Source organism: Pelophylax lessonae (genome assembly GCF_965119305.1).
Source record: "Pelophylax lessonae genome assembly, chromosome: 5".
Classification (NCBI taxonomy): domain Eukaryota; kingdom Metazoa; phylum Chordata; class Amphibia; order Anura; family Ranidae; genus Pelophylax; species Pelophylax lessonae.
Window position 1 is genome coordinate 238,831,556 of NC_138772.1, and position 144,179 is coordinate 238,975,734.

The window sequence follows — 144,179 nt, forward strand, 5'->3', positions numbered from 1 at the left end:
GGCGCAACTCACTTACCACTCCATTTTATTGATATTGTTTTTATTAATCACGGATGTTAGTTCCCCCCGCAAGGGGATGTCACAATACAAGTTCTTAACTTATTGTTTATTCGCTTATTTGCACTTTGGCACTTTCCCACTGACCATCGATAGAAGGTCGCATCTTAGCTTACATCCGATGATTGACACACAGACGGTACAATCCACTCAGCATAACGTGTTGTTGAGAGTACCATCTTTTTTGCACTATCTGCACACTTCAACATTTCTTTAAGCATGCAGCACCTTATATGATATAATACTATAATTTGCACATTTCTGCCATTAAATGAGCACAGTGCACTTTCTCTTGGGACCACATACACCATTTGATTTATTGTACAAGGTGGTAGCGCCCCATACCAACACCCCCTGACCCCCACAATACTTTTACCCTTGCAGTAAGTTGGAGGCAGCATAACCATCTGGTCCCCCCGGTTTTAATATTTTTAAAATCAGTTTTAACAAGTTCAGTATTTGTGTTATTATCCATAGCGCGGGTGCACCCCAATCCTAACTTTTACAGAAACGTACCGGCTCCTCTTACGCAGCAGCTTCTTTCGGTTTTAAAGGCTCCCGCACTGCTGCAATTAGTGTATCCACTATCGCCTTTTCGTGCACAGCTGTAGTGGAAGAGGAATCATCCTCACTATTGGTGCACTCAGGGTGCATGTATGCAGACCCAGTATGGAGGATCGTGTCCGCAGCGGCCAAAGCAACCTCAGAATCTAGGGAGACAAAGGATGCAGGTGAAGGTGGGGGGCGCTTTTTGCCCATCCTGTTTTGGAGGACCATATCTACTACTAGTGACTCAAGGACCGCCGTCATAGCAGACAAAGCGGACTGGGCCCCGAAGGGCCTCACAGCCTCTGAAAGCAGGTAAGGTGGCGAAAAATGCTCCAGGGACTCCATGGTGAACCCAGAGACTACCTTAGCAAAACAGGAAAAACGCTGCTAAAAAATCCCCACTGCCACAAGTGCGGTACCACAAGTCCCAGCACACCAAGTTGCTGCTATAGCAGAGGAGAGCCGTTTACACCCACAGGGACAAAAGGAGTCTGATTTCCTGAAAGACTCCGTAACTGCCAGGCAAACCCTAATTGCCCGAACCACAGCCAGAGAATGCAAGGCAATTTTCTTGGGATGCTTGGGCTTAGGACAGAGTGAAGGCAGCACAATGTCTTCATTCAATGGAAATCAGAAACCACCTTAGGAAGAAACGACTGATTAGGTCGAAGTACCACTTAATCTCAGGGGACCACCAAAGAAGGAGAACGACAGGACAGCTCCGCCAATTCAGACACTCTGCGGGCAGAGGTAATAACCACCAAAAAAGGCTATCTTCTGTGACAGTGTAAGCAGAGGAATCTAAGTTTTCAAAGGGAGGTTTTTGAAGAACAGACAGTACCAAGTTAGGATCCCATGGAGGTAACGGGGACCGCATCGGAGGAGCCACATGACAAAGTCCCTGGATTAAAGAAGGCGTAGAAAAAGTGCTTTAAAAAAACACCGCCAAAGCCTACACATGGCCTTTAACCTCCTTGGTGGTCTGATTATGTCAGAATTTTTGATCTCAAAATTGTTTTGCATGGAAATCGGTTTTATATTTTAGGCCTGTAACTCATAGGAATAACTCACTTCAATCTGACCAAACAAAAGTCTAATAGACATCCCGGGTATGATAAAGTTTGAAACACAAAATCATAAATTATAATATAATAAGACTACATTTTTTTCAATAATATAATCAAACCAAAAACACTGAAATGTGCACAAACAAGGGGTGCGATATTACTAGTCACTGTAATAATGGTTTAGTAAACATCTCGGGTATGAAAGATTTTTAAACTTTGGACTGCACAAAGTCTGACATCACAATCAGGACAATAGAATCTGGTTTCCTTTCTTTTTTTCCTTCCACTGTAATCTCTCTTCAAGCAACAAACCACGCACATCCTTGTAGGTGCTGACTTTCTCGGTGGGATGTAGTCCACGTAGGCTGAACGGGAGAAGGCTGTCTTCAACATGAAGGAACTGAGCATTTTATCCACTCCCGACCCGCCCCCCGACCCCAGTGTGTCTGATGCCTGCCGAGGACGAGCAAGGTACCCGGGCACTGTGAGCAGTAAACCTCCAGCCTCCCTCCACTTACCCCCCGCCTGCCGTCTTCAACTATGGTCCGTTACTCCGTTTCGCCTCAACATCCGGAGGTATCCCTCCTCCTGCACGGCCGTATCACCACGCAGCTACGCCGACAGACGGCAGACGCTGTTCCACCAGCTACAACCGCTTGAGGCTCGAGGCAGGTTGTAAGAAGCAGGTCCCGAGGGAGCGAATCCTGTGAGAACTGCCCTGCCCTTCGTGAGTCCTGTGAGAGCTACGAAGCGCACTGGGTCGCTACCTTGCTACCTGAGGGTCAGAGAGCTGAGGAGGACAAGAAAGCAAATAGCCCACAGATGAACAGAAAGTCTGTAAAAAAGGGACAGTCTGCTTAAAACCGTGAGTTAAAGGGGAATAAACCCCCCTTCTCTATTACCTATATTGTCATCCCACTGTCATTAAATGGACATTAAATGGACTTTTAGAGACTTTTTGAGACAACATATAATAAAAAACTACCTGTGTTAAAAACAAAGCTAGCACACCTGGGAATGAGCTAGCTTCCTTATTTGAAATCAGCACAGTGTGTGGTCTCTCTCTGCAGTAACAGCAGCAACAGCTCTTTTACATTTCAAATCAGCACGTGCTCATGTCACATGGCGCCCCTGTAGCTGGAGCACATAAGTAAAAGCTGAGTTAGCGGGTGTAGGAACAACGGACTTAAGGGCGGCATGTAAGCGGTAGTCTCTCTCTGCCTTTTCGCTACTCACACCCGCCCGCCACTTACCACCGACCGTCTGTTGATTTTCACCGGCTTTGCCTGCTGTTTGGAGGTGCTCCTCCCCTCCCCTTCACCGCGTCGCCACACTGCTGCCACCGAGCTGACGCTGCTGCCTGCCCTCAGCCGTCTGTCGTTCCGCTCCGGGATTCGGAAGCACCTCTCCCTTCTCCTCCTTACCACGCCACCACACTACTACCGTCTAGCTGACACAGACATGTCTGCTACCTTCTGTTCTGCTCTGGTGTCTCGTTGCCTCATCACCAACACAGCACAGACATAGACGCTATCCTGCTGCTGGAGGCAGGACACTTGCAGACCTCTGCGAGAGAACAATAGCCATAAGAATCCTGTGATAGCTGAAACGGCATAGAGCCACGGAGCCGCAGAGTAAGAGAGGAAAGCTCATCACCATTTCATCCATCCTATCCATCCCACCCATCCCAATCATTGAAGAGCCTCACTACCAGAAGTCTGAAAGCTGAGGAACATGTAAAAAAAAAAAAAAAAAAAAAAAGACATTGCTGCAAAAGTTATAAAATTGAACTTTAATCCTTACTGATTTTACTGGTATACAAATAACTTATTACTAAGGGCAAATACATACCTAAAGACATTTAGTCAGAAAGCTAATTTAACCACTTTACCACCGGAGGATTTTGCGGTCTTACGTCCAGGCCACTTTTTTTGCGATTCGGCGCTGTGCGAATTTAACTGACAATTGCCCGGTCGTGCGACGCCGTACCCAAACAAAATTTACGTCCTTTTTTTCCCACAAACAGAGCTTTCTTTTGGTGGCATTTGATCACCTGTGCGATTTTTACTTTTTGCGCTATAAACAAAAAAAGAGCGTTTATTTTGAAAAAACAATATTTTTAAAATTTTTTTATATGAAATTTCCCACAAAAAATGTAAAAATCTAAATTTTTTTACATTTGATCACCTGTGCGATTTTCACTTTTTGCGCTATAAACAAAAAAAATGGATTTTTGTAAAATCTTACCGTAAAATCCTTTTCTCTTAGCTCATTGACAGACGTAGTCCTCGGTGATACACCACCTTCGGGTTATGTTGCCTCCACAGGAGCAGGACTAGACAGGAAATTAAAAAGCTCTGGCCACACCCTAGGGGCAGTCCCAGAGGGTATATCCTCTCTCTCTCTGCCTCAGCAAATCAGTTATGTGAAAAAGCAGTCTTTAGAGATTTTAACCCAACCCAACTCAAAAACAGAGGGGCGGGGACTACGTCTGTCAATGAGCTAAGAGAAAAGGATTTTACGGTAAGATTTTACAAAAATCCATTTTTCTCTAGCGCTCATTGACAGACGTAGTCCTCGGTGATACACCACCTTCGGGACGTCCCAGAGCAGTATCACAAATGAGGGGTGGGAAAATGGAAATCAAATCCCAATCTAGAAGGCCCAACCGGTGCCAACTAGAAGTTTACAATGCTCATCCTTAATGATGAGACTCAACAAAAAAAGAGAAAAATTTTTTTTTTTTTTTTTCAAACAGAAAAAAACCCTCGAGGTAGACCACCGGTCTCCTCAAATTGCGGCCTGCAAAACCTTGCGGCCAAATGAGGCATCCGCCGATGCCGTCACATCAATTTTATAGAATTTTGTAAAGGTATGTACCGACGACCAGGTGGCCGCCTTACATACCTGGACCACTGACGCCTGATGGCGAAAGGCCCAGGAAGTACTGAGCGCTCGAGTGGAGTGCGCCCTAACAGGGAACGGAGGACTCTGACCCTTAATAGAATAAGCCTGTACCACCGTTTGTCTAATCCATTTGGCAATGGTCGCGGCAGATGCAGGCAAACCCTTTCTGGGGCCATCCGTGATCACAAAAAGTGAATCCGTCTTACGGAATGATTCCGTAGCTTTCAGGTATACCCTGATTGCCCGAACCACATCTAAGGAATGCAACGCATGTTCCCAATGATGCTTGGGCTGAGGACACAAGGAAGGTAGTACAATATCTTCATTCAGATGAAAATCTGAAACCACCTTAGGAAGAAAAGATGGCTTAGGATGAAGTACTACCTTATCCCTATGAATCACTAGGTATGGGGACTGGCATGATAATGCAGCCAGTTCTGACACCCTGCGAGCAGAAGTAATAGCCACCAAGAAGGCCACCTTCTGGGATAAAGTAAGCAAGGGAATCTCCCTGATGTTTTCAAAGGGAGGTTTCTGTAGAACCGACAAAACCAAATTAAGATCCCAGGGCGGTAAGGGCGCGCGGACTGGAGGAGCCAGGTGCCGCACCCCCTGGATGAAATTCCGCACCAAGGACTTGGTAGCTAAAGGTTTCTGAAAGAAGATTGCTAATGCTGAAACTTGACCCTTGATGGTGCTCAAGGCTAGCTTCTGCTCAACCCCTTGTTGCAAAAAGGCCAATATTCGAGTCACCGAATAGGTACGTGAAGGAAATCCTAAAGATTCGCACCACGCAATATAAGTCTTCCATGTGTGATAATAGACCTTGCTGGAAGTCGCTTTCCTTGCTTTAATAAGGGTAGGAATGACTGAAGTAGACAAACCTCTGTCCTTCAGTACTTGGGTCTCAATGGCCAGGCCATTAAACCCAGCGACTGTAAAGCATGATGGTAAATTGGTCCTTGAGACCACAGACACTCCCTGAGACGAAGTTCCCACGGAACGTCTGCGACTAGCATGTCCAAGTCGGCCAGGCTGGCTTGAGGAGGCCAGCCTAGAATTTCTAGGACCACTGGCGCTGATAGAATCTGAACCAGGCGTCCCTAGAGGTATCTGGCCCCGACCATCCGAGAAAGTCTGGTCGTTTTCTGTTCCCACACATTTATCAGATACCTGATTGTTATCAGGAAGGGTGATCTTTTCTGGTTGAACCTCAGGGACCGAAGTCACCCGACTAGAGGCTACTTGGCCTATCTGGTCAACCAGATCCGATTCCTGTGAGGTATAGGGACTAATCTTAGGAAAAGGTAAAGGAAAAGATCTATTCAGGGAACGGTAACTACCGCTTCCTGTAGTACTTAAATGTTGGAAGGGAAGAATCGCACCGGTAGTAGTGGTTGAAGCTCGATCTAATGTCCTGAATACCGGTGAAAACGTCCCCCCACCCTGAAACCGGGTGGGGGCGCACCTTCAGGCTGTGTACTCCTTTGCTTCGGGTTTGGCTGGGTTGGTCCTCTGCTTGTCCGACCAGCCCTTCTTGAACCCTCCTGGAGGAGTCTTGCCTTTCCCGCTAGTACCAGCCGGGCGCCCTTTATGGGCGGTAAAGAAAGGTCCTCGCTTGTTGCGAGGTCCCTTCGCTTTAGCAGCCTGTGGCAAAAAAGTGCTCTTGCCCCCAGTGGCATCCTTGATGATTTCATCTAGGTTGGCCCCAAATAGACGATTCCCCTGAAAAGGGAGATTTGTCAAGGTCTTTTTGGAACCTAGGTCAGCTGACCAGCATTTTAACCACAGCACACGTCTGAGGATCACCGCTGACATAGATGCATGCCCTAATAAGGGAGTAGTGTCCAAGGCTGCGTCACAGATAAACTGTAGCCCTTGTATAATCTGTTCCATCAAATCAGATGTCTCCTGTATCTTTTCCCCTAAGGTCTTGGCGTACCATTTTCGCCCATTCCGTAAGTGTCTGGGAAACTAGACCAATAACAATTACTGGTCTAAATGCTGACCCTATCAGAGAGAAGATGGTGCGGGACTCTGCTTCCATCTTTCGATCCACCGGATCCTTAAAGGACGAAGTGTCCTCCACTGGGATAACCGTGGCTTTATTCAGCCTGGAAATAGGTGGATCCACCACTGGTGGTACCGTCCATTTCTTAATGATGGATTCCTCAAACGGATAGCGTCTAGCAATACGCTTGGAAATAGTAAAGGTACGTTTAGAATGCTCCCATTCTCCTTTAATCTGATTACCGAAACATTTGGGTACAGGAAAAACCTTCACCGTTTTGATGGGCTTATTAGTACCAAAAGGAATCTCTGTTTCAGTTGCCTCTGCCGGTAAAGCCTCAAGTTTTAAGGTTTCCTGCACTGCCACAACTAGTGCGTCCACCAATGCTTCTTCCTGAATTATAGCAGGAGAAGAAGCGTCCTCCTCACTGTCTGAGGGGGCTTTACCTGGGATAACAGCCTTTGCAGAGGAACCTGCAACTGCAGTGACCATCTCTGAATCAGAGTCAGAGGTGTCAGATAGTATAGGGGTAGGCGGGGGTCGCTTCCTTGACCCCCGTCCCTGACAGGCCGCCTCCACCCGAGCCACCATAGACTCCAAAATTGCTGTAAATGACTCTACACTCTGTGCACCGGCGGGTCCCGTGGCCCCCTCGAGGGAAACAGGTGGGGGAATATGTGTGGCAGGGTCCATGATAATTCCAGTCACTTCCTGGATAATATAATTCAAAAATAAAAAACTTTTTTTTTTTTTTTCAGACCCCCAGCGCCACAAAAAGCCCCTTAGTGTTACCTGCTAGGGATCCCTATCGATCAAGAGAGAGAGAGAGATAGACCCCCAGGCTCACCACTTGATGCTCAGAGTTTAACTGCAATAGGTTACAGCGCTGTCTTGACAAACAGGAAGTCTTTTGGCTGGCTGCCCAGGAAGAAAGGAGGCGGCTCCGCCCCTCTGCACGCCTTCCGGCGCCTCCCCTAGCTCCACGAGGTGTTTGGATCACCTCAAACATGGCCGCCCCCATGCTGGAGACACGAGGCTACGCCAAAATGGCGGCTCGTGCGATCCAGCAAAAAAAATGGCGGCGGCCTGTAATGAATAGCGGTGTGCTGCAGGGCACACAACACTCTCTCTGCATGGGGATTTGGCGTGGTTGGCGGTACCGGCCCTGGCGGACCGCATGGCCATTCGGGAGGCCTGCTAATAGCTGGAGATCTGATTAGGAAGGCAGTCTACATGTCCGTGGCTTCTGACTGGTAGGTAGCTTATTCTTATCACCGTAAGATTCCCAGAATGCCACAGATTATAATCTTTTTAACATGTATACAATTAGATTGTTAGCTCCCAAACCAAGCCTCCTGGCTTTTTGCACATAAAATCACACTCAAAGTAGGAGGATCTGTGTCATTTATAGGATAGAGAGGGACTCTATCTTACCATACAGAGAGGGGCCCGCGTTCACCACAAGACCCGTCAGGGGAAAAGGGGGAACATACTACTCACCATACCGGAACCAGGCGGGCACCAACTCTTGACAGTACCCCTCTCCACCGGGGGCGGGAGGGCTGTCGACCGATATGGACGCCGTGACTCATGGTCTTTGGCGTTTCAGCGAGACGTTTAACTCGCGGGGTCAGTCCTTTAATGGGACTTTGTCGCGGCCGACCCAGCGCGGAGCTATGGCCTGCACGCGCTCGTAGGCTGAACTGGGGTGACCACCGGATCTCAACATCCAGCCCGTCGCCCAGTTCAGCTTTCTTGCTTGAAGATCTCACAGGAACACTGGAGAAAAAAAGCTGTCTAAAAAATCCTTTAAGAAAAAAATCTTGCCAGGACCCAAGATCCCAGCAAGGTATCTAGGTCCTTACTCCTAACTAGACAGAAAATAACTGATTTGCTGAGGCAGAGAGAGAGAGGATATACCCTCTGGGACTGCCCCTAGGGTGTGGCCAGAGCTTTTTAATTTCCTGTCTAGTCCTGCTCCTGTGGAGGCAACATAACCCGAAGGTGGTGTATCACCGAGGACTACGTCTGTCAATGAGCGCTAGAGAAAAGAGCGTTTATTTTGAAAAAACAATATTTTTAACATTTTTTTATATGAAATTTCCCACAAAAAATGTAAAAATCTAATTTTTTTTACATTTTTGGCCAATTTGTTTTCTGCTACCTATGTTTGGTAAAAAAGCTGGAATGCAAGCCGCTCTCCACGCTACAGACATTCAATAGAGGGTTTTGTACAGCGGTTTTTATCTTTTACCAGCTTTGTCAGCATTTTTATTCAATAAACTCGATTTAATGGTACTGCACCATTCGGAGCCTGTCCTTTTTGTTCCCTGAAATTATATCCGGCGAAACCGTGAGGAACCCGTTTACCCCACCTGGGGGATTCCGGTCGAGAGGGATAGGAGCCCAGCAGTTGCCATCATTCTGACCTGGAGGGTCACCAAAGCGTTACTGGTCTCTTTGCCGGAAGGTAGTTGAGACCCACCTTATCTGGTGAGTTTACATCTTATCCTTAATATCTGCATGATTGGATATCCTGGTTCATTGGAGGATCCAGCACCAAGCACCAGCACTTTTTTCCCCTTTTTTGGCACTTTTTTGGAACACCCACCACTCACCTATGAACTATTTTGAATGACACTCAGCACTTTATTATTACTGTGAATTGTTGGACTTGATTTTGGCACATTAATTATTTAATTTTATTATCCTTTATGATATCTATGTTTTAGGGGTACAGCCCTTTTTTAAAGTTTTAGAGATTTTTAGAAAATATTATATTGCATACCCACTCCTTTAGCTCCCTGCACACACCAGCAAGCGCTATATTATCTCATCTAGTTTGGGATTTCCTACAGGTTTACTAACTAAAGGAAAGATTTCTGTCATTTTTGGTGTTTTTTTTTTTTTTTTAACGAGTAATGGCGGCGATCTGCGATTTTTTTGCGGGACTGCGACATTGCGGCGGACAGATCGGACCCTTGACTGACATTTTTGACACTTTTGGGGGTACCAGTGACATTTCTACAGTAATCAGTGCTATAAATATGCACTGTTACTGTAAAAATGACACTGGCAGAGAAGGGGCTAACGTGTGTGGGGGGAGGTGACTGAGTGACACAGGGACAGATCGCATGTTCAGCTATGCTGAACCCTGCAATCTGTCACTGTTTGTCACATAGGAGATCCGCCCACTCCGTTTACACAACCGGGCGGATCTCCAAATTCGATTCCCCGACGATCGGGGAAGAGCAGCGGCGATCGCCGCCGCTCCTCCCCTGGCCCGACTCCCGCTGTGACTGAAAACAGCGGAAGAGCGCCGCCTACAGTGGGAGTAGTCCAGCGACGTAGGTCTACGTCGCTGGACGGAATCAAGCCACTTTGCCGCAGTACAGTCAACGTGACTGGTCGGCAAGTGGTTAAGGAAGCAGGGTAAACACCTGAAGGGCTTAAAAAGTAATAAAGAGTAATAATGGACTGGACTATCTGAAACCTTTGAAAAGTGGGCAGGGTGGATAAAAGACAAGGAGGAGTAGACGGAAGGGGGAGAAGAAAAGGGGAAATAGGAGAAGGAAAGGAGGAAAGAAGGAAGGGAGAAGGGAAGAAGAGGAGAGGAGATAAGGGAAGAGAGAAAGAGGACATTGCTAAATCATATACCATCACTCATAAGCAAGAGAAACTTGCATATGATCTCAATAAAGAGATAGGTGTATCTGGAGGTCATATAAGGAGTCAAAGAATTAGAAGAATCTCAGAAATGATCTCATATCTTGATTCGTCTGCAGTAGGAGGAAACGTTTATTTTCACTAAGTTAAATAAACCTACTTTTAAATAATTAACTATCTGAAATCTGCAAGTCTTAAATGCGGGAAATATAAGTCCACCTGACGCCCTCACTACTTACAAAGTATTTACGCCCTCACTGTCTATAAAGAAGACAAATTCTACTGGTAAGATCTTAAAAGCAAATCAAAATCGCTGACTTGAATCAAAGTCTTTTAAATCTCAATACAAGCACGAAGTAGTCCTAAATTATTATCTATACAATGAGGGGTAAATCAACAAGAGGAGGGGGCATAGCAAAATCACCGAGGGGGAGTTCAAGCCCCAACACAATCAAGAAATTTATGACTCATGAAAATTCTATAGAAAAAAACTCTCAGGAAAAACAATCAGGAACAAAAAAGAAGCAAGGCGAGAAAGGAGAAAAGTCAAAGAACTGAATTCAATAAATCACCCACAAGCATAGCAAATCCGGAACTGAGTCCAAGGACCGAATATGAAGAAGAGGAAGAACTAGGAGAAATACAAGAACATGCTCCCACAAAAGGTGACATGCGAGCTATGTTTGCAGAGTTAGAAAAATCATTAAAAATCGAATTGGTTAAAATCCAGACAGACCTGGGACATGTACAGACAGATCTGGGACATGCTCTGGGACGAGTAGAAGAACAAGAGAAAAAAAGACGAACAAACAAAAATACATGGGTTGAGAAAAGAAATAAAAGAAGTCAAGAAAAATGTCAGAGGTCTAGCATATAAGCTAGAGGATCAAGAGAACAGAACAAGACGGAAAAACCTGAGAATCCGAGGACTAACAGATACACCACAAGAAGAAAATTTAGGATTCAAAAAATTCTCAACCCAGTATTAGGAAGAGGTGAAGATGACCAACTACTGATTGAAAGTGTCCACCGCATAAGAAAACCAATAGGAATCCCAGCAGAGTCCCCTAGAGACGTGATAATTAGATTCCAAAACTATACAGATAAACCACAAATATGGGAGAATTTAAAGAAAAATAAATCATTGATAAATACATAAAACAATAAGATGCAGATATTCACGGATTTAGCACCTGAAACACTGAGGAGAAGTAGAATCTTAAAGCCATTAACAGAAGAGATGCAAAAACAGGGAATCTGGGGATTCCCAGCATCCTTAATAGGAAAAAAAGATGGACGATCTGCAAAACTTCCCTTCCCAGAAGAAACTCAGGAATCCTGTAAAAAATTATATATACAAGAGCCAAATATGCCGGGATGGTACGAGAACGATGACAATGGAGAAGAATCAGGGAGAAACACACAAATAAAAAAGAGCAACAATGGAGATTAGCCGGAAAGAATAAAAGAAATGGAAACAGCAAGACGACTTAGAATAATGGAACAATGAAAGAAACGGTTTTGGTTTTTTGGTGGTGGGGGGAGGCAGCGAGGGGATGAGGGAGGTGGATAGGGAAGACGGGAGGAAATGAGAGTAAGTAATATAAGGAATGTATGACAGCCCCCCAGTAGGCCTGAACGTCCTTTCCAATTAGGAAGGGGAGAAAACGTGTTAGTTTAATAGAGCATCACCCCAAAAGAAATGGGTACCAGGGCTAATAACCCTAAGAAATAACTAGATACCCTAGGATCAAAAATAGATCAAAAGAATAACATGAGACGGAAGGGAAAGGAGGGAGGGGAGGGTCAAAGGGGGGGGAGGGATGGGAGGTGGGAAGGGGGAGGGGTAGGGGGAGGGGCAGGGATAGGAAAACTCCCCACTGTCAAAAGGGAAAAGGAATTTTTAAGGTAGTTTGGTTCTCCAACCCCGGCAGAATGTTGTTAGAGGAATTTCAGTCGATCCTGCCTCTCCGCTGGCGGACTAGAGCAGGACCGACTAAAAACGCTGAAAATGAGAGTTGAACAATTAAAAATAGTAACTTACAATGTAAGAGGATTAAATTCCCCTATAAAAAGATATAAGATCTTGGAAGAACTAAGAAGAGAAGCAGCAAATATAGTATTCCTGCAGGAAACACATATCTCCCTCCATTCAAATGTAAAATTATATTCCAAATATTTCCCAAATTGGTATTATGGGGACACACCAAGTAGACCATGCAAGAGGGGTAGCAATAGGACTGGCGAGAAATAGAGAATTTTCCCCAGAAGAAATCAAAGCTGACCCGTTGGGACAATATATCTTCCTTAAAGGACAAACAAGGGGGATGGACTTAACGTTAGTCAATATTTATATTCCAGATAAAAATCTGAGTGAATATCTAGGGAAGATTCTGTATGATTTAGAAATTTTTAAAAAAGGATATCTGGTAGTGGCGGGAGATATGAATTTCTGTATGGATCCAAGTCTTGATAGTACCTGGGAGAGCAAAAACTTAGAAAAATTAAGAAAAAATTACATCAGATTCAATTAGTAGATGCATGGAGGATCCATCATCCAAAAAAAAAGAGATTACACCTACTACTCCTCAGTCCACTCGATGTACTCAAGACTGGACTATTTCTTTATAGACCACCGTTTACTGGAATATCTAGAAGGTACAGAGATAGGTACGATCACTTTGTCTGATCATGCCCCTCTGACCTTAATTAAAATACCAACTTATCAAAAGAATATGGGAATATGGAGGTTAAATAGAGATTTAATCCAAGATGAAGAAATAGGAAACAGAATAGAAAAGGAATTAGAATTATATTTCCAAGAAAATTAACTACCGGAAATGTCATCAGTTACAAACTGGGAGGCACAAAGCCTATATTAGAGGAATATTGATATCCATAGCTTCAAAAAAAAAAAAAAAAGGGAGAGGACCAATCAAATTAAACAAACTAACAGAAATACATGAATTAGAACAAAAGCATAAAAAAAACTTACAAAAGAAATAGGAAAAGATCTATTTAAAAGAGATAAATTAAAAGATCTATTAGAAGAAGAAACCAGATGTCATTTTATAATAAAATAGCGAGATATAGATATGAATTCGGGAATAAACCAGGAAGATCCCTAGCTAGATTATTAATCAAAAAATTACATAGAAAAAGTTAAAAATAGTAGAAATTAAGTAACTAATTCAACCACAGAAATAGCTAAAGCTTTTCATGCTTTTTATAATACTCTATACAAGTGCGAATGGAAGAAACCCAAAAAACAAGACAGGAAAGAATAATAAACATTCAAAAATATATTAAGGAAGCAAATTTACCTAAAATTCCAGAAGATAAATTGGAACTTTTAGAAGCCTTAATTGTCGAAAACGAGATAAGAGAAGTGTTAAAAACTATCCAAAACGGAAAAAGTCCAGGACCAGATGGATACAAAATAAAGTATTATAAAAGATTCAAAGAAATATTAATACCGAAAATGCAAATATATATGAATAAAGTTGGAAAGGAAGATCTAAGGGAAGAATCTCTGATGGCCCATAACACGGTAATACCCAAAGAAGGGAAAGATCAAACCCTATGTTCCAGCTATAGGCCAATTGCTTTGTTAAATACAGATACAAAGATTTGCTAAAATTTTAGCAACAAGATTAAAAGGCATATTGAAATTATGGATCCATCCGGATCAAACCGGATTTGTGCCAGGCAGGGAAGGAAAAGATAATGTAACCCGAACCCTGCTACTATTACAAAAAACAAAAAATCATGAAGTCCCCTCCATCCTATTGTCGATTGATGCCGAGAAGGCCTTCGATAGGGTGGACTGGGACTTCATGAAGGAGACAATAAAAAATTTAGGGATCGGATTAAGAATGAGGCAATGGATAGAGGCACTATATAAAAAACCAACAGCAAAATAAATGGTGGCCTGTCAGAAAGGTTTTTTTTTTAGGGTAATAAAAACTTTATTAACAAAATACATATGGCAGCGGAAAAAACCCAGAGTGCAATATAAGATTCTCACAAGAGGTAAAACACAAGGAGGATTAGCAATCCCAGATATAGAACGGTACTATAAGGCGGTAATTATCACAAGAATGATTGACTGGACAAAAGTAGAAACTGAAAAAAAGATGGCTGGAGATAGAATGTGTACAAAATAATATTCAATTACCCAAAACAATATGGATGCCACCAAAATATAGGGAATCACAAGGAGCACATGAATTAACAAAGGTAGTTTATAAAACATGGGATAGGATTAATAAACAATTGAAATGGGAATACAATTCACCAATGATATCACTAAATGGCACTAAATACTTCCCACCAGGGAAGGAGGAAAATTTTGGAAAATGGATAGGAAACACTCAAAGGATATACTTCACAAAGGTCACATTAAAACAATTCAAAATTTAAAAAAAAATAATAAAAATATGAAATTGGATGAATGGAGATATCTCCAGCTGAGCCATTTTGTAAAGTCACTGCCACAGCCGATCAGATCAGAAAAAAATCTCAATACCATCGAGAAATTAAGTTACACCTCCACCCAAAAACATGGAGTGTCACAAATCTATAAAATGCTGACAGAGTGGCACAGCTTGGAGAACCTTCCATTCATGGAAAAATGGGAGAAAGAAATAGGGGCACAATTGTCAAAACAGGAATCAGATGTTGTACTGAAGGCGGTAGGATCCGTTGCCATAGATGTGAGTACAACAGAACTAAACTAGAAATGTTTATCAAGATGGTATATTACACCAGAATTAATAAATAAATATCAACCAGACAACACAGATAAATGTTGGCGGGAATGTGGTAATACCGGAACAATGTATCACATATTCTGGGATTTCCCAAAAATAAGAGAATTCTGGACAAAAGTCCGACAAATGATTGGGGAAATCACAGGAATAATAATATCAAACGACCCATGGGTTTGCTTATTTCACAAAACAACAATGCTATTAAAAAAAATATAAAATGACACTGATCCCAACCTTATTAAACGCAGCAAAGGGAATAATAAAAAAAAAGTGGAGAGAAGTAGACAGCCCAAAACTAAAGGAATGGTGCAATAAGATAAATAATACCTTTAACATGGAATATATCTGGAATTTGCAAGAGGAGATTCCAATAAAGATGAAAGAAAATGGGGAAAATGGATAGAATTTAAAAAATCAACTGAATATACTGAAATAAACGATTAAACATTACTGCTTTGGGGAAGTATAGGAGGAAAAGCGCTATGGGCAGAAAGGGGAGGGAGTCCAGGGGCGGGGGGTGGTAAGGGGTAGAAAAGGGGGAAGTATTATAAATTTATAGTTATTGAATACTGTTTTGTATAAGTGCAAATTCCACTTTTGGAATCTTTTTTGTAAATTTATATGCAAATAAAAAAAATAAAAAAAATTATAATATGAATTCTTTTATATATTATATTAAAAAAAAAAAAAGAATATCATTGCTTGGTCTGTCGACATCTCCCATGGTGTTGTAGTCTATCACTACTTGTGGCTTCATGACTTCTTTCTCACCTTTCATGCGTACCAAAACAATAGAGGTATTATGCACTGTATTCATTAGGCACACATCTTTCTTGTCCTGCCATCTCAGTGCCATAATTTTGCCTTTCTACCAGGCAACCATTTCTCCTTTCTTGAGCTTCTTTTTGCCAAACATTGGCGCATGTCGCGCCGGTTAGCCCTTACGGTTCCATAGGCATCGGTTTTGTTTTGCAGTAGAACCTCAAAGTTCAGGAGATGTATAAAATGTCAGGATTATTGTAAGAAATAGGCATATTTTTCATATTGCATGGAAGAATTATGAGCTGCATGACCCCAGAGACAAAGTACATTTCATGACCTTCTCCAGAAACTCAATAGGAAACTCAGGTTTCTAGTTTCCATTGTTCGTTGTTGAAAAGTGGTAAGCCGTTGTTGACTAACCCTGGAGATAACGACTATATTCTATTGTCTTGAAAAGAGAATATATTTGAAGAAGCCATAAAAAATTATGTCTTGGCCATGAGTTATTTTCCATACAATAGCAGCTCCTAACAGGTCTCACAAGGACAGCTGTATAATGGATTACCTAACAGACCATTGTTTCAACTATGGAAAAATAAACAAATTAGCCATAGAAAGAAAGTTTTTGTTTCATTTTCTGGTCATCAACTTAGACCTATTTGAACTGTATTTTTAAATGAATATAATCATAAGCATCTACAACCTCCTTGCTCTATCATATACCAAGAGGGAATGTGGAAATTATGGTTATATGGACAATCGTTCATTGAAGATAATATCAATTAGATGATAGTTGATTAAATTAGATTTCATATTGTAGATCCCAGACCATGTCATGATTATACTATTTATTAGCATAATAATTCTCTAGTAGATAACCTTCCGATTGAATACATCACATTCCGATTGAATACATCACATGTGTCAAACAATTATAATTCCAGGTTATTGTGTATCAATTTAGACAATCTATAAGTAAATCACTCATTCTTAATGAAGATTATATATATATATATATATATATATATATATATATATATATATATATATATATATATATATATATATATATATATAGAGAGAGATAGAGATATCTATATATCTCTATATATATATATCTATATATCGATCTCTATCTCTATCTATCGATCTCTATCTCTATCTATCGATCTCTATCTCTATCTATCGATCTCTATCTCTATCTATCGATCTCTATCTCTATCTATCGATCTCTATCTCTATCTATCGATCTCTATCTCTATCTATCGATCTCTATCTCTATCTATCGATCTCTATCTCTATCTATCGATCTCTATCTATCTCTATCTATCGATCTCTATCTATCTCTATCTATCGATCTCTATCTATCTATCTATCTATCTATCTATCTATCTATCTATCTATCTATCTATCTATCTATATGGTATTAGTATGCATGCTCATTAAACAACGTTACCAGAATTGAACCTTTCAAAGAGATATTACAGAAATATCAGATGGCCATGCCTGCACCATGAGAATATGGACAGATTTTCATTTTTTTTTTTTTTTTTTTTAATTACTATAAATTAATGTAGTAGCCTCTATCACATATTTTTGCTCCATGACATACATGGTGGTTAGTAGAGGTATTGCATAATTACTCAACCAGTTAATGGTTTTTTACCCCCAACCAATGGGAAGAAGTTCCACCTTTTGGGTTCGGCTTATTATAATTTTTTTATGGCCTTTTTGTCCTATACAACATATATAGAAACCCCGACGAGAGATAGGGACACACATCCATCCATCCATCCATCCATCCATCTTCCTACTCACTCACACTCATCATACTCCATCTTACGGAAAAACTTTAAGGACGCCAGACGCAAGCTCCTCTTAGGACTCTGGTAACGTCCATTTTGAGCCAGCAGCCATATTGGAGTGGTAATTATACATTGATTCTTTGATTTTTGTTTCCTTGTATGCTTTAAAATCGTATGATCAGGATATTTAGATTACCTTCCCAGTTGTAACAACCATTGTAGATTTTTCTCTAAACATTTTTTTTGTTTTTATCAATTTTTCCATCCTTGATTTAGCACTATACTAAGTGAATTAGTCTCACGTTTTGCATAGTCTATTCTCACTCCAACTGCAGGGGAGTGACTGCTGGCTACGCAATTCGCAGTTTGTCTGATATATAAAACTCTTTATATGGTTTTTACTCCTTCTGGGAAAAAGGAATCCTGTCTTTGGATTTATATTGTTGAGCCAAACAGATTCAACTAGGGTTGTGGTCAGGGCATAGAGCCAAGATGGAGAACATGATATATTTAACATAACATATTTAAAATAACCTACGGTTGTAGCGTGCCGAAACCGTTGTTCGGGCAGGCCTGTAAAATAAAGAGGGCCCGCCAAGAAGGAAGAAAGAAGGGAATGTTGTAGAAAGGGGCAGAGGTGGGTGGGATGACGAAACCCTGCAGCAGCCCAGAAGAGGCGGGGGGCCCGACCTTAAATAGGCGGCTCCTCCCCCTCCAACAACTCCAGGCTCCGCCTGGCCATTTGTGGTCAGGGCATAGAGCCAAGATGGAGAACATGATATATTTAACATAACATATTTAACATAACCTACGGTTGTGGCGTGCCGAAACCATAGTTCGGGCAGGCCTGTAAAATAAAGAGGGCAAAAGAGAGAGCGTGTAAGTAACCTTGAATATAAGTGCATCGTATACAAGTGCGTCGTATCCCAAGGGAAAGGAGACGCAACGGAAGGTTATTAGGCTAAACTCTGAACGTCTATCTGAGCTCGCTGTCTGCTTGGGGTATGTAACAGCTGTAAGCGGACAATTTCCACTGTCCCAGCCTCTTGATGAAGTGCACTGGAATGCTGTGGCTGAAGGCCATCAATGCAGCCCCTAAGCAGAAAAGAAAGACTGGTGAAGGCGAGATCGCACCCCCACTTGCCCAGCGGGGTTCTCAAGCACTTGATGAACCTGGGCATGGCGAGAGGCCTGCAGTGAAGGCTCAGCAGGGGAGCGACCCTGACCTACCCTGCCAAAACCTGGATAAGGATGGCCCAGCAACTGGACTGAGCACCAATCGTGGTGAGAGGGACATCATATGTTATGTTGACTGGTGGCCCCAGGTTGAGTGGTCTTGGACTGTAGAAGTGCCAGGACAAAATGATCGTTCACCTTGACTACGCCTGCCCTCCTTGACATGAGGCGGTACCGAGCGCGTTCCTCCCGGTGAACTCGTTTGGCAGCAGGAACGCGTGGAAGGGTGGATAAATGACTGTCTTGATGGTAACGTTGGTCCCTGCCTCGAACAGTTCAGTGACCGCCACGTTGGATAAGCCCGGAACCTGCTGCCGTCGATAGGTTGACGAAGCGTGGGCTTCCGGCCTTCCGACTGAAGGATGCCTTGCCAAAGTTCTTGATGGGACTTGGCGCCATGAATGTACCGTGGTACATGAGGTACGTGTTGATGATATGAAACTGTACTCCAGAGAGGTAGAGTTTAAATGGTACTGTGTGCCAGATTTAAGATTTAAATGGCAAAAGAAGAAAATGCCACGATGATGTTTAAAAAATGATGGATCCAAAAAGGTAATGACCTCCGTGATGAACCTGACGAAGATGGTCAGACTCACGCGAAAGAGCGTCTGGCATTGGCGAAAGTGCCAACTGGGCTAGCCTGTGCCGGTGAGCCATGAGACCAGCTAAACCAGGATGAGTTCCTTGGAACGGTGGTAGATCGTTCTGCACTCCCTCTGCCGTGGGATGTGCCTGGAAGAAGACCTATAAATTGGAACGAGAAAGGCCAGCAGCCGCTGTGTTGAGAATGCCTGGCACGTGTTCGCATCCAAGTGGAAGTGCAAAGTGGAGGCCAGCCAAGAGGACCTACTGACATGACTCATGAAGGTGAGGGAGGAGAACCACCCCTCTTTAAAGGTGATGCCTGTGGTCATATTGTCAGTGAAGCACTTACGGTTTGGCCCGACCAAAGGCACCCCCCCTTTCCCTGGCAGCTGACACAATGGGGGAAATCTCAAAAGGGGGCCCGAAGTGGAGTTGAAAGATGGCAGATTTGAGGTTACTGGCGGTCAACTACCCCTGAGCCACCTGCTGTTCCAGAAAACCGCGAACCCGGCATGGCCCGCCGCGTCAGTCCATGAACACTGGAGAGTGGTCTGTGAATGGCGGAATGAACAAGTGTATGCCACTCCAGTGGGGTGGAAAAAAGGGGCAGGGCACAGTTAGCGCAGGCCGGTGGAGCGAGCCCGGCGAAGTAGCGGCAGAACAACCCCAGTCTGCCCAGGTGTTGAACTGGGTGAACGCGGCCGCCTTGGCCGAAACTATGGTAATCGTGGAAAGCCGGGCCCCCATATTAGTACCCTAAATCAACCACCTTGTACAAATACGAATGCAAATTCCTCCCTAAGGCTTGGGAAAGAAATTCAATCGTGTCCCTGGAATGGTCCAAGAGCCAACACAAACTCGGGGATGGACCATTCCTAGTCCAACCTGGGGTCAACGGCCTTGATTACCATGGAGAGGTCACCGCGGTTACAGGTCTAACTTCCTACGACGTCCTGGGGTGCAAGCAACAGGGTCATGGGATTAACGTCCCTGCCCTCCAGGATGTCTTACTTGATGCTGAGAGGGACCATGTGAGTTGGTGAGATAAAGTGAGCCATGGAGGCCGGGGAGACAAGAGTGCCTGCGACGACACACTGGGAGACAGCAAGCGCGACAACCTGGGAGGGAAACCCAGGGATAACAAGGGAGCAGGAGCCAGAGTTTCTAAATTACTCTATCCTTGATTGAGCAATTGGAGATGGAAGACGAGATGGAAGACGAGATGGATGCCATGCCGTGTGATGTGCACGATGCCCTGTCCAGGGCTAAGGCATCGCGCACATTGCCCCGCGAGCCGGACCCAAAACTGCGGAACTGGACATCAATATCCTTAAAGGTGCAGCCTTCCCGGCGGTGGCCGGAAACGGACTTCCTCTCCCATCTCAATTCGGCGGCGATCTTTGGGATGGACCGTGACCTTGACTGGCTAGGGCTCGTCAAGACTTGGGGAGGAACTATCCCCTATGTCTGAGTACGTGAGATCCTGGAAAACATGAAGGAAAAAGGTCATGGGACATGAGCAGACGAAAACGTTTCACTGGCGGGCATGGCCCAATGTTTTTCCAGAGGAGACCGGTACTGGAGAGTGGGACATGAGGCCCTGACTAACCCACCACAGGTAGAGGCGCTGTCTATGAGTTGGCCCTGAGCTGTGCCAAGTAATGAAATGGCGGGGTGTAGGCCTCTGGAAGGTGACGCCCTCTCTACACTAGTGGGGTAACCGAGACACTAGCTATGATTTGGGCCGATGGGCGTAATACCTCCGCGTGAGGAATGGTGTTGGTCTCGGGCTAGCTGTGAAAGTGACCTACCTAACTACCCCCCCCCCCCCCCAAGCCAGGTGATTATGGAAGGTGTATGACCAAGTGAGACAGTATGCCTGTGATAACCTGTGAGGGGTCTGAAAGGCTTGGCTGCACGTCCAATGCAGTTTGTGCCTGCCGCCTGTATGGGTGAACGAGTGGTTGGCGCCTTGAAGTGAGACGACATAAGCGCCTGACTCAACCGCTGCCCTGCGGACGCCAACCCGAAGCATGTCGAGCGGGGCTGTACGTGAGAGCCCACCAGAACCTGCGACTGAGGGAAGGACAGGGATTACATGTTTCTCCAGGGCATGAACCAGGTATGTGGTTGGAGCGTGTCTTGCGTGTGTCAAGGCCCCGGGCGACGACCGGAGGCACGAGTGAGGGGGTGAGAGTGTGGTCCCTCGCTGAGGTAGGTGACAGGCTTCTGTGGCCGATCCGCCTCTGGAAGGGGGGGGGCTGGCACATGGCCAGATTTCCCCTGCTGATGACCTCTGTGTACAAGGAATGTCTTGCTTTTGGTGCTGCAAATCTTCAAAGATGTATTGCCAGAACCCAGTGAAGCTCACAGGAGGGTTACCAGCTCTATTCCCATGATACTCCCACCTGCGTTCAGCACGGCCACGGCACCAGGTATCAGGACCCCCCGTTGCCAGGACGTGGAACAAGGATTGTGGCTGGAGCGTGTCAAGGCCCCTCGGGCAACAGGCAAGAATCCAGACGATGTGGGAGCGAAAGGAGAGAGTCGGACTGGGACCACCCCCCTCCCCCCCGAATGTACGTGTTCACCAGGATGTGGACCAGGAACAAGGTCGGAGCATGTCCTTGCATGTCAAGGTCCCCCAGGCGATAGGCAGGAAGCCAGGCGAGTGGGGCAGGAGTGTGGGGTCCCCCCCCGCATGAGTTAAGTAACCAGAAAAGGCGGCTGTGGCCAAACTGCCCCTGAGAGTTGCGACTGAGGGGGGAAAAAAAACACTTTTATTATTTTCTTTGGAGAGGAGGTGCCTGTGGGAAACGACAAAATAAAATGAGACACATACATGATGAAACTGATTGGTCATGAGACTCAGTATGTATACTCAGCAGAATGCAAAAATTATATGTTTTCCCCATGCACGATGATCAGTGCTTGGTGAGCCCTCGAACCCTCCCAGGGGAAACAAGGGTGAGACGGGTCAGGAGGGTGACTGAGCCAGGAAGCTGACCGTGTGGGGATGAGGCTGGTGCCGGTCTGGATGATGCGACGATTGAAAGGAACAGATTGCTTGAAGTTTTTTTTTTTTTCCATTTGCAGCAGCAGCAGCAAACTTAACCGGATGGTCTTGATGGAGGAAAGCCAGCTGAGGTGCAAAGTGGAGACGGATGAGCCGTGGTGAGAACAGCAAGTGCAACCTCAGAGGGAGCATGTGAGCGCAGATGACCCCAGGTAGCAGTTGAGGGACCAGGGAGATCCGCGAAAGTAAAGGGGACAAGTGGGTCAGACATGGACTGTGACTTCTCCCCCCCCCCCAGTGAGGCCCAACCTCAGCAAGGTTTGACTCCCTGGTGAAGAGAGGGGGGGGGGGGTGAAGACCCTGCCTGAGAACAAGCTAGCAGATGGGTGGCCAGGCGGTGGAGGTGCAAGGGAGCTGGGCTCAAGCCCGGGGGTGACATCAACAACCCCCCCCCCCCCGCACGAGGGAGGCCGCGGACCGCCCCCCCCCCCCATTGGTGCTTGAGTGTGGGTACAACGGAGCAGCAGGGGGGGGCTGGTTTGTTCTCTTCCATGCACCCTTACATCACCAATCGTTGTGGTGCAGAACTTGCACTGCCTTAGACCGAGTGACGGTTGGCAGAGTGTTTACCTGTTTATGCGACTGAGTTGGGGGGGGGGGGCACATGGCAGGATTTATCCTGTTGACGACTTCTGCGTGCAAGGAAAGTCTCACTTAGTGCTGCAACTTTTATAGATTGTATGATGTCCTGTTATTGACCTAGTGGAGCTCACAGGAGGATTGCCAGCTCTACTCCCGTGATTCTCCTGATCTGCTGGGTGTCGGACCCATCTGTGCTGTGGCCGCCCAGTGATCGCTCTGTGGAACTCTGACCCATTTGTGTTGCAGGTGTACTGAGCAATCCCGAGTTTAAGTATGTGTGCCCCCAGGCTTTGCAACAGTGGCAGGTAAGGTGACTAGACTGAGCTAGCGAAAGTGGGGTAATTCAGTGCCAACCCCCAAGGGGGGAGTTGGTGAAACATGTTTGAGAGGGAGCAATTGCTGACACAATTAGGATCACACGTTTAGAAAAGGTGTATGAATTGAGTTGTTACAATGATGCATTGGTGATGTGAGGGAAGTTGTCACAGCACTACCTGGTTGAGAGGGGTAAAGGAATGATACTGCCATGATGGGGGGGGGGGGGGGTATGTATGTATAAATGTAAACAAGCCAGATACCAGAGAAGGGGTAGAAAGAAAAGCATCTTTTTTTTTTGAAGCTGGAAACGGCCAAGAGGTGGGAAGCATGCACAACCTAGTAGGAGAAGTTTGGCAAGCCTCCCCTCCCCGTGGGTGTGTCCACAACCGGACGCCGAGCAGTGTAGGTCCGGGTCTTCGCAGCCTGGAAGCAGGTGACGTCATCCCCCGGCGCCGCAATCGCCACGAGGGAGACCGCCCCAGGCGCTGTGAGGTGGACCCGGCGAGGGACGGAAAGAGAGCAGGAAGGGGGCGCCCTGCGTGTGGAGGTGCTGGCGGGGTGAATGCCGTGGACTACCCTTCGTGGCGATGCATGTGGGATGTACGGCTGGGTGGTGGGGAATGGAGAGGGGAGACCGAGCCACAGCCTCCCCCCGAGTACTCACAGTTGCCGGGTGCCTGGAGGCCCAACCGGAAGCGTCCTCCTAGTGCTCTGCTGATAGCAGAGTACTGGAACACATGGTAGTGGGCGTGACCACGAAACCCTGCAGCAGCCCAGAAGAGGCGGGGGGCCAGATCTTAAATAGGCGGCTCCTCCCCCTCCCACAACTCCAGGCTCCGCCTGGCCATTTATCATTAAGTTTGTATTTTAAGGCTACATTCACACCTGAGCGTAGCGTTTTTCGCGCGTTTTTTACCGCGATTTTACCGCGATTTTTGCGGCGTTTTTTACCGCGATTTTACCGCGATTTTTACCGCGATTTTTGTGCAGGCGTTTTTAGATTGAATAGAGATCAATGGAAAACGCCTGTAATCTGCCCAAAAAGAAGCTCATGTACTTTTTTGAGCTTTGGGCGTTTTGTATACAGCTTCAAAACGCTCAGATGTGAACAGGGGCCATTGAAATGAATAGGATTTGTCTTGTTGGGCGTTTTGAGAGCTGATCCTAGAGCAGAAAAACGCCCCAAAAACGCCCCAAAACGCCTACATGTGAACGGAGCCTATGTGAGCTTATATTTTTGTTTCACCCATATTTAATTATTTATTGTGAATACATGTCTTGTGAATAAATATTTATATATTCCCTATTTAGTCTGTATTCACTATGATTGGTATATGCTGTTAAAAATAAATTGATTAAAAAACTCGTTATGAATTGTTCAGGAAATAAGTCTCGAACGTATAACGCACAACATATTATTTGGAGACACTGCTGAGATTAGCAATAATTTCTTACATATTCCAATCATAGTTTTGATTGTGGTGACATTAATAATTTTGCATAAAATTGATTATTCATTTTTTATAAGAAACTTCACAAAATTTCTGCAAAAGGTGAGGTTTCTGCTGTCAGCTCTGACAAGGTGTCGGTCCCTAGCTGTAATACCACAGTCCCAGTAGATTCGGAACAAATCAAAGATATGGTGAGACGCCTGTCTAAGATTGAAATGGTGGAACATGTAAAAAATTGATTACATGTTGAAGCTGGTGTAGTGGCATATATCAAAGACCTCAAAAGACAGGCAAGTTATTTGGCACGACATGTGGATTGAGTAAGGTCAGATATATGAACTCGCAAACAGCTTCTCTAACACCAAAGACATCAAGAAGCGTGATTATATAATTCTGGAGTCATGGCCAATCTTACTGAATCTCTGTGAGGAGCTTAAGCACCAGAATACTCAGCAAAAAAGGGAATTAGCAGAGTTCCAATCTCATTTAAAAGAAAAAAAGTGAGGTAAGGAAGCTCCTTGAACAAATGAAAAAGGCCACTGCTGGGACACATCAGTTCAGGGAATTTAGCCAGGGATTGCAGAGTAAAGTAGAACTGTTACGGGAGTCCTGTCAACAAAGCCATGATAAAAAATAGCAAATGGAGAGAGAAATGTAAAAGAGTAATGCAAGAATTAGAATGTTTTAAGCAAAGAAAGATGCCCATTAGCGAGAGATGCCGAGTAGCCAGCAGTGGAAAATTAGAAAAAGAAGTGGACCAGCTCAAGTCAGGATAGGAATTCCTAATTAAACAAATAGGAGAATCAAAAGAACATATGGTGTCTATGCACAAGGGTAATGCTCATCAGCACTACCCTAAAAATTAAGGGATTAATTATAACCCCAGATATGACTCTCAGTCTGATGGTTATGACCCAGACAGCGGGGGGAGTCAGAAAGAGTCCACGTACTACCCCCAGCCATCTTCAAAATATGGGAGGGCAAAATTTGAGCAGCCATTTGTGGGCAGGTATGAAACATAGAAACATAGAATGTGTCGGCAGATAAGAACCATTTGGCCCATCTAGTCTGCCCAATATATCTGAATCCTATGAATAGTCCCTGGCCCTATCTTATATGAAGGATAGCCTTATGCCTATCCCATGCATGCTTAAACTCCTTCACTGTATTTGCAGCTACCACTTCTGCAGGAAGGTTATTCCATGCATCATATATGAGTCATATTAGGGCCTAAGTAGTGTGTGGCAAGGCCCGTATGAGTCATATTAGGGCCCAAGCAAAAAGACAAGCACCCCTAAAAAGATACAGGACGCCTCCAAAAATCATAACATTTTTAAAGAGTATCGTCCGTATTTTTGTTAAGAAAGGGTCCATGTACATTACTGATCACCTTGAGGCCTATAAAAACACCCTCTCTGTTTTAGGCCTGGAGGATGACCAGTCTAGGATTAATTTCTTGCCATGGGTATTTGAGACCAAATACCGTAAATTCTTTGAATCTCTGAAAAGTCTATACAGTACTTCCTGGCAAGAGATTAAACAATGTCATTTGGAGTTTGGCCCATACAAAAACATTACCGCTGCTATCTATAATCTAAGATGTGCCAATCACCAAGGCCCCACTGAATTTCTGGCTGTGCTCAAAAGTGCTAACCACTTCGCAATGAAGGAGCAAGAATATAACCACCTGGAATTTAAACCCCTGTTCTTTAAGGCGCTACCCGTGTACATGAAAATGAGTGAAAATTTGTACTCCATCCAACAGACCAGTGAGTACAAGGAAAAGCGTGTGCCTGTCGCCAAATTTGTGGCAGAAACGCACATTTCTCCTCAACCCTTAAACTTGGAAACAAGTAAAATGCTGAGGTAGTCAGAGATGTGCCACCTAAGAGACACCCGATACCCCACCAGTCAGAAGGAGGGAGCAGAGGCCACCTCAGAATTTCCATCCAAGGGGACAGGGCCCAAGGTTCAGGAGAAACCCTCGCTCTACCCAATATCCTCCACAAGGGGGACCCCCAAAAGTAAATGGGGATCCACCATATCCTAGAGCTCCCCAAAATCCTTAGGAAGATTGAAAACCATTAAGGCCCAGACCACCAAGCCAGAACAGAGCAAATGGTTCGGACGGTGACCTGTATAACCCAGTCTGAACCCAAGAGACCTAGGAATCGCAGAAGGCGGGCCAACAAACCGATTCTGAAGAGTCCTTAAGCAAAGTAGAGGCAAGAATGGATCAGATTTAAGTAATTGCATTGCAGCCCAGAACACGAATAATCCTTTTTTAGGAGCAAATGCTGTGGCCAGCCAAGGGCCACAGAATCCTTGAATGGCCAAGTTGCCATAAATCAGAGGAATGCACTGAATGATGTTGCAGGAGATGTAGGACCTAACGCCATATTTTCCTTAGGTCTCAGTAACAAGGAACCAGAGTCCCAGGCCAGGGAACCTCAATCAGCGACTACTAACCTATTTTTCAGTGTTTCCCTAATCCCTCTGATACAAATAGGTTGCTAACTGCAACCAAAACCGAAGATGAGACCAGGTGCAATCACCCAGAAAGGAAGCCAGCCACCGAGTGCAACGCTGTGCTTGAGAGGTCACAGGGTCCCTTGTATGATGATAAAAGATGAAAATGTATCAATACATGACAGTCTGTTTCTGATAAGTCCTGGAGATGCCCTCAGATCCTAGAACACGCCAACTTTATGTGTGAAATGTTTGAATCTGATAGCAGGTATTTTATGTCTGTAGAATTCCAGGACTCAGTCAGCAACCATGCGTCAGGGCATGGAGATAGGAATACATAACAGACCAGGTGATCTAACCTCAAGGCTTGAAGAGGCCTATGAGATTGGACAACCTGAAACCTTTCCAGGATGCGAGGAGATTATTGGTCTAGCTGACACTTGTTCTAGCAATCATGAGCAACAGCTACTCAGAGAAATCCTTGTGGTCAGAGAAATCCTCATGGAATTTCAGGAGAGGTTTGCTACGGATTCATATGATTGTGGGACGACGGACTTACACATTGCCAGAACCCAAACTGATCCGGATGCATCACCCGTGTTTGTCAAACAATATCGACTCCCACTCACCTCATGAATTTGGAAGAATGGGGTATCATTAGGCCTGTACACAGCTCATACAACAATCCCATTTTAGGCATCCAGAAACCTAATGGCCAGTGGCGATTATGTGCCGATTTGGGACAGTTAAAAGGGTCTATATGTCTAGGTGACCCATACCCTATACTGACCAGTGTCTCGTCCAGTTACAAGGGTCTAAAGTATTTACAGCCCTTGATTGTGCACAGGAATACTGCACCATGCAAGTGGGAGAGGAAGACCAGTACAAGCTGGCCTTTAGCTCTGGACATAAACATACAAACAGTACACCTGGTTATGAATGCCCTTCGGGTACATTAACTCAGGGCATGAATTTGATTTATTCATGCACAAAGCCATGCCTGATGCCCTAGAAAGGGGGATCTTATATTATGTAGATGACGTTGCGATTAAAAGCACAGACATGGAGAAACATTTAATTGGAGTTGAGACATGTCCTGGGTCAATTAAAGGTTGCCGGTGTTAAAATATCCCTACAAAAGGCCCAGTGGTGCCGGACCCGTGTTAATTTCCTCGGTCACTAAGTCACTTCTGAAGGATTAAATCCTCAGAAAAAGAAGGTGGAGGCCATAATGAACACTAAAATCCCTATCGACCTGAAGGAGTTAAGGTCCTTCCTCGGGATGGTTATCTACTCCCGTAAATTTATAGACAATTATGCAGAGTTGACCAAACCCTTACTCCACCTTCTCAAAAAGGAAGTAATATGGCACTGGGATAAAGAACAGGAAGCAACCATGACTCACACAGGCCCCATGTCTAGCATACCCCTGAAGGGGGTAAACCTTTCTACCTTGAGACAGGATTCACTGAGGTGAGCATGAGCGCTGTTCTGTATCAGAAACCGGGCAACATCGGTAAGGTCATTACGTATGCTAGCAAAACGCTATCCTCTGTCGAGGTCAAGTTCAGTGACTGAGAAGGCTTTGTTTTCTATTGTATGGGCTCTGCAAAATTTTCGCAGCTACATTCGGGGGGCGAGATAATTATTGCGGAAACCGCACATCAGCCTTTACAGTATTTACAAAGCGAACGCATCCGGGACAGAAATGTGTAACAGTCGCATCACAGCATGGACCTTATCTCTGCAGGGGTGGCCTTTGGAGATCAGATATAAGCAAAACAAGAAAAGTCCTCTCCCGATCCTTCTCAAGAGTGATAGCAAAGACCATTTGGAAGAACAAGTCTCTTCTCCCTATAAAGTGTTTGATGAGGATTACTGTCCGCAATTGCCATGCGTATACGTAGACGGCTGTGCCTACCAAGCTACTATCGGTAAAGAACGCCAACTGATGGTGGGTATCAGTATAGTTTGGACACGGGGTACCTCGGGTATCGGATTGGGCCTAGAAGCAGCCAGGTGGCAGAGTTGACAGCAATCCTTAAGGTTTGCGAAATGGCCATAGAGTATAACATAAAAGAATTTACCATAGTCACTGATTCAAATTATGTACGGAACAGTTTTGTTGAATATTTGCCAAGCTGGCAAAGGAATGGTATGTTGAAAAGTAACAACAAACCAGTCAAGCATGGCTAATTATTCTGCAAGATAGATGAGTTGTTATCATACGGCCTCACCATCTTCTGGAAGAAGACCAAGGGTCACTTCAAAATATTTGAAGAAGAAAAAGGAAATGATTTAGCAGATTCCCTAGCCAAGGAAAGGGCAATCAAGGGGGAACTATTAAGACACCGACCACTTATTGGGTATCGTTCAAGTAGAGGCCATCACTAGACGACAAGCTAAGGCCCAAAAAGAATTCCAAATAACCCAGTGGGGTCAAGAGTCTCCCAGTGAGGAACGGATTACTGCTCAAAAGGGGGGATCCCATTATAGGTGTATTCTATAAACATATGGAAGATCCTGACAAGGATCCTGCCACTAAAGATGACTGTATAGGCAAGGAGGATTTAAGGATTTTACTGAAGTCCAAAGCCCCGTTTAACCCTACAAGACGCTTTATTGGTCTGAACCTCCAAAAATGGGATCCAACAGTGGGTCGTCCCCCTCAACTCTCGTGGGCTCATGTTACAACATGTCCACGATGCCCCTACATCTGGACACAGGAGAGAGAAAACAACTTATGAAATCCTACAAGAGTATGCCTAGTGGCCGCACATGCTTAGGGATGTGCAAACATTGTCAAGGATGTTTAATATGTCCAAAATTCCAGCCCACTGCGCCCACTCACTGTGCACCTCTACAGAAGAGGGATGGTAATGCCATGGTCAGACCTCCAAATTGATTTTATCGGCCCGGTCACCAAATCCTCTAGGGGTAATCGATATATGCTCACAGTCACCTGCCTCTTTACAAAATGTGTGTAATGTTTGCCAGCACCAAATAACAGTTCTGAAACCTGTGCTGTGCTCCTAATTAATCATGTATTTTCCCGATTTGGACTTCCCCCAACGAATTGAAATCGGACCAGAGAACTCACTTTACCAGTGAGGTCATGGCCAAATTATGGAAAATATTAGGTATTAAAAAAAAAAAAAACTACACATTGCATATAGACCAGCCTCAAGTGGTGGCGTGGAACGGTATAACCAAACTATCAAGTCCTTAAGACGTTTGTTCAAAACAGGTAAGGATTGGGATGTTAAATTACCATTGGTTCTCATGGCATTAAGGGCAACACCAAAAAATAGTGCCACAAAAATGTCACCATTTGAACTCATGACAGGGAGGAAAATGGTATTGCCCCAACATTTGTTATACCAGACATTCGATCAGAATCTGATTAATGCCGTCTCCAAACACCAATATATAGAGGATCTCAGAAAACACTTGCAATATGCTTTTGCCCAAAGGAATCTTGAGAACGCTGCAACTAGCGCTAAGACCTTCTATGATCTCAAAACCACTAAGTATGAAATTCATGACAAGGTATATTTGTACAACTTTGCCAGAGACCAGGGGAAAGAGGAAATTCCTCCCTTCCTGGAAAGGTCCATACGTTATCAAAGATGAGATTTCACCCGTGGCCTATAAGGTCCAAATCCCTAAAGATGGTGAAATCATGGAGCGATGGGTGCATATCAACCAGTTGCAGGCATGTCATCCCAGATCTCCATTACAAACATTAGAGAACTGAGATTTCAACCAGAGGTTATGTTAAGTCAAGACAGCCAAAATCAAAGGTGTCCAGAGTGATCCATGTTCCACTAACAGACGGATGACAACCCTTGGATCCACACATCGCTCGGAGTCCCAATGTTCTATACAAGTCACTACACCAATTTGCAGGTGTCTACACCCCAGTCAAATATGCAATTCCCACAGCACAGAACCATCATCTTCTACAAAAATTTTTCAAGCCCAATTTAAACCCTATTTCTTCAAGAGCCTGCCTTGGTAAAATATCTCAAACTGCTACAGCAATTTCATAATTTTACCAAAGGGGGTTATGTCAGGATTATTGTAAGAAATAGGCATATTTTTAATATTGCATGGAAGAATTATGAGCTGCATGACCCTAAAGACAAAGTTCAATTCATAACCTTCGCTAAAAACGCAATAGGAAACGTAGGTTTCTAGCTTCCATTGTTCTTTGTTGAAAAGTGGTAAGCCATTGTTTACTAACCCTGAAGATAATGACTATATTCTAAGGTCTTGAAAAGAGAATATATTTGAAGTCATAAAACATTGTGTCTTGGCCAGGAGTTTTTTTCCATACAATAATGGTTTGGTGGTGAATTGGCGCAAGAAGAGGTCTCAAAAAAAAAAAAAAAAAAAGTCTGGTCCTGGGGACCCGGGGGAGGGGGAGAAGGGAAACACCAGGGGTGGGGGGACCCCCAAACAGTTCAGGGGGTAGCTGTCCACTGTAGCGGCTGCCGGCGGAAGAGACAGAAGAGATCTCTGGGGGGAGACAAGAGGGAAGACAGCGCAGCGCCTTCTAAGTGCAGCAAGACATTTATTGAAGTATGTGCAGCAGTATTACACTCACATTTAGTCGGTGAATAAGATGCAGTTAGTCAAGTAATGTTGATCATCAGGAGCATCACTGGAGCGGGTCCTGGTGGTGGAGGCAGTGGATCCCGGTGAGAGCGGCAGGGGGTTCCTCCGTGTGTGCAGGGATGGCCTCGGTGGTGTCCGTGGGTTCCTCGTCAACTGGTGGAACGCTGGCACTCGTGGGTCCTGGGATCCTGGAGTCACTCCTGGCGGTGATGCTGGATGCTACGGCGACGCGTTATCGGAGCATGCGCTCCTTCCTCAGGCCGTGGATGCACCATGTTTGGACAGGGCATTTATGCAGTGATAAGGACGGTGGCTCAGGGGAGGCAAAGAGCATGGCTTGAAAGTCTGCAATAGGTGGAATATCGGTGTTTGGCCACTAGGTGGGGTGTGTGGGTACACAAACTGATGTGGTTAAATGCATGGGGAGGGGAATAACAGACCATGTGGGAAACTATAGAGTAATAGGACCGTAGTTGAAAACTAAAAATGGGAGGGGGTTTTGTTTTGGGGGTTTTTTTCACTGGGAGGGATGGAGATGACAGGGGGGGGGGGGTTTTGGGGGGATTATGTGTATAAGTGTCATGGATATGTGTTGCTGTGTGTATGGTGCTATGGGATAAGAATAGGGTACATGGTTTGGGCATGGGGACATATTGGGGGGGAGGGGGAGGGGAAAGACATGTTGGGTGTTGGGGGGGGGTGGAGGAGGGGAAGATGTGATGTAAAAAAAAAAAAAAAAAAAACGCATGTACAATAACTGGGGATGGTTTTGGTTGTAGCTGTTTTGGGGGGGGGGGGGGGGGGGTTGTGGGGGTTTTTGTTTTCACGGGCAGTTTGATCCATTGATCCAGGGGGGGGGATTGGAAGGGTGTTGTGTTGTCTTAACAAAAAAAAAAAAAAAAAAAAAGGACAAATCAATTAGTATCAAATCCGAACTTTTGCAACAGGCGATGGGGGGGGGGGGGGGTATGGCTGGGGATGGTTTTGGTTGTGGTTGTTTGGGGGGGAGGGAAGGGTTGTGGGGGTTTTTTGTTTTCACGGGCGGTTTAATCCGGGGGGGGTTTAGTGGGGGGCGTGGAAAGAAGGTGGGTGGGGTGCATGGAGAAGCATTACAGTAAGGTGTTGGTTTCTATTTCCTCGTTAAGGCCTCCAGGCGCGAGGGTGTCAAGTGTGTAGATCCAGAACGTTTCTCTGCGACAAAGTCGCTTGTAACGTTCAGTTTGTGGGAATGAGTTTGGGATGGACTCGATGACCCAGACACGCAGACCTGTGGACGATTTCTCATGGTGTTCGGCAAAATGTCTGGGCACACTATGTTTGTCTTTTCCGGCCTCGACTAGGCGGCGGTGTTCGCCAAACCGCTTTCTTAGAGTCCGGATGGTTCTCCCTACATAGAACTGGCCACAAGGGCAGGTGAGGCAGTAGATCACGTATTCGGATGAGTAGTTGTGGAAGTGTTTGATGGTGTATGTTTTGCCTTTTACGTTGAATTCTTTTTGTCCATGTTGTATGTGCTTGCAGGCGAGGCAAAGGGCTTTGCGGCATTGATACATCCCAACAAGCGGGATGAGGCATAGGGTGGCTGTGGGGGTTTTTTGTTCTTGTTTTAGTTTGCTCGGTGCTACAAGAGTTTTGATGCTTCTGGCCTTTCGGTAGGATACCTTAGGCTTTGGGGGGATGGTGGATTTTAGGTGGGGATCTTCCAATAGGATGGGCCAGTGTTTGGTGAGGATCTGTTCCATTCTGCGAAATTTGACATGGAATTGGGTGGTGAAGCGTATGGGCTGTGTTGTGGGTGCGTCTTTGGGGGTGAGGGCAGGGATGTTTGTGTACTGGGAGTAAGCTTCATTGATGAGGGGTTGGGGGTAACCTTTTTCAACAAATTTTTGGGTTAGCAGGCCGCTCTGTTCGGTGTAGTCATGTTCTTTGGTGCAATTTCTTCTGAGTCGGCAGAATTGGCTTTTGGGGATATTTGAGATCCATCTTGGGTGGTGGCAGCTTTGGAAGTGTAGGAAAGAATTACCCGCAGTGGGCTTGGTGTAATTCTTGGCCAATATGTGTTTGTCTTGGTGGTATAATAGGAGGTCTAGAAAGGCGAGTTCTGTGGGGTCGCATACTGAGGTGAATGAGAGGTTGTAAGTGTTGTTATTGCAGTGGTTGACGAACAGTTGGAAGAGAGGCTCTGGGCCGTCCCAGATGACAATGATGTCATCTATGTATCGACCGTAGTAGATGATGTTGGCGGCGAACGGATTATTGTGCCAAATGTGGTTGGTTTCCCAATAACCCATGGTGAGGTTGGCATAGCTGGGGGCAAAATTAGCCCCCATAGCTGTGCCATTGACCTGGAGGAAAAACTCACCATTGAATTCAAAGTAGTTTTTTTGGAGGCAGAATTCTGTGGCTTTGCTGATGAAGTTGGCTTGTTGAGGGTTGATGGTGGGATCGTCCATGAGGAAGTGGGTAACGGCTCTGAGGCCTATGTCATGGGGGATGGAGGTATATAGAGAGTTGACATCAAGGGATGCCCACATGTAGGATGATTCCCAGGAGTAGTGGGAGAGTTGTTCAAGGATGTACACTCCGTCTCTGATGTATGCTGGGAGGTTTTGGGCTAGGGGTTGGAGGAATTGGTCAACGTATTGGGAGAAGGGACTGGTTAGGCTGTCCATGGCGGCTACTATGGGCCTGCCAGGGGGGTTGGTGGAATTTTTGTGAATCTTGGGAATGTGGTAAAAATATGGTGTGGCAAAAAAATCCTTATTGAAAAATGCCAGTTCATGTTTATTGATTATGCCGGCCTCGTGTGCCTGCATAGTCAGGGACCGAGCCTCAGCTTGAAATGGAATCAGGGGATCTTGGTGGAGCTTATGGTAGGTAGAGGTATCAGAGAGGAGCCTGTGGGCTTCATCTAGGTAGTCAGTTTTGTATTACTATACCTCCACCCTTGTCGGCCGTCTTAATGACAAGGTTGGGGTTTTGGGTGAGATGCTTGAGGGCTTGTTTTTCACCGGTGGAAAGGTTGGAATGTTTGGAATGGGTGGGGGTAGCCGGTTGACAAAGTTTGATGATGTCGGAGTAAACCACTTGGTAGAAGGTTTGAAGGTATGGGCCCTTGGAATGAACTGGGTTGAAGACAGATTTGGGCTTGAAGGAGGAATGTTTAACTGGGGGTGAGGAGGACGGGTGTTGTGTGAACAGGGAGAGGTCTTCATCGTCATCATCGATGTATAGTTCCTCCAGTATTTTGCGGCCCTCTGGGTCAATGTCCAGGGGGACTGTGGGGGACGGTGTTGGTGGGGGGAGCATGATGGAGGATTGTTTGGTGGATTGTATGTTATAGTAGCGTTTGAGTGTTAGGTTACGTATGAAATAGTTGAGGTCCTTGTATATGGTGAAGGGGTTGGGCAGGGTGGAGGGTGCAAAGTTCAGACCTCGGTTTAGGAGGGAGATTTCTGCGGTGGAGAGGGTATGTGATGATAAGTTGAAGATTTTGGCTGTGTATGTAGTTTCGCCCTTTTGGGGGTTTCTACGTTTGCCCCCCGCTTTCCTCTTCTTCTAGCTTTCTTTTTTCCCTGGTCTGGTTGTGGGTTGGCGGGGGGGGGGGAGCACTAAAAAATGTTGCTGGTCACAGGGGGGCCTATGATCTACTGCCAGTGTGGAGGTGGGAATTGAGGGGTGAGATGGGGGGATATGGATGGAGGGGTGTGGGGGTGTCTGAGACTGCGTTCCTGGGGCATGGTCAAGTCCTCTGGATGTATTTTGGCAGAAGGTGCCGGGTGGTTTGGCTGGGGTGGGTAGTATGGGGCTGGGGGAGGTGGACAGTGGTGGCTTAAGGGTTTTGTGGCCTTTGGGGGTGGGAGGGGGACAAGGGTGGGTACTGGAGGGGGGGCAGTCTACGCGGGTATGGGTTCTTCTGCTTCTTTGGGGCTTGGGAGACTGGCGCAGTTTGAGTAGGGGCGTGGGTGGGGTGCGATGCGGGTGTGTGGAGTATAAGGGGCGGCGGTGTTTGGGGGGGGAGAAGATGGGGGGGTATAAGCGGGCGTGGCCGAGGGCATGGGGGTAGTAGGGGTGGGGGGGGGAGGGGGGTGACTCGTGGGTGGTGGTGCGGGTGGGTGTCTGGAGGTTTTTTTCCAATTGAAAACTTTTTTACAGTTGTAATCATCTAGATCTCGTCGGATTTTGCCTAGCTTGGTTTTGAGAAGTTTGTCTTCATCAAGCTTGGTATGCTTTTTAAGGGTAAGGAGCCATCTGGTTGGTATGTGGGGGGTGTAATGCGTGAGACTGTTGATGTGGTGGTGGAGTTGCTGTATAATGTGGGAATATTTTGCGTCCACCATCCCCCCAAAGCCTAAGGTATCCTACCGAAAGGCCAGAAGCATCAAAACTCTTGTAGCACCGAGCAAACTAAAACAAGAACAAAAAACCCCCACAGCCACCCTATGCCTCATCCCGCTTGTTGGGATGTATCAATGCCGCAAAGCCCTTTGCCTCACCTGCAAGCACATACAACATGGACAAAAAGAATTCAACGTAAAAGGCAAAACATACACCATCAAACACTTCCACAACTGCTCATCCGAATACGTGATCTACTGCCTCACCTGCCCTTGTGGCCAGTTCTATGTAGGGAGAACCATCCGGACCCTAAGAAAGTGGTTTGGCGAACACCGCCGCCTAGTCGAGGCCGGAAAAGACAAACATAGTGTGCCCAGACATTTTGCCGAACACCATGAGAAATCGTCCACAGGTCTGCGTGTCTGGGTCATCGAGTCCATCCCCAACTCATACCCACAAACTGAACGTTACAAGCGACTTTGTTGCAGAGAAACGTTCTGGATCTACACACTTGACACCCTCGCGCCTGGAGGCCTTAACGAGGAAATAGAAACCAACACCTTACTGTAATGCTTCTCCATGCACCCCACCCACCTTCTTTCCACGCCCCCCACTAAACCCCCCCCCCGGATTAAACCGCCCGTGAAAACAAAAAACCCCCACAACCCTTCCCTCCCCCCCAAACAACCACAACCAAAACCATCCCCAGCCATACCCCCCCCCCATCGCCTGTTGCAAAAGTTCGGATTTGATACTAATTGATTTGTGCGGTTTTTTTTTTGTTTTTTTGTTAAGACAACACAACACCCTTCCAATCCCCCCCCCCCCCCTGGATCAATGGATCAAACTGCCCGTGAAAACAAAAACCCCCACAACCCCCCCCCCCCCCTTGTCATCTCCATCCCTCCCAGTGAAAAAAAACCCCAAAACAAAACCCCCTCCCATTTTTAGTTTTCAACTATGGTCCTATTACACTATAGTTTCCCACATGGTCTGTTATTCCCCTCCCCATGCATTTAACCACATCAGTTTGTGTACCCACACACCCCACCTAGTGGCCAAACACCGATATTCCACCTATTGCAGACTTTCAAGCCATGCTCTTTGCCTCCCCTGAGCCACCGTCCTTATCACTGCAGAAATGCCCTGTCCAAACATGGTGCATCCACGACCTGAGGAAGGAGCGCATGCTCCGATAACGCGTCGCCGTAGCATCCAGCATCACCGCCAGGAGTGACTCCAGGATCCCAGGACCCACGAGTGCCAGCGTTCCACCAGTTGACGAGGAGCCCACGGACACCACCGAGGCCATCCCTGCACACACGGAGGAACCCCCTGCCGCTCTCACCGGGATCCACTGCCTCCACCACCAGGACCCGCTCCAGTGATGCTCCTGATGATCAACATTACTTGACTAACTGCATCTTATTCACCGACTAAATGTGAGTGTAATACTGCTGCACATACTTCAATAAATGTCTTGCTGCACTTAGAAGGCGCTGCGCTGTCTTCCCTCTTTTTTCCATACAATAGTAGCTCCTAACAGGTCACACAAGGACAGCTGTATAATGGATTACCTAACAGACCATTGTTTCAACTATGGAAAAATAAACAGCGGAGCCATGGAAAGAAAGTTTTTGTTTCATTTTCTGGTCATCAACTTAGACCTATTCGAACTGTATTTGTATAAGCAGGTTGTATAAGCATCTACAACCTGCTTGCTCCATCATATACCAAGAGGGGATGTGGAAATTAGGATTATATGGACAATCCTCCATTGAAGATTATATTATATCAGTTAGATAGTAGCTGATGATTAAATTAGATTTCATATTGTAGATCCCAGACCATGTCATGATTATATTATTTACTAGCATAATAATTCTCTAGTAGATAACCTTCTGATTGAATACATCACATGTGTCAAACAATTATAAATTTCCAGGTTATTGTGTATCAAGTTAGATAATCTATAAATTAGATAATCTATAATATATCACTTATTCTTCATTAAGAGATATATATACTGTATATATATTCACAAACCAGGCGCTCCTGGGGTGCCTGTAGGGTGGAGAAATAGAAGTAAGCCTGTGATGCTCCGCAGCGGTTGTTCTGCTGCTAGCCAATGAGCAAAGGAAGGGTGCTGATACGGACAAAAGTACATGAGGAAGGCAGCGCATGAACCACACCGGGATGCAATGGATGAAGGAGTCAGGTGAACATCCAGTATAGAAAGGGTTAACAGTTTATTGGTATTGAAAACTGGAAAACAAAGTACATAAGATGCTTACATCCCCCTGGGCTGGAGTGGACAAGGGCACCTGGCAGCAAGCAACACGAGTGCGAGGAGGTCAGTCTCCCAGGACTGCTGTGCGGCGCGAGGATTAAAGGGCTCCGCTGTAGTTCTGGAGTGGTGACATCAGCTGGACAGGCGCCACTTGCGGGGAAACACCAGGAACCAGGGTGAAACACAAGCTATATGGTTGCCATGACTACATGTTTCGCGCCATGCACTTTATCAAGTCATTATATATATATATATATATATATATATATATATATATTATATATTCAATCAATAGGGAAGCACCAACAGAAACATTCAATGCATCCACTCAGCGTAATATAAATAATCAATGGTTCATGATTAATACCATAGGAAAATTCGTAGAATAAAAGCAGCAGGAAATTGGGCGGCACAGTGGTGTAGTGGTTAGCACTTTCACCTAGCAGCAAGAGGGTCGCTGGTTCAAATCCCAACCACGACACTACCTGCCTGGAGTTTGCATGTTCTCCCTGTGCCTGCGTGGGTTTCCTCCGGGAACTCCGGTTTCTTCCCACACTCCAAAGACATGCTGGTAGGTTAATTGGATCCTGTATAAAAAAATAAAAAAAAATTGGCCCTATTGTGAATGTATGTGAGTTAGGGACCTTAGATTGTAAGCTCCTTAAGGGCAGGGACTGATGTGTATGTACAATGTATATGTAAAGCGCTTCGTAAATTGACAGCGCTATACAAGTACCTAAAATAAAAATAATAATAATAAAAATCCAACATTAGTAGCGCTAATTAAATACCCAAATAATGTTGCATCAGCTGAACCTGCGATCTGTGTCACACAACCCCCTCCCCCCGCACACGTCAGTAAGCATGATGCACACAATTAACCCATTGATCACCAACAGTGTTAACCCCTTCCCTGCCAGTGTCATTATTACAGTGACAGTGCATATTTTTAGCACTGATTACTGTAGTAATGTCACTGGTCCCCCCCAAAACTGTCAAAAATGTCAGTTAGGGGTCGCCGCCATTGCTAAAAAAAAAAAAAAAAAAAAAAAAAAGAAAAAAAAGACAAATCTGTCCCGTAGTCAGTAACTTTTACGCAAACCAATCAAAATATGTTTATTTTTTACCAAAAATATGTAGCAGAAAACAAATTGGCCTAAAATGTTAAACTTTAATTTGTAAATGTTTTTGGGGGAATGTTATATATCCGAATGAGGAAATATTGTTTTTTTTCAAAATGGTTGTTTTTTTTTTTAAAAAAAGATCGCACAGGTGATCAAATACCACCAAAAGAAAGCTCTATTTGTGGGGGAAAAAAAGGACGTCAATCTAATTTGGGTACAGTGTCGCACAACCGCGCAATTGTCTGTTAAAGTAATGCAGTGCCGAATCGCAAAATATGGCCTGGTCAGGAAGGGGGTAAAATCTTCCGGTCTTAAAGTGGTTTAACCACTTAAGCCCTGGAGGATTTTCCTGCTCAAAGACCAGGGGCTATTTTGCGATTCGGCACTGCGTGACTTTAACGGACAATTGCGCGGTTGTGCGACGCTGTACCCAAATGAAATTGACGTCCATTTTTTTCCCACAAACCGAGATATAAACAAAAAAAAGAGCGTCGATTTTGAAAAAATAACAATATTTTTCACATTTTTATATGAAATTCCTCCCCAAAAAATGTTTTCTGCTACATATTTTTGGTAAAAAAAAAAAATCGCAATAAGCATATTTTGATTATAGTTTGCGCAAAAGTTGTGTTTACAAACTAAGGGAAAGATTTATGTCATTTTTATTGTTTTTTTTTTTTTAACTAGTAATGGCGGCGATCTGCGTTTTTTTTGCGGGACTGCGACATTGCGGCGGACAGATCGAACCCCTCACTAACATTTTTGACACTTTTGGGGGTACCAGTGATATTACTACAGTAATCGGTGCTATACATATGCACTGTTACTGTAAAAATAACACTGGCAGGGAAGGGGTTAACTTTATCAGTGAGGGGTTAAGTGTGTCCCTAGGGGCGTGATTCTAACTGTAAAGGGGCTTGGCTTGTGATGTAACTACAGGGACATACGATCCTACATAGCAGGATTGTATGATCTCTGCAGTTACACCAGGGAGAATGACAGGCTGCTTTGTTTACATCAGCCGCCTGCCTTTCTCCCTCTCCAGCAGGAGATCGCAAGTGACCGCCGGTCACTCGCGCGGCGATGCCCGTAAACTAGCGGGGGGCAGGCTCCTGGGCAAGTGACGTTGTACTACGTCGCTTTACCCAGGAGGGGCTGACTGCCGCAGTAAATATACGGCAAACGGTTAAAATACGCTCATTGAGAATTTTTTTGTCAAAGACATGTAGCTAAATACATTTTGACCTAAATATATGACAAAAAATTGAATATATTGGATATTTTTTAACTGTCGAAGTAGAAAATGTCAACTTTTCGCAAAATTTTCGCTCTTTTTTTATTAATATCGCAAAAAATTAAAAAAGCAGAGGTAATCAAATACCACCAAAAGAAAGCTCTGTTTGTAGGGAAAGAAGGACGTAAATTTAGTTTGGGTACAGCATTGCATGACCGCGCATTTGTCAGATAAAGTCGCACAGTGCCAAGTTGAAAAAAGTGGCCTGGTCATTAAGCAGGAAAATCCTCCGGTCTTAAAGTGGTTAAAAACCATCACCACACCTTGTGGAATCCTCTCCCCTTGGTAAAACACTCACCACATTGCAATCATAATACGAATCTCACAGCACCAAAATACTATCGCAGATCTCCTATTAGGTTGATGGTATTCTCTCTGGATGAATGGAGGTTACACAGGGGCCATGGACCATAAGAAAAGAGGACAGCTCATAGCGCAACATGTATAACCTTATTGACCATAAGCCCACCCCCCCCCCCTTTTTTCATATGCACTTACATGTACCAAAGAAATACAATGTATCCATTAAAAACAGGGCTCAGACTGGCCGCGTCTCTCACCAAATGGCCGTCCCGCGGTCACTCACTGGTGAAGAGGCGGTGTGTAGCAGTCGGAAGCCAGTGTGATGTAGCCGCTGCTTGTACAATTTATAGGCATACACTACGAGCGTTACCCCGTGTGCAGCCCCATTGAATACAATACAACTCGCTAAACCCTTCCAAAAAAGGAGGATAGTGACAAACCTAATGCATTCTAAGGAAATCAATTCTTCATATTGCTTTTTTTTGTAAAGAATCAACAAGTGGGACACAATCATGAAGTGGAACGAAATTTATTGGATATTTCAAACTTTAACAAATAAAAAACTGAAAAATTGGGCGTGCAAAATTATTCAGCCCCCTTAACCACTTTACCACCGGAGGATTTTGCTGTCTTCCGTCCAGGCCACTTTTTGCGATTCGGCGCTGTGCGACTTTAACTGACAATTGCGCGGTCGTGCGACGCCGTACCCAAACGAAATTTACGCCCTTTTTTCCCACAAACAGAGCTTTTTTTTTGGTGGTATTTGATCACCTGTGGGATTTTTACTTTTTGCGCTATAAACAAAGAGCCTTTATTTTGAAAAAATAACAATATTTTTCACATTTTTTTATATGAAATTCCCCCCCAAAAAAATGTAAAAATCAAATTTTTTTTAAATTTTTGGCCAATTTGTTTTATGCTACCTATGTTTAGTAAAAAAAAAAAATCGCAATAAGCGTATTTTGATTGGTTTGCGCAAAAGTTATTGCGTTTACTAACTAAGGGAAAGATTTCTGTCATTTTTGGTGTTTTTTTTAACGCGTAATGGCGGTGATCTGCGTTTTTTTTTGCGGGACTGCGACATTGCGGCGGACAGATCGGACCCTTGACTGACATTTTTGACACTTTTGGGGGTACCAGTGACATTTCTACAGTAATCAGTGCTATATATATGCACTGTTACTGTAAAAATGACACTGGCAGGGAAGGGGTTAATTTTATTGGAGAGGGAGGGGTTAATGTATGCCTGGTGCTTACTGACGTGTGGGGGGGGAGGTGACTGTGTGACACAAGGACAGATCGGATGTCCAGCTATGCTGAACACTCCGATCTGTCAGTCCCTGTCACTATGGAGATCCGCCCGCTGTGTTTACATCTCCAGACTCGATCCCCGACGATCGGGGCAGAGCAGCGGCAATCGCCGCTGCTCCTCCCCTGGCCCGACTCCCGTTGTGAATGAACACAGCGGGAGCGAGCCTCCGGCGGCGCGCGAGCGCCGCCCACAAGGGGCGGAGTCCAGCGACGTAGGTCTACGTCGCTGGACGGGATCGCGGCACTTTGCCGCAGTAGCCTCCATGTGAGCGGGGCTAAAGTGGTTAAGTTAATACTTTGTAGCGCCACCTTTTGCTGCGATTACAGCTGTAAGTCACTTGGGGTATGTCTCTATCAGTTTTGCACATCGAGAGACTGAAATTTTTGCCCATTCCTCCAAAACAGCTCGAGCTCAGTGAGGTTGGATGGAGAGCGTTTGTGAACAGCAGTTTTCAGTTCTTTCCACAGATTCTCGATTGGATTCAGGTCTGGACTTTGACTTGGCCATTCTAACACCTGGATATGTTTATTTGTGAACCATTCCACTGTAGATTTTGCTTTATGTTTTGGATCATTGTCTTGTTGGAAGACAAATCTCCGTCCCAAATTAAAAAGCCTAAAAAATCGGCGCTAATTCATAACATTTCAAAAAAAATATATATAAAAACACGATATAAAATATAAAGTGAAAAATCAATTTTTTAAAGATTTCGCCATTTAAATCTCCGTCCCAGTCTCAGGTCTTTTGCAGACTCCATCAGGTTTTCTTCCAGAATGGTCCTGTATTTGGCTCCATCCATCTTCCCATCAATTTTAACCATTTTCCCTGTCCCTGCTGAAGAAAAGCAGGCCCAAAACATGATGCTGCCACCACCATGGGGATGGCGTGTTCAGGGTGATGAGCTGTGTTGCTTTAATGCCAAACATAACATTTTGCATTGTTGCCAAAAAGTTCGATTTTGGTTTCATCTGACCAGAGCACCTTCTTCCACATGTTTGGTGTGTCTCCCAGGTGGCTTGTGGCAAACTTTAAATGACACTTTTATGGATATCTTTAAGAAATGGCTTTCTTCTTGCCACTCTTCCATAAAGGCCAGATTTGTGCAGTATACGACTGATTGTTGTCCTATGGACAGAGTCTCCCACCTCAGCTGTAGAACTCTGCAGTTCCTTTCAGAGTAATCATGGGCCTCTTGGCTGCATCTCTGATCAGTCTTCTCATTGTATGAGCTGAAAGTTTAGAGGGAAGGCCAGGTCTTCGTAGATTTGCAGTGGTCTGATACTCCTTCCATTTCAATATTATCGCTTGCACAGTGCTCCTTGGGATGTTTAAAGCTTGGTAAATCTTTTTGTATCCAAATCCAGCTTTAAACTTCTCCACAACAGTATCTCGGACCTGCCTGGTGTGTTCCTTGTTCTTCATGATGCTCTCTGCGCTTTAAACGGACCTCTGAGACTATCACAGTGCAGGTGCATTTATACGGAGACTTGATTACACACAGGTGGATTCTATTTTTATCATCATTAGTCATTTAGGTCAACATTGGATCATTCAGAGATCCTCACTGAACTTCTGGAGAGAGTTTGCTGCACTGAAAGTAAAGGGGCTGAATAATTTTGCACGCCCAATTTTTCAGTTTTTTATTTGTTAAAGTTTGAAATATCCAATAAATTTCATTCCACTTCATGATTGTGTCCCACTTGTTGATTCTTCACAAAAAATTACAGTTTTATATCTTTATGTTTGAAGCCTGAAATGTGGCAAAAGTTTGCTGTGACGAGACCAATCTCGCCCCATTGCATTGGAGGAGCCTGGTTGCCCGCCTGCTGCCTTTGGACTATGGACCAGACTTTAAAAGACTTTGACTCCCTGGCAATTAAACTGTATTTGTGGGGTCTGAGTGCCATTCACCTAATAATGTGCACTCAGACCTGAGCTATCTGGGGTTATGTAACATGTATGTTTAGTGTATAAAAAGTAACTTTATATATTTTAAAGCAGAATACTGTATTTGGGTCCCCATGTGTGTAATGGAGTCTCGCTGTGAAAACTAGTTCTAGCTGCAGAGAGAGAGGGGGGGGGTTGTTTCCAGCAGCCCCCTCCTGAGGAATGTCTACTGATTTAAACGGAGTGCTTTTGTCTAGAGTGGGGGATGCTCTGCTTCTGGGAGTCTGTAATGTGATACATGTCTGTTTGTGTTACAGTCTTCCATTTGGTCCCCTAGGGGAGTGTCCACCAGGTGGGAGACCTGCATAAATACAGGGGCAGGTAGCCCTCAATAAATATACCACTGCTTGACCTTCCACACGGAGCTTTGTCTCGTTCTTGGGGGGATTCACTGTATGCTGCTGGAGACTGATTGCTAGGAGTGTAAGCTGATGAATGCTTCTCCTGTTCGTCTGCTAGCAGCTATTCGTGAGGTTCCAGGTTGGAGTGCTATTTTGTATCCAGTTCGGGAGTTTGGTGTCCTGCAAGTAGCTGTGCCCGTCTCTCAGAAAGGGGCATATCGCCTAGATGGATTTTAACCCCTTGTCTGCTGAAACGGTCCGTTACATTTGGTGGCAGCAGTGGGATCGTTCCTACGGCCAGAAGGACAGCTACAGGAGACACCATTACTCTGGATTTTACAATTGAGGGCAACGCATGTCCCAGTACAGCGACCCTGACAGCACCAGCATGGAACCAGCAGTGGAGTTCGATGAGGGTGCCATGGATGACCGAGATGCAGTCCGTAAAGGCATCTGGTACCAGGCACTGGGCATTGTGGAGTACCAGCGGGGTGAGAGACTACCCAAGGAAGACCAGCGGTTGCAGCAGCGAGTAGCCCTGCGGATGCCCTTCCTGGGGGAGCAGCCCCGGGAGGAATGGGTAAAAGAATTGGAGCTCCGGGTATGGCAGGAGATGTGGCTGGAGGATGCCTACCAGGCGCTGTGGTGGTGTGTTGCACAGTACCTGCCCTGGACAGCCGAGCATGACAAGCCAGAGGGAGAGGAGTTTGATAGTCCTGGCTTGTTATGGGAGTCTTTTTCAGAGCTGGAATTTGGGAGCCCTACACAAGCCCAGTTCAGTGATCTCTTGGAGTGGAGGGAGAGCAGGTATGACTGGGACAACGCTCACGAAATTGAGCAAGACCTGGTCCACCTGGTGACCCGGTAGATGGAGCTAGAACAGGGCTACCAGCAGCTGTTCCAATACTATGAGAAGGCTCAGCAGGAGAGCAGCAGGACAGACCCAGACCCATTCAGAGGGGACGAGATGGTAAAGTTTTACTGGGAAGAACCCCAGGTGGCCGGTAGAGATGGGACCGAGGTCTCTCCACCGGTCCTGCAGGGAATTGGGAGCCCAGTCTCCATTCCCCAGCGGCAGTGTAAAGTGCAGGGAGAGGAGAGCAGCGTCCTCCCTCCCCAGCGGCAGGCTGAGTTACAGGGTGCAGAGGTAGTTGTTCCTGTCCCCCAGCAGCAGAGTGATATGCCAGGAAGGCAGTGTGAAGTGCAGGGAGAGGAGAGCAGTGTCCTCCCTCCCCAGCGGCAGTGTGATTTTTTGGGAATTGAGAGCCCAGTCTCCATTCCCCAGCGGCAGTGTGATGTGCCGGGAATTGGGAGCCCAGTCTCCAGTCCCCAGCGGCAGAGTATCCAGCAGGGAATAGAGAGCCCAGTCTCCTTTCCCCAGAAGCAGAACTCTGTATTGGGAGGAGAGACAGTCGGTCTCCCTTCGCAAAGACTGGAAGTATGTATGGGAGAGGAGATTGTTACCCCCTCTCCCCAGCGGCAGCTTAATGTACCAGGGGGAGACTGTAAGCCCCCCACCGGTGCAGATGGGACCGTGGTCTCTGCACTTACCACACAGGGGGTAGGGATGGGCGGTCCTACCCCCCCACGACAGAGCTGTGTATCCAAGGGGGAGACAACCGGTCTCCCCATTCCGCAGCAGAGCTATGCACCTAAGGAGGAGACAGTCGTCTCCAGCAACCAGGCCCCAACCAGACTACTCCGGTGGTAGTGCTGGCACCAGGACAGAGTACCGCTGGTCTCTGCCCACTCAGCAACCCACCAAGGCAGCCTACCAGTCCCCTACACAGCCATGGTGAGGCACCTGGACATGGACAAGTTTCTCCTCTACCCAGGTGTAGTGACCATTTATTGTGGGTGGGCTGTACTGTTTTTTCTGCTTTGTGGGTGGGCTGCTGGACTAACAAGGGCACTGACCGGCAGGAGGTCAGGTACCCTGTTAGTCTTTTTGGAAAGGGGGAGAGATGTGACGAGACCAATCTCGCCCCATTGCATTGGAGGAGCCTGGTTGCCCGCCTGCTGCCTTTGGACTATGGACCAGACTTTAAAAGACTTTGACTCCCTGGCAATTAAACTGTATTCGTGGGGTCTGAGTGCCATTCACCTAATAATGTGCACTCAGACCTGAGCTATCTGGGGATATGTAACATGTCTATGTTTAGTGTATAAAAAGTAACTTTATATATTTTAAAGCAGAATACTGTATTTGGGTCCCCATGTGTGTAATGGAGTCTTGCTGTGAAAACTAGTTCTAGCTGCAGAGAGAGGGGGGGGGTTGTTTCCAGCAGCCCCCTCCTGAGGAATGTCTACTGATTTAAACTGAGTGCTTTTGTCTAGAGTGGGTGATGCTCTGCTTCTGGGAGTCTGTAATGTGATACATGTCTGTTTGTGTTACAGTCTTTCATTTGGTCCCCTAGGGGAGTGTCCACCAGGTGGGAGACCTGCATAAATACAGGGGCAGGTAGCCCTCAATAAATATACCACTGCTTGACCTTCCACACGGAGCTTTGTCTCGTTCTTGGGGGGATTCACTGTATGCTGCTGGAGACTGATTGCTAGGAGTGTAAGCTGATGAATGCTTCTCCTGTTCGTCTGCTAGCAGCTATTCGTGAGGTTCCAGGTTGGAGTGCTATTTTGTATCCAGTTCGGGAGTTTGGTGTCCTGCAAGTAGCTGTGCCCGTCTCTCAGAAAGGGGCATATCGCCTAGACGGATTTTAACCCCTTGTCTGCTGAAACGATCCGTTACAGTTGCAAAGTTCAAGGGGGCCGAATACTTTCGCAAGGCACTGTAAGAGTGCATCAAGTGAATTATGCAGTACCGACACTCAGACATTTATGCCAATAACCATCTTACCTTGTAATAATGAGGACTTGGTTTAGCATGGCTAATAGTCGTTGAATTACCAGCAGGATAGCGTGCACAAACTGCTTTCAATGATATCTGCTTTAGGCCAGCTTGGATGCCGGGAGACTGACATATACCAACAGGTATGGCATTGATGGTACAACTACCCTGAAAGCATAAAAAAATGCCTGGTGCTGATCACATTTTCAATGGGAGATAACATTTCCAAAATAAAAAGTAAAGATGCATCATGAAAGATAAAAATTTAACTACCACATCCTAAACTTTTCTAAATTTACATAATTCAGTGGTTTACTTCCTCAATACATAGCACAAACAGAAGAAAATTAGTACTGCATATACATAGTGTGTGTGTGTGTGTGTGTGTATATATACATATATATACACACACACACATAAAAATTAATATATATATTCTAAAATTAGAATTTTAAAAAAGTTAATTTCAGTAATTGAATTCAAAAAGTGAAACATTCTATATACTGTAGGATGCTGTGGAAGATTTTGTATTTCATTTGGAAATCGAGTGGAGAAGCACAGAATCCAAGTTGCATGAGGTCCAGTGTGAAGTTTCCACAGTCAGTGATAATTTGGGAAGCCATCTGCTGGTGTTGGTCCACTGTGTTTTACCAAGTCCAAAGCCAGTGCAGCCCTCTACCAGGAAATTCTAGAGCACTTCATGCCTCCCTTTGTTGACCAGCTTTATGGAGATGCGGATTTCATTTTCCAGCAGGACTTGGCACCTATTCCCACTGCCAAAAGTACCAATACCTGGTTTAATGATCATGGTATCACTGTGCTTGATTTGCCAGCAAACTCGCCCAACCTAAACTCCATAGAGAATCTGTGAGGTATTGTCAAGAGGAAAATGAGAGACACTAGACCTAACAATGCCAAAGAGCTGAAGGCCACTATCAAAGCAACCTGGCCTTCCATAACACCTCAGCAGTGCCACAGGCTGACAGCCTTCATGCCACACAACATTGATACAACAGTCCATGCAAAAAAGAGCCCTGACCAAGTATTGAGTGCATACTATACTGTACATTGCCATACTTTTCAGTAAGCCAACATTTCTGTATTAAAAATCCTTTTTTTTTTCTTTTTTATTGGTCTACTTTTCTGAGATACAGAATTTTGGGTTTTCACTAGCTGTAAGCCATAATCATCAAACTTGAAATAAATACACTGCTCAAAGAAATGATAGGAACACTTTTTATTTAGAGTATAGCATCAAGTCAATTAAACTTATGGGATATTGATCTGGTCAGTTAACCTCCCAGGCGATATTCCCGGGAGTGGCTCGGGGTTAATATACAGTGCCAAAAGCGGTAACCAAAAGCCACACTCAGGATTACCCCACAATCACACTTACCTTCCGCTACAATCCCCCGCCATCCTCCCGCTGTGTGATCTGGCTGTAGCCGACACCTGTCTTTCGGTTCCCTTCCCTGCGAGTGCTGCGAAACAGGGGGGTGGAACCGGTGGGAAATTCAAAAAATAAATAAAACATGATACTGTTTAATCGGTTAAGATTACAACTTTGTATCAAGCCATTTCCCCACAGCTCTGTCTGTACTTTCGCATTTCTTTGTGCCTGGAAAATTGAGAATGTCCTTGACGTCCAAAAAGCGTTCTTTTAGCTCAAAAGCGCTTTTAGACTAACTGGAAAACAGCAACAATGAATCAGAATTAGAGATGGCCTTGCGGTTCGCCCGGCGGTCGGTTTGCGGCAAATTTTGCTTGTTCGCTACCCGCTAAATTTGCGAACACATGGCTTCGTTCGCGGTGGCCATATTAGTTTACATTGGGGAGAACTTTGACCCATGACACAGCCGTCAGGTGGAACGGGACAGCCAATTGAGACATTTCAGCACATGGACATGCCCCCTACCCTATTAATAGACCTGAGCTGTTGGCCATTTCACATTCCGCTTTCTACCAGTGTAGGGAGAGGTCTGCTGTTCTCATGAGGGAGAGTTTGCTAGACACAAATAGCTCTGTGAAGATCGACAAAAGTCCTTTTCAGGGCTGGTATTTCGGTATATGTCCAGTCTCTCTTCAGTATAGGGACAGGTATCCAGTCTGTGCTTTAGAGTTAGAGATCGTCATCTGCAGTGACACAAATCGCTCTGTTAATGTCCACAAAAGTAATTTAAAGGGCTGCAAATTTTTTGGTATTGCTGTGCAGTGCACTAAAAAGGGGGGGGGGGAGGGAGGTAATCCACAGTATAATATACTTCGTAGAAAGCATATTATAGTGGATTAGTAGTATTATTGTGCACTGTGCAGCATTGTGACAGGTGTGGTGGTGAGACGTTTCTGCAGCAATACTACACACAGTGACAAAAGCACTTATAATGTATTAGAACTGGTGTGATAGACCAATTGCCCCCCCCCCCCCCCATACCACATATTGAAGTGGGGTGTTATCTGAGTAAACTTTTACAAGTGTATTTGTGTCCTGCAACAATATTGCCTTGTTTGCTGAGTGAAGTCTGGTACACACAGTGCCAAACTCACTGGCCAATTTTTTGAACTGGTCTGATACACCAATGGCCCCCCAATACTACATATTGAAGTGGGGTGTTACTTAACAGTATACTTTTCTAAGATTGTATTTTAGTCCTGCAAAAATGTGGCCTCTTTTGCGGTGTTAACTGTGCTACACACAGTGACAACAGTTACTGGCCAATTATTTATAGAACTGGTGTGATAAACATGTGGCCCCCAAATACCACAGATTGAAGTGAGGTGTTATTTAACAGTTTACTTTTCTAAGATTGTATTTTAGTCCTGCAAAAATTTGGCCTCTTTTGCTGTGTTAACTGTGCTACACACAGTGACAACAGTTACTGGCCAATTATTTATAGAACTAGGGGACTGATGGACCGGCAGATAGGGAGGAGAGGCAGGCAGAACTTGCATTGCACAAGACGTACAAAGCAGACTGCAAATGTATCAGGAGCGAGCCATCAACAATGTACAGTCACATCTGGCGCTCCCAGGACGCCGTCACATGGCTCCGCAGTGTGGACTTTTTTTTAATGTGTCCATTGCAGACAACAGTGTTGCCATCTGCAGCCTTTGCAGTCAACGCATAAGTCGCGGTAAGCCCAACACTCACCTAGGGACCACCGCCTTAAGAAGGCACCTGAAATCCCATCACCGAGCCCATTGGGAGCAACACCATCAGAACCCACAAAGCCACACTCCAGGCTCTCGCCGTCCAGCCTCTTCTCCTTCTCCTGTCTCGACACAGTTGTCCAACACTCCACCTTGCATGATGCCGTCACGTTGTTCTGGAAAAAGGCAGGCTTCTGTGGCTCAAATGTTGGAGCGTAAAAAAAGGTGCCTGACAGGTGTCCGACTACATCGGGTTAACGCCCGATGTGGACGCTCTGAGGAGTGATGAACCCCTGGACTACTGGGTGGGCAGGCTTGACCTCTGGCCAGAGCTTGCACAATTTGCAACGGAACTGTTGGCTTGCCCCCCATCCAGTGTCCTGTCCGAAAGGACGTTCAGCGCAGCAGGGGGGGATTGTGACCGATAAGCGCACTCGCCTAGCTCATGACAGTGTAGACTACCTCACATTTATAAAAATGAATGAGGCATGGATCTCTGAGGAATTCAACACGTGACCAGTAGACCATGTTTCCTTGAAATTCCTCATGACAGGCCACAAATATCTGCCAGACCGCCATCCACCCACAACAATTCCTGGTCCTTGTCTTCGCTAAATACAGTGGCATAAAAGGCATTTCATGTCCATTGAATGGCTAATTTTTGGGGCCTATACGGGCCGACACTTCTGTATACTGTGAATGCCTAATGTACCTCTAGCCATTAAATACACTACGTTCTTTGCTGGCAGTTATACCCATGTGAGCTAATTTTTGGGGCCTATACAGGCCGACACTTACTCCTGTATACTGTGAATGCCTACTGTACCTCCAGCCATCAAATACACTACGTTCTTTGCTGTCAGTTAAACCCATGTGAGCTAATTTTTGCAGCCTATACAGGCCGACACTTCTGTGTACTGTGTGAATGCCTAATGTACCTTCAGCCACAGAATACTACGTACTTAGCTGTCAGGTAAACCCATGTGGGCTAATTTTTGGGGCCTATACTGGCTGACACTTCTGTATCCTGTGAATGCCTAATGTACCTTCAGCCACAGAAAACTACATTCTTAGCTGTCAGGTAAACGCATGTGGGCTAATTTTTGGGGCCTGGAATGGCCGACACTTCTTTATCCTGTTAATGCCCAATTTTTCAGACTGGAAATTAAAAACAATGGGTCTGTAAAGGTTCCGCTAAATTGTGGAATGGATGCGGACCCATTTTACAGATGTGTGAATGGACCCTATATGTATTAGGCAATGTATTTACCGGCTGCTGTCAGTTCTGGCTGATTTATGAAAAAAAAAATATATATATATTTTTTGCTGTAAAAAAAAAGATATAAAAATTTAGTGCAACTTTTTCAATTGCAATACTTCTGTTATGACATTGTCCATGTGCTGGGACTATTTGTGCACAGCTAGTACATCTTTTGTGGCTGCAAATATGACCTAAAGGTTTTAAAAGTTTGCCTCCCATTAAAGTCAATGGGGCCCGCTGCGAACTCGCGGTTCGCAGACTTTTGAGAAAATTTGTGGCTGACGTTCGCGAACCGCCCCGCCCGATGTTCGTCCATCACTAATCCGAATTCTTTGAAGAACTGAGCGATAGTGATTCTTGGGAAAATTTGTCATCAGGTACTAAAAGTGATGACAGCGACGATTCTGCAACGGAGCTCAGCGATGTGATAACTTGGTACTCTATTGACTGCAGTACGGATCAGCACCCCCAAAATTCCAATTTACTGGAGCACCTGGTATAAGCATTGACGTTGACCATGACAACCCCTTGGCATACCTACAATTTTTTCTTATATAAATCTTTTTATTAAATTTTCATCACAGAAACATTGACAACAGGGGAATACAATTCCCAAGGTAAACAAGGAATGTAAGTAATACTGTATCACATAACAGATGCAAACATAGCATTAGTTGAATTAATAACAATGAGTAGAAACGTAACTATATTCACGAAACCTGTAGTCATAGGACTTCTTCCAAGGGAACCAGATAACATACAAAGTAAAAATCATCCTAGCTGCCACTATATGTCGTCAAAAGCATATCACAGTAAAAGTATACCCCTTTGTTAGATCAAACACTACCGAAACCCCTACGACCCAGGAAAGGACACCCCCATTGGGATCCATACTGTGTCCAAACCTGGGCCGCCAGGGCCCGGCCCGTTAGACTCGAAATTCTTCAATAGATTCGGGGCGAGTTTATGATCTATTAAGCCAAGAAATCCAAGGTTGCCAGAGCTTAGTCATACGGGCAGTGGATTGATTTTTCAGTGATAGAGATCTCTCGTAGGAGAAATTGGTAGAAACCGTGTCAATCACTCCCTTAATTGGTGGTGTCTCTGCCTGTCTCCAAGATCGAGCTATTAGTAGTCTTGCCGCAAGTAAGCAGTGGGTCACAGTATGTCGCAGATCATAGTGAAGGTGCTCACCTCCTATGGATAGGAGGGCCATACCCGGGTCTGGGTTGATACGAGTGTTAGTCACGTCTGAGATTAATGAGAAGGTGGCCTGCCAAAATGGTTGTATATGGGGACATTGCCAGAAGATGTGGAAGAGAGTACCTACTCCTCCACATGCTCGCCAACATTTACCGTCATTATTCACGTCAAATTTATGAAGCCTGTCTGGTGTGAGATACCAACGAAGCGAGAGTTTCAGAGTTAGTTCCCACAGGTTGGAGTTACAAGTCGATGAATATATTAATCTCAGTGCCTCTGTCCATTGTTTGTCCGTGAATTCCATCCCCAAGTCTCTCTCCCATTGAACATGGGGGAGTGACCTGGAGAAAACCGATTTTTGTTGGAGAATATTGTAGAAAGTAGTGATGCCCTTGACCCCGGGGGGTGAGACAGAGGAAAGAAAGTTCCAAGCCTGAGTCTGGATTTTTAATGGCCATTGTGGAATAGAAGACAAGAAATGGCGTGTTCTAAGGTGTAAGAAGAAGTCAGTATCGGGGAGGTGATATTTAGCTTGCAGGATAGGGAAAGGGAGAGCTATACCGTTGTCATAGAGATCATTAATACTGTTTATGCCTCGGGATTGCCAAGATTTGAAACAGGAATCCGGTATTAATGAATGGAGGGCCGATATAGGTATTGGAAGGTCTACAGTATCTAGGCCTACTTCGTTTTGGGATACCAATATTTTCCAAGCGGTAGCCGAAGCCACCATAGGGGGAGGAAAATGGGAAGGAATTTTTGTCCCCAAGGACGTAGCCATCAGCCACGCTGGGAGGTCCGATCTGCTACAGTAAGAGGCCTCCATAGTTAGCCATAAAGTATGCGATGAGGGATCAAACCACTCATGGAGCTGAGTCAGGATAGAGGCTAAATAGTAGTCGTAAATATCCACCATTCCAGCCCCCCCCTGAGATCGATGTTTAACGAGTCTAACATGAGCGCATCTAGGTCTCCTACCCTGCCAAATATAAGAGGAGATAAGTGATTGAACTGAGCGAAAGAATGTTTTTGGGACTGGGATCGTCACGGTCCTGAAAATGTAAAGGAGTTGTGGAAGGTACATCATCTTAAACGCTGCTAGCCTCCCTAGCCACGAGAAACAATGAGATTGCAAATGTTTAAGGTCAGCTTGAAGTCGGTCACGAGCAGGGATGTAGTTATGTAGGAAGAGTGTTTTCGGGTTCGCTGTTAGTTTAATACCGAGGTATGTGATAGTGTGTTCTGCCCACAAGTAAGGGAACTGAAGTTGCAACAGTGCACTAGTAGAAGCATCCACACCAACATTAAGAATATGCGACTTGGTTTCGTTGACCTTATACAAGGATACTTCCCCAAACCATTGCAGGATCTTTTGGATTTCAGGCAGGGAGCCAGTAGTATTAGCGATCATGAGGATCACATCGTCTGCAAATAGACTTATTTTATGTTGAACACCCGCTACATCAATCCCCGATATACGAGAGTTTGATCGAATGTGTTCAGCCAAGGGTTCCATAACCATATTAAATATTAGGGGTGATAGCGGACACCCTTGCCTAGTGCCGTTGGTGATTGTAAAAGGGGTGGAGATCGCATCCGGAGTGCGGACCATTGCCGAAGGATTCGAGTATAAGGCCATTATGGCGCCATACAGGAAGCCATGAAATCCAAATTTGCGCAGGACCGCTGATAAAAAGCCCCAGTGGACCCTGTCGAACGCCTTCTCTGCATCCAAAGACAGGAGCAGAGAAGGCGTTCTGTTGTTCCGAGCGTGGTGAATGGCATTAATAACCCTCCTTGTTGCGTCAGATGCTTGGCGACCTTTAGTAAAACCTGATTGGTCTTTGTGAATAATTGTCGGGAGGATATGAAGTAACCTTGTAGCAATAATTTTAGCGTACAATTTTGCATCCATGTTCAGGAGTGAAATTGGCCTAAAATTTTGTGTCCGAGTGGGTTCTTTCCCAGGTTTAGGTAAAGTCACTATCATGGCGCTAAGCATTTCCTTTGGGAAGGAGGAGGAGGTAGCAGCAGAGTTGAATACTTTAGTCAAAAGTGGCGTGAGTAGATGAGAGAATTGTTTGTAATATTCCGCCGTGTACCCGTCCGGGCCAGGGGATTTCAGGTTGGGGAGGGATGAAATTGCTGTACCAATTTCCAGCTCAGTGAATGGCTGATTAAGGACCTCCAGTTTGTCGGGGGGAACTGTGGGAAGATCTATAGTACCAAGAAAGGCGGCAATATCTGTCGGACAGGGTTGGTGACTACCTGGATCAGCCTGGATATTATAGAGGGTTTCATAGTACGCGCTAAATGCGTTAGCGATAAGATTGGGCTTAAGAAGCTTTTCTTTAGAGTGGGGATGGTACACGAATGGTATTCTAGCTTTAATCCTCTGTCCCTTAATCCGAAGGGCCATGGCTTTAGAAGCCTTTTGCCCAGTGGAGTAAGAAGTCGTTTTCCATTTCTTAAGGGAGTCGCTATATTTTTCTAAAAGCATGGTTCTTATTTCCTGTCTAAGTGAGAAGATTTTATTGGTGAGGTACCCTGAGGGGTTTTGCTGGTTTTGGGAATCAAGGGAAGAGAGTTGTTTTGTCAACTCGTCCATACGCTGCGACCTCCTTCTCCTCTCTCTAGCACCTATTTGCATAAGCACCCCTCTCAAAACTGCCTTGTGGGCATTCCACACTACCAGCGGGTCTGAGTCATCCAGTAAATTATCCGATAGGTAATTCTGCAAGTGTTGCTGCACTTCTGACAAGTAGGTGGGGTTTTTTAGTAGATGATTATGCAGCCTCCAAACAAATGGAGATTGGGCATGCTGACCTAGGGTCAGCGTGGTAGTCAAAGGTGAGTGGTCAGACCAGGTAGCAGCGTGAAGTTCCACCGAGGACACATATTCCAACATTTTTCTGTCTGTTATACACAAATCTATACGTGAGTATGTGCCGTGACGCGGGGACAGGAACGAAAAGTCCCTCTCCGACGCATGACAGCACCTCCACACGTCATACATTTCCTGAGACCAAAGATATTTCGACAGAGAAGCATTATGACGTTTAGGTTTGGCCGTTGAGTCCATGTTGCTGTCAGGGGTGAGATTAAAATCACCACATATAAGGAGATTCCCAAAATCAAGGGCCTTAGCTTTGGCCACTACTGATCTAATGAACGAAAGTTGGTGTTGATTCGGGGCATATAAGTTCACGATGGTGAAACGTTTACCCAAGATCGTGCACTGAAGTATGATGTATCTCCCCTTGGGGTCAAGTATATCGGCATGGTGGTGATAATCTATGGAGTCTTTGACCGCAATAAGAACACCCTTCCGCTTCCCCTTGCAAGATGCTAGGTACATGTATGGATAATTTTTATGGGTGCACTTCGGTGTAGCATCCTGTGCAAAATGGGTTTCCTGAATACAAAGTATGTCCCCCTTCAGAGATGAGGCCGTAGCCCATAGAGATGACCTTTTGGCAGGGTGGTTCAGACCACGCACATTCAGTGATACTATGTTAATGGACATGGTAAGTGATGAGGTTGCAATAAGACTTCAGTGTGAGAAAGGCACCAGTGAGCACGTTATGTGGAGAGGGTGATCTCCAAAGAATTGACAGTACCTGAAGGTCCAATGGTTATGTAGAGGCGGCAATCTATTTGGATGTGAACCTTTTGCGGTCCAGGAAAAAAGCAGACACTGGCGGGTTTCACTGAGGTTCGGTATCTCTGTGTTATCTGGTGACGATAGAAAATGTCTCAGATGTAACGACCAGCAGGAACTTCCGATATGTTCAGATGAGGGTGGAAGATGTCTCTACTCTGCAATAAAACACTTATGGAGAGAAAACAACAGAACAAGTTGAAAAAATGTGAGCTTGTGTTAAAAAATGACAAACTGGTAACAGGTGAGAATCAGCAAGTGGTATCCTGGGTCAGGCTTGCTGACATAAACAGGGGGTAAATCCACCTCTGGTGGAAACAAAGGTGCACAGAAATCATTCAAAAGTGGGCCGGCCGGGCCATGTGTTGCTCAGTATGGGGAGCTCAGTAAAGTCACGGTGTGAACCTTTGCCTGGAGCTGCTATGATGATGCCCCTGGGATGGAGGCGGGGTACGATGTGGGAAATCCGGAGGGCCCCTCGGAGGGTCGGGGATAATACCCCAGGAATGGAGCAGTTTCATCCCTCCTTCCATCGTGGAAATAGTGTGAGGTATCCCATTGTACGTGACCAGAAGGGTAGCTGGGTGGCGCCATTTATATGTAACTTTGTGGTTCGCCAGGGCCTTGGTAAGTGTTTTAAGCTGCCTGCGTTGTTGCAGCGTGTGCTGGGATAAATCAGCGAACAATTGTATTTGCGAGTAGGGGGCTGGGAGAGTGCCCAGTGCTCGGGACGCTTGCAGGATTTGCTCTTTTGCAGGATAGAAATGAATTCTTAAGAGGACATCCCTGGGAACAGAGGCTTCCAGAAACTTGGGTTTAGGCAGTCTATGTATCCTGTCAATAGTGAGCTCAATAGGGGTTAATGCAGGCACTAGAGAGGAGAACAGGGTGGTAGCATATTGCTGCAACTCTGCTGGAGGAACATCTTCAGGAACACCCCGTATTTTAACATTATTGCGGCGAGAGCGATCTTCTAGATCTGCCAGCTTGTTTTTGATCCATATATTGTCATCTTTCTGTTCAGTATATGCGTCCACAAGATCGTTAATAGTATCTGTACAGTCCTCCATTCTCTGTTCCATGTATTGCACCCTGCTCCCCACACTCTTAATTTCCAGTGTAAATCTATCCATGATAGAGGATAGGTTAGTCATCAGTGAGGATTGAAAAGAGATAAGCATGCTCTTTAGGATAGTGTCCATGACAGGTTGCCCTGTAGTAGGGAAAGCTGATATGGAGGTCTGAAGGGATGACAGGGAGTGAATGGAGTAAAGGCTGTTACTCACTGTGGATCCTGAGCTGCCATGATCATCCATCCGCATCCTCGTTTTGGCAGGACTCCCCGAGATCGGCGTCGCTGTGGCGGAATCCGGAGGGGAAGGAGGTGGGGGTCCATCTGCCGAGGAAGTGGGGTCAGCATCAGGGAGATCTGTGTACGCCGCCGGATCGTTGCGGCCTGCTGGCGCGGCGGCGCCATCTTGGATCCTTCCTGCCTGTGAGGGCGGCCTGGAGAAGAAGGCCGTGAGCTTCGTGGGGCCCCGATTTTCTTTCCTCTTTCTGTTGGACATTGTCCCAGGGCTACGGGGTATCAGAGGAGGTAAGTGGTAGCGCTGTGGCGATCGATAGATCCCCGTTTTTTTAACAAATTCCCGGCCGGTCCCAGAGAGCTATCGGCTCATGCAGCCATTCAGCAGTGCGCGCAAGCCACGCCCCCCCTACAATTTTTTCTGACCGAAGGGGTTATTGAAAAAATAGTTACCGAGACAAACCGGTACATAGAGCAACAATTGGCTACGCATCAGAAGTTTTCAAGATGCAGAAAGTGGGAACCAGTGACCAAAGTTGACATTTGGTAATTTCTGGGCCTAATAATTCTTCAGGGAGTGGTGGCGAAACCCCTGCAGAAGTGGTATTGGACAACCAATACATTACTTGCCACTCTATTCTTTGGCACGGTCATATCAGAGTTTCAGATTTTAAAGAGTTGCGGGCGGGCACACGCATTTATAAGGCTTGACATGGGTATTTATTTACTGGGCACAACCTCATCTAATATTTTGCCAAAAAAATGAGGTAATAAATTGAATTTATATGCCCAGAAATTATCTTTACCCTGTATTTTTTAATGAAATGTTGCCTTTGATAAACAGTTGCGCCAACATCGTGTTAAAAAAAAAAAAAAAAAAAATTTAGAACTACCATTCTCTAGGGCAGGTGTGGGGAACCTTTTTTTCTGCCAAGGGCCATTTGGGTATTTATAAAATCATTCGGAGGCCTTACAAAATTATCAACGTAAAAATGTGCCTGTTATATTTGGTCAAAAATGTAATTAACTCACCCCTAATGTGATGGATGCAACTGCTTCTCTTTGGTGAGGTGTGTGATGTTAGCTGGTATTGATGATGTTGCTACTCGCAACTGATTTTCCATGTTTGCGTCGGTCAGTCTGGAGCGCAGTCGACTTTGTGGTGGTAAGTTTTGAAAAGAACTGTTGGTGGGTAATGCCGGTGGGTATAGCTGGTGGGTACAGCTGGCTAGTACTGCTGTGGGTACTGCTGGCTCAGGCTGATACTGCTGGCTTGTACTGTGCTGTGGGTACTGCTGGCTGGTACTGCTGGCTCAGGCTGGTACTGCTGTGAGTATTGCTGATTCAGGCTGGTACTGTGCTGTAGGTACTGCCTTGGGTACTGGTGGCTCAGGCTGGTACTGCTGGCTGGTACTGTGCTGTGGGTACTGCTGGCTGGTACTGCTGGCTGGTACTGTGCTGTAGGTACTGCTGGCTGGTACTGTTGTGGGTACTGCTGACTCTGGCTGGTACTGCTGTGGGTACTACTGGCTCTGGCTGGTACTGCAGGCTCTGGCTAGTACTGCTGGCTCTGGCTTATACTGCTATGAGTACTGCTGGCTCTGACTGGTACTGCTGTGAGTACTGCTGGCTCTGACTGGTACTGCTGTGTGTGCTGCTGGCGGGAAATGCCGGCTAGCAGCGGCGCCACGCTGGAGGAAGAGGTGATGTTTCCTGTATTTGTCACAGGCGGAGTGCATTTGATATCACTCTGCCTGTCAGAACGGAGCCGGAACTATACAGGAAGCATTGGCTCTGTTCTGACAGATCAGCTGAGAGACACAGACTCAGCTGCACGGGGGGCCAGACCAAATGACGGAGGGCCGCATACGGCCCCCGGGACGTAGGTTCCCCACCCCTGCTCTAGGGTGTCGACTTCCAAAAAAAAAAAATATATATATATATATATATATATATATATATATATATAGGGAGTTTTAAGTAATCTTCAGACCTAAAATGATTTAAATGATTTTTATAACATGTAAAACAAAAAATGTAAAAAAAATGGCTCCAGGATTGCCTTTGTGGAGGCCTTGGTGGGAGGATGGTGGGTGGCAAAATGCACCTTCGTCTATGTAGACAAAAACCTTGAGCTTAGGCATAACCCAAGTAAACTATGTCCACAGTCACTCCTTTAAGTTTTTCTTTACCTCATAAAAAGAAATTAGATTTAACAGGTTCCGTTTTTTGTGAATCCATGCTGACTTTTGCTTAAAATATTTTCTACCACAAATTCTGTGGTATTATTAAACTCTCAAGTATCTTCCCAAACAAAGTATTTGTCACTAGTCACCTAACTTATGTAGATCATGATGAATGATCCCATCACCCCGGCAGCTTTGCTGGTCTTTGAAGTGGTGTGTGCACCACTTCCGGTTTGAATAAGACCCTGGCTACTATCTTGTCAGTCCATGCAAGTGAATTCTTTAAGCTGCTCATTGGCTGTTTGCCATTCCTCACTGCTGATGGCTAGATACTAGAGGGGTTCAAGGAATTGTGGAGTGTGATAAAGTGGCTATAAAAAGCCTTTAGTCTGCAGGATGGCATAGACTGAGGCTTTTAGTGGGTGCTTAGCTCAGCAGCAGCCATGCCTCTCCCCCCTCCTCCCCAACCACAAACATTTTTACTGGTTTTTATCACAGCTTCTGGAAAAAAATGTGGGGCGACTCATATTTAAGAAATTATTACCAAAGGAGGCATCGTCCCTAATAAATCCCAAAAAGGGGGAGACACGACAAAGACTTTATATACAACTCCAATATCAAACACAAATCGGTTAAAAGATATATTATACATTTTTATTCTTTGAAAGATAAAAATGTGACAAATACAATTAAACATTAAAAACAATTCATTAAATAGCATTTGAGGTCATTATTACACAATTAACCTATCACTAGGCAACCCCAGTTTTGGTGTTAGCATGGTCAATGTGGTAGGGTCAACACATTTCGCTAGCACTCCCGCTTCTTCAGAACCTTACAGACCATGTATGACCTCACCCAGCCTGCTCTGGCTATGCCCCCTTGATGTTTCACCCCGCCTAGTGGAGCTTGGTCACAGAGATGTGATCAGAATTATTACCCAATCTCTATAGCCCATGAGAAGTGGGCAGGCCTGCAATAAGAGCCGCCATGGAAAACATTGTGACCAGCGCCAGTCCGCGCCTCCTGAGGTCCTGGCCGAAAATCTAGTAGCAAGACTGGAAGTGACACAAAGGCCACCATGTCAGTTCCGACGCGCACATTAATCCCGTCAGACCGCTTGGATTGGGTAATAATTCTGTTCACCCATGGAGTGGAGGATAACCTCCGGGATGGGATAAATCTGATGCATGCCATTTAAGGGCAATCAATACATGTTGAGGAACCTGGCCTATGCACATGGATGAGAGATGCCATTTCCCTTGTGATTTTTCAAACTTGGGTAAGCCTTTGACAGAAAAATAAATTCTCTCCTCCTATTAGGACCCTGTGTTGTAGACCTTTTGCCTTTTATATATTTTTTCATATTTCCAGATATGAATGGGTATCCATATATGAATACCATTTAAATATCTTTGCTTCCGACAACGCTAAAATGCATCTTAAAGGCAAAATTACTTTTATTAGTATGGGCTTCATATCTAAGTTTTTCATTAGACTTAGTTCTCTAAATGTTCTCTTCTTTTTTTTGATATTTTTTAACAGTAGATATCTTGGATGTCCTGCGTGTTTGCCTTTTTTGGTCTCTTTTACCCCCACAGGCTCCCCAGAGACAGTTGTGCACCTTTTACTATATGGTGATTATTTGGAAGGTCATTGAGGTGATATACATTTTTTTAGATCTATACATTTTTTTCCCTAATCTCATGTGAAGATAAATAATTTGTTATTTAATTTGTTGCTTCATAAATTTCTTTATGCTTTGAAATGTATTTGCAGCTTTTTTTACAAATTCATATGTGACACTCTAATCTTATGTCAATATAAACAAGGTCTTTAAGGTCCTGAAGAAGCAGGGGTGCCCACGAAATGCACTAATCCCATCATATTGACCACACTAATAACTTAACTGGTGTTTCCTAGGGATAGGATGACTGCGTAATTATGAACTCAAGTACTATTTAATTAATTGCTTTTAATGTTTAGTTGTGTGTATCACATTGTTTTGATCTTTCAAAGATCAAAGCATATATGAAAGGATCACCCCCTTTTTGATATTGGGGAGAATGCCTCATTTGCTATTTATCACAACTTTATCTTCTGAATGCAATTACAGAATGTATTTAAGCTGCAAGAAAATGTTTTATTCAAGTCCTATGAATCTGTGAGGGCTATGATTCCCCTACCTCCCTCCTCAAAATAAAAAAAGAAATAAAAACCGACCACCATAAAATATCTGGCATTAAAGCGCTCACTTTGATTTTAGGAAACATTAAAAATGACACTATAGAAAAAACAAACTTACTGTATCATTGCCTGGGAGAGATAATGAAAAACCATTTGAATTAGAAGACAAGTGCGACATGCTACAAACTGTGGAGCTTCTGAAGGTTGCTGACTGTGCTTCTTTTTTTCCATTACCTGCAGGTAAAGAAGAATATAGACTCTAAATCCTAATTCACCAATAGTTTAAGGTTGAAGTTGCTGACAGTTGTTTAAATAAAGTGCAGCATGTCTATTTGCAAGTAACCTGCTTTTGCTTGGCAAATATTTGATAAATGTTCACACATTCCCATCACATAGACATAACAGTGAAGGGTAATTCACTTCTAAAAACATGACATGGGATCTTGGTTTAAATGAGCCAAAAGGCATATTTAGCTAAAGCTCCATTGTAGCATTTCACTAAATCAGGCAAAATGTATACATTTAAACACTCTTACTTTTGTAATGTGTGTTATTGATTCCAACAGGTATTCTAAAGGAATTGGGTTGCAGAGAGGACTCTTGCGCTCTGTATGAAAGCAGCAATCTCATTGCTGTGGCCTGACACTCCCAACCCCACCAAGTCAGTATATATTTAGCAGGGAGTGCAAGTTTAGCTAAAAGAAGAGCTCTAGTGCATTTGGTGTTGCAGAGAGACCAATGCTTCTATGCAGAACAGCAGTCCACTTCACATTCTAAGGCACAGAAACAGCAATTTGGACTTAGGGGGTCAATAAGCGAAAATACAAAAGTACAAATGTTACATTTTTACAATGTGGCAACTCTCTGGTGTCAAATCTCTAGTATCATGATAATAGTAACATGATAATTATCTGCTTTTTACACTAGGCCATATTTAATTTAGATAAATCCAATATTGAACTGCTAACAAAAGTCCAATATTTTACCTTTTACCTGCCACAATAGAATTAGGAGAGCTTTCACTGCTTACTTTTTTGTGAAGGCGCAGGTTACCATGCTTTCATTTTTATGTTTAATGACTAACGCATAAGTATCAGACCTAGAAGGATCAAAAGCATTTAATACATTGGGAGAGCTGACAGCAGGACACTGGTTTGCCCCAGTGAATGACATCCAAGAGATGGAAGACCTTTCATCGGTCCTCATAAACAAGATATGTGACCAAAATAAATAATGGTACAATTGGGAAGAATTTATATGCTCCTCCAAGTACAAGCAAATGCTATAAGAGCCTTGCTGTTTTCCAGGCCAAGCCTGGTGTCTTATTTGTCACCACTCAGTAGACACCTACAGCAGGATTGATTTGATTTTTTGAGTTCAGAATCATGACAAATCTGAGATCATGTTTTTTATTTCCTTGAGCCATGCACTCCAAATACCCCGATTCTCCCCCTCGCATTCACGGTCGGGTAGAACCTGCATTTCTTCTTCCTCTTTTCCCTCATCCTGAGACATTACATATTTACTGTTATAGGTAATGTCCCCGGATAACATTTTGTCATTTTTACAAATGTTATAACATTATGAGGGACTGCACCAAACATTGTGGGTCAATATTTCTGCCTCCTCTCGCCAAAGGGCAGCCTAAAAAAGGAAAAAAACATGTATACATATACATACACACACAGTTTCCAGCAACGTATGCAAACTGCACCACATTTAAAAACAGCCCAAAAGAATCATTCAGAAATGTGAAGGTATTCTGCCTTCTGTATAGACCCTTGTACTTATCACATTACCAGTATATAAATAAAAAAACAAGATGGTCAAGACTTACACACTATCCTTGTGGCCGTTAGTCTCTCTCATTTCTGTACTAGATTTCGGTTTCTCACCACCTGTCTGCAGACAATCCAGGTCATTCTCTAGTACCTTGCTGCCTGCTAACCAAAACCTCCTCAAAGATGATTTTAATAGAGAGCAGACAAATAAACTGACAGGTGTGTTTCTGTACCTGTGACTAGGGAAAAACTATTTCTGTTTTGTGCTTGCTCCTGTGATAAACATGATTACTGCTCATGGTTTTGGTAAGGTGGCACTGGGCTATGTGGGATTTCCTCCTCAGCATTTAACTGTAGAAAGCTGCTGCAAAGGCAGCCTACTTGCTATGACCTTGCCCTAAGTTCTGGATTTCAGAAGTAAATAAACTATCAGTGTTATAAGGGTTGTTAACTTTTTACAGCGAATCACTGACTATGAGACTGCAAGTGTCAAGGAAGAGAATAGCAGAAACACTTATGCTCTCAACTTTTCTTTGGAACATGTAAGCAACAGACTTTCCAGTAAGCACCAGACTTTCCAGTCTGTGCCCGATTAGTAGGAAGATAGCAAATTTCTCATCTTCCAGGAGCATCAATCTGCCGGTCAGCATTTCACGATTGTAGAGAGGCGTGCACAAACTACATTCATCCCAGCTCCATTCTCTTCCAGTTTCTCACTTCTCAGTTGCTCATAGGGAGGGATTTAGAAGGAAAGAATGAGAGGCTAGCCCCTTAGGCAACTGCTCAACTTGTAGGAAATCTGGCTCTGGTAGCAATCCATCCTTGGAATTTACAGTAGAAGTGTGGTCATGTCCCAGTACTCCATTCTCTCTCCTCAAACTCACTGCTGGCGGAGTGGGTTCAGTTATGAAGTGAAATTGAAGGTAAAAACCGACAAAAAAAGTCGGTCAATTTTAAAAATTATTTCCTCAGAAGCTAAAGAGGTCATTGAGGGCTTAATATCTGTTCTACTGCTTGTGGAGAATATATAAATATTCTGTATCACACTGTCCGCTGTTCTACTGTAGACCGACCACATTGTCACGTGCTGACTTTGGACTTGATAAAACACAGTGGATCGACACCAGTAGATGACATGGCTCCCCCAAAACATCATTGACTGTGGAAACTTTAAACTGGAAATCATGCAACTTGGATTCTGTGCCTCTCCACTCTTCAAGACTCTGGGACCTTCATTTCCAAATTAAATGCAAAATGTCCCACAGTCTGATTTAGGGAGCCATGTCATCTGCTGGTGTTGGTCCACTGTGTTTTATCAAGTCCAAAGTCAGTGCAGCCCTCTACCAGTTAATTCTAGAACACTTAATGCCTCTCCCTGCTGACCAACTTTATGGAGATGCGGATTTCATTTTCCAGCAGGACTTGGAATCTGCCCACACTTCCAAAAGTACAAATACCTGGTTTAATGATCACGGTACCACTGTGCCGGACCTAAACCCCATAGAGAATCTGTGGGGTATTGTCAAGAGGAAGATTAGACACCCCAGACCCAACAATGCAAAAGAGCTGAAGGCTGCTGTTAAAGCAACCTGGACTTCCATAACCCCTTGCAGTGCCACAGGCTGATTTCCTCCATGCCACCCTGCACTGATGCAGTATTTCATGCAAAAGGAGCAGTAATTCATGCAAAAAGAGCCCCGACCAAGTATTGAGTGCATACTATACTGTACATGGACATACTTTTCAGAAAGCCAACCATTTCTGTATTAAAATTTTTTGAGATACTGAATTTTGGGTTCTCACTAGCTGTAAGTCATAATCATAAAAATTAAAAGAAAAATTCTTGAAATAACTCACTCTGTGTAACGCATCTATATAAAATATATGAGCTTCACTTTTTGAACTGAATTACTGAAATAAAATTAACTTTTTGATGATATTCTAATTTTATGAAATGCACCTGCTTATATATATATATATATATATATATATATATACACATGCATATATATACACACACACACAAATACAACATACACACACACACACACACACACACACACACTACAGTTCAAAAGTTTGGGGTCACCCAGACAATTTCATGTTTTTCATGAAAACTTACACTTTTATTCATCAATGAGTTGCAAAATCAATAGAAAATATAGTCAAGCCATTGACTAGGTTGAAAATAATGATTTTTATTTGAAATAATAATTTTGTCCTTCAAACTTTGCTTTCACCAAAGAATTCTCCATTTGCAGCAATTACAGCCTTTGGCATTCTAGCTGTCAGTTTATTGAGGTAATCTGAAAAAATTTCACCCCACGCTTCCTGAAGGTTGGATTGGCATGATGGGCACTTCTTACATACCATATGGTCAAGCTGCTCCCACAACAGCTCAATAGGGTTGAGATCTGGTGACTGTGTTGGCCACTCTATTACAGACAGAATACCAGGTGACTGCTTCTTCCCTAAATAGTTCTTGCATTGTTTGGAGGTGTGCTTTGGGTCATTGTCCTGTTAGAGGAAATTGGCTCCAATCAACCACTGTCCACAAGGTATGGTATGGAGTTGCAAAATTAAGCGATAGCCTCTCTATCAAAATCCCTTTAACCTTATACAAATCTCCCACTTTACCAGCACTAAAGCAGCCCCAGACCATAACATTACCTCCACCATGCTTGACAGATGGTGTCAGGCACTCCTTCAGCATCTGTTCACTTGTTCTGCGTCTCACAAATGTTCTTCTGTGTCATCAAAACACCTCAAACTTAGATTCGTCTGTCCATAACACTTTTTTCCAATCTTCCTCTGTCCAATGTCTGTTCTTTTGCCCATCATAATATTTTCCTTTTATTGGCCAGTCTCAGACATGGCTTTTTCTTTGGGATGCTGGCCTTCTAGTCAGAATGGCAGAGTCGCCTCTTCACGTTGAGACTGGCGTTTTGTGGGTACCATTTAATGAAGCTGCCAGTTGAGTACCTGTGAGGCATCTGTTTCTCAAACTAGAGACTCTAATGTACTTGTCCTCTTGTTTAGTTGTGCACCGGGGCCTCCCACTTCTCTCTCTTTTCTGGTTAGAGCCCATTTGTGCTGTTCTCTGAAGAGAGTAATAGGAAATCTTCAGTGTCTTGGCAATTTCTCGCAACAAGAATAGACAAGTTTCAGAAGAAGGTTCTCTTTTCTAGCCATTTTGAGAGTATAATCAAACCCACAAATGCTGGCAGTCCAGATACTCAACTAGCTCAAAGAGGCCAGTTTTATAGCTTCTCTAATCAGCACAACAGTTTTCAGCTGTGCTAACATAATTGCTAACATAATTGCACGAGGGTTTTGTAATCAATTAGCCTTTTAACACAATGTACCATTAGAACACAGGAGTGATGGCTGCTGGAAATGGGCCTCTGTACACCTATGTAGATATTACATTAAAAATCAGCCGTTTCCTGCTAGAATAGTCATACCATATTAACAATGTCTAGACTGTATTTCTGATTAATTTAATGTTCTCTTCATTGAAAAAAACAGTGCTTATCTTTAAAAAATAAGGACATTTGTGACCCCAAACTTTTTAACGGGTATATATATATATATATATACATATACACACATACACACACATACATACATACATGCATACATACATACACACACACAGTATCTCACAAGAGTGAGTACACCCCTCACATTTTTGTAAATATTTTCAAGGGACAACACTTTGCTACAATGTAAAGTAGTGAGTGCACAGCTTGGATAACAGTGTACATTTGCTGTCTCCTCAAAATAACACACAGCCATTAATATCTAAACTGCTGGGAACGAAAGTGAGTACACCCCTAAGTACAAATGTCCAAATTGGGCCCAATTAGTCATTTTCCCTCCCCGTTGTCATGTGACTCGTTAGTGTTACAAGGTCGCAGGTGAGAATGGGGAGTAGGTGTGTTAACTTTGGTGTTCTTGCGCTCACTCTCTTACTGGTCACTGGAAGTTCAACATGGCACCTCATGGCAAAGAAGTCTCTGAGGATCTAAAAAAAAGATTTGTTGCTCTACATAAAGATGGCCTAGGCTACAAGAAGATTGCCAAGACCCTGAAACTGAGCTGCAGCATTGTAGCCAAGACCAGGTTAAACAGGACAGTTTCCATTCAGAACAGGCCTTGCCATGGTCAACCAAAGCAGCTGAGTGCACATGCTCAGCGTCATATCCAGAGATTGCCTTTGGGAAATAGACGTATGAGTGCTACCAGCATTGCTGCAGAAGTTTAAGGGGTGGGGTCAGCCTGTCAGTGCTCAGACCATATGCCGCACACTGCATCAAATTGGTCTGCATGGCTGTCATCTCAGAAGGAAGCCTCTTCTACAGATGATGCACAAGAAAGCCCACAGTTCGCTGAAGACAAGCAGACTAAGGACATAGATTACTGGAACCATGTCCTGTGGTCTGATGAAACCAATATGAACTTATTTGCTTCAGATGGTGTCAAGCGTGTGTGGCGGCAACCAAGTGAGGAATACAAAGACAAGTGTGTCTTGGCTACAGTAAAGCATGGTGATGGGAGTGTCATGGTCTTGGTCTGCATAGGTGCTGCCTGCACTGGGAAGCTACAGTTCATTGGAGGGAACCATGAATTCCAACATGTACTGTGACATACTGAAGCAGAGCATGATCCCCCTCCCTTCGGAGACTTGGCTGTGGGCAGTATTCCAACATAACGACCCCAAAAATGCCTACAAAAAAAACACTGCCTTGCTAAGAAGCTGAGGGTAAAGGTGTTGGACTGGCCAAGCATGTCTCCTGGCCTAAACTCTATTGAGCATCTGTGGGGCATCCTCAAACACCATGCCCAAGATGGTTAAGGCAGTGCTGGAAAATAATGGTGGCCACACAAAATATTGACATTTTGGACTCAGTTTGGACATTTCCACTTAGGGGTGTACTCCCTTTTGTTGCCAGCGGTTTATGGCTGTGTGTTATTTTCCGGAGACAGCAAATTTACACTGGTATACAAGCTATTCACTCACTACTTTACATTGTAACAAAGTGTCATTTCCTCAGTGTCATATGAAAAGATTTACAAAAATGTGATTGGTGTACTCACTTTTGTGAGATACTGTATATGTACACACACACATACACACACAGGCAGTTCAAACATCCTACTTAGAAAAGACTCCTACTTACAAACGGAGGGAGACAACAGGAAACGCCAGGAAATCTAGCACTAGAAAGAGAAATTCACTTCTGTAAGAGTCATCATGGGAGAAAACAGGATTTTTGACTTACTGTTTCTCCCATTTCTCTGATGTTCATTGATGGACACAGCTTCTTATCTTCTTGACAGTTGGGTTATACCACCCCCTACAGGCATAGGACACTAGGCAGGAAAAAAACTTGACTACACCTATGGGGCAGTCCCAGGGGGTATACTCCCTCTCTCTCTCCGCTATAGGTATTCAGTTTTGTTACAAGCAGTGTCAAGACGAAAAACAACTCTACAGAAGGGTGGGTGCTATGTCCGTCAAAGGACAGAGAAATGGATTTTACGGTAAGTCAAACATTCCATTTTCGCTTTTGTTTATTGACGGACACAGCTCCTGATCTTCTTGACAGTTGGGACCTCCCAAAGCAGTGTCAAACATGAGGGGTGGGAACAGCAAGAAAAAATTCCCAAGGCTATACCATAGCCAACCAGGTCGCATGGAGCTCAACCATAAACAACTGGAGCTCACCTGAAAAAAATACACCCACAAAAAGGGCAAGGTCCTCTAAACAGCAGCCTGTAAAACCTTGCGGCCAAAGAAAGCACTTGCAGATGCCAAAACATCCACCTTATAAAACTTTGTGAAAGTGTGCACAAACGACCAGGTGACCGTCTTGCAAATCTGTAGCACTGATGCCTGATCATGGAAGGCCCAGGAGGCACTAATCGACGGAGTAAGGTGCCAGGTACACCGATTGCCCAAACCACATCCAAGGAATGCAAGGCAATTTCCTTAGGATGTGAAATAGCTATTAATGTCACTCTAAAACTTTTTCTGCCCTTAACTTCTTACCTGCTGGTAAGAAGTAAATCCTTAAGGTGGTGGGACACAAGATATAAGCACCTGACACTTGTTTTTGTTTGGAGCATCTATTATATCGTATTTTTATCTCATCACCTGGATGTGTTCACATTTGTTTTCTCAGTATTTGGAGTTTCGGACTTTTATTTGAGACACCATATATGGGACTTTTGCACATCACTTTTTGGGATTATTGCACATTTATCTAATAACTGTTAATTATTCATTAGTGGTTTTATATATCAGCAGACAGCACATATAATTTTATTGTTTCAGTAACTATATGGTTACATTTGTTGGAGTGCACCTATAGTTTCTTTGTCACTGTGTGTTTTGACCATTTTAGAGCGACATCAATATTCTTTAGCGCACCTGACTATTTCACATTTCAATTATTTCCAAACCAATATTTGGATCTTTGGTTGCAGCAAAACTCATATCAGCGCACCCTTTATACACTTTTCAATTTCCTTAGGATGTTTAGGTCTGGGACATAGGGAAGGCAACACAATATCTTCATTCAAATGGAAATCAGATGACCTTTGGAAGGAATAACGGAAAGGGACGAAGAACCACCTTATCTCTGTGAACCACCAGGTAAGGTGAACAACAAGACAACTCTGCCCGCTCCGACACCCTGCACGCAGAAGTAATAGCCACCAAAAAGCCCACCTTCTGGGACAACGTAAGCAGGGGAACCTCTCATAGACTTTCAAAGCGAGGATTCTAAAGAACAGACAGCACCAAATTGAGGTCCCACAGCAGTAATGCAGACCGCACTGGAGGAGCCAAGTGTCAAATTCCCTGAATAAAGGTGCGCACCAAGGAATGTGTGGCCAATGGACGTTGAAAGAAAACCGCTAAGGCTGAAACCTAGCCCTTGATGGTACTCAAGGCCAGGTACTGCTCAAACCCACTGTTGGAGGAAAGCCAATAGTCGAACCACCGAAAATGAGCCACCCTTACCGAGTGAACACCAAGAGACTTACACCACGCAATGTACATCTTCCAAGTACATTGGTAGATCTTCCTAGAGGTAGATTTTCTAGCCTTTAACAGCGTAGGAATCACTGATTCAGACAGCCATTCAACAGCCAAACTGTTAAAGCCAGTGACCATAAGGCAGCATGGAAGATTGGCCCTTCGGACAGCAGATCTTCCCTGAGAGGAAGTCTACAAGAAGCATTGGCGACCAGCTGTACCAGATCAGTGTACTAAGTCTGGCAAGGCCAGTCTGGAGCCACTAGAATGGCCAGAATCCCATTTGCCTCGAAGCTGTGCATAGTCTTGGCATAAGTTTGAGAGGGGCGGGAAGGCATAAATCAAATGATACTGACTCCAAGGAGCCACTAAGGTGTCTGTGGCATCGGCCAGAGGGTCCCAAGACCATGCCACAAACCTCTGTACATTCCTGTTGAGACAAGAGGCCAACAGGTCCACCTCGGGAGTACCCCACCGGAGGCTAAACTGATGAAACTCCTCCGGATGAAGTGACCATTCCCCCTGGTCCAACGCCTGTGGACTGAGCTAATATGCTTGGCAATTTTCCACCCCTGGAATGTGTACAACAGAGAGGGCTGGAACAAATTGTTCTGCCTACCTTAGAAAACCAGCTACCTCCTGAGCCACCAGGGCACTTCTTGTGCCTCCTTGGTGATTGACATAGGCCACAGCCATGGCCATGGCATTGACCGATTTAATGCGTACCGGACACCTCTGAAAGCGAACTGTCTGATCGATCGGAGTTCCAGTACATTGATCGGCAGTCTGGACTCTGGAAAGAGTCAAGAACCCTTAAACACAATTGGTGCCAAGGAAACCTTCCCACCCAGAGAAGCTGGCATCTGTGGCGAAAACTGTCCAGTACAAGGGAAGAAAGGATTTTCCCTGTAAAAGTGCCCAAAAACGAAGCCACAAGATCAGGGACCCTCTCGCACCCCGGCTCAAAAGGATCAGATTGTCCAGAGACTGTGGATTCTTGACCCATTTCGGTAATTCCTTTGCAGAGATCTTGTGTGGAACTGTGCAAACGGAACCACCTCAAAAGGTAGACCCCATCAGGCCCAGCACCCGCATGCAAGACCATCTGCTGGACAACAGAAGCTGGATTGCCTCCTGCGATTTCTGGAGTTTTTCCAGAGAAAGAAACACTCTGGCTGAGGCCGAGTCCAGAGTCAGACTTCTAAAGGTTCAGAATACAACCAAAATCCCTCAGAGTTCGCAGAGTAATCTTCAAGTTGTCCATCAGAGCAGTCGGAGACTCTGCAGATGAAGATCGTCCAGGTACTCCAGTACCGCGATCCCCCGCTGACGCAACAATGCTAGTACCAGGGCCAACACTTTCATGAAGACCCGAGGAGCGGAGGCGAGACCAAAGGGTAACGCCCGTCACAAACGGATAATGCTTTTCGCCCACGGCAAAGCAGAGGAAGCGCTGGTGACCGGCAGATATTGGAATGTGAAGGTACTGTAGGCGTCCTTTATGTCGATAGAAGCAAGAAAATCCCACTGATGCAGGGATGCCACCAAGGTGCGAATAGACTCCATTCTGAGTACCGGCACAAAGCAGTTTAGCGCCTTGAGGTCCAGAATTGGACGTACCTTGCCTTCCTTCCTGCGAACAGGTTTGAGTAAAACCCCTAAAAACATTCCGAAGTCGCAACCAGGAAAATCATCCCTTGAAGTAACAAGTCTTGCACCACCCCAAAGAGACCCCGTAAGCGATCTGGGAGCAAGCGCAGGTTGGAAGGGAAGAACCTTTTTTTCCAGAGGATAAGACCAAAACTCGATCTTGTAGCCAGACTGAATGACTTTGTAGACCCACTTGTCTTTTACCAGTGAGGTCCACGCATCCAGAAAACCAGCAAAGACTCCCCACCCCCCCCCCACCCCAGATATAGGGGATTGTGTCCCTTCATGCAGAGGAAGCATTGTCCCCAGGTCCGGAAGAACCCGCTCGTGATTTGCCAAACGAGGTCCTCCTGGAACCTCCAGTGGAGGCTCTGAAGGGCTTCGATCCCTTGTCATGAGACCCTGAGGAACGAAAAGGTATTTTACGAGCCGAGAAAAATGCCCCCCCCCCCATCTACGACGAGACTCCTTGCCCTTGGAAGCCTGCGGAAGAAGAGTACTCTTCCCCCCTGTGAGACCCTTGAGGTCATCCAAGGAAATTCCAAACAGGTTATTCCCCACAAATGGGAGATCAGACAAGGCCTTGTTAGAAGTCTGGTCTGCAGACCAGCATTTCAGCCAGATAATACGCCAAAGGACCACTGCTGAGACTGTCTGGAAATCAAGGGAGCCGCATCCAAAGAGGCATCACAGACAAACTGTAGCCCCTAGTCCAATTAATCCGCAAGCTCTGCAAAAGGCAGGGGGAAGCTATTCTCCCTCAAGGTCACAGCGTAAAAGTACCTACTTGGTCAGAGTTTGCAACACCAGGGCAATAGTGAATACTGGCCTAAGTACTGAACCAGCCACAGTGAACATATGGCGGGTCAGAGCCTCCGGCCTCATATTAGCTGGATCTTTAAAGGACGGGGACTCCACAACCAGAATTAAGGTGGCTTTATTTACCCTGGAAACCGGCGAGCCCACTACAGGTGGGATCGTCCACTTTTTAAGCAAGGAAACCTCATAAAGATACCGCATCGCAAAACGATTCGGAACCGCAAAGATGCGTTTTGGACAACCGCATTGTTTAGTGACAAAATTATCAAAGTAAGCGGTAAAAGGGAACACCCACGCCACCTTGGAGGGCCTGTGGGTGCCAAAAGGGACCAGCGCCTCTGATGCAGCATCAGCTGCATCTACCATCTTTAAAATGTCACGTACTGACACAATTAGCACATCTACAGTGCCTTTTCATGCACGGCTAGAGGAGCAGAGGAATCATCCTCACTATCTGAGCATGTAGGGTGCGTGGAGGCAGACCCAGAAGGGTAACTTGCATGCGAAGTGGCTAAATCAGATTCAGGATCTGATGAAACAGATGCAGGGGAAGGGGGTGGACGCTTTTTGCTAGCCCGTTTGCCCAGGACCAAATCCACCGTGGACACTAAGGACTCCAGCACCGCCGTCAGTTCAGTCAGGGATTGGTGGGATCCGGAGGGCCCGACAGCCTTAGAGGGGATCAGGTGGGGAAATGTGCTCCAGGGACTCATTAGAGAAGGCGAGGACCAACACAAAAAAAAAAGTGTATAATCCCGATAGAGGCACCCCCACCGCACTGGCGGTACCACAGGGTCCAGCACAGATCACTATCACTGCTATAGCAGAGAGAGGAAGAGAAAACCCCACAAAGACACTCACCACCACAAATCAGGCATTCACAACACCAGGCACACTGCACACCATGCGGCGATCAGGAAGAGAAAGATCCAGAAGATCCAGGAGCCAGCACTAGGGGATGAGTGACTCCCACCGCAGAAATCACTGCCTCTATAGCTTCAAAAAACATAGCCACCGCTATTTTCAATAAAAAAAACCACAATAAAATGGCTGCAGATTCACAGCACAAAGGGCCCAAAGAAAATGACGGCGCTGTGCGGCTCCCGGGGGGCCCGGGGGGGGGGGACCCCAGGAGGACCGAACACAATCCCAGCAGGAAGGGGGGCTCTGGCAGGAGCCCCCACCAGGTACAGCCCTCTCCCAAATGTTGATTGTCTGGTCACCAGTGACGCTCTCCCGCCTACCCCCAACTTAACACCCCAGACCGAACTAAAAGGTATGGCCACCCCATGAAGGGGGGGGGGGGTGCAGGCAGATGGGTGATAACTGTGCAGAGGACCACTGAGAAGGGGGGATGGGGACGTTGCATGGGAAAGAGGAGAACCCGGGGGTCTGACCATCTCAGGGAGGGGCCCACGTCCACCCTAAAAACCTCCGGGGTTACAGGGGGGGGGGCAACTACTTACAATACCAGGAACAGGGTGGGCACCGCTCCTGACTGACCCCTGCTCCATCGGAATGGGGGGCTATCGACCAGGAGGAATGCTGCGACTCAGGCTGAGGCCAGGCCGTATGCACCCTTGCGAGAATTTTAAACTTGCAGGCCAGCCCCCATCCAGTGGGGCTATGTCGCGGCTGACCTAGCGTGGAGCTGAGGCCTGCGCGCGCTCGCTGGTCAGACTGGGGGGACCCGCTGGATTTAGATTACCCAGTCCATCACCCAGTACAGCAGTTGATAGTAAAATCTCACAGGAACAAAAAACCAAAGATAGGAAAAAAAAAGTCCATTAAAAAGGAAAAAAATTGCCAGGACCAGAGATCCCAGCAAGGAACTAGGTTCTTACTCCTGACTAGACAGAAAAAACAGTGCCTATAGCGGAGAGTGAGAGTATACCTCCTGGGACTGCCCCAAAGGCATAGTCAAGTTTTTCCTGCCTGTAGGGGGCAGTATAACCCAACTGTCAAGAAGATAAGGAGCTGTGTGTCAATGAATGAAAGAGAAAAGGTGTCTCCACTTTAGCATTATCACCAATCCTTGTTTCCTAAACCCAAAAGTTTCAGAATCTAATTGTCAGAGACAAAGTGAGGTGAGGTCTTCTGAACAGGGGCACAGACAGCAAACAAATGTTACAGCGGTGTTAACCTTTCCCTATGCTAGTCAAAAAAAAAACTGGATTTTTAACTTACCGTAAAATCCTTTTCTCTGAAGTTCACTGACAGACAGCTCCATATTCTTCTTAACCATTGGGTTATGCTGCCCCCTACAGGAGTAGCACATTAGCCAGGAAAAAAAAAAATTTACCACAACTATGGGGCAGTCCCTGCAGGCATACACCCACTCACTCTGCATTCAGTTTTGTTGCAAGCAGTGTCAGAAGTAAAAAAAAAAACAGCCCACCCAGAAATGGAGGGGCAGTTGCTGTGTCGGTCAATGAACTTCAGAGAAAAGGATTTTACGGTAAGTCAAAAATCCAGTTTCCTCTATCGTTCATTAACAGATGCAGCTCCATATTCTTCTTAACCATTGGGACGTCCCAAAGCAGTATTTGCATGAAGGGTGGGAAAACAACACAGATAAAGAATGTAATACCCCAAAGGCTAAACTTGGCCAACCAGGTAAGATGGAGCTCAACCAGGAACAACTGGAGCTCACCCAGAAACGACATACACCCTCAAAGAGAAAAAAAAAAGCTCTTTGAAACAGCAGCCTGCAAAACCTTACAGCCAAAAGAAGCATCCGAGGATGCCAACACATCTACTTTGTAGAATTTAGTGAACGTGTGCACAGACGATCAAGTTGCCGCCTTGCAAACTTTTATTACTGACACCTGATGGCAAAAGGCCCAAGAGGCACTCAGAACCCTAGCAGAATGCACCTTCACAGGGAAAGGTGAAACCTGACCCTTCAGTGAATACGCCTGTACCACTGTCTGCCTGATCCATCTGGATATGGACGCAGCAGACGCAGCCAATCCCTTCGAGGTCCTTCCGTGAGGATAAAAGGAGAGTCTGATTTCCTGAAAAGCTCAGTAACCGCCAGGCAAACCCCAATTGCCCGAACAGCCAAAGAATGCAAGGCATTTTCCTTGGGATGCTTGGGCTTAGGACATAGTGAAGGCAGCACAATGTCTTCATTCAATGGAAATCAGAAACAACCTTAGGAAGAAACGACTGATTAGGTCAAAGTACCACTTAATCTCTGTGGACCACCAGAGGAGGAGAACAGGACAGCACCGCCAATTCAGACACTCTGCGGGCAGAGGTAATAGCCACCAAAAAGGCTACCTTCTGTGACAGTGTAAGCAGAAGTTTTCAAAGGGAGGTTTTTGAAGAACAGACAGTACCAAGTTAGGATCCCACAGAGGTAACAGGGACCATATCAGAGTAGCCACATGACAACCTCCCTAGATAAAAGTGCAAATCAAAGAATGCGTAGCTAAAGGGCGTTTAAAAAACACCGCCAAAGCCGACACCTGGCCTTTAATAGTACCCAAGGCCAACCGCTGCTCAACCCCTCTTTGGAGGAAAGCCAATATCCTAGCCACTTAAAAGGAGCATGGATGCACCCTAATCGATTCACACCATGAGATGTACGATTTCCACGTACGATGATAAATCTTCCAGGAGGTAGACTTTCTAGCCTTTAACAGTGTAGGAATCACTGAGTCAGAAAGACCCCTATCCTTCAATATCTGGCTTTCAACAGACCCGCCGTTAAAACCAGCGACTGTAAAGCAGGATGGAAGATCGGCCCTTGAGACAACAGATCTTCCCTGAGAGTTATGCCCCGTACACACGCGTCGATAGTTGGCCGTGAATTTTCAGCCAACGTCCGATCGGCCGATTTTTGGCTTGTTAGTATGATGCTTTCGACAACCGACTCCGACTTTTCGGCCGAATAAAATCTGGTGTGCAGGCTATTAAATTTGTTGGCCGTCACCACAACGGCCGATTTTCCGTCAGTCAGTACAGATTTCGGCAGACAAAAATCTGATGAGCAAGACTGGGCATGCTCAGAGATGAAAAAACACACGGAAAGTAAACCATCACATGAAATCACTTCTGAAGTAGATTTTTTTTGGCCGAGAAAATTCGTGTGCAGTCTAGAGCACATTTCAACCAACACAACAACACTGGACAAAAGTCGGACGATCGGTCGGCTGATAATCGTTGCGTGTGTACGAGGCATAAGTCTCCAAGGAGTATCAGCGACCAACCTTACAAGATCTGCATACAAAGATCGGCAAGGCAAGTCTGGGGCCACCAGAATGACCGGAATCCCTTCCATCACTATTCAGCACAGAAGCCTCGGCAGAAGTTTCAGCGGAGGAAACGCATAGATCAGCCAATACTGACCCCAAGGAGCCACCAGTGCGTCTGTGGCGTCGGCCAGAGGATCCCGAGACCTGGCTAGAAACCTCTGAACCTTCTCATTGAGCCGAGAAACTAACAGGTCTACATCTGGTGTCCCCCACTGGACACACATTAGGTGAAACACCTCCGGGTGCAGGGACCATCCCGGGCCGCTAGGACACTCTTGGTGCCCCTTGACGATCTACATAATCCACGGTCGTGGCATTGTCTGATTGAATCCGAACTGGACAACCCCACAGACGATTTGTCCAGGGACTCAAGCAAAGCTTTATCGCTCTAAATTCCAGAATATTGATCAGTAGTCTGGACTCTTTCAGAATCCAGGTCCCCTGAACACACAGCTTTCCAACTCCACTGACTCGCGACAATTGTTTCACACTAGGCAGGAAAAGGGAGTACCTTTGCTACTTTAGGGGATCTGCAGGCCTCGAGAGGACCAGCGCCCCAACATTTTCTGCACTGATACAATCAGTGCATCCACCAGCGCCCTTCCATGCATATGTGCAGTAAAAAAGGAATCCTCCTCGCTGCAGAGCACCCAAAGTGTGTGCACGCAGACCCAGTAGAGTCGCTATATGCTAAGCTCACTCTGAGAACATAACAAGCAGGGGAGGTCACCAACCACAGTCCCGCAAGGAGACGCCGGCTAAAATTACACAAAAAGACCCCTATTAGACCAAAGGGTCGCCCACCATAAATGACATAAAAAGGACATAACCCCCTATTAAGGGGAAGAGGGGGCCCGCCGTGATGAAGACGTGCAGGCAGAGTACCCTCACACAACAATGCCCCAATGGCGTCCCCCGGTTCAAGGGGGACGCCAGGCAGTCCATATGTCCACCCCCTGAGAAGGGGGGGCGCCCATCCACTGCTCTATCACCCCGGTCAGCAGCTCAAACAACCTGGTCAGCAGCTCGGACAGCCAGCCTCGAGAAGGCCGCAAAGCCGTGGCCTAAATTTGGGGCCCGATCCGGTCGAGAGTTCGCCATTAGCTCTGTCCGCTTGATCAGCAGCTCGGTTACGGGCTCAAAAAGCCTGGTCAGTCGCCCATACAACTTAGTCACTCAGACAGGCAGCTCTGTCAGCCACAAGGCGCAGCCTAAATTTTTGGCCCGATCCGGCCACGTGAAGCATCTGCCTGTCAGCTTGGTCAGGCACCTCATCTCGGTCAGCTCTGTCAGGTACCCAAACACCCGCAAGTAGGCCACAAAGCCGCGGACAAAATTTTTGGCCCGACCCAGACACGTAAGGTACAGACCTGTGGATGAATAAACATCCACTCCCCCCCCCCCCCCCAAGTCTATCACCACCGCAAGGAGCCCAAAGGACATCCCTGCCCCAGTCACTAACCCCCAGGGGGCCGGGAACTTGCTCAAAGACTGCTGTGTGTGACCCGGACAGTCCAGTCAGCAACAACTGTATCCACCGCCCCCCCCCCCCCCTTACTGGAGCAAGTGGCAAACCCCGGGAGGGGGGCATGGGGGTAGATTGGGGCCAATAGACCACCGTGACTGTTAGAGAGGCTGGGGGAAATGGAAGGGAACCCGGGGGTCCGACCATCCCAAGGAGGAGCCCACGTCTACCCCGAGACCGCAAGTGTTCAGTGAGTGGGGGAAAGGACACACCCCCCTGTACACAGGCTCACAGAAAAACATACAGCGCTGAGGTTATGGTGCACAGGTAGGTATTGGGGAAGGACAAGACTACTCCCCGACACCACCCACAGATTCGCTCAAGTAACCTCCATACAAGAAATACATCCAATTGCATGATGGATGTATAGTTTGTGAGTTGCAGAAAGATGGAAGTCATGGGTTGCTTTTATCCGATTTTTATGCAAAAAAAAATGATTGTTCGAATGAGGAGACTAGGAAAGATGGAGAGGCTTGTGGATTCTAAAGGGTCAAAACAAATTATTTCATGTGGTACCCCAGGTGGGCTAAAGGACTTGAAGTCAATTCATTTGGCACCCCAGAAGCAGGAGCATGGAAATTTCTGTACAGAGTTGCCATCTATTTTGTCTTGAGTTGAGGAAAGCCAAGTAGTCCTGGAACCAGACAAAACTTCTACAGGAGAGATACAGACTTCAAGGCCTCCACCTCTGCTGTTGATAAAATTCATGCTGTGGTACCCTGTATATCTATGGGATAAACCCAAACAACTTAAAGGGCTAGTTTACACTTGTTGCAGGCGATAAAAACATACAGCTGAACCATATTTTAGATGGTAAACACAGCCAAGCAACTATTCTTTTCAGATGAATATCGGATTAGCGGCCTCCATTTGGGTCTGGCTTTTCAATTAATATGCCACAATGGAGTATTAAGGTAAATTAAAAGGTTCCACCTCAAGTGCACACTCCTAGCTATGAAAGCACTGGAGTAAAATAATCCCAGATACTTTACTAAGAGGCCACTAGTGCAGCCTATAAACTGTTAACCAGAAAACGCCTGAAATGCTGAATGATGATGCAAAATACTGTAAAAAAACAAGGCACACTGTTCAACAATTGATCCAAATGGGAAAAAATAAGCTTCAAACACAAACAATTCAGCTTCTTACTGCTACTTCTACAAAAGCTATAGTAAAGCTAAATACCTTACCTTATACGTGCCTTTTTTATTTGCACTGTATATACAGATATTAGAATGTACTCACCACACCAAGCTGAATCTATTTTAGTTCCCCATTTCTTCTTTATCCACTCTCTATAGTCCAGTACCTCTTGAGTAATTCGAATTATTCTCCCCAGCATGCTAGAACATAGTATGATAAATAGCTTCAGGATGTAACGAAATACGTATTTGTCCTATTTTTATTACACCAACAACATAAACCAAAATTACAGACACTTTTTTAAATTTTTCTTACATCTTTAAATATTTTTGGGAAATTTATAGTTGTACTCTTTTACCCATAGTATTATAAATATTGATATTATTATAGCAGGTCAGTGCTGTATAGTTTAGAGTGAGATTGTGGTATTCACATTTTAGGGATTAATATACAGCTGCTTTATCAGCATTTCATCCCAGCGCTGGTGACATTAATACTTAAGACTAGCAAAACAAAGCTGTAAGGAGAGCCCTGTCCTCCTCCCTCTCCCCGCAAACCTCAGTTTGTTTTCATTAGCAGCCAATAATAGGAGTGTGATAAGAAAAAGGGAGGGATGTGTGTGCTGAAATGTACTCCAGAAAATCATTTTACAAGCAAAACAAGAATCCCCTGCACTGCAGGCAACACCACAAACAAATGCTGACAGGACTGGAAAACAAACCAGTCAAATTAACGGCTTGATAAAACTCAGAGAAGCCTGAAGCACTTTACAATCAAAACTATCATCAGAGGAGATCTAATCAGTTAAAAAAACACAGCAGGTGGCAGCCTAGCAAGATTGAGAAACCGATGCCTTAGGCCCCTTTCACACAGGCTTACCGTTCAGATCCGCCTGTCCATTTTTTTGGCGGATCTGAATGGTCCCCCCATGCATTCCTATGGGGCATCGGATGTCAGCGGAGACATGTCCGCTGACATCCGACCCGATCCGATCCGTCAAATCTGGACGGATGGAAACCCTATTTCCCATCCGTCCAGCGGATCGGATCGGGTGAGAACGGACTGACGGTCCGTTGACATCCGATTGCTCAGCGGGGGATCGGCGGCTGTAGCTGGAGATGTAGAGCAGCACACTGAAAGCCACAATCCAGTCGGTAGAGAAAAATTCCCCTGTAATGTTTTGAAGAATGCAGAGGAAAAAACCATATCCTGGTTAAGGTGGAGTAAAGAAACCACCTTAGAAGAAAAAACCTTACCGCGGTGTAACACTAGGAAGGGCTCTTTACAGTAGAAGGCTATTCGCAAGGATGATAGCAATGGGGAAGGCAAACTTGTGAGTGAGGGCAGACAAGGCAATATCTGACAGGTTCAAAGAACAGCTTCTGGAGAACCCCTACAACCAGGTTCAAATTCCAGTACATCAAAAAAAAAAAATTCCAGTACATCAATGAGGTGAGCACAATGGGAGCAAAGTGATCAATGCAAAGGCTTTCAGTAAAGGGTGAGACCCCAAGCAGCCTTTGAAAAAGAATAGCCAAGGGAGATATTTGACACTTGATGGTACTCCAGCTCAAATGCTGATCCAGATCTGATTGGAGTAAAAAGAATTTGGCCCAAGGGATACTTCCCAAGATAGAATTTCTTAGCCTCACACTACGCAAAGTAGTCCTAGGTGTGATGGTAGACTTTGCGACAAGTCAATTTCCTAGATTTTAGGAATGTAGAGATGACTGAAGCCCAAGTCCTGAAGAACTATTTCACAAGTTTAAAAAATTATTGTAGGCTTTAAGAGGAGTTAAAGAACTCCCAATAGTATACTGTATTTTCTGAAAGCAAAGAACTTGCAGAATTGAATTGTGGCAGTTCCAAATGTTTAAAATATCAAGATATTAGCACAAGGTTATAAAGTACAAATGTTCAGTAAAAAATACACAAGTTTATTTTAAGGCACACAAACAATATATTTTTTTTTTTTTGTAAAATATAAAGATGAGGCTGTGCCAAACATTTCTATAGGTGATGCTATAAAAGCCCCTACAGGTCATAAATTTAGAATGCTAGCTTTCATTACGGCATACACAGCAATATATAGCGCAATAGACATTTTTGTATGCAGGTGCCCTCAAGATAATGAGATTTTTACCGTAAAATCTATTTCTCTAAAGTTCATTGACGGACACAGCTCCTGATATTCATAACCATTGGGTTATACTGCCCCCTACAGGAGTAGGACACTAGGCAAAAAAAAATTCTGCCTACACCCATGGGCAGTCCCAGGGGGTATACTCCCCCTCTCTGCTATAGCCAGTGCCTGTCAATGAACATGAGAGAAATGGCCTTTACGGTAACTCAAAAATCCCATTTTCTCTTTCATTCATTGACAGACACAGCTCCTGGTATTCATAACCATTGGGACGTCCCAAAGCAGTGTTAAACATGAGGGGTGGGAACAACCAAAATATTCCCAAAGGCTAAACATTAGCCAACCAGACAACAGGGGCACAACCAAACCGGAGCCCATCTGAAAAAAAAACAACACACCTTCAGAGAGAATCAGGTCCTCTTAAACAGCAGCCTGCAAAAAATTGTGGCCAAAGGAAGCATCCGCAGAAGCAAACACATCCAGTGTGCCTTGACAGGGAAAGGAGGAACCTGACCCCTAAAAGAATAGGCCTGAACCACTGTCTGTCTGATCCATCTGGAAATGGTCGCAAAGGAAGAGGACAACCCTTTTCGAGGTACATCCATGAGCACAAATAGAGAATGACTTCCTGAAAGACTCCGTAGCTGCCAGGTACACCCTAACTGCCCAGACCGCATCCAATTCATGCAAGGCAATTTCCTTCGGATGTTTAGGCCTGGGACACAGAGAAGGCAACACAATGTCTTCATTCAAATGAAAATCAGAGACAACCTTTGGAAGGAACAACGGACAGGGGCAGAGAACCACCTTATCCCTGTGAATAATCAGGTAAGGTGAACGACAGGATAACACCGCCAGTTCCTGGGACTGCCCATAGGCATAGCCAGATTATTTTTCTGCCTAGTGTCCTACTCCAGTAGGGGGGGGAAGGGGGGAGTATAACCCAATTGTTATGAAGATCAGGAGCTGTGTCCATCAATGAATGAATGAGAAGTTCTACATTTTGTCATGTTACAACCAAAAAAGTAAATGTATTGCATTGGAATTTTATTAGATAGACCAAAACAAAGTTGCACAGAATTTGTAAAAAAAAAAAAAAAAAACGGAAAACTCTGGCGTGAAAGAAATTGTTGCCCATTCTTCTTTGCAAACTAGCTCAAGCACTGTCAGATTGGATGGAGAGCATCTTAACAGCAATTGTAAGTCTTGCCACAGATTCTCAATTGGTTTTAGGTCTGGATTTTGACTGGGCCATTCTAACACACGTTAGATCTAAACCATGCCATTGTAGCTCCGGCTGTATGTTTAGGGTTGTTGTCCTGCTGAAAGGTGAACCTCCACTCCAGTCTCAAGTCTTTTGCAGACTAACAGATTTTCTTCTAACACTGCCCTGTATTTGCCTCCATCCATCTTCCCATCAACTCTGACCAGCTTCCCTGTCCCTGCTGGTGTGTTCAGGGTAATGTGCAGTGTTAGTTTTCTGCCACACATAGCATTTTGCTTTCAGGCCAAAAAGTTTAATTTTGGTCTCATCCGACAGAGCACCTTCTTCCACATCTTTGCTGTCTCCCCCAACATGGCTTCTAACAAACTACAAATGGGATTTCTTATAGCTTTCTTTCAACAATGGCTTTTCTTGCCACTCCATAAAGGCCAGATTTGTGGAGTGCATGACTAATGGTTGCCCTGTGGACAGATTCTCCCACCTGAGCGGTGGATCTCTGCAGCTCCTCCAGAGTTACCATGGGTCTCTTTGGCTGCTTCTCTGAATAATACTCTCCTTGACCAGCATGTCAGTTTAGGAAGACTGCCATGTCTGCGTAGGTTTGCAGTTGTGCCATACGCTATTTTTGGATAATGGAGTGCTCCGTGAGAGGTTCAAGGCTTGGGATATTTTTTTTATAACCTAACCCTGCTTTAAACTTCTCCACAACTTTATCCCTGACCTGTCTGGTGTGTTCCTTGGCTTTCATGATGCTGTTTGTTCACTAACGTTCTGGCTTCACAGAACAGCTGTATTTATACTGAGATTAAATTACGCACAGGTTAACTATTTACTAATTAGGTAACATCTGAAGGCAATTGGTTTTACTAGATTTTAGTTAGGGCTATCAAAGTAAAAGGGGCTGAATACAAATGCACGCCACACTTTCCAGATATTTGTAAAAAAATTGGGAAACCATTTATCATTTTCCTTCCATTTCACAATTATGTACCACTTTGCCTTGGTCTATCACATAAAATCCCCAATAAAAATGGATTTTTGTAAGATCTTACCGTAAAATCCTTTTCTCTTAGCTCATTGACAGACGTAGTCCTCGGTGATACACCACCTTCGGGTTATGTTGCCTCCACAGGAGCAGGACTAGACAGGAAATTAAAAAGCTCTGGCCACACCCTAGGGGCAGTCCCAGAGGGTATATCCTCTCTCTCTCTGCCTCAGCAAATCAGTTATGTGAAAAAGCAGTCTTTAGAGATTTAACCCAACCCAACTCAAAAAACAGAGGGGCGGGGACTACGTCTGTCAATGAGCTAAGAGAAAAGGATTTTACGGTAAGATCTTACAAAAATCCATTTTTCTCTAGCGCTCATTGACAGACGTAGTCCTCGGTGATACACCACCTTCGGGACGTCCCAGAGCAGTATCACAACTGAGGGGTGGGAAAATGAAATCAAATCCCAATCTAGAAGGCCCAACCGGTGCCAACTAGAAGTTTACAATGCTCATCCTTAATGATGAGACTCAACAAAAAAGAGAAAAAAATTTTTTTTTTTTTTTTTTTCAAACAGAAAAAAACCCTCAAGGTAGACCACCGGTCTCCTCAAATTGCGGCCTGCAAAACCTTGCGGCCAAATGAGGCATCCGCCGATGCCGTCACATCAATTTTATAGAATTTTGTAAAGGTATGTACCGACGACCAGGTGGCCGCCTTACATACCTGGACCACTGACGCCTGATGGCGAAAGGCCCAGGAAGTACTGAGCGCTCGAGTGGAGTGCGCCCTAACAGGGAACGGAGGACTCTGACCCTTAATAGAATAAGCCTGTACCACCGTCTGTCTAATCCATTTGGCAATGGTCGCGGCAGATGCAGGCAAACCCTTTCTGGGGCCATCCGTGATCACAAAAAGTGAATCCGTCTTACGGAATGATTCCGTAGCTTTCAGGTATACCCTGATTGCCCGAACCACATCTAAGGAATGCAACGCATGTTCCCGATGATGCTTGGGCTGAGGACACAAGGAAGGTAGTACAATATCTTCATTCAGATGAAAATCTGAAACCACCTTAGGAAGAAAGGATGGCTTAGGATGAAGTACTACCTTATCCCTATGAATCACTAGGTATGGGGACTGGCATGATAATGCAGCCAGTTCTGACACCCTGCGAGCAGAAGTAATAGCCACCAGGAAGGCCACCTTCTGGGATAAAGTAAGCAAGGGAATCTCCCTGATGTTTTCAAAGGGAGGTTTCTGTAGAACCGACAAAACCAAATTAAGATCCCAGGGCGGTAAGGGCGCGCGGACTGGAGGAGCCAGGTGCCGCACCCCCTGAATGAAATTCCGCACCAAGGACTTGGTAGCTAAAGGTTTCTGAAAGAAGATTACTAATGCTGAAACTTGACCCTTGATGGTGCTCAAGGCTAGCTTCTGCTCAACCCCTTGTTGCAAAAAGGTCAATATTCGAGTCACCGAATAGGTACGTGGAGGAAATCCTAAAGATTCGCACCACGCAATATAAGTCTTCCATGTGTGATAATAGACCTTGCTGGAAGTCGCTTTCCTTGCTTTAATAAGGGTAGGAATGACTGAAGCTGACAAACCTCTGTCCTTCAGTACTTGGGTCTCAATGGCCAAGCCATTAAACCCAGCGACTGTAAAGCATGATGGTAAATTGGTCCTTGAGACCACAGACACTCCCTGAGACGAAGTTCCCACGGAAAGTCTGCGACTAGCATGTTCAAGTTGGCCAGGCCGGCTTGAGGAGGCCAGCCTAGAATTTCTAGGACCACTGGCGCTGATAGAATCTGAACCAGGCGTCCCTAGAGGTATCTGGCCCCGACCATCCGAGAAAGTCTGGTCGTTTTCTGTTCCCACACATTTATCAGATACCTGATTGTTATCAGGAAGGGAGTTCTTTTCTGGTTGAACCTCAGGGACCGAAGTCACCCGACTAGAGGCTACTTGGCCTATCTGGTCAACCAGATCCGATTCCTGTGAGGTATAGGGACTAATCTTAGGAAAAGGTAAAGGAAAAGATCTATTCAGGGAACGGTAACTACCGCTTCCTGTAGTACTTAAATGTTGGAAGGGAAGAATCGCACCGGTAGTAGTGGTTGATGCTCGATCTAATGTCCTGAATACCGGTGAAAACGTCCCCCCACCCTGAAACCGGGTGGGGGCCATTTTCGCCCATTCCGTAAGTGTCTGGGAAACTAGACCAATAACAATTACTGGTCTAAATGCTGACCCTATCAGAGAGAAGATGGTGCGGGACTCTGCTTCCATCTTTCGATCCACCGGATCCTTAAAGGACGAAGTGTCCTCCACTGGGATAACCGTGGCTTTATTCAGCCTGGAAATAGGTGGATCCACCACTGGTGGTACCGTCCATTTCTTAATGATGGATTCCTCAAACGGATAGCGTCTAGCAATACGCTTGGAAATAGTAAAGGTACGTTTAGAATGCTCCCATTCTCCTTTAATCTGATTACCGGAACATTTGGGTACAGGAAAAACCTTCACCGTTTTGATGGGCTTATTAGTACCAAAAGGAATCTCTGTTTCAGTTGCCTCTGCCGGTAAAGCCTCAAGTTTTAAGGTTTCCTGCACTGCCACAACTAGTGCGTCCACCAATGCTTCTTCCTGAATTATAGCAGGAGAAGAAGCGTCCTCCTCACTGTCTGAGGGGGCTTTACCTGGGATAACAGCCCTTGCAGAGGAACCTGCAACTGCAGTGACCATCTCTGAATCTGAGTCAGAGGTGTCAGATAGTATAGGGGTAGGCGGGGGTCGCTTCCTTGACCCCCGTCCCTGACAGGCCGCCTCCACCCGAGCCACCATAGACTCCAAAATTGCTGTAAATGACTCTATACTCTGTGCACCGGCGGGTCCCGTGGCCCCCTCGAGGGAAACAGGTGGGGGAATATGTGTGGCAGGGTCCATGATAATTCCAGTCACTTCCTGGATAATATAATTCAAAAATAAAAAACTTTTTTTTTTTTTTTTTTTTTCAGACCCCCAGCGCCACAAAAAGCCCCTTAGTGTTACCTGCTAGGGATCCCTATCGATCGAGAGAGAGAGAGAGATAGACCCCCAGGCTCACCACTTGATGCTCAGAGTTTAACTGCAACAGGTTACAGCGCTGTCTTGACAAACAGGAAGTCTTTTGGCTGGCTGCCCAGGAAGAAAGGAGGCGGATCCGCCCCTCTGCACGCCTTCCGGCACCTCCCCCAAGCTCCACGAGGTGTTTGGATCACCTCAAACATGGCCGCCCCCATGCTGGAGACACGAGGCTACGCCAAAATGGCGACTCGTGCGATCCAGCAAAAAAAAATGGCGGCGGCCTGTACTGAATAGCGGTGTGCTGCAGGGCACACAACACTCTCTCTGCATGGGGATATGGCGTGGTTGGCGGTACCGGCCCTGGCGGACCGCATGGCCATTCGGGAGGCCTGCTAATAGCTGGAGATCTGATTAGGAAGGCAGTCTACATGTCCGTGGCTTCTGACTGGTAGGTAGCTTATTCTTATCACCGTAAGATTCCCAGAATGCCACAGATTACATCTTTTTAACATGTATACAATTAGATTGTTAGCTCCCAAACCAAGCCTCCTGGCTTTTTGCACATAAAATCACACTCAAAGTAGGAGGATCTGTGTCATGTTATAGGATAGAGAGGGACTCTATCTTACCATACAGAGAGGGGCCCACGTTCACCACAAGACCCGTCAGGGGAAAAGGGGGAACATACTACTCACCATACCGGAACCAGGCGGGCACCAACTCCTGACAGTACCCCTCTCCACCGGGGCGGGAGGGCTGTCGACCGATACGGACGCCGTGACTCATGGTCTTTGGCGTTTCAGCGAGACGTTTAACTCGCGGGGTCAGTCCTTTAATGGGACTTTGTCGCGGCCGACCCAGCGCGGAGCTATGGCCTGCACGCGCTCGTAGGCTGAACTGGGGTGACCACCGGATCTCAACATCCAGCCCGTCGCCCAGTTCAGCTTTCTTGCTTGAAGATCTCACAGGAACACTGGAGAAAAAAGCTGTCTAAAAAAAAATCCTTTAAGAAAAAATTCTTGCCAGGACCTAAGATCCCAGCAAGGTATCTAGGTCCTTACTCCTAACTAGACAGAAAATAACTGATTTGCTGAGGCAGAGAGAGAGAGGATATACCCTCTGGGACTGCCCCTAGGGTGTGGCCAGAGCTTTTTAATTTCCTGTCTAGTCCTGCTCCTGTGGAGGCAACATAACCCGAAGGTGGTGTATCACCGAGGACTACGTCTGTCAATGAGCGCTAGAGAAAATAGATTTACGTTTTTGGTAACACGAAAAAATACCTCCTTAAAAACTTTTTATACTCAATATTTAGTGGTTGCCTTTAAAGTTTAGATTTTATTTTTTTATTTTTTTTTAATTCTTTATTTAAAAGGTATGCCATGAACAATAAGGAACAACAATGCTACAAACATTGGCATGATAGTAGTAAAAACATGGACTACGTTGTACAGGGAACAACCTCGTGTAAAACATACTATCACAAAGCATAACCATATAGTGCAACCTGGGTTCGTAGGTTGTACTATCTTTCATACTTGTACATTCATGTGCAGCATTGCTGTAAACAAGAGTTTGTGTGGAGGGAAGTCCAGCGCCACCCGCCCAAGCGGAGGGGCATAGGAGTCCCCGCCGGCATCTACCACTTGGCCGGCAAGGGGGCCCGCCAAAACCCCCACCCGAAGCGGAGAAGACCCCAGGACCATCCCCCACGCTATGTTTGGAGCACACCTAGTGGCATTTTATGATTTAATAGCAGGGATAGGGCAAGTTTAGATTTTATTAATGACAATCAAATAAGGTACAAGCATGGTGCGGCTTGTTTGCATGATGATCACAATAAAACATGGCATTCGTGCCTCATATTCATACATTGTATACATGCATTGCTATTCCCACATAACCTATACTCCTACAAACTATGTGTAAGAAACCTATACTCCTAAACAGTGGCGGCCGGTCTATAGGGGGCACCGCCCCCCCAATCTGTGGACAAATAAAAAAAAAAAGGAAAAAAAAATACAATTTTCAGCCCACTAGGGGCGCCGGACCTACTGGTGGCTATGGGGGGGGGGGGGGGTTTGCACCCCACGTGCTTGCAGTAGAGGCGGCGATTGGCGGCCTCCTGGGGGTCATCGGGGCGCAGAGCAATGCGCCCCAACACTCCCCACTTTAGTGATGTCCTGGCTGTGATTGGTCCAGACTCCAGCCTGGACCAATCACAGAGGACATCCCGGGTGACGTCGCGTGGGGGGTGGTGTGTGCGTTAGTCACGCTGCACGCACCATCCCGACATCACCTTCCCGCCCGCCGAAGACGTCCGTCCACAGAGCAGCAGAGTCCGACCGAGTCGGAGACACCAGATTCATCTATAAGGTATGACATCCGTGACAGTCAGAGACCGCACTGCTCACGCACATTTCCCCCACAGCACTTCGGAGTCCACACATGCCCCCCACACATCGCCGGAGCGGGCAGCCGGAGACCGCACTGCTCAGACTCTCCCACTTTCTGCTGACTGCAGGGAGCCCTCAGCATACAGAGACCGCACATTTCCCCCACAGCACTCCGGAGTCCAGATTCACCAGATTCATCTATAAGGTATGACATCCGTGACAGTCAGAGACCGCACTGCTCACGCACATTTCCCCCACAGCACTTCGGAGTCCGCACATGCCCCCCACACATCGCCGGAGCTGGCAGCCGGAGACCGCACTGTGAATCCGATACTCCATGACAGCTGCGCACTGTCAGCACCGTCTCCCACCTACACTGACACCGCTGACAGCAGGGGCTGCATGGAGTATGCAGGAGGGAAGGGGGTGGCAGGAGCGCAGATGCAGCGTCACCTGTTAGAGAGGTGGGGAAGGTGTCATCCATGTGTATGTAAGGTTGAGTAAAAAAGAAAGGTATGATGGGGAGGAGGGGCTGCATACAGTGTCAGAGAGGAGAGACTGCTCAGACAGGTAGGTACAGTACACAAACATTGCAGTTCCTTTACAGGGTGAGCGCTTTGCTGTCAGATGGAGACTGTTCATATAGATCAGATGGAGAGGGGGTATGTATGCTGGTCACTGCATTGAAAGGGGGCATGTATGCAGGCCACTGCATTGGGGGCATGTACGCTGGTCACTACATTGAAAGGGGGCATGTACGCTGGTCTCTGCATTGAAAGGGGCATGCACGCTGGTCTCTGCATTGAAGGGGGCATGTACGCTGGTCTCTGCATTGAAGGGGGCATGTACGCTGGTCACTGCATTGAAAGGGGGAATGTACACTGGTCTCTGCATTGAAGGGGGCATGTACGCTGGTCTCTGCATTGAAGGGGGCATGTACGCTGGTCTCTGCATTGAAGGGGGCATGTACGCTGGTCTCTGCATTGAAGGGGGCATGTACGCTGGTCTCTGCATTGAAAGGGGGAATGTACGCTGGTCTCTGCATTGAAGGGGACACGCACGCTTATCTCTGCATTGAAGGGGGCACGCACGCTTATCTCTGCATTGAAGGGGGCATGTACGCTGGTCACTACATTGAAGGGGGCATGTACGCTGGTCCCTGCATTGAAGGTGGCATGTACGCTGGTCTCTGCATTGAAGGGGGCATGTACGCTGGTCACTGCATTGAAGGGGGCATGTACGCTGGTCACTGCATTGAAAGGGGGCATGTACGCTAGTCACTGCATTGAAAGGGGCATGTACGCTGGTCTCTGCATTGAAAGGGGGCATATACCATCTCCTGTACCATGACCTGTGACATGCCTGTACCATGACCTGTGCCATGCCTATACCATCACCTGTGCCATGCCCTTACCATGACCTGTGCCATGCCTATACCATCTCCTGTACCATGACCTGTGCCATGCCTGTACCATGACCTGTGACATGCCTATACCATGACCTGTGCCATGACCTGTGCCATGCCTGTGCCATGACCTGTGCCATGCCCTTACCATGACCTGTGCCATGCCCTTACCATGACCTGTGCCATGCCCTTACCATGACCTGTGCCATGCCCTTACCATCACCTGTGCCATGCCTATACCATCACCTGTGCCATGCCTATACCATCACCTGTGCCATGCCTATACCATCACCTGTGCCATGCCTATACCATCACCTGTGCCATGCCTGTACCATGACCTCAAAGTCCCAAAATTTTTTACCGCGAAGCAATACCTATTACATTTTTCTTTTTGCTCCCCCCCCCGCAAAAAAAAATTGTGAGCACCAGCTGCCACTGCTCCTAAAAACTATGTGTAGAGAAACACCCAACAGATTTAAATTTTTCCTTTCTTCAGGGGTGTAACAAAGGACGGAACATATTCTGTCTGCAATAGAATAAAATTCATAAGCATATATAAAAATCAGAACATGATATACCATAGTAATATATGCATCCATATTTTTTGTCATTTACGGTTTGAACAGATGCCTTGTATGAAAGCACTTACAGTGCCTTGCGAAAGTATTCGGCCCCCTTGAACTTTTCAACCTTTTGCCACATTTCAGGCTTCAAACAGATATAAAACTCTAATTTTTTTTGAAGAATCAACAACAAGTCGGACACAATCATGAAGTGGAATGAAATTTATTGGATATTTCAAACTTTTTTAACAAATAAAAAACTGAAAAATTGGGCGTGCAAAATTATTCAGCCCCCTTAAGTTAATACTTTGTAGCGCCACCTTTTGCTGCGATTACAGCTGTAAGTCGCTTGAGGTGTGTCTCTATCAGTTTTGCACATCGAGAGACTGACATTTTTGCCCATTCCTCCTTGCAAAACAGCTCGAGCTCAGTGAGGTTGGATGGAGAGCGTTTGTGAACAGCAGTTTTCAGTTCTTTCCACAGATTCTCGATTGGATTCAGGTCTGGACTTTGACTTGGCAATTCTAACACCTGGATATGTTTATTTGTGAACCATTCCATTGTAGATTTTGCTTTATGTTTTGGATCATTGTCTTGTTGGAAGACAAATCTCCGTCCCAGTCTCAGGTCTTTTGCAGACTCCATTGGGTTTTCTTCCAGAATGGTCCTGTATTTAGCTCCATCCATCTTCCCATCAATTTTAACCATCTTCCCTGTCCCTGCTGAAGAAAAGCAGGCCCAAACCATGATGCTGCCACCACCGTGTTTGACAGTGGGGATGGTGTGTTCAGGGTGATGAGCTGTGTTGCTTTTACGCCAAACAACGTTTTGCATTGTTGCCAAAAAGTTTGATTTTGGTTTCATCTGACCAAAGCACCTTCTTCCACGTTTGGTGTGTCTCCCAGGTGGCTTGTGGCAAACTTTAAACTACACTTTTTATGGATATCTTTAAGAAATGGCTTTCTTCTTGCCACTCTTCCATAAAGGCCAGATTTGTGCAGTATACGACTGGTTGTTGTACTATGGACAGTCTCCCACCTCAGCTGTAGATCTCTGCAGTTCATCCAGAGTGATCATGGGCCTCTTGGCTGCATCTCTGATCAGTCTTCTCCTTGTATGAGCTGAAAGTTTAGAGGGACGGCCTGAAATGTGGCAAAAGGTCGAAAAGTTCAAGGGGGCCAAATACTTTCGCAAGGCACTGTAAGTGGTTGTAAATCCTCTTCTAACTTTTACCTATAGGTCAGCCTTTAATAATGCTTACTTATAGGTACTGTAAATATCTCCTAAACGTGCACTGTTTAGAAGATATTTACATTTCATGTAGCTGATGACATCATCGGCGCATGCGCTCTGAAGAAACTGACACCCGTGCCGTTTCTTCAGAGCCCTGTGCCGTGACTGGCGGCTCCAGCGCGCATTTGCGGGAGTGACATTATGCGGCTCCCGACCAGTAGCATAGCCAAAGACCGCATCCGCAGGTGCAAAAATATCCACTTTGTAAAACTTAGTGAACGTGTGTACAGACGCCCAGGTGGCTGCTTTGCAAACCTGAACCACCGACGCCTGATGACAGAAGGCCCAGGAGGCACCGAGAGCCCTCATAGAATGCGCCTTTACAGGGAAAGGAGGAACCTGACCCTTAAAGGAATAAGCCTGCACCACAGTCTGCCTGATCCAGCAGACGCAGCCTGTCCCTTATGAGGACCCTCCATAGGCATAAACAAGGAATCCGACATCTTAATTGACTCAGTCGCCATCAAGTACACCCTGATGGCCCGAACCACGCCTATTTAATGCAAAGCAAACTCCTTCAGGTGCTTAGGCCATAAAAAAGGTAACACAATGTCCTCATTCAAGTGAAAACCCCCCCAAATGACCTTAGGAAGGAATGACAACCTTACCAGGCCCACATACCAGGACTGACGAGGCCAGTCTGGTCTGGAATCCCTTCTGCCGTGACTTCTGCGCAGAGTAGTATTAGAGGAAATGCATATCGAACAACAAAGGGACTTCCAGCGCTAACTATGATATCTCTCACTCTCAGGAATAAATAAAGTCAAATTACCGTGTGGTGCTGGTGCTAATTAATGCTGATTCAGCATAAGTCAGTGCATGGGGGGGCGGGGCAGCAGCGCTATCCCACGGTACATAGTCTACAATGTAACTCAGGCAGACTTGATGGAAAACCTTGAAAAGTTTATTTCTAAAAAATATATAGTGATGATTAAAACATAATAGAATGTGTTCTGAACCAGATCTGTGGCGTTGCTTAGGGTCACAGGATGACCGAGCCGCTGGGTGAGCCGAAACTGTGTAGATGATCACAGCAGGGAACCAGCGGTAGGGTGGCGTGGCTTCCTCCCACCCAATAGTGTGGCTGCTTGCACCGGAGCAGTGTAGACGTGCCGCGGAGCCGCCACCCGGAGGTATCCACAGCAGAGGCCGCTACCCGGAAGTGAGGTCAGCAAGCGTCGGGACCCGGGCCTGGAAAGCATCAGGGTTGCCGTGACGACATGTTTCACACTGCTGTGCTTTGTCAAAGTCACGGGGGGAACAGCAACCTGAACATTTAAGGTGGAGGAGGGGGCGGGCAACCAGTGTCTCGATATCATCACTAACCCCTCAACATCCACTCTTATGAAAATTATAAAAAGGAACATAGATAAAAGCAATTGCGACTGCATAAACAGTTGGTAATGATAGTGGACATATGCATTCAGTACTGGTACAAACATAAAACTGCAAATATGAGAAGAAATAATGAAAAACGCATTAAAAAACGCATAAAAAAATTGCAAATGGAAAAAAAACAAAAAAAACAAAAAAATAAAAATAACTGGATGTGGATGTAAGGATAATAATAAATAAAAAATATAAAAAATATATGTATATATACATAAAAAATAAAAAAAACGCACAGACTGATTAGACTATTGTGTGTACCTCCAACTCCTCATTCAAGCCCCCAGAGGCCAAGGACCCAAATTTAATTATCCAAAAGGTCTCCCTCTTACATAACAGGGAGAATCTCTCATTGTCAGTCAAGGTGCCTTTAGGGATGGATTCTATAGCCATTACCTCAAGCGCCTTAAGATCTTTTTTGTGGACTTGTAGGAAGTGGCAGGGGACGCTATGTTTATCGGACCCTTTGTGCATTAACCTCCGGTGTTCACCTATCCGGGTTCGCATGGTTCTTATAGTTCGTCCTACATATAATAAATTACATGGGCACTTCAAATAGAGGAAATGCATAAATCAGACAATACTGGCCCCAAGGTGCCACCAGAGCATCTGCCAGAGGATTCCGAGACCTCGCAAGGAATCTCGGAACCTTCTGGTTGAGACGAGAGGCCAACAGGTCCACATCTGGTGTCCCTAACCGAAGACATGGTTGATGGAAAACTTACGGGTGAAGAGACCATTCACCCGGGCACAGAGCCTGACTGAGATAGTCTGCCTGCCAATTTCCCACCCTGGAATGTGCACTGCCGATAGTGCTGGAACAAGACGTTCCGCCAGTTGTAGCATACCGGCCACTTCCGATGCCCCCTTGGTGATTGATATATGCCACAGCTGTGGCGTTGTCCGATTGAATCCTCACTGGATACTCTCTCAGGCAAAGTCTGATGGCTCGAATTTCCAGGATGTTCATCGGCAGACTGGACTCCTCCGAGGATCAAACCCCTGGGCTGAATCCGTGCCCAGGAACCCCCCCCCCCCCCGCTCTCCTCCACCATCTGAACAGACTGGCGTCCGTAGTCACCACTGTCCAGAACAGAGGGAGGAAGGATTTTCCTTGCCGAAGTGCCAGGGAACAGAGCCACCAAAGCAAAGACCCTCTCGCAACCCAAGTCAACAGGATCAAATTGTCTAGAGACTATGGATTCTTGTCCCATTTAGTTAGAATTTCCTTTTGCAGAAGACTGGCATGGAACTGAGCGAAGGGGATGGCCTCGAAGGTCGAAACCATCAGACCCAGCACCTGCATGCAGATCCTCAGAGACGACAGATAATTGGATAACAGGAGGTGAATTGCCTGCTGTAATTTCAATAGTTTTGTTTCCTGGGAGAAAATCTCGGGCTGATGCTGAATCCAGAGTCAGCCCCAGAAAGTCCAACTTGTTGAAAATTCAGAGTCCAGCCGAACTCCTGAAGAGTTCTTACCGTGATGTCCAGATCCTTCTTCAGGACAGATAAAAATTCTGCCCTCAGAAGATCGTCCAGGTATCCCAGAACCAAAATCCCCCGTTGCCTAAATAAGGCTAACACCGGGGGCCAATACTTTTGTGAACACCCAAGGAGCGGAGGCGAGACCAAAGGGTAGCGCCACAAACTGATAGTGCTCCTCACCTATGGCAAAGAGAAGAAAATGTTAATGTTCGATGTAAATCGGAATATGAAGATAAGCGTCCTTGATATCGATGGAGTCTAGAAAATCCCCCTGATGAAGAGAAGCCACGACTGAGTGAATGGATTCCATTCTGAATGTTTGAACCCGCACAAAATAGTTCAGGGCCTTGAGATCCAGGATAGGACGAACCTTCCCTTCCTTCCTGGGAACCGTAAAGAGGTTTGAATAAAACCCTTGAAAGCGTTCAGACTCCTGAACCACTTTAAAAAGGCCTTGAAGCCGAGCCGTGTACAGACGCAAATTTGAAAGTTAGAACGTTGGCGGGGGGCAAGGACTGAAACTTGATTTTGTAACCGGACCGAATCAACCTGAGAACCCATTTGTCTTGAATGAGATCTATGGATCCGGAAAGAAACAAAGACGTCCCCCCACCCCTAGTACGGGTGAAGGCTTCCCTTCAGGCGGAGGAGGGCTTATCCGCGAGACCGGAGGGACCCGCCTTGGACTTACCGCCTGTTGGAGGCAGCATGTGGTTTTACGTGTTTTAATATCAGATGTTCTTGCATGGTTGGAACCTGGTCACACCTGGCTTGGAATGCCGGCAGAACAAGTTACCCAGCAGGATATTCCTGACAAGGAGTCATAAATGGGAATTCATATCCTCACGGGATGTTCTCGCATAGGCCTCCTGTTGTGAGGTATGGGGGTAGAGGAGCCTCAGATAAGACTTCCTGGGGAGGTTATACCAACATCAAAGGCCAGCTGTTACTGGAAGATGACCCAGGTCAAAAACAGTGATTCATGGACGGATGGCGCCCCTAGTGGAAGAATATAACCTGCCTTTTGGGAAAGAGGAGATATTTTCTGTTGAGTAGGAAGGGGGGCATCTTGTGAACTGTCATTGGACAAGCAGACAGTGGGTGTTTATGTGGGTGGTGTCTGAGTGGGCTTTAAGTGTAGATTGCCAGCTAGAATTCTGTCTCTTGGCTGTTGGCTATCATGGCTCTTGTTCTGCCCTTTTGTGTGCTTGAGACCAACTGAAAGATATCGAACCCCGAGGACGGGCATGTAAAGTATTATTTGTGATTGTTTTGTCTTATATGCTCTGTAATATTCTTTTAGTGTTTTATGTTAGCATTTCTACTTTCTTTATAATAAATTAGATTCTTGATTTATTGAAGCAGTGTATACCCTCCAGTAACCTCATTAGAGTTTTGATTGACTATTATAGGAATAGAGAAGAGAATACACATTTATAATAAATTGGGGAGGTACAAAACCACCTCCCAGGGTCTCTTGGAACCCCCCCCCCCCCCCCGAGAGGGTTTGGATCCTCTGTCCTGCGACCTCGTGGGGTGAAAGGGCCACTTGTGAGCCAAAAAGATCGGACCATGTTTGCGGCGATAATCTGTTCTCTTAGTACTCTTGCCTCCTGCGAGACCCTTAATGATCTCCTCCATGGAGGCTCCAAACAGATGGTCACTCACAAAGGGAAGAACCGTCAGAACCTTTTTGGAGGCCTGGTCCGCAGACCAGCATTTCAACCAGATCATGCGGCGTAAAGGAAGAGGCATCATCCTCACGGTCAGTACTCGAAATGCATGAATGCGGACCACGTGGGGTGACTTACGTCCGTGGCGGCCATATCAGCCTCAGATTCTGAAGAGGCAGAGGAAACCGGAGAGAACAGCGGACACTTTTTGGCAGGTCTTTTGTAAAACTATGTCCACTTTTGACACTAAAGATTGTAGGACCGCCATCATGGCCGCCATAGCAGAGTGGGACCCAGAGGATCCCCCCTCTGAGAGTGGGTCTAGTGGTGAGACATGTTCGACCAGCTCAATGACACCCTGGTGCCGCAAAGGGCACACAGTAAAAGTTTCAATAGCTTTAAAAATAAAAACCAAGCAACGCTGTCTATGGGACTACACTGCTTTTACAAGCAGTGGGAGGGGTTTCTCCCCCCCCCCGCCACCTTCCACGTCTTTCTCGGGTTCTCCTGTACCACCGGGTAACCCGAGACTGCAGCAGGTGGTTCCGTAAGCGGATCATAGAGCTGATTGGAGACCAGAATGGCTACAATCATCTCTATGGCCTAAGATACTGGAAGCGACCAGCATTTCATGACTTTGGTTTCGCCAGATATAAACAGCGCCATTGGGAAATTGGGAAAGCATCTTATCAAAACCAATCTTGGTGTGCTCAGACGCTTTAAGGGCAGAGGAGAGATCTAGAGTCCAATAGACCCCAATTTTTTTAAAAAAAAGAGTACCTGTCACTACTTATTGCTATCATAGGGGATATTTAAATTTCCTATAACAAAAAAAAATGATAAAAAAAAGTAAAGGTGTCAAAAAATTAAAAAGCAAAATCGATAAAAACTTAAAAAAAATCAAGTACCCCTGTCCCCCCCCGCATTTGCCGCAAAGACAAACACAAGCATCGGTCTGGTGTCATATGTAAACAGCAATTGCACCATGCATGTGAGGTATCGCCGCGAATGTCAGATCGAGGGCGGTAATTCTTGCAGTGGACCTCCTCTGTAAATCTAAAGCTTTAAACTGTAAAGGCTTTAAAAGCTTTTAAAAATGTACGTAGTTTGTTGCCGCTGCAAGGGCATGAGCAATTTTAAAGCATGTCACATTTGGTATCTATGCACTCGGCATAAGATCATCTTTTATATCTTACCAAACAATTTGGCAATATATAGTGTATTTGTGCAATACATTTAAAAAAAGTGCTTTTTTTCTCGCAAAAAGTTGCATTTGGAAAATCTCTGTGCAAATACCGTGTTACAAAAAAAATTGCAACACCCATCATTTTGTTCTGTAGGGCCTCTGCTTAAAAAATATATAATGTTTGGGGTTCAAAGTAATTCTCTAGTAAAAATCATTTCTTCATGTAAACAAAAAGAGTCAGAAAAGGCTAGGTCTTCAAGTGGTTAGAAGTGTGGGTGATGTGTGGCATAAATGAAATAGAAGAATATCCGCGCTACTCAAAGTTTACAATAGCAGCCAGCATTAATCACAAAAAATGACAAGAAAATGTAAAACAGAAATGCAACGCTAAAAAGTCTATATACAATCCACAGTATAACATAAGTCCACTCTAAGATGGTATGTGAAGTACTCAATTCCACAGAAAACACCTTGACAAGTGAAGATCTATTAATACTGGTGAATGAGACTGGAACGATAAGCACCTCCACCACACAGAAAAAGCCGATTGGCCTCTTACCGAATAGCGGTGACCGCTGTTCTCACAGTGGTCATAAAATGCCTTAAGGTCATACAGGAGATCGGCCCCGGAAACACTCAGTGAGGAATCACAGAAGATCCAGGAACCAGGACAGATATGATAACACCTCTCCCATATACCAAAGAACGAAAAACATAAGGGGGGAGACAATAGTGCAGTACATTCCAAATGTAAAAGTGGATTTAAAAATAGATGCACTCACCAAGCATAAGTGAATACAGGCTTTCAATGAATGTATCCAATGAAGATAAAACCGCTGTGAAGTGCAAGTCCGTTCCGGCTTGTGACGTCGGCATACACAGAGAACTCCGCCTACATGATGTGTGGCATAAGCTTCTAATATTGGGCTTAAAATGCCAGGACAGTTCAAATACCCCCCAAATGACCCCTTTTTGAAGTAGACACCTCAAGCTATTTGCTGACAGGCATGTGGAGTCCTTTGACTATTTTATATTTTGCCACAAGTTTCGGGAAAAACTGAATTTTTGTAAAATCTTACCGTAAAATTCCTTTCTCTGAGTCCTCCGACAGTCGCCGCCCACTCATACAGTCTTCACCAATAGGTATTGACTTTTATCTCCACAGGAGTAACTAGGCATAAGACTTGTTAAAAAACAAAGAATTTACATAGACACACCTATGGGGGCTTGTCCCACTAGTCCAAACCCCCCCCTGCAATCAGCCATCTCAACACAGTTTGGTAGCAAGCAGTTAAGTCTATAAGAACCCCAATAGAGGGGCGGGGGCAGCGACTGTCGGAGGACTCAGAGAAAGGAATTTTACGGTAAGATTTTACAAAAATTCAGTTTTCTCTTACGTCCTCCGACAGTCGCCGCCCACTCATACAGTCTTCACAAATGGGATGTCCAAAAGCAGTGTAGACATGAGGGGTGGGAAATGCAACCGTCAGAAAGGCAACGCAGTACCCACAACAGAGAAAGGAACCTTACATGAACAGAAAGGTGACCCTCTGGGTAACAAAAAAGCTCAACAGGAGCAACAACCCAGGAAAGCAAATAACCAAGGGGATAAACAACCCCAACAGCCAGGGACCCGCAATAAAACCAGGGTCCCCTTACGGTACTGCCGCACAGAGAACTTTGCGGCCAAAGGAGGCATCAGCCAATGCCAGAACATCAATTTTGTAGAATTTAGTCGCAGCCTTACACACCTGGGCCACCGAAGCCTGATGCCGAAAAGCCCATGACGCACTCACCGCTCTGGTAGAGTGTGCCGTGACAGGGAAGGGCGGTACCCGTTCCTTCAACGAATAGGCATGTAAAATTGTCTGTCTGATCCATTTTGAAATGGTCACCGCAGACGCAGCCATACCCTTCCGAGGTCCCTCAGGGAGGACAAAGAGAATACGATTTCCGAAAGGATTCAGTCTACGACAGGTAAACCCTGATCGCCCTGACAACATCCAAGGAATGCAAAGCAACCTCCTTAGGATGCTTAGGATTCGCACAGAGCGAAGGCAAAACAATGTCCTCATTAAGGTGAAAATCAGAAACCACCTTTGGAAGAAAGGACGGGTTAGGTCGCAAGACCACCTTATCCCTATGAACCACCAGGTAAGGGGAGCGGCAAGACAAGGCCGCCAACTGCGACAGTCTGCTAGCAGAAGTGATCGCCACAAGAAAGGCAACCTTTTTAGACAGCAGATTTAACGAGATTTCCATGATGTTTTCAAACGGGGAACGTTGTAACACAGACAGAACCAAGTTCAAGTCCCATGGAGGTAAGGGCTCCCTTCGAGGAGGGGCCAAATAACGCACACCTTGAATGAAGGTGCGAATCAAAGAATCAGACTCCACTGGGCGCTGGAAAAGGACAGCCAGTGCAGATACCTGGCCCTTAATCGTGGCCAATGCAAGGCGCTTGTCCACACCAGACTAAAAGGAAAGCCAACACTCTCGCCACCGAGAATGAACGAGGAGAGAAGCCCCTGGACTCACACCGGGAAAAATAGGCTTTCCATGTACGGAAATAAATCTTACCAGACAAGGCTTTTCTAGCCTTGAGTAAGGTAGGAAAGACCTCTGAGGAGAGACCCCTGTCTCTCAGGACCTGGCTTTCAACAGCCATGCCGTTAAAGCTAATGACTGTAAAGCAGGATGGAAAATCATTCCCTGAGACAGTAGATCTTCTCGCATTGGTAGCCGCCATGGAGACTCGACGGCCAGGTGAACGATGTCCGCGTACCAGGACCGGCGTGGCCAGTCCGGCGCCACCAGAATCACCAATGGTGATTCCGAGGCCAACCTGCGAAGGAACCTGGACAACAACTGAATTGGAGGAAAGGCATATATCAGATGATACTGATGCCAAGGCACCACCAGCGCATCCGAGGCGTCTGCCAGAGGATCACGCATTCTTGCCACGAACCTTTCCACCTTGTGGTTTAGCCGAGACGCGAACAGATCCACATCCGGGGATCCCCATTTCGCACACAGCATTTGAAATACCTCTGGGTGCAGGGACCATTCCCCCTGGTCCAGGGTCTGGCGGCTCAGATAATCGGCCTGCCAATTCTCTACACCCGGAATGTGAACTGCCGATATTGCCGGGACATCTCGGCCCAAGACAGAATACGGGTCACTTCCTGGGCCGCCGGGGCACTCCTGGTGCTCCCTTGGTGATTGATGTAAGCCACCGCAGTGGCATTGGCTGTCTGCACCCGTACAGGGCGGCCCTGAAGACGACCCGACCAATGGAGCAGGCACAGCCTGATCGCTCACAATTCCAATATGTTTATGGGGAGTGAGGATTCCTCCACCGACCAAGTGCCCTGGGCAGAGAGGTTGCCCAGGACTCCACCCCAGCCCGACAGGCTGGCATCCGTGGTAAGTACTGTCCACAGTAACGGCCGGAAGGAATTTACGTCCGCCACAGCCGGGGCCTGAAGCCACCACAGAAGATCCATTCTGGTTTGGTGACTCAGAGACACTCTCAGATCCAAGGACTGAGGGAGCCTGTCCCATCTGGCCAGGATCTCCGCTTGGAGAGACCTTGTGTGAAACTGTGCAAACGGTATCGCCTCAAAAGCTGACACCATCAACCCCAGGGACCACATACAGGTCCTGAGTGACGAGGATTCATTTTCCCTGAGGGCCCTGACCTCGTTCTGTAGGGTCCGGAGCTTGTCCTCTGGCAGGAACACCCTCGCTTGAGCAGAGTCCAGAACCATTCCCAAATATGGGAGACGAACCGAAGGAGACAAGGTCGACTTATGTACGTTGATGGTCCATCTGAACTCCTGAAGCGTCTGAACTGTAGTGGACAGATCGCGCAGCAGGCTCTGGCTGACACTCGATCTTAACAGGAGATCGTCCAGATATCCCAAGACTGCAATGCCCTGTGCCCGTAACAGGCCCAGAACGGGAGCCATCACTTTGGTAAACACCCTTGGAGCCGAAGCGAGACCGAAAGGTAACGCCACAAATTGATAATGTTCCTCCACGATAGCGAATCGGAGGTACCTCTGATGACCCTCGAAAATGGGGATGTGTAGATACGCATCCTGCAGGTCGATAGAGGCCAGGAATTCGCCTGGACTCAGGGAGGCTACCACCGAGCGAAGCGGAACTTCCAAACACGTACAAAGCGGTTCAGAGCTTTTAAGTCCAGAATAGGAAGCACCTTGCCCTCCTTTCTGGGCACAGTGAACAGATTCGAGTAAAACCCAGAAACCTGTCCCGATGAGGCACCGGGACGATCACCCCCTGGGCGAGGCGATCTTGCACCGCCTGATGCAGGTCCTGTAACCGCCCTGGGGTCAAATGAAGATTTGAGGGAAAGAATCTGTACGCTGGCCGCGAAAGGAATTCGATCTTAACCTGATCGAATGTTTTCCTCAACCCACCTGTTCGGAATTCGGAGCAGCCAAGGTTGGAGGAAACCGCGCAAACGTCCCCCCACCCCTGAAATGGGTGAGGGCGCCCCATCAGGCAGAGGCGGACTGGGCCGCCGCACCAGCTTGGCCGGATTTAGGTTTGCCCACCCAGGGCTTTCTCTGGCCACCCTGGCCCTTGAAGGGTTTCCCCTTGTCCTGTGCCTTGAAGGCACGAAAGGACCCCTGATTTGGTTTAAAGGAGGGGGTCCGCTTACCGCGGAAAAACTTGCCCTTAGGATTCTGGGGAAGCAGAGTGCTTTTGCCCCCAGTGACCCCTTTTACCAATTTATCCAGGGATTCCCCAAACAGGCGAGACCCCGCATAGGGGATGTCAGCCACCGTTTTCCTTGAAGTCTGGTCAGCCGACCAGCTTTTCAACCATATCAGGCGACGGTTAATCACCGCGACACTGGACAGGCGTGCAGCTAATGGGGCCTCATTCAAGGCCGCATTGCACAAATACATGACTCCTTAATAGATCTGGTCCACCATCGCCACGGTAGTAGGGGAAGCAGAATCAGCCACGAGGGTGCGTCTTAGCACCTTGGTCCAATCCGCCACAGCCTGAGCCGCCATGACAGAGGCGAAAATAGGCTTTAGCAGGGAACCCGCCACCATGTAGGCATGGCGGGCAAGGGATTCCATCCTCCTATCCGTAGGATCCCTAAAGAGAATCTTCGGTGGGTACCAGAGTGGCCTTGTTTAATCTGGCCACAGTGTGATCCACCTGAGGGGCCACATACCAGCGCGAATCCGTAGGAGACGCAAAGGGATAAAGGAGTTGAAACCTCTTAGGCACCACAAAGGTGCGTTTTAAATGACGCCATTGATCATTCACAGTAGCGTGAAGCTCAGCGGGGCAAGGGAACACCTGCGCCGCCTTGCGGGTCCTGTGTGTACCAAAAGAGGACACAATGCCCGGAGGATTGGGCTCATCCTCTAAATGTAGTGTTTCCTTGATGGCAAGAATTCGCGCATCCATAGCTGCGCGGTCCTCGGCCGTCCCAGGGGAGGAATCATCCACCCCTGCAACCTCCGCCTCTCCCTCAGACAGAGAAGAGCGAGACCCTTCAAGGGGCACGCCACCTACGGCAACCATATCCGATTCAGAAGACTAGGAAAAACAAGGCCTTTTTCTGTCAGCACGTTCAGTCATCAGAATATCCACTTTGGACACCAAAGTCGCCACTGCAGCAGACAAAGTAGACAGAGCAGAAGATTCAGAGGAACCTGAATCCCCCACTAAGGCTGTGGGGAATTTGCTGTCCTGAAATTCCATAGTAAATTTTTTTTTTTTTTTTAAGGTACTGGCCCTTTATGCGTGCCGCGGACCCCCGCAGCACACTGCTACAAGACTGTGACAAACAGACCACTGAGCAGGATAAACTGATAGCCAGAAGTATTTGCACACAAAAAAAGGACAGCAGACAGACCCCCACAAGTGTTACCACCGCAGCCGATCTCTCCTGAACAGAAGGAGGAAGTGATGTCACCGCAAGAGACTGAACTGAGACTGCAGGCCAAGGAAAAATGGTTGCTTATAGAACGTAATGGGAGGCTTCGGGAAAATGGCCGCTGACATGTACTCGGAACAAACGTTTTGCCACACACAAGATGGTGCCGCAAGGCGCCAAAACACACCACATACAATGCTGTATAAGCGCCCACAGTGAAGCCAGACATGCTGCCCACACCTAAAATGGCGGACCGGTGGTGTTTAACCCCGCAGCGGTCGCCATACGTGTCTGTACCTCCAAAAAGCACCCTAAAGTGACACAGGAGAGGGACCCCCACAAACCCACACAGCGCACTGGCTGTGAGAAAAACCCCCACAGGGACCGGGATCAGGGAGCCCAAAAACACACAGACATAAGGGGATAACACAGACACACAGGACTGCCAGCCCCAGACAGAAAGTATTTACCTGTACTCGATGCCGTGGGGTGCCTCTCATCGACGGGAAACCGCCTACCCTCAGATGGCAGGGGTGCCCTCAGCCAAAAAACGCAGGACGCTAGCAGTGCACAGAGAACTGTGGATGAGCCACCTCGCAGGCTGCATCCCTGAGGACAGGGATGGGTCGTTTGCGAGGCCAGGGCGAACACATAGCTTGCTAAACGCTCGATGGCGGGCTGGGATTCCATAAGGCTCTCTGTCCTGGAGAACCAGGATGACCAGTCCGACTCCCAGCTCCGCAAACGCCGTCTACATTCGAAGATCCGACTAATGCTGACAAAATAAACAGCTAGTAGTGCAAAGAAAAAACACATTTGCCGCAAATAAAATCATAAAATAGAAGAAGGCTGAGACTGTAGCCCCAGCACAGGGAAGCCTATCTTACTCCTTAACTAGGCAGAAGACCAAACTGAGTTGGGATGGCTGATTGCAGGGGGGTATTGGACCAGTGGGACAGCCCCCATAGGTGTGTCTATGTAAATGCTTTGTTTTTTAATAAGTCTTATGCCTAGTTACTCCTGTGGAGATGAAGTCAATACCCATTGGTGAAGACTGTATGAGTGGGCGGGGACTGTCGGAGGACATAAGAGAAATTACTTTTAATTTTTTTTTACGCAAAGTTGCCACTAAATGATCTATTGCTCACACATGCCATGGGTATATGTGGAATGACACCCAAAAATACATTCTGCTGCTTCATCTGAGTACAGGGATACGACGTGTGAGACTTTTTGTGAGCCTGTGTACGGGCCCCCGAAAACCAATCAACGCCTTCAGGTTTTCTAAAGGCATAAATTGCTTATTTTACTTCCCGACTACCCATCACAGTTTCGGAGGCCCTGAAATGTCAAGATAGCACAACCCCACCCCCTCCCACCCTCCCTCAAATAACCCCATTTTGGAAAGTAGACACTCCAAGCTATTTGCTGAGAGGCATGTTGAGTCCATGGAATATTTTACATTTTGCCGCAAGTATCGGGAAAATGCCAAAAAATTTTTTTTTTTTTTTTTTACACAAAGTTGTCATTTAAATGATATCTTGCTCAAACATGCCATGGCTATATGTGAAATGACACCCCAAAATACATTCTGCGGCTTATCCCGAATATGTGGATACCACATGTGGAACTTTTTGGCAGTCTAGTCGTGTACAGGACCCCGAAAACCAATCACTGCCTTCAGGCTTTCTAAGGCGTAAATTGTTGATTTTACTCCTCACTACCTATCACAGTTTCGGAAGCCATGAAATGCCAAAACAGCACAAAACCCCCTCAAATTACCCCTTTTCGGAAAAGTAGACACCACAAGATATTTGCCAAGAGGCATGGTGAGTATTTTGTAGCTCTCATTTGTTTTAGAAAATGAAGAAAAGGAAAAACTGGATTTTTGTACTTACCGTAAAATCTATAGTGGCTTGCGAAAGTATTTGGCCCCCTTGAACTTTTCGACCTTTTGCCACATTTCAGGCTTCAAACATAAAGATATAAAACACATTTTTTGTGAAGAATCAACAAGTGGGACACAATCATGAAGTGGAACGAAATTTATTGGATATTTCTTTAAAAAATAAAAAACTCAAAAATTGGGCGTGCAAAATTATTCAGCCCCCTTAATACTTTGTAGCGCCACCTTTTGCTGTGATTACAGCTTTAAGTCGCTTGGGGTATGTCTATCAGTTTTGCACATCGAGAGACTGAAATTTTTGCCCATTCCTCCTTGCAAAACAGCTCGAGCTCAGTGAGGTTGGATGGAGAGTGTTTGTGAACATCAGTTTTCGGTTCTTTCCACAGATTCTCGATTGGATTCAGGTCTGGACTTTGACTTGGCCATTCTAACACCTGGATATGTTTATTTGTGAACCATTCCATTGTAGATTTTGCTTTATGTTTTGGATCATTGTCTTGTTGGAAGACAAATCTCCGTCCCAGTCTCAGGTCTTTTGCAGACTCCATTGGGTTTTCTTCCAGAATGGTCCTGTATTTGGCTCCATCCATCTTCCCATCAATTTTAACCATCTTCCCTGTCCCTGCTGAAGAAAAGCAGGCCCAAACCATGATGCTGCCACCACCATGTTTGACAGTGGGGATGGTGTGTTCAGGGTGATGAGCTGTGTTGCTTTTACGCCAAACATAACGTTTTGCATTGTTGCCAAAAAGTTCGATTTTGGTTTCGTCTGACCAGAGCACCTTCTTCCACATGTTTGGTGTGTCTCCCAGGTGGCTTGTGGCAAACTTTAAACAACACTTTTTTATGGATATCTTTAAGAAATGGCTTTCTTCTTGCCACTCTTCCATAAAGGTCAGATTTGTGCAGTATACGACTGATTGTTGTCCTATGGACAGAGTCTTCCACCTTAGCTGTAGATCTCTGCAGTTCATCTAGAGTGATCATGGGCCTCTTGGCTGAATCTCTGATCAGTCTTCTCCTTGTATGAGCTGAAAGTTTAGAGGGACGGCCAGGTCTTCGTAGATTTGCAGTGGTCTTGATACTCCTTCCATTTCAATATTATCACTTGCACAGTGCTCCTTGGGATGTTTAAAGCTTGGAAAATCTTTTTGTATCCAAATCCGGCTTTAAACTTCTCCACAACAGTATCTCGGACCTGCCTGGTGTGTTCCTTGTTCTTCATGATGCTCTCTGCGCTTTAAACTGACCTCTGAGACTATCACAGTGCAGGTGCATTTATACGGAGACTTGATTACACACGGGTGGATTCTATTTATCATCATTAGTCATTTAGGTCAACATTGGATCAATCAGAGATCCTCACTGAACTTCTGGAGAGAGTTTGCTGCACTGAAAGTAAAGGGGCTGAATAATTTTGCACACCCAATTTTTCAGTTTTTTATTTGTTAAAGTTTGAAATATCCAATAAATTTTGTTCCACTTCATGATTGTGTCCCACTTGTTGTTGATTCTTCACAAAAAATTACAGTTTTATATCTTTATGTTTGAAGCCTGAAATGTGGCAAAAGGTCGAAAAGTTCAAGGGGGCCGAATACTTTCGCAAGGCACTGTATTTCTCTATAGTTCATTGACAGACGCAGCTTCATATCTTCTTAGCCATTGGGTTTTGTTCTTCCCATCAGGAATAGAACACTAGGCAGGAAAAAGCTTTCACCACGCCTATGGGGCTGTCCCTGCACGCATAACCCCACACACTCTGCTACAGCCCTTAGTTTTGTTGCAAGCAGCGTTTAGAAGACAACAACCCATTCCACTCATAAATTAGAGTGGCGGATGCTGCGTCTGTCAATGAACTTAAGAGAAAAGGATTTGACGGTAAGTACAAAAATCCAGTTTTCTCTATCATTCATTGACAGACGCAGCTTTATACCTTCTTAGTCATTAGGACGTCCCAAAGCATGAGGGGTGGAAAAAAATGCAAAGAAGACTGTAATTCCCCAAAGGCTAAACGTAGCCAACAAGGTAACAAGGAGCTCACCTAGAAAAAACATACACCCTCAAAGAGGAAAAAAGTTCTCTTTTAAACAGCAGCCTGCAAAACCTTGCAGCCAAAAGAGGCATCCGAAGATGCCAACACATCTACCTTGTAGAATTTTGTAAACGTGTGCACTGACGACCAATTTGCCGCCTTGCAAACTTACATCACTGACGCGCAATGGCGAAAAGCCCAAGAAGCATTCAGCGATCTAGTAGAATGCGCCTTCACCGGGAAAGGAGGAACCTGACCTTTCAGTGAATAAACCTGAACCACCTTCTGCCTGATCCATCTGGATACGGTCGCAGCAGACGCAGCCAATCCTTTGAGGTCCTTCGGTAAGGACAAAGTCTGATTTCCTGAAAGATTCAGTAGCCGCCAGGTAAACTGATTGTCCGAACCACATCCAAAGAATGCAAAGCAATTTCCTTGGGATGCTTGGGCTTAGGACAGAGAGAAGGCAGCCCAATGTCTTCATCGGCCAGAGGATCCCTTAACCTGGTCATAAACCTTTGAACCTTCTTGTTGAGTCGTGAAGCAAACATGTCGATATCGGGTGTCCCCTACCGGACACATAGGAGGTGAAACACCTCCGGGTGCAGGGACCACTCTACCTGATCCAACACCTGACGACTCAGGTAATCCACCTCCCAGCTCTCCACCCCAGGGATGTGCACAGCAGAAAGAGCTGGGACAAACTTCTCTGCCCAATCCAGAATCTCGGCCACCTGCCGGGCCGTCAAGACACTCTTGGTGCCCCCTTGATAATTTATGTATGCCATGGCCATAGCATTGCCTGATTGAATCTGGACCAGGCAACCCTGCAGACAAGCCGTCCAATGACTCAGGCAAAACAATCGCTCTGAGCTCCAAGATATTTATCGGTAATTTGGACTCTTCCACCGTCCAGGACCCCTGGGCGCAGAGTTTCCCCAGCACTTCTCCCCAACCTAACAGGCTGGCATTAGTGGTAACCACCGTCCAATACAACAGCAGGAAGGACTTGGCAAAGTGCTAATGAGTGAAGCCACCAAAGAGCAGACTTGGTGTTGCCACTCAACCAAATCAAAGTATCCAAGGATTTTGGATCCTTGTTCCATTTTACGAGAATCTCCTTTCGTAAGCGTCTCGTGTGGAACTGAGCAGATGGAACCCCCTCAAAGGTTGATACCATCAGACCCAAGGCGTGCATGCAAGTCCACAGAGGGGACAAATTGATTACTCACAACCGGATCGCCCTCTGCAATTTTTGCAACTTGTCCGGGGGAAGAAAGACCCTCACCAAAGCGGAGTCCAAAGTCAAGCCCAGATAATCCAGTCTCATTGAAGGCATCAGGGCAGATTTTCTGAAATTGATGTTCCAACCGAACTCTTTTGTGTTTGGACAGTGACAGTCAAAACGCCCAACAGGACTGAGAGTCCGCCCTCAATAGGAGATCGTCCAGGTACCCCAGTACCAAAATCACCCGTTGGCGCAGCAATGTCAACACCGGAGCCAGCACCTTGGTGAAGACCTTGGGGGCGGAGGCGAGACCAAAGGGTAATTGAAAATGCTCCTCTCCTATAGTGAAGCGGAGACGACGCTGGAGTCCAGCATAGATAGGGATTTGTAGATACGCACCTTTGATATCTATAGCTGTCAAAAAGTCTACCTGGTGTAGGGACACCACTACCATGCAAATGGACACCATTCGAAACGTCTGTAACCGCACAAAGTGAACCGCTTTGAGGTTCAAAGCCTTGAGGTCCAGGATTGGACGCATTTGCCTTTCTTCCTGGGCACAGTAAACAGGTTTAAATAAAACCCTTGAAAACGTTCCTTAGAGGGAACCAGCACAATTACCCTTTGCAAAGGCAGATCTTGTACCGCCTCTCAGAGATCCCTTAACGTCCTGGAGATAGGAGTAGATTGGATGGGAAGAACCTGTCCAACCGTCGAGACCGGAATTTGATCTTGTACCCCGATCAGATTAGTTTGTGAACCCATTTGCCCTTAAACAAGAATCGGATAGGGCGCCCCTTCATGCAGACGAGGATTTGTCTGCAGATCCGGATTGGCCTGTCTTTGGTTTGCCAGACCATGTCTTCTTGGAACTTTCTTGCGACCCGGAGGTACGAAAAAGCCGCATATGAGCAGTAAAAGAAAGCCCCCGGAGGATTGAGGAAAAGAGTACCCTTCCCACCAGTAAGGCCTTTGATCAACTCATCCAGGGAGGATCCAAACAACCTCTCCTCCATAAAAGGGAAGGTCAGAAAGAGCCTTTTTGGAAGCCTGGTCCGCAGACCGGCTTTTTAGCCATGCCATGCATCTAATAGCAATCCCCACCATGGACACTCTGGCTACCAGTGGAGCCGCATCCAGCGACACATCGCATATATACAGAAGGGCTTGAGCTATTTGATCCAAGCACACAATCAGCCCTGGAGAGAGCTGTTCTGTTTCCAAGACCGCTTTTAGCCACTTCAACCATTCAGTGATGGTCTGCGACACCAGGGTGGTCACAAAACTGGTTTCAATATGGAGCCCGCTATCACATGTAAACGGCGGGACAGAGACTCAATGCGTCCATCAACGGGGTTCATAAAGGCTGGGGATTCTTCCTCCGGGACCACAGTAGACTTATTCAGTCTGGAAAAAGGATGATCCACCTTTGGTGGCACTGTTCGAGTAGAAACCTTATCCGCGAAGGAATAATGGCGTTTAAAACACTTGGGCACCACTAACATATGCTTAATGTCCCCACTGTTCATTGAGAATATTGTCAAAAAGTTCCGGACAGGGGAACACTTTGCCCGATTTCTGGGATTTGCGGGTGCCAAAAGACGCCTGCGTTCCTAACACTGTAGACTTATCCGCCATTTTTAAAGTTTCTTTTACTGAAACTATAAGTGCTTCCACCAATGCGCTTTCCCACGCAGCGGCTGACGAGGACAGGTCCTCTTCGCCATCAGAATGCGAGGACAAAGCCACTGCGGTGGCTACATCTGCCTCTAAATCTGAAGATACACCAGAGGGGGATGAGGGTAAAAGCTGCTTACAGCTAGTAGAGATGGCCTTGCGGTTCGCGGCGAATTTTGCTTGTTCGCTACCCGCCAAATTTGCAAACACATGGCGTTGTTCGCAGCGGCCATATTAGTTTACATTGGTGAGAACTTTGACCCATGACACAGCCGTCAGGTGGAACGGGACAGCCAATTAAAACTTTTCAGCATATGGACATGCCCCCTACCCTATAAATAGACTAGAGCGGTCGGCCATTTCACATTCTTTTTTGCCAGCGTAGGGAGAGGTTGCCTGTGCTCATGAGGGAGAGATTGCCAGACACAAATAGCTCTGTAAAGATCCACAAAAGTCCTTTTCAGGGCTGGTATTTCGGTATAGGTCCAGTCTCTTTTCAGGTTAGGGGCAGGTATCCAGTCTGTGCTTTAGGGGCAGTTAGAGATCGGCAGCAGTCACACAAATTGCTCTGTTAATGTCCACAAAAGTAATTTAAAGAGCTGCAAATGTTTTGGTATTGCTGTGCAGTGCACTAAAGAGGGGGGGGGGGGGCGTAATCCACAGTATAATATACTTTGTAGAAAGCTGATTATAGTGGATTAGTAGTATTACTGTGCAGCATTGTGACAGGTGTGGTAACTGAGCGCTGCTGCAGCAATACTACAAACCATGGGTGCTCAACCTGTGGCTCTCCAGCTGTTGCGGAACTACAAGTCCCATCATGCCTCTGCTTTTGGAAGTCATGCTTCTACCTGTCAGCCTTGCAATGCCTTATGGGATATGTAGTTCTGCAACAGCTGGAGAGCCACAGGTTGAGCACCCATGCTACAAACAGTGCCAAACTCCCTGGCCAATTTTTTGAACTGGTGTGATAGACCAGTGGCCCCCCAATACCACATATTGAAGTGGGGTGTTATTTAACAGTATACTTTTCTAAGAGTGTATTTTAGTCCTGCAAAAATTTGGCCTTGCGGTGTTGACTGGCCAATTATTTGTAGAACTGTTGTAATAAACCTGTGGCCCCCCAATACCACAGATTGAAGCGGGGTGTTATCTACCTTTTTCCAGATATACTGCGATTCTCTAGAGACTTTTGTCACAGGTTAATTAAAAAACATGACAGGCAGAGGAAGAGGCAAACACTTACGCAGGGGTGGTAGGGGTAGGGCAGGAGCAGTAGGCCGGAGCCAAACTGTGAAGTTTCAAAATTCGCATGCAATTACGTCAAAGGATGCACCAGACTTGGTTGAGTGGCTCACTCAGCCTTCCTCTTCTGCACCCTCCTCATCCTCTCTATCTGCACCCTCTTCACTCTCTGCTGTGTGCACCCCCAAAGACACCACCACCACATACCCTCCGCTTGAGTCACTGGAATTATTTTCCGATCCATCACAAGACGTTTGCTATGCACAGCCATTGTTGGAATCGGATCAGGAAGAGGAGATAGCAACAGCCGTCACTCAGCAGTCTGACGACAGTACCCAGATCAGCCAAGGAGGTTGGTCCCCGCTGTTGCTGCCTACTCCGAGATCTCGAATGTTAGTGGTGGGGAAGGTGACGTGGATGATGACGAGTCTATGGATGTCACGTGGGTGGCCACAAGAGAGGAAGAGGAAGGGAGATCAGAGGGAGAAATGGACCAGCAGATAGGGAGGAGAGGCAGGCAGAACTTGCATTGCACAAGAGGTACAAAGCAGACTGCAAATGTATCAGGAGCGAGCCATCAACCATGTACAGTCACATCTGGCGCTCCCAGGACGCCGACACATGGCTCAGCAGTGTGGGCTTTTTTTAATGTGTCCGTTGCTAACAACAGTGTTGCCATCTGTAGCCTTTGCAGTCAACGCATAAGTCGCGGTAAGCACAACACTCACCTAGGGACAACCGCCTTAACCGCTTGCCGACTGCTCACAGTATATTTACTGCGGCAGTCAGCCCCTCACAGGCAGAGTGACGTAGGTCTACGTCGCTCGCCTGTGAGGCTCTGGGGAGCGAGCGCGCGCCCGCGGAGGCGCGCTCCCGCTCCCGCGCGGTCACGGACCCCCCCGCACGTGTGACCAGCGGACCCGATGTCCGCCGGTCACTCGGCGATCGTCGGGGGAGAGGGAGAATGTCAGGCAGCTTGTGTAAACAAGCCACCTGTCATTCTCCTCGCTGTAAAAACACTGATCACATGGATCTACTATGTAGATCCGTTGATCAGTGTCCTTACAGCTCAAGCCACAGCCAATCACAGTAGAAAGCACGCCCCTAGGGACACATACAGCCCCTCCCTCCCAAATAAAGTTAACCCTTTCACTACCAGTGTATTTTTACAGTAACAGTGCATATATATAGCACTGATTACTGTAGAAATGTCACTGGTAACCCCAAAAGTGTCAAAAATGTCAGTCAAGGGTCCGATCTGTCCGCCCCAATGTCGCAGTACCGCAAAAAAAAAAAATCGCAGATCGCCGCCATTACACGTTAAAAAAAAAAACACCAAAAATGACAGAAATCTTTCCCTTTGTTAGTAAACGCAATAACTTTCGCGCAAACCAATCAAAATACGCTTTTTGCGATTTTTTTTTACCAAACATAGGTAGCATAAAACAAATTGGCCGAAAATTTTAAAAAATTTTGATTTTTACATTTTTTTTTTTTGGGGGAATTTCATATAAAAAAATGTGAAAAAAATTGTTATTTTGCAAAATGTACGCTCTTTTTTTGTTTATAGCGCAAAAAGTAAAAATCGCAGGGGTGATCAAATACCACCAAAAGAAAGCTCTGTTTGTGGGAAAAAAAGGACGCCAAATTCGTTTAGATACAGCGTCGCACGACCGCGCAATTGTCTGTTAAAGACACGCAGTGCCGAATCGCAAAATACCCCCTGGTCGTTTAGCAGGAAAATCCTCCGGGGCTTAAGTGGTTAAGAAGGCACCTGAACTCCCATCACCGAGCCCAGTGGGAGCAACACCATCAGAACCCACAAAGCCACACTCCAGGTTCTCACCGTCCAGCCCCTGCCCCTTCTCTCTCCTCACATTTGTCCTCCACTCCACCTGCCATGATGCCGTCGTCACGTAGTTCTGGAAAAAGGCAGGCTTCTGTGGTCCAAATGTTAGAGCGGAAAAAAATTATGATGCCGGATAACCCTCTTTCCCAACGTTTGACTGCTGGCTTGTCGGAACTGATAGCCCGCCAACTACTGCCATATCAACTGGTGGACTCGGAGGCCTTTTGTAAATTTGTGGCCATTGGAACACCACAATGGAAGGTCCCAGGCAGGAAATATTTCTCGCAGAAGGGCATTCCAGAGCTGTATGGCCATATTCAGCGGCAAGTTAATATATCTCTGGCACACAGTGTTGGTGTCAAGATATACATCTGACCACAGACACATGGTCTAGCAAACACGGGCAGGGAAGGTATATAACTATTACTGCCCACTGGGAGAACCTTCTGACGGCCGTCAAGCATGTAACCCATGGCACCCGTGTAGATTTAGTTGTACCGCAACGGATTGCAAGCAGGCCTGCCTCTTCTCCTCCTCCTCCCTCTCCTCCTCGGCTGACTCCTCCTTTTCCGATGCTACCGTCTCTTCCACCGCGCCGGCCAAGATCCCCAAAACCTATTCCACATGCCAGGTGAGACGTTGCCATGCTGTGCTGCGTCTGTTGTGCCTGGAAGCCAAGAGTCACACTGGTCCTGCACTCCTTTCAGCTTTGCGTTCACAGGCAGATCAGTGGCTGACACCGCTGAATTTGACAGTTGGTAACGTAGTGTGCGACAACGGTGCCAATCTGCTGAGCGCGCTGAAACAGGGCAAAATAACACGTGCCATGCATGGCACACATCCTGAAGTTGGTGGTGCAGCGAATCGTTGGCAAATACCCTGGGGTCCAGGACGTCTTGCGGCAGGCCAGGAAAATCTCGGGCCATTTGCGAAGATCTTACACAGCCATGGCTCACCTTGCTGAGATTCAGCGGCGACACAACCTGCCCGTCAGGTGTCTTATTTGTGACTGCCCGACGAGATGGAACTCAACGTTGCATATGCTTGATAGGCTGCTCCAGCAGAAACGTGCAGTTAACTACTAACTCTGCGGCAGGACAGGTTCTGGGGAGCTTGGGTTTTTTTATCCTCGCCAGTGGCTGCTTATGCGGGACGCATGCAGACTTCTGCGGCCATTTGATGAGATCACCAAACTGGTCAGTCACGGCCAGGGCGCCGTAAGTGACATCATACCTTACGCCTTCTTTCTGGAGCATGAATTGTGTCGTATCATTGATCAAGCCGTTGAGGAGCAGGAGCAGGAAGAGGAGGAAGTCACAATGTTGGATGAATTCCCAGTGGGTGCTACTCCATCTGAGATGAATCAACAGCAGGAGTCTGAAGAGGAGTCAGAGGAGGATGGTGCTGGGGGGGGGGGGGATGAGGAGGAGCAAGAAGAGCATGCTTTAAACCTTTCTGGGATCCCTGGTGTTATCCGTGGAATGCGGGGAGGAGAACAAGGATGACATTATCCTGGCTGATGAGCTGGAAGCAGGCCACTACACCGCTTCCAGTTTAGTGCGAATGGGGGCCTTTATGCTCCAGTGTTTTAAGGGGGACCCCCGTATAAAACGCATAAAGGCCAAGGACCATTACTGGGTGGCAACGTACTTAGACTCCCGGTACAAACACAAAATGACGGAAATGTTACCACAATCACAGAGGGCAGTCAGGATGCAGGGCTTCCAGGCCTTGCTGAGAGAAATGCTGCATTCTGCTTTTCCGTGCGCTGGCAGAGGAATTTCCAGTCACAGAGAGACAGTTGCGGGTATCAATCCAACAACGCCTGCAAGAAGAGGGTGGTGTGAAAATGTCTTGGTCACTTCAGATATGAGATCCTTCTTTCAGCCGAACCATCGACAGCTGTACTCCGAATCCAGCATGAGGGAACGCCTAGACCGACAGGTGTCTGACTACATCGGGTTAACAGCCGATGTGGACGCTCTGAGGAGTGGAGTGATAAACCCCTGGACTACTGGGTGGGCAGGCTTGACCTCTGGCCAGAGCTTGCACAATTTGCAATGGAAATGTTGGCTTGCCCCCGTCCAGTGTCCTGTCCGAAAGGACGTTCAGCGCAGCAGGGGGGATCGTGACCGATAAGCGCACTCGCCTAGCTCATGACAGTGTAGACTACCTCACATTTATAAAAATGAATGAGGCATGGATCTCTGAGGAATTCAACACATGTGACAAGTAGACCATGTTTCTTCGAAATTCCTCATGCTAGGCCACAAATATCCGCCATCCACCCACAGCAATTCCTGGTCCTTGGCTTCGCTACATACAGAGGCATAAAAAGCATTTCATGTCCATTGAATGGCAAATTTTTGGGGCCTTTCAGGGCCGACAATTATTTTTTCTGTGAATGCCTAATGTACCTCCAGCCACCAAATACTACATTCTTACCTGTCAGGTAAACCCATGTGGGCTAATTTTTGGGGCCTATCCAGGCCGACACTTCTGTATACTGTGAATGCCTAATGTACCTCCAGCCATCAAATACACTACGTTCTTTGCTGTCGGTTAAACCCATGTGAGCTCATTTTTTGGGCCTATACAGGCCGACACTTACTTCTGTATCCTGTGTGAATGCCTAATGTACCTCCAGCCATCAAATACTACGTTCTTTGCTGTCAGTTAAACCCATGTGAGCTCATTTTTTAGGCCTATACAGGCCGACACTTACTTCTTTATCCTGTGTGAATGCCTAATGTACCTCCAGCTTAAAATAGTACGTTCTTTGCTGTCAGTTAAACCTATGTGGGCTAATTTTTGGGGCCAATACTGGCCGACACTTACTTCTGTATCCTGTGAATGCCTAATGTACCTTCAGCCATAGAATACTACGTTCTTAGCTGTCAGGTAAACCCATGTGGGCTAACTTTTGGGGCCTGGAATGGCCGACACTTACGTCTGTATCCTGTGAATGCCTAATTTTTCAGACTGGAATTGAAAATCAATGGGTCTATAAAGGTTCCGCCAAATTGTGGAATGGATGCGGACCCATTTTACAGATGTGTGAATGGACCCTATATGTATTAGACATGTATTTACCGACTGCTTTCAGTTCTGGCTGATTTATGAAAAAAAAAAAAAATAATTTTTGCTGTAAAAAAATAAAAATTAAAAAAATAAAAATTTAGGGCATCTTTTACAATTGCAATACTTCTGTTATGACATTGTCCATGTGCTGGGACTATTTTTGCACAGCTAGTATGTCTTTTGTGGCTGCAAATATGACCTAAAAATTTTTAAAGCTTGCCTCCCATTAAAGTCAATGGGGCCCGCCGCGAACTTGGAGTTCGCGGACTTTTGAGAAAACTTGCGGCTGACGTTCGCGAACCGCCCCCGGCCGATGTTCGTCCATCTCTAACGGTTAGTGTTACTTTTTAACACTAAATCCACCTTTGACACTAGGCTTTCCAGAACTGCTGTAAGAGCGGACAGGGGCTGTGACCCAGAAGGTTCTGCAGTCGCACTGAGGGGTCTGTAGGTGAAATTTCGTCCTGGGACTTATGTTCACTAAATTTAAAAAAATGTAGTGTCCCTTTAAAAAAGTTGCAAAAACGCGATCGCACCGATCGCAGTACTGCAAGTCCCAGCCTAACAGTCGGTTAGCAGCGTGTGTGAGGAAACCCACATGAGACCCCAAAAAATGTTACCAAACCGACCAGGAGGCTTGCAGCAAATAGCTTGGGGTGTCTACTTTACCAAAAAGGGGTCATTTGGGGAGGGGGGGGGGTTGTACTGCCCTGCCATTTTAGCACTTCAAGAAATGAGATAGGCAGTCAGAAAGTAAAAGCTGAGTAAAATCCAGTATTTACACCATAGTTTGTAGACACTATAGCTTTTGCTCAAACCAATATTCACTTAGAGATTTTTTTCAAAGACATGAAGCTAAATACATTTTGGCCTAAATGTATGACAAATTTAGTTTATTGGAAACTTTTTATAGGACAAAGTCGAAAATATCATGTTTTCTTAAAACAGTGGTTCTCAACTCCGGGCCTCGGGACCCACTAACAGGCCAGGTTTGCAAGATAACTGAAATACATCACAGGTGATATATTTTGCTGCTCATAGGTAAAATGGTCTCGTACTGTCCAATGTAAACACCTCCAACCCGAATCAATACAAGAAAAAGAGGGGGGGCCCTCGCTCTTTGGGTGAGACTTTATATGAGGTATTTACAATAAGTAACCATAGCTGTAAAATAGCAGTAAAATGGCAGATTTTATTGATGCAGTCATACATAAAACGTAACAACAATAATAAAATATACAGCGCAATGGGCATGTGACATAGTAACATCAATAGTACAAATAAATATCATATGTCGAACTCATACTGTAGAAAACTTGACGCGTTTCGTGAGTCTTAGTAAGCTCACTTCATCAGGAGTATATAGGAGATAAAATGTATCTAAAAGTAAAACAGTAAACAGCATGTTAATATACATGATTAAACCAGTAAGTGTGATATTTCAACATCTGTATGTGAAAACCATACTAGGAAGATCACACTCACATGCGGCCAAAAGAAAAATGGTGGATTCATGCTCCAAAAGGGCGGGGGCTGCCATAGTCTAACCCGGGAGCTGACAAGACTTGAAAAGATGGCAAACACAATGGGGAGCCAGGTGAGGAAACAAGGGTTGTAGAATGAAGTTTCTGCTTGGGGTAAAGCATGGGCTGGAAGTAAATAAATATACATCACAATAAAGTTTTTAAGTAAAATGATGCATCATAAGGTGATATCCAGAGAGTAAGAATATATATGTGTGTGTATAACGGATCTAAATATTTAAAGGTATATAAATAAAATACAGCCCAAGCAGATACTGTGTAAAAAAAGAGTAGGTTAAATCTTAGTGGGTATACTGGAGTAGGTTCAATTGGCAGTGCAACAATTGGGCAAAGGAAGTACTGTGTAACTTAGATGATAAACAATGGGGAAATATATGAAAATGTGTAAGGATGTGAAAATAGGGAGGTTTTTTTGAATAGTTTTTGAATGGTTTTTACATACAGATGTTGAAATATCACACTTACTGGTTTAATCATGTATATTAACATGCTGTTTACTGTTTTACTTTTATATACATTTTATCTCATATATACTCCTGATGAAGTGAGCTTACTAAGACTCACGAAATGCGTTGGGTTTTCTACAGTATATGAGTTCAACATATGATATTTGTACTATTGATGTTACTATGTCACATGCCCATTGCGCTGTATATTTTATTATTATTGTTACATTTTATGTACGACTGCATCAATAAAATCTGCCATTTTACTGCTATTTTACAGCTATGGTTACTTATTGTAAATACCTCATATAAAGTCTCACCCAAAGGACACCCCCTCTTTTTCTTGTATTTTGCTGCTCAGTGATTGCAGTATTCTAGTCTGCATCTCCCCAAGGTGATACTTAAAATCTGGCGTGTTAGTGGGTCCTGAGGACTTGAGTTGAGAACCACTGTATTAAAATGTTCAGGCTTTTTTTGTTTATATCACAAAAAATAAAAACCCCAGAAGTGATCAAATACCACTAAAAGAAAGCTCTATTCGTGGGGAAAAAATTACGTACATTTCGTTTAGGTACAGCATTGCATGACCACACAACTGTCAGTTAAACTCACACAGTGCCAAAATGGCCTTGTCATTAAGGGGGCAAATCCTTCCAGGCCAGAAGTGGTTAATGTATTGTGTATTTTTGTGTGAGTCGTGGTTTGTAACAATTCGTGACGATCCAGAAGCAGTGGAAAGAATGTTTCTCAATTGAGAACTCTGGAGGGGAAAGCTATTTTTCATTATGGTCCTCAATTTAATTCCATAAAGTATACTTTTTAATGTCTTTAGAGGCCTCTGGCATGCAAGGATGTGTTTTGTCATCCTCGCAGCATTTGGAAAATATTTCTTCTCATATTTGAAAATTGCAGCTTTGCTCTCAGTAGAAACTGCACTGCGAAAAATTTTCCAAACTCTAGATGTTGGTCTCAGCATTTTACGGTGGGGAAAAAGAAAAAAAACTTTGACTAGGCTATAGGTAAACAAAATGCTGTGATGGAGGAGGAACATTAATAGGAATCATTTAATGGTTATAAAGAAACTCATTTGTCAAATTTACCCTCTTACCTGTCAACTAAGGCCTGAGAGGACAGAAATTATCTGCTGTATCCCATCAATCACCCAACTGTAGGAGATACGAGATGGAACCCGCAAACTAAACTGGAACCTCTCCCCCCCCAGTGGCAGAAATGCATATTTCTCTCATTTGAGAGCTGCATTGAAAAGTATAGTGTTATTTGAACTGTATTTCAGGATTTACTTATCTTCAGCTGAGAGAACTTGCAATCATTTAAGAATTTACATAAAGTCTCAGAAATCTTTCCTTAAGGTCTTTATGTTATATGGTTTGAATACCTGTTCAGATATATTTATCACTGTAAAATAATCTATTTCACACTTTTTTGCCGGAAAAAATAGCTTTGAAAAAAATGAAAACATTTTCCAAAATTTTCCGTTTCCAGCTCTTCCCATTTCTAGTTTTAATATAGATCAGCATTAAATATATCAAATGTAATTGCGAATACCTGTAAAGTAAAAAAAAAAAAAAAATAAAAAGCTAAGATGCAGATGCAGTCTGAACAAAATGAAAGCTAGTGTCAATCATTTTTCACTCCACCAACACTTTATTAATGCACAAAAAAATACATTTGATGCAGTTATTCGATAGTAATAATACAATTTGAACTGCGCTTCTGAAACTTTTTTTTTTTAGTAACGCGACTTACACAGTACCAATCAGGGCTGGCCCAACAGACTCGTACTGTAGACCGCATACATTAGCAGAGTAATAGAAGCTCCTCCCAAGGATCCTTCCCTGCAGATGACTAAGAACAGAGAAAGATCAAGTGACCACACAACCTCGCTGCAGGAATAAGGTGCTTAAGAGGGTATTTTTTTTTTAACCACTTCAGCCCTGGAATGTTTAACCACCTTAATGACCAGGCCATTTTTTGTGGCACTGCGTTGCTTTAACTGACAATTTCCAAGTTGAGCAAAGCTGTGCCTAAATAAAACGGATGTCCTTTTTTTCTCACAAATCAAGCTCTTTTTGTAGCACCCTCCTATGTAGGTGCTCGTGAGAGTATAGTTTTTGGCTCTGTCTGCCTACCAGAGGGGCTGCAGGCAAATCTTTATTTCTCTTTGCGTACCAGAGAGCAGCATCTGTTAGGTCTGCTCATTGTGCTCAGTATGCGATTCATTGTGTCTAGAGAGTGTTTCACACTGGTCCAATAGGGAGGCATGTTGGACAGTGGGAAGAAACCTGACGCATCAATGCCTAGGCTTTGATACAGTCCTGGTGATTGGCAGTGGCAGGTTGCCTCAGTGCATTCTGAGATACTGTATAAAAGCCAGGAGCACATGTGCTGCGGGGTCTTTGGCTGGAGAGCAGAGTCCCAGAGGAAGGGGGGCGGCTGCCGCCTCCTCTGTAGCAGTGGCACGTGGTCATCCTGAGGGCCGGAGGAATGGATGAGAGGAGCTGAACACAGAAGTCTTAAGGGGAGACACTGGAAAAACAGTATTGCGAGTACAGGGACTTGACATGAGGGGGGCAAAACCCACGCCTAGGATAGTCAGAGGACGGCTGTCAGCAGTAAAGAGGATGCTGAGGAGAGTGTCCTGAAGATAATCAAATAGTTCACCAAGTCGTCTTAGGAAAGAGACTTAATTCAAATTCATCTTTAGTGGCAGGGTGTATCAACAGCCTGGTTGTACATGAAGATAGAAGTCCTTCAACATTGCGCATAGTTAATTTGGAGTATCCCACTATTCCCTTCTCCTATCCCTAATTTATAATAAAACACTAAACAACCAAATAACCCTGGACTGGTTATTGGAGCAAAATAAGGAGGAAAAGTGAGAAACTGTTCATGTCGAGGCTGCTGTTGGTAATCCAGGGGGACCCGCAGGTGTGGAAACTAGCAGTCCTTACGGGGGCAGTGCTACATTTTGATGGTATTTGATCACCTCTGAGTGATTAGTATTGGCGGTGATCAGCGATTTTTAGCGGGACCGACATTGCAGCAGACAAATCTGACACTAAGTGACACTTTTTGGGCACCAGTGACACCAATACAGTGATCAGTGCTAAATAATATGCACTGTTACTGTATAAATGACACTGGCAGGGAAGGGGTTAACATCAGGGGCGATCAAGCGGTTAAGTGTGCTCCTAGGGAATGTTTTCTAACTTTAGGGGGACTGGACTGACTGCAGGGAGAGAGATCTGTGTTCCTGATTGGTAGGAACACACAATTTCTCCCTTTCTGATTGACAGAACAGCTGTCTGCCTTGTTTACATAGGCAGACGGCTGTTCTGTTATTCTCCTTCACAATCGCAGGTGGCCATCGCAGTCACCAGACCCGCAAAATGGCGCGTGCCCCCTAGACAACTAAAACAAAATCACGTATATGTATGTGATTTTGTGCTTAAGGGCCGCCGTTACGCAGTATATGTACGTGGGGCGATCCCTTAAGTGGCTAAACAAAATACAGTGGCATCATATATGTGAATGAATTAGGGGAATGTAGGAATTATTAGGGAAATTAAATAAAAGAAAATGGAAATATTTAAAAGCCATGTAGACTATAGAGATTGTGAACAGCACAGCTTCCATCTTGTTTTGGAGGTGAATGAAAGTTCATATATGTTCTTTTGCAAAATGTCTCTTACAAGAGAGTCTAGAATTTCAATAGAAGATCTCTGCATCTATGTAGTCATAAATAAGTCGTACATGGACATCTCATCAGATAAGAGTCAATTAGCGAGACACCATACTAGTCACTGATATCAGACATTTAAACTATATACGTTTTAAAGATACGTTATATCGTGTGTAAGAAAATATGAGTAATAATTATACGTATATGTATACATATATATTTAGGAATGTTATATCACATTTTGGGTTTATATTTTTACACATAGTAATCTTACTTAAATTGAACTAATTCCACTATATCGCTTAACACTCTTTGATCGACTATGGCCTTGGAGGACTGGAGCAAAATCATGATGTCACTTCCAGTCCAGGCTTTTTTTTTTTTGATCTTTGCTTTTAAAAGTAAAGAGATTTTGGGGCTTTTTGACCCCAGATCGCTCTATAAAGAGGACCTGTACTTCTTATTTCTATTACAAGGGATGTTTACATTCCTTGTAATAGGAATAAAAGGGAGTAAAACTGAATTTTTGTAAAATCTTACCTGTAAAATTCCTTTCTCTGAGTCCTCCGACAGTCGCCGCCACTTCATATTCGTCACTATGGGGCTAATGACCTTTGCTCCGTAGGAGTAGCTAGGCAACAGAATATGTCAATATTAAAGCTTTTAACATATCCCACCCCCAGGGGGTGGTCCCCTCAGTCAATAACCTCCTACTTCCTGTATCCATACCTCAGTTTCAGTGGAATAGCAGTAGAGTATACAACCAAACCCCAAAAGAGGGGCGGGGGCGGCGACTGTCGGAGGACTCAGAGAAAGGAATTTTACAGGTAAGATTTTACAAAAATTCAGTTTTCTCTTACGTCCTCCGACAGTCACCGCCACTTCATATTCGTCACTATGGGGACGTCCCAAAGCAGTGCAAACATGATGGGTGGGAAACGCAGCCGCGCCTAAGGCAACGCCGTCTCCACATCAGAGAAAGGAACCTTACCAAAGGAAGGAAACCAGCTGGGTAGCAGGAAAAAAAACTTGCTCAACAGGAGCAACAACCCAGGAAAAAAGCAAATAACCTAGGGATAAAAATATATCCCAAACAGCCAAGGGCCCAAAACAAGGGACCCTAAAGAACTGCCGCACTAAGAACCTTGCGGCCAAAGGAAGCATCTGCCGATGCTTGAACATCCACCTTGTAGAACTTTGAGAAGGTGTGAACGGACGACCAAGTCGCCGCCTTACACACCTGGGCCACAGAAGCCCGATGGTGACAGGCCCAAGACGTACTCAGAGATCTGGTAGAGTGCGCCTTCACAGGCACAGGAGGAACTTTTCCCTTCAAAGCATATGCCTGTTCAATGGTCTGTCTGATCCATTTGGCGATGGTAGAAGCCGACGCCGCCATGCCCTTTCGAGGACCCTCTGGAAGAACAAATAAGGAATCTGACTTGCGAAAAGATTCAGTCGATTTCAGGTAAACCCTGATCGCCCGAACAACATCCAGGGAGTGTAAATCCACCTACTTCGGATGTTTGGGCTTCGCGCAGAGCGAAGGCAAGACAATGTCCTCATTGAGGTGAAATTCCGAAATCCTCTTCGGAAGAAAAGAAGGGTTAGGTCGCAAGACCACCTTATCCAAGTGAACGACCAGATACGGAGACCTGCAGGACAAAGCTGCCAGCTCCGACACCCTGCGAGCCGAAGTGATCGCCACCAAAAAGGCGATCTTTTTGGACAACATAGCCAACGAGATCCTCCTGATCTGTTCAAAAGGAGCATGTTGTAACACAGACAGAACAAGATTCAAGTCCCAAGGAGGCAGAGGTTCCCTCCTAGGAGGGACCAGATGTCGCACCCCTTGAACAAAAGTGCTAACCAAGGAGTTAGACGCCACAGGACGTTGAAAAAGAACGGCCAATGCAGATACCTGACCCTTGATCGTAGCCAGCGCCAAGCGCTGGTCAACACCCGTTTGAAGGAAGGACAACACCCTAGACACCGAGTACGTGCGAGGTGAATACCCCCTGGACTCACACCAGGCAAAATAGGCCTTCCAAGTACGGTAATAGACCTTCCCCGAGGAAGACTTCCTCGCGTTGATCAAGGTGTGAATGACTTCAGGGGAGAGGCCCCTATCCTTCAGGACCTTGGTTTCAACAGCCAGGCCGTCAAAGCCAGCGACTGTAAAGCAGGATGGAATATTGGTCCTTGAGACAGGAGATCCTCTCGAAGAGGCAGACGCCACGGCGCGTCGATCGCCAGATTTACGAGGTCCGCGTACCAGGACCGGCGAGGCCAGTCCGGTGCCACAAGAATCACCACGTGCGGTTTCGAGTTTAACCTGCGAAGGAACCTGGACAGCAGTTGAATCGGTGGAAATGCGTACATCAGTCGGTACTGATGCCACGGAGCTACCAACGCGTCTGACGCGTCTGCCCGAGGATCGCGCGTCCTTGCCACGAACCTTCCCACCTTGTTGTTCAGACGAGACGCAAACAGGTCCACCTCCGGAAGACCCCACTTCGCACACAACATCTGGAAGACATCCGGGTGAAGGGACCATTCCCCCTGGTCCAGGGTCTGGCGACTCAGATAATCCGCCTGCCAGTTCTCCACCCCCGGAATGTGAACCGCTGTTATTGCCGGGACGTGCGTCTCGGCCCAAGACAGAATGTTGGCCACCTCCCGAGCCGCTCGGGCACTCCTGGTGCCCCCTTGGTGGTTGATGTAAGCCACCGCTGTGGCATTGTCCGTCTGCACCCGAACCGGACGGCCCCGCAGCCTGTCCGTCCAACGTCGAAGGCAGAGATTTATCACTCGCAATTCCAGAATGTTGATCGGGAGGGAGGATTCCTCCTCCGACCAAGTTCCCTGGGCGGACAGAACGCCCAGAACACCACCCCAGCCCGACAGGCTGGCATCCATGGTGATCACCGTCCATGAGAGAGGACGAAAAGACTTGCCCCCCGACACCGTCGGGGACTGGAGCCACCACAGAAGATCCCTTCTGGTGCGATGACTCTGGAAATGATGAAATCTGGAGTTCCAGAGATTGCGGTCGCCCGTCCCACCTGGACAGGATCTCCGCTTGGAGACCCCGCGTGTGAAACTGGGCGAAGGGAATCGCCTCGAAGGCCGAGACCATCAATCCCAGGCTCCGCATGCATGTCCGGAGGGACGAGCACGGAACGTCCCGGAGGGACCTGACTTCCTCCTGAAGAGTCCTGAGTTTGTCGTCCGGTAGGAAGACCTTCGCCTGGACCGAGTCCAGGATCATTCCCAGGTAGGGAAGACGAACCGACGGACAGCGTAGATTTTGGAAAATTTATCGTCCAACCAAACTCCTGAAGAGTCTGCGTCGTGACGGACAGGTCCTTCACCAGACCCTGGCTGGTCGCAGACCGAACCAGAATGTCGTCCAGATACCCCAGGACAGAGATGCCCTGGGCTCTCAACGAAGCCAGAACCGGTGCAAGCACCTTGGTGAATACACGTGGAGCCGAAGCGAGACCAAAAGGTAACGCCACGAATTGGTAGTGATCCTCCGCAATGGCGAATCGAAGGTACCTCTGGTGACCCTCGAAAATCGGGATGTGAAGGTACACATCCTTCAAGTCGATGGAGGCCATGAACTCCCCCGGAACCAGGGCAGCCACCACCGACCGCAGGGATTCCATGCGGAACTTGCGAACCCGCACAAAGCGGTTCAGAGCTTTCAAGTCCAGAATTGGACGTACCTTGCCCTCCTTCCTGGGCACGGTTAACAGATTGGAATAGAACCCCCGAAATCTGTCCCGATAAGGCACCGGAACCACCACTCCCTGAGCCCGCAGGTCCCACACCACCAGGTGCAGATCCCGCAAACGCTCCGGAGACAGTTGAAGATTTGAGGGAAAAAATCTGCTCTCCGGCCGAGAGAGAAACTATCTTGTAGCCAGACCGAACGATTTCCTGAACCCACGCCAGCCAAGGTTGAAGAAAACCGAGCAAGCGTCCCCCCACCCCAGAACTGGGTGAGGGCGCCCCTTCAGGCCGCATTGTTATGGGCAGCGGATCCGGACTGGCCGGACTTCGGCTTACCTGTCCACGGCTTCTTTTGGGAGTCTTGACCTTTGAATGGCTTGCCCTTATAGTGCGACCGAAAGGCACGAAAGGACCCCTGAGAGGGCCGAAAAGAGGCATGCTTCTTACCTTGAGCGCCCTTAGCCTTGTGGGATTGGGGCAAGAGCGTGCTCTTACCACCCGTGATCCCCTTTATCAGTGTATCCAAGGACTCGCCAAAAAGGCGAGATCCATCATAGGGCAGATTGGATAAGGTCTTGCGCGAAGATTGGTCCACAGACCAACACTTCAACCAAACCAGGCGGCGAGACAACACCGCCACACTGTGCACACGTGCAGCCACCGGTACTATATCCAAGTCCGCATCACACAAATACATGACACCCTGATGGATTTGATCCACCATGGCCAACGTCGCCGGTGGGGCAGAATCAGCCACCAGGACGCGTCTAAGCACCTGCGTCCAATTCACGACAGCCTGGGCTGCCATAAGTGAAGCAAAAAGAGCTTTTAGCATAGAGCCAGTAATAGAATAAGTATGACGAGCAAGAGACTGCAGTCTCCTGTCCGTGGCATCCCGGAACACCGGGTTATCCTCTGCAGGAAACCGCAGTGGACTTATTCAAAAACCGCTATCGCGTGATCCACCGGAGGTGGCACACACCAACGCTCATAAGTAGCGGGCGTGAAAGGATAACGCAGCTTGAACCTACTCGGCACCGCAAAAGGCTTGCGTATATTGCGCCATTGTTCCTTAACAGCGCGCTGAAAATCATCAGTGCAGGGAAAAACCTGCGATGTCTTGCGCCTTTTCTGCGTCCCATAAGCGGCCAGGGCAGCAGGAGGACAGGACATGGTTCATCCTGTAAGCGCAGTGTCTGTTTGATAGAAGCAACCAATTCATCCATGAGTGCAAGCTCTTCAGACGAGCCAGGGGGAGAATTATCAACCCCTTCAAACTCTGCCTCCACTTCAGACCCCACAAGATCCAGGGAGGAACGGGACCCCGATAAGGAGACCCCAGCCATGGCAGCCCCAGCACCCTCACCCTCTGAATCAGAGGAAATTGAAACTCTGGGCCTTTTAGTGGATTGAGCAGCCACAAGCATTTGCACCCGAGCAGCAAGGTTAGCCACAACCGTAGCCAAATCACCCCCTGGGGGGGACACAGCGGTCCCTTAGCCTCCCACCAAGGTGGCAGGGAATTTGCTTTCCTGAGAATCCATGCCCCCAAGTATGTGGAAGAATAAAGGGTTAACTGCCCCTTTAAAAAGCACGGCGAGCGCAGCCCACCGCACACACACACCAGCACAAGCCGACCCCCACAGGGAAAAAGTACAACTCAGGCAAGGATACAGGGATAGAGAGGTAAAAACCTGGAGAGACCGCTGCTGCCTCGAACGGTGCGCCCAGGGAAGAGGAAGTGATGTCACGCAGGGCGCTCTATTAAAGCCTATGGAAGGCTACAAAAAAATGGCCGCCTGCAGTGCTAACATGCGGTCGCCGCAAATGTGCATAACACGATACAATCATGCCCCGCAGCACACAGCCTGTCACACAGTAAAACACAGCACATAATCTGACACAGAACAGTGCAGCATAGCCCCCCTCCTTGCAGCCCACAGAATGCAGCCAAGCAGACAGGGAGACCAAACAGTGTGAACAGAGGCAGGGTTTCACAGTCCCAGACTGACACCCCCCCAGACAGACAGTTCCCCACACAGATGCACTTACCTTCTAAATGGCGTGGGGAACCCGTACAAGCGAACAAGCCACTGTACATGGGACAGGGAGAGTCGCAGTCAGGACGCAGGAGAATTGCGGTGCGAAACCGCATGGCGTCCAGTGAGGTAGCTACCTCACCATAGCATCCCTGCATCGAACAGGGATGGGTCGTTCAGAGTGCCAGGAAAAGTACCTGACTGAACGCTCGATGGCAGGCTGGGAAGCCACTGACCCACAACCTGCGAGCAGGGGAATCAGCCCGAGACCCAGCCCGCACGATCCTCTTCATCAGAAGACCTAACTAACACTGACAAAAGTAACAGCTAAGTAAAGAGAGAGAAAAAAACTCAAATAAAATCAAAAAAGAAGAGAAAGGCTGAGACAAAATGCCCCAGCATAGAGACATCCAGCTACTCCTGACAAGCTAGACATTGAAACTGAGGTATGGATACAGGAAGTAGGAGGTTATTGACTGAGGGGACCATCCCCTGGGGGTGGGATATGTTAAAAGCTTTAATATTGACATATTCTGTTGCCTAGCTACTCCTACGGAGCAAAGGTCATTAACCCCATAGTGACGAATATGAAGTGGCGGCGACTGTCGGAGGACGTAAGAGAAAACTTTTTTTTTTTTTAAAGCGCCCCATTCCTTACACGCTCTTGCGCAGAAGCGAATGCATACGCAAACCACACGCAAGGTATCACCACAAACGTTAGAGTGAGAGCAATAATTTTAGCGCTACACCTCCTCTAATTTTAAACAGGTAACCTGTAAAGGCATTTAAAGCGTCGCCTATGAAAATTTTTAAGTAGTGTAGTTTGTTGACATTCCACAAACGTGCGCAATGTTAACGTGTGGCATGTTACAAATCTATTTACTCGGAGTACCATCATCTTTCACATTATACAAAAAAAATGGGGGTTAACTATTGCGATTTGTTTTTTTTAATTCAATAAAGTGTATTTTTTTTTTTCCAAAAAAAATTGTGTTTGCAAAACCTCTGCGCAAATACGGTGACATAAAAAATGTGTAATGATTGCCATTTTTTCCCTAGGATCTCTGCTAAAAAAAAAAAAAAAAAGTGTAATATTAAGTAATTTTCTAGCAAAAAATACTGATTTAAACCTGTAAACAAAAAAGTGCCAGATAAAGCCTGGTCTTCAAGTAGCTAAAGCAACTTTAACTGCTTAAGGACTGCACCATAGCATATTTACTGCTATAGGACGGCCCTCCTGTGCAGAGTTGCGTATATATAAGTGAATCTGCATTTCCGCCTGGGGGGGGGGGGGGGGGGGACGCCCTGCTGGTGTCCTTCTGCGATTACTCACAGCAGAAGCCGATCTGCAAGTATGAGGCACTGGATGTCAGAAGGGACCCGCTCATTTTCAGGCAGACACACAGAACGGAGATAACAGGGCAATTGTCAGTTAAAGTAAAGCAGTGCCGGATTGCAAAAAAATGGTCCGAGGTCAAGTGGTTAGAGGTTCTAAACCCCTCAAAAACTTCCCTTATAGAAGGTTAAACAGCACAGTGCTTGTGATGTCTAATCTGTCCCTTTCTAAGCTGTAAAAAAACCTGGTTGATCCTGCCTGTTCCTGTGTTCCCCTTAGTGTGCTAACCACGGTAATCATGGCTGCTGATCCATGATACCATGGGTCCGGTTATGTGCCTCAGTCATTCTGCTGCTCTCCGCTCTCCCTCTCCCATCCTGCCTGTTCGCTCCTGTGTGTAAGCGGATCTCTTCCCCGCCCCTCTTCTCTTTGTCTGGAAGTGGTTAAAGTGGAATTAAACCCAAAGATTTAAGGGTTTTAAAAAAACAACTACACTCCAAGCATGACGGCCACATTTTCTTGTGCAGCCAACCAAACTGTCAAGCCAAATCCCATGTGCAGCACCATGGTAGTTGCAGATCAAACAGAGGCTATGATGGCAACTTCCTTGGCTAAAAAAGATAGGAGGGTTCAGTTCCACTTTAAATGGCTAAGTTCCCTTTTTACAAAAAAAAAAAAACAATGCACATCAATTTGCAGGGTAAAAAAAAAAGGCATGCATCCTGCGGAGACTACACTGTCAGCCCATACATCTGATATGGGCAGGTAGTTACTGAACAGCAGGAAGAATTTTTGAAGAATAAGAATGCCCACTAGCTGCCTTGCAGTTCATTAAGAACTACAAGCTGTTGGCCGCACAGGACAGTGGTCGATGTAGTTCATTCATAGAACTGGAAATGAATGGCACAGCCATGTGGGCAGAGCCCCGCACATCCACGCATTTTTTAAATTCTGACAACAGTGCAGGGAGAAGACCCCCCCACCCAGAGGAGACTGTGGGGAGAGGAGACAGGAGCTGGAACAGGTTACATGTTCCACCCTAAATAGGGGGGGGGGGGGGGGGGAGTGTGAAATTATACTTAAATCCACTGGGGAATACACCCCCCCCCCCTCGGGTCACCAGAACTAGTGTCCCCTTTCTGTTCTGGGACAACTCAAAATTTGGGATTTTTTTACTTTCACTTTCAGTGATAAATGGTAAACAGGACAAATAGGGAGGGTAGATATCACTAACTGGGGCACTGACAGGTGTTCTAATCCCTCTCCACTCCAAAAAATGTTTTGCCTTGTTCTGTTGTGAAAAGAAAGGGCTTCATACAATTATGCATCACACCAGGATTATATAAAATATTTTCTACAACGGACTACAGTTACAAAGGGTAAAAAAGGGTGCCATATTGCCAGGTCTTTTTTTTTTTTTAAATAGAGAACACATAGCACATACTTCGTAAAAATCATCGCTGCTAAAACTTGACAGACAGTACAGTAAGAAAATAACTTTGTTCATTCAAATATTAAAGTACCTTTCAGAATCACTGTTAGAACATGATCTTGCCATTGGAGATGCTGTATTGCTTAGCACAAGGTAAGCATAATTAAAGGCCTGCTGTACTTGAATAGCTCCATAAGAACTTCTTCCAACATCATTTTCTGTTAGAGAAGAAATGTGTTAATCTACATAAACATAAGAAAATCATGACTAATGCTTTAATGGTGCACATATCTGCAATATAAACCTAAAGAAAACTACCTATTTTTTCTGAACATTTAAACTTAGGAAGCAGGTTCTTACAAGAGAGTATAAACATGTAGCCAAAATGTAAACATTTTACGAATGTAACAAAGTAATGTTTAGGAACCCAAATTAGATTAGATATATATGCAATCTTGTAATGAACATTTACACAATATTAGGATAAAACCAGCCTGGCAACCCTTGTACCCTATTTGGAAAACAGGCAGGCATTCTCAGGGGTCAGTAAAAACTGGATTTTTGACTCCCCGTCTCTGAAGTTCATTGACAGACGCAGCTCCATATTCTTCTTGACCATTAAGTTACACTGCCCCCTACAGGAGTAGGACACTAGGCAGGAAAAATCTTTACCCCGACTATGGGGCAATCCCTGCAGGCATACACCCACTCACTCAGCTATAGGATTCAGTTTTGTTGCAAGCAGTGTTTTGAAGAAAAACTCCATCCCATTCTGAAATAGAGGGGTGGATACTGCATCTGTCAATGAACTTCAGAGAAAAGGATTTTATGGCAAGTCAAAAATCCAGTTCTCTATCGTTCATTGACAGACGCAGCTCCATATTCTTCTTGACCATTGGGACATCCCAAAGAAGTATTTGCATGAGGGGTGGGAAGACAACACAGGAAAGAACGTAATTCCTCAAAGGCTAAACTTAGCCAACCAGTGAACCTGGAGCTCAACCAGGAGCAACTGGAGCTCACCTGGAAATGTTTTGGATTGAGACCAAAACAGTCCGAGATTATATCTGCCCCTAGACCAAATTTCAGAATCGGTGTGTGCACACACAGAGAATAAATCATACTCTGACACAGTCATCAAAATAGTTTGTTCTAAGTTTATTAGTTCCTCTTTTGTCTTTATAAAGGCTCAGAAATTCATTTCCAGGAAATAGTCATATATAATACGTATAAGGTGGTGATTGGATGATTGGAGTATCTATGTGTCTAGGCTTTTCTTCCAGGACATGACAAGGTCTTATTTTGGGTGTAGTGTCCCATCTGTCTGGGTCGCCATCTTGGATTCCATGTAGGGAGGGGTGATCTAGCTGCATTTTGAGTAAGGTAGTAAATCTCAGCAGTAACATACGTATATAATGCATGCATCATAAGGTGAAATAGGCATTTCACTATAACCATTATTACATTCATTACAGATTCCCCCCTTGAAATGTCTATTTCAATCTGTCCCTATTACTACTAAAGCGTCTATTCACCTGGCCCATACTCCACCGGAACTTTTTTGGAGGCTGTATATAGAGAAGAGCGGTAACTAGCTCACTACCCCCCTCGATACAGCTTGGAGAGGGCAGTCAGGTGCCATCTATCCCTATAACCCTAAAGAACTGTGAAATAATGAATAGGAGTGATGACTATAGACCGAACCCAGAGAAGCAGGCAGGAGCCCTGGGGAGAGTTCTCTTTCCTTTGTGAAGGGTTTGTCCTCTTCCATCATACGGCAGTCTTCTTCTATTACACCTACCTGGGCGAGCACCTTCTGCCACCCACTCATCCGGCTACAATATTGAGATCATACACCCTCAGAGAAAATGTTCCCTTATAAACCGCAGCCTGCAAAGCCTTGCAGCCAAAGGAAGCATCCAAAGATGCCACCACATCTACAGTACTTTGTAGAAAAGCCCAAGAGGGCACCTTCACAGGGAAAGGTGGAACCTGGCCCTTCAGTGAATAGGCCTGTACCACCGTCTGCCTGATCCATCTGGATATGGTTGCAGCAGACACAGCCAATCCCTTGCAAGGGCCTTCCATGGAGGACAGTCTGATTTCCTGAAAGATTCAGTAGCAGCAAGGTAAACCCTAAAACTACATCCAAAGAATGCAAGGCAATTTCCTTGGGATGCTTGGGCTTAGGACAGAGTGAAGGCAGCTCAATGTCTTAATGCAAATGGAAATCACAAACCACCTTAGGAAGAAACGACTGATTAGGTCGAAGTACCACTTTATCTCTGTGGACCACCAGATAAGGTGAATGGCAAGATAATGCCGCCAGTTCGGACACCCTGCGGGCAGAAGTGATAGCCACCAAAAAGGCAACCTTCTGCAACAGTGGAATCTCCCTAATGTTCTCAAAGGGAGGTTTTTGAAGAACAGACAGCACCAAGTTAAGATCCCACGGAGGTAATGGGGATCGTATCGGAGGAGCCATATGGCGAACCCCTTGAATAAAAGTGTGAATCAAGGCATGCGTAGTAAAAGGGCGTTGGAAAAAAAAACACAGCCAAAGTCGACACTTGGCCTTTAATAGTACCCAAGGATAACCACTGTTCAACCCCTCTTTGGGGAAAGGTCAAAATCCTAGCCACGGAAAAAAGGCGAAGGATGCACCTACAAGGATTCACACCATGAGATGTACAATTTCCACATACAATGATAGATCTTCCTGAAGGAAATTTTCTAGCCTTCAACAGTGTAGGAATCACTGAGTCAGAAAGTTACTCGGCAGGAGTTTCAGTGGAGGGAATGCATAGATCAGCCGATACTGACCCCAAGGAGCCACCAGTGTGCCTGTGGCGTCGGCCTGAAGATCCCGAGACCTGGCTAAAAACCTTTGAACCTTCTTGTTGAGTCGAGAGGCTAAATGTCCGGTGGGGGACACCCGACGTTGAACTAACAGACGGTGAAAACACCTCCGGGTGCAGGGACCATTTCCCCTGACTCCTCAATAATCCACCTGCCAGTTCTCCAATCCTGGGATATGCATGGCGGAAAGGGCTGGAACAAAATTGTCTGTCCATTTCAGGATCTCGGCCACCTCCCTGGCCGTCAAGACACTGTTGGTGCCCCCTTGATGATTGACTTAAGCCACGGCAGTGGCATTGTCGGATTGAATCCAAACTGGACAACCCTGAAGACAATTTGTCCAGTGACTAAGGAAAGCTTTATCGTTCCGAGTTCTAGAATATTTAATCGGTAGTCTGGACTCCATGTTTCAGGACCCCTGGAGAGACAGCTTCCCAAGCACTCCTCCCCAGCTGGACAGGCTGGCATCCATGGTTACCACAGTCCAATACAATGGGAGGAAGGACTTGCCCTGGTGTAGGGCCAACGAGTGAAGCCACCACCGAAGAGCACTCCTTGTGCTGTGACTCAACCGAATCAGTGTCCAAAGATTTTGGATCTTTGTTCCACTTGACAAGAATATCCCTTTGTAAGGGTCTCATGTGGAACTGAGCAAACAGAACCACCTTGAAGATCGACATCAGACCTAAGGCTCTCATGCAAGTCCACAGAGAGGACAGGTTGCTGGATAACAGCAAACTAATCGCCCTCTGCAACTTTTGAAGCTTTTCTGGGGGAAGAAACACCCTTGCCGAAGCCCAGTCCAGAGTCAGTCCCAGATAATGCAGTTTTTAAGATGGCACCAGAGCAGATTTTTTGAAATTGAGGTTCCAACCGAACTCTTGCAGAGTCCGTACAGTGATCGCCAAGTTGCCCAACAGGACCGAATGAGAGTCTGCTCTTAAGAGGCGATCGTCCAGGTACCCTAGTACAGCGATCCCCCGTTGTCGCAGTGATGCCAATACCGGAGCCAACACTTGGTGAAGACCCTGGGAGCAGAGGCGAGACCAAAGGGTAACCCCACAAATTGATAATGCTCTTCTGCTACAGTGAAGAAAATGCTGGTGTCCATCATAAATAGGGATGTGTAGATATGCGTCCTTGATATCAATGGAGGCCAAAAAGTGTAGGGACGCCACTACCGTGCGAATGGACTCCATTTGAAACTTCTGTACCTGCACAAAACGGTTCAGAGCCTTGAGGTCCCGGATTGAACGCACTTTGCCTTCTTTCCTGGGAACAGTGAACAGGTTTGAATAGAACCCCTGAACGCATTCCCGAGAGGGAATCGGCACAATCAGACCAGAATTCGATCTTGTAACCCAATTGGATCAGTTTGTGGACCCATTTGTCCTGAATCAAGGAGGTCCATGGTTCTAGAAAGAAGCAAAGATGTCCCCCCACCCCAGTTACGAGTGAGGGGGTCCCTTCATGCAAACGGGGATTTTTCTGCAGATCTGGATTGGCCTGCTCTCGGCTTACTTGACCATGTCTTCTTGGAACCCACAGAAGGCCTAAATGGCTTAGATCCTCTCGAGTGCCAGAGGCACGAAAGGACCGCCTGTGGGCTGTAAAACAAGGCCCCCGTCTATTAGGTGATGACTTGCCCTTGAAGGATTGAGAAAGAAGAGTACTCTTCCCACCTGTAAGACCCATGATCAGTTTATCCAATGAGAATTTAAACAAGTGGTCCCCCTTAAAGGGGAGCTCTGATAGAGCCGCCTTTGATGCCTGTCCCACAGACCAGCCTTTTAGCCACACCATGCGTCAAATAGCTACACCCACCGGATACTCTGGCTACAAGAGGGGCTGCATCTAGCGACGCATCACATATAAATAGTAGGGCTTGGACCATTTGGACCGTTGGCTCTGTCAGACCCGAAGGGAGCTGTTCTGTTTCTAGGTGACTTTTTAGTAACTTCGCCCAATCCGTTATGGTCTGGGACACCAGACTGATCATGAAGATCGGTTTAAGCATTGAGCCTGCTATCACATGGAGGTGGCGGGACAGAGACTCAATCCTTCTATCCAGAGGGTCTTTAAAGATCGGGGACTCCTCCACCGGGAACACAGTATATTTGTTCAGTCTGGAGACCGGATTGTCCACCTTCGGTGGAACGGTCCATTTTGCAGATACCGCGTTCGCGAATGGATAGCGCCTCTTAAAACGCTTCGGCACCACCAACATGTGTTTGAGGTGCCTCCATTGGTCAGAGAAAATTTTGTCAAAAAGTTCCGGACAAGGCCCAACTTGACCTCCTTAACTCCCCATTCACCACTGTAGAAATAGAATCAACGATCAACGCCCTCCCACTAGGAAAATCCCCAGGCCCGGATGGCTTTACTAACGAATATTTTAAATGCTTTCACACCTTTTTTACTACGTCTATTTGAAGAAGCAACTATATCCTCATCCTTTCCAAGTGAAATGCTTAAATCTCACAAATTGACTCTTCCTAAACCTGGTAAGGCTCCGAATACCCCAGCCAACTTTCACCCCATCTCTTTACTTAACTCTGACATTAAATTATAGGCCAAAGTACTAGCCAGACAACTTTCAGACATCCTTCCAAGGTTAATTAAATCAGACCAGACGGGTTTCATGAAAGGCCGTCAAGCATCAGATGCAACAAGACGTACAGTAAAACCTTGGATTGCGAACATAATTCATTCCGGAAACATGCTTGTAATCCAAAGCACTCTTATATGAAAGCAAATTTCCCCATAAGAAATAATGGAAACTCAGATGATTCGTTCCTCAACCATTTATTCATAAGTCCTTCAGTTTATAGTCCATATAAAAAGATTATAGCATTGCATTATAGCATTATAACCATAAAATGTCCATCCACAAATAGCCACTTCCACAAGGGGATTAGAAGCAAATTCCAGCAGGAGCTACAGAGTATCAAAGAGAAGAGAGGCGCCTCTAAGTGTAGCAATATGGTTCCATTTAATGAAGGTACAACATTTAGAAACTCACATGGTTGATGAATAAAACATTCATGCAGGCATCCGGGGTAAAGCTGTCCACATAGACTATCTTCTGCACCACCGGCTGCCAGTCTGTAATTCTGACCGGGAAGACCACCCTGCAGTAAAGCGATCTGAAAGCGAGGGGCAGCATGGAAGGGATGATGTAGATGGCGGTGCAGAGGATGGTCTATGTGGACAGCTTTAGCCTGGATGCCTGCATCCTTAGATGTGCCTGTTCCAATCATCAACCATGTGAGTTGCTAAATGTTGTACCTTCATTACATTTAACCATATTGCTACACTTAGAGGCGCCTCTCTTCTCTTTTATACTCAGCTGTGACTTGAGGCTACTTGTATATCAAGACATCGCTTGTATATCAAGTCAAAATTTATTTGAAAATTTAGCTTGTCTTGCAAAGCGCTCTCAAACCAAGTTACTCTCAAACCAAGGTTTTACTGTATATTGAAAATAATCCACCATGCAGAACAGACAAAAACGCCTTCTCTGCTCCTATCCATAGATGCAGAGAAGGCATTTGATAGAGTCCACTGGCAATATATGTCTATGGTTCTGGAGAAGTTTGGCTTCCAGGGACACATTCTATCCACGATACTCGCACTATATTCTAAACCCTCAGCTCAAGTTTATGCCAAAGTATTGATAAAGTAAGTCTATTCAACACCTTACATTTTCCTTTAAATGATTCTATTAGAGGAACTCGTTTTTTTTGGATATACAATTTAGGATTTATCGCAACATTTACTCCCAAGTATTTAAATACCTCCACTATCTGTAAATGTTTAGCACATTCGGGCAATACTTGTTCTAGTCCATCCACTAAGAGAAGAACTGATTTCTCCAAGTTAATGGAAATTCCTGATATCTCTCCAAATTTCACGATAATATCCATTGCAGCACACAATGAGTGATTTGTATCTCCCAGAAACAAAAGAATGTCTGCATACAACAAGATTTTTTCCTCACATTCCTCTCTCCTGAAGCCTCTGACATTGTCCGCCGCTCTCATGGCTATGGCAAACGGTTCCACCGCCATTGCAAACAGCAACGGGGACAGTGGACAACCCTGTCTCGTGCCCCGGAAGAGTGGAAAGCACTATTTTATCATTGATCTTAACTTTTGTCCTTGGGTTGGTATAGAACAATTTCACCCATTTTATAAAACCCGGGCTTATATTAAAGGCTGCCAGTACTTCTCACAGGTATGGCCACTTGACGCTGTCAAATGCTTTGACAGCGGCGAGGGAAAACTCCACTCTTAAGCCCGTTTCCTCAGTTGGAACTTGCAAGTTTAGGAACAATGTCCTATTTATTGCTGTAGATCTATCTGGCATAAAACCACACTGGTCCGGATGTATTATAGTATTATTTTAGTAAGTCTATATGCTAAGACCTATGCCAACAGTTTAACATCTGTGCATAACAAGGAGGGTCTTGTGGATTAATACTTCATCCTAATACTGTACTGAATGCTTATCCTTGATGTACTCTGCTTGTAATATGTTACAATGTGTTAAATTTTGCTATACTTTGCTACAAAGTGTTATAGATTTTGTAAAATACCAATAAAAATGTATTAAAAGATAAATTTTTTTTTTTTTTTTCGGACAATGGAAAACTTTGCCCGACCTCTGGGATTTGCGAGTGCCAAATGACACCTGTGTCCCTGATGCTGCAGAATCGTCCACCATTTTTAGAGTTTCCCGTACTGACACTATAAGTGCCTCCACCAGCGCATTTTCCCACGCGGCTGCAGACAAGGATATGTTATCCTGGCCATCCGATTGAGATGACGCAGAAAACCCTCAGGGTGACATGCGTCTGTGGCAGCCATATCTACCTCAGAATCTACCTGAGGATACAGGAGAGGCAGGGGAGGGCATAGGGCACTTTTTACTAGTGGGGTTTTTTTAAAACCAAATCCACTTTTGACACCAGGTTTTCCAAAACCGCGTTAACCACTTCCCCACTGCTCACTGTGCTGCTACTGCGGCACAGTGGCTCGTTATCGTCTGGCGACGTAGGTCTACGTCACCAGACATTCCCCTCTCTCGGCGGCGCGCGCGCGCGCCGCCGGAGGCTCGCTCTCGCTGTTTTCAGTCACAGCGGGAGTCGGGCCAGGGGAGGAGCGGCGGCGATCGCCGCTGCTCTTTCCCGATCGCCGGGGAATCTAGTTTGGAGATCCGCCCGCTTGTGTAAACCGAGCGGGCGGATCTCCTAAGTGACAAGGAGTGACAAATTGCAGTGTTCAGCATAGCTGAACATGCAATCTGTCCTTGTGTCACTCAGTCACCCCCCCCCCCCCACACGTTAGTAAGCACCAGGCATACATTAACTCCTCCCTCTCCAATAAAATTAACCCTTCCCTGCCAGTGTCATTTTTACAGTAACAGTGCATATATATAGCACTGATTACTGCAGTAATGTCACTGGTACCCCCAAAAGTGTCAAAAATGTCAGTCAAGGGTCCGATCTGTCCGCCGCAATGTAGCAATCCAGAAAAAAAAAAAAAAAAAAAAAAATCGCAGATCGCCGCCATTACGCGTTAAAAAAACACCAAAAATGACAGAAATCTTTCCCTTTGTTAGTAAACGCAATAACTTTTGCGCAAACCAATCAAAATACGCTTATTGTGATTTTTTTTACCAAACATAGGTAGTAGAAAACAAATTGGCCAAAAAGTTTAAAAAAATTAGATTTTTACATTTTTTTGGGGGGGAATTTCATATAAAAAAATGTTAAAAATATAATTTTTTCAAAATAAACGCTTTTTATTTGTTTATAGCGCAAAAAGTAAAAATCGCACAGGTGATCAAATACCACCAAAAGAAAGCTCTGTTTGGGTACGGCGTCACACGACCGCGCAATTGTCAGTTAAAGTCGCACAGCGCCGAATCGCAAAAAGTGGCCCAGACGTAAGACAGCAAAATCCTCCAGTGGTAAAGTGGTTAAAGGCAGACAGGGCTTGCGACCCAGAGGTCTCCTTACCCGCAAGGAGGGGATCTGTAGGTGAAATTTGCTCCTGGGACTCCATATGGAATAGCTCAGAGTCACTTTAAAACTGCGAAAAACTGACCCACACAGCTGCACCAGTGGCACTACAAGTCCCAGCCACTAGAACTGCAGATAGCAGGGTGAGAGAGAGAGACCTACAGGGACCCCAATAGACATACCACCATTTGATATGGAGGAGAACATTATCGTTCTGCTTTCAGAGAAAACAATCTTCACAGGAAGAGGAAGTACCTGGGTCATTCACTAGCATAAAGGCCTAGCTGCTCCCTGCTGTCCAGCATTTGCGGACTCCCGGAAAATGGCCATCCAATGCATTACTATGGGAAACCACAAAAACATGGCCGCTCATGCATTTCAATGGGAATTTCTGCGAAATGAGGCTGAACAATTCTACAGTAAAATGGCACACCATGCAGTCTTCAGGACCCTATAAGAGGTCCAAAAGTTTTGTGGCATCGAGGGGTCCTTGGCAGGGACCCCCCACCAGGTTTAACCCCCTCCCCCAGCAGATAGGCTATAGCAGCTTTGGCGCGTCCACCCCCTGAGGACCCCTGTCGCTGCTTGAGGTAAGGACCCCTATGATGGTGGGGAGGGAGGCCTTGAGGGGGCCTGGTACATACCGAGAGGCCAGGGGGAATAAGGGATTCCCGAGGATCTGACCTTCCCAGGGAGGGGCACACGTCTGCCCCCAGACCGCCAGAGCTATGGGGGGGGGGGGACACACACACACACACACACACACTACTCACCATACCGACATCGGATGGGCGCTACTCCGGACAGACTACCTCTCCACTCGGGGTGGGGTTGCTGATGGTCAGGGGGTACGGTGCGACTCAGGCCCAACCAGGTCGTGTGCGTCCCAGTGAGGGGTTTCACTCGCGGGCCAGCCCCTGTCCATTGGGGCTCGGTCGTGGCAAGGCCAAGTGCTGGGCTATAACCTACTCAGGCTCACTGGCTGGGCGACCTTAAGGATCTAGGATATGTAGTCCGAAACCCAATCCAGCTGTTGATTGCAGTTCTCTCAGGAACATAGCTAGCTAAAAAAATTAAAATTTCAACAAAGGTTCCCTTTAAAATATAAAAAGACAAGCGAATACTGAAGTCCCAGCCAGGAACTAGGTCCAACTCCTAAACTAGGCAGAAACTAAATCCTATTTCAGAGTGGGTGTATGCCTGCAGGGACTGCCCCATAGGTGTGGTAAAGATTTTTCCTGCCTAGTATCCTACTCCTGTAGGGGGCAGCATAACCCAATGGTCAAGAAGAATATGGAGCTGCATCTGTCAATGAACGATAGAGAAATATACATTTTTTACTTTATGCTATAAAACACAGCCAATAAAAAAAAAATGTATATATATATATAATTTTAGGGCCGGAGCCAGCAAGTGAGGGACATGCCTGCCTGAAGTCACAGCTCCTCGCTATCCAGACAGACCGGAGCATTTCACAGTGACACAGGGCATCAGACTGTGGTAAATTCTGATGCCAGGAGACAAGGGGAACCTCCCGATCATGCAGAGAAAGAGAAAGGAGTGGAGCAAACCTGGTAAGATTACAGATTTTTTCACTGTATCTAGCAGACTGAGTGGCCAAGATAGTGCCGGCAGCTTCCCGGTCTCACACTTCCACACTTAACAGCAATCTGCCCGACCCCATACGGATAAACAACATAGGGGAACTGATAATTACAAACAGCATACCCAGCAGCAGACAAATGCAATCCTCATCCAGCTTTAACAGTCCAGTAAAATCCAAGCAGAGGATGTCTGGAAATGGGGAAGAAAGCGCTCCCTGCTCTGCTATAGATGACATTAGAATTCCATGACTATAGCTCCCTTTCTAACAAGCAATTAACCAGTCATGAATTTGGTCTTAAAATACATTCTTCCCTCAGAAGTGCCATCCATACAGACATGCTACAGCTTATGAATCAATGCAAGTCAGCAGTTACAGCAGTGAGTTAAAGTATCTCATATAGTAAAACACCGACACCTTTTATGATATAGTGGATGCTCACAATGAGTATGAAGATAGAACATGGCTGAAAGCAAAAGTCACGGACCTTGAGGACCGTTTCAGAAGGAAAAATATTAAGATAAGGGGAATTCCAGAAACAATCAAACCACAGGAGTTGTCAGCATTTGTGACAACATAATGAAAGAAGTCATGCCTGATTTACCTCTGGAAGACCTGGTAATCAATCGAGTGCACAGACTTTCTAAACCAGAGCACATTCCAGCAAAACTGCCCAGGGACACTATCGCCAGAATTCACTATTACAACGTTAAAGAGAAACTAATGTATGTGACGAGAAGGGCGGGCAATCTACCTGTGTACAGGGCCTGTCTTTTTTGCAGACTT